Below are 144,179 nucleotides of genomic sequence, written 5' to 3'. Positions count from 1 at the left end.
TTTTCCTTTTTCCATTTTCCTGGCTGGACTTTGATTTTTGGTGAGGTAAGAAGAGTGTTTAATACAACTAAGAGCATGGCTCCAGATGCAGCTCACAGGACAAAGTATTCTGAGGTATATAGGTTGCAAAACACAAATCAGATCACTGGTTCTAACATACTAAACAAGATAACTATAGCTTATTATGACTAATTCAGAAGAATGCTGAACTATTTTATTTTATAATTCTTATTTAAAAAGGAAGCAAATCTGTAAAATCTTGGCGGAACGGCTGGAATCCAAGCAGTACTACAGGCAAGGTCTAGAATTACAACAGTAGATACCCTGTTCACAAATCTGAACATGCCACAGGGCCAAGGATTCCCAGACGAAGGAACTCTGAGCCAGACCCATGAAACTTTGATACCTGTCACCTCAGAAATGGATAGTTTGAGCTGAAGGAGATGCTTATCAAAGCTAGATTACAAGTTTGTTTCTGAAAGAAATGAAGAGATTGCTCTGTAGCAGAGCTCTACTTTTCAAATCAAGGAGCACTCCAATCCAAACACTATATTCTGACCTCTTTCCACAAAACTACTCTTTGAATTATGCTGCATTTTCCTGGTGGTAGCTGGATACAAGTCCTCTTGTCAGATACAGGACTCACAAATATTTTCTCCCATTCCATGGGATGTCATTTTGCTTTCTTGATGCTATCCTTTAAAGTATAAGAGTTTTCAATTTTGATGAAGTCCAACTTATTTTTTCTTTTGTTATGTGCTTTTAGAGTCACATCAAAGGAATCAATGCTTAATTCAACAACACAAAGATTTACTCCTGTGTATACTTCTAAGAGTTTTATAATTTTAACTCTAAAGTGCAAGTCTATGATCCATTTTGAGTTAATTTTCATGCATGGTGTGAGGTAAGGGATCAATTTCATTCTTATGCATGTAGATATCCAGTTGTTTCCGCACCATATGCTGAAGAAACTATTCCTTTGGCACCTTTGTTGAAAACCAACTGATCAAAAATGTATGGTTTATTTCTAGACTCTCAATCCCTACTGCAAGACTTCTGCAGATGTTTATTCTTCACCTGAAAAGCTCTTTTCCATCAGGACTGTCTATTAACTCCTATTCACCTTCACATCAAAGCTCATAGATCACTTCCTCAAATTTTCTCTAAATCCTACAGATTAGGACAGATTCATCTGCTTTATGTTTCAATCTGCCTTGCACAATGCCTAATATTCTGATTTAAAGTACCAAATGTATATACAAAAATGTTCAGTTTAACTGTTTGTAATGGTTTCTGGTTCTTCTAAATTGCAAAAGATCTAAATTGCAAAATGTAATTTATATAATAGGCTAACTTTACCAAAATAGAGATGGTTGCCATAACCATATTATAAAAGCAAGGTTTGTATTCGGAAAATCTACTACAAACATTTCCTTTCCTGTCTTTCCAGCAAGGAATTTAAACTTGGACATTAAAAAAAAGAGACAGAACAAGATTCCTATTAAAGTCTGAGTCAGTAAAAGACATTTTAGGTTCTTAATGTGCACCTATATACTATGAGCACTACATGGTGCTATTTGGGCCATTTCTAGTACTACATTCTGAATGTAAATAGAATTTGCAATTATTCAGAGGAAGAATATCAGGTAAATTAATCTCCTGCTGATGTTCTGAATTAACCAATCCCACTCATGAACTACAGTTAAGAGCCAGAGTAACAATGGGCACAGTCTTCTGTTTCATCCTCCCCCACTATGGAGAGGTAGTAGAGAAAAAGGTCAAATTTAACTCCACCTTCTCTTTCTCTCAGATTTCCCTTCTCCTATTTACTTTCTTCTAAAATTAATGATTTTTATATCAATTATATATCAAAATAATATTCTGTATATTGGCCTATATAAAATGTTACTTAAAATTAACCTCACCTGTGTCTTTTTAACATGGCTACTAAACATTAGTTAAATTATACATGTGGCTTGCATTATATTTTTATTGGCTAGCACTGCTTTGGAGCATAACCAGTACCACTACAGTATACTCTCTCTTACTAAAAAAAACGAAAGATAAAACTGAATGATAGACATTGTCAGAGAAAAATTCATAGAGCAAAGAGTTGATTTTGCTTTGATTAAAATTTTAATAAAATAAATTAGAAAAATTTAACTTTGCTCTATAAAAAAACAGATCAAGAAATCTGTCTTAATAAAGTTGAAGTCAAGGGGTACCTGGGTGGCTGAGTCAGTTAAGGGTCCAACTCTTGATCTCAGCTCAGGACATGATCTTGGGGTCCTGGGATGGAATCCTGCATCTGGCTCCACAGCGGGCTTTGTGCTCAGCAGGGAGTCTCTGCTTGAGATGTTATACCTCTGCCCTTCCCCCTACTTCCTTCCTCTCTCTCTCTCAAAATAAGTAAAACAAATTATTTTTAAAAATTAAGTTCAAATCAAAGATATTTTCTTGATGAAAATTTATTGATATTAGTATAGTTTTGATTATAATCTCTGTTCTGAAAGATGGGGTGAAAGCATCCTAATGGCCAAAATAACAGGGAAAATTTTCTTAAACTCATCTGAATACAAGTTAGTCCTAAATTAATGTGATAGAAAATTGATAACTGCATATCCTGCAGGCATGCAGAGGGCTGTTTCAAATTCAAGCAGTAGTTTAAACATATTCTGATATTTGAGTCTACAAAAAATCCCTCAGAATTTGAGGGGAGGGCTTGGAAGAATGGTATTAACTAGGAAAGATTTAGGAAAAAAAGTCAAACACGGACTTCAAAGATCCTTATGGACTTCTCTTTTTCTCTAGGCACCCTTATTTTCCTCCCATCAGAGATCCTGAATATTTCTCCACAAAAACTGAACACTAATTCAAACCACAATTTGAAATCAAAACTGTATTTATATGGGCAGACAAAATAACGGTTATTCAGAAATGGGTTTTAAGCCAAATATAATATCCCTGTGAAATAATCTAGCAGGCCAAAATAATTCTTTGGAAGTTAAAAAAAGAAAAGAAAAGGCTAGGGGATACACTTTAAAGTTGAACAATAAAGCAACTGAGATTTAGTCTAGTTTAGGGGAAGAGTTACTCTAGACACATGCCATCCTAAAAACCTGCCATCTCACAGCCTCTTCTCTGTAATGCCTAGAGATGACACTGTGGTCTTCATCACTTGATTTACAATCAAAATTGAACATAAAATGTAACTGACTACAACAAATAAGTCCATCATAACTTTACATTTTATTTGTGATTAGTGACACGGCACTATAATACTGTCTTCAGAGTACATTATAAAATTAAGTCACACTCTTTACAAAGTCATTTGGCTATTGCATGACTTAGCTCCCTTGGACAAGACTCAAGTCAGATTTATTTAACAGTCACCTGACAGAGAAAACAAAGGTGACTGGAATAGGACTTGAGGGTCAGAAGACCTGCATATGAATCACGGTCCCATAACAAGACTTGGATATGAACCACGGTTCTTTTACCAGGGCCAGATGTTGTTGCCTATTTTGCAAAATATGCATGCTTAATATCAAAGTATTTTGAATCTACTGATTAAATGTGACTTTTCTAAACAGTGAAGTGCTATATTAAGCATTAGCACTCATTCATCTGATTTCTAAAATAATTCAAGAATTAATCTTTTAACCTACCCCTAACCAATACCAATAAGGAATCACTTTAGTTAATATTAACACTGATGATTTTGCCTCCATTTTGTCTTGTCTTCTTTATGAACCATGGCAAAGGAGCCAAGAGAAGGAAGAAACAATGTTAGAAAGATGATTTCATTTATAGATATACTGGTAAATAAACTGGATCTAGTGTCTTACTTGTACTAGTTACCTAAAAAATAAATGTGAATCTTAATACATTAAATCCAATATGAGGAAACCTAGCCTCTTCATTTAATTAAATATAATCAAAGCAAAGGTTGCAAATTAGTCTTTTTATCACAGAATTTCAACATCACTTTCTTTATAAACACCAAATAATAGTTTTTTTTAAATTTTTTTTTATTTATTTATGATAGTCAGAGAGAGAGAGAGGCAGAGACATAGGCAGAGGGAGAAGCAGGCTCCATGCACCGGGAGCCCGACGTGGGATTTGATCCCGCGTCTCCAGGATCGTGCCCTAGGCCAAAGGCAGGCGCCAAACCGCTGTGCCACCCAGGGATCCCCAAATAATAGTTTTTAAAGGCATTTTATTTTATTTTATTTTATTTATTTTATTATTTTATTTTATTTTATTTTATTTTATTTTATTTTTTAAAGGCATTTTAATAGGGACACCTGGGTGGCTCAGTGGGTTAAGCATCTGCCTTCAGCTCAGTTCATGATCCCACAGTCCTGGGATGGAGCCCCATATCAGGTTTCCTGCTCAGCAAGGGAGTCTGCTTCTCCCTCCCTCTCTGCCTCTCCCCTCCACTTGTGTACTCTCTCTCTCTCTCAAATAAAGAAAAAAACTTTTTTTAAAAAGGTATCTTATATTTAACATTTGAAGTTAAAAGATAATGAATGGCATCTGCTTTGTCTTTTAATTTCTCTCAACCCGTTTCTCTCATGACCCTCAACTCATGAGGGTCTCATGACCCTCAACTCATTTCTGATTTATGTTCTGAATTACTCTGTCCATATGTTTCAACCATATAAAATTTTAAGATTTAGAGTACATGGTGAGGGCTTTCTTATTCCATGATTATTTTTTTTCATAATTATAATTATTAATTGATGAATGAAAAGTAATTTTTGAAATTCCACTTCCTAGCAATGAACTCATAGGAAAAAAATTTATTAATACAATATAAGCTCATTAATTTGAATTTCACTAGATCAGAATCTGACTACATTGAAATAGCAACATTGAGGTCTCCTGGATTATTTGTACAATTAAATTAGAGTTACTATGTACATTTAAATGAGGTTTTACATAAATATCTTTAACTAGATCAAATTTATTTTCCCTCTCTACCCTCCTCTCTCAATCCTTTCCTATGAATTCAGATCATTTGTACTGCATTTTGCCATATCAAAACAAACCACTGAATACTGTGAATCAAATTACATATTTAATTTTAAAAGGTTCACACAGACCAGTTATATCCCAAAAGAAAAGGGCTGCAATTTTGAGAAAAGTAAACCCACTATAATAATTTTGCAACTTACTGAATATCATCATTACTACAGAAAATAATGACAAAGGGTTTTCTAGGCTTACAGGCTGACCCTCAACTCATTTCTGAAAGCTCCCTGTTGTAAACAGCACAGACTAAATTTGGCCCAAAGAAATGTTTTTTCAGCCTGCACAGGGTGTTTTAATTTGGTATCACATAAAAAATTGGAATATTTCACATAAAAGTCTACATTTCCAATGTCTCTTGAAAGATCTGGAGATTTGACATTAGGCCTACAGGCCTGCATGGCAACAGTCAGATGGAGCCAAGAATTTGCTACCTCCCTAAGGAAACTCCAATTCACCACTGTCTCTACTTGGTCCTATTTGTTCTTCTATATTATTACTTGGGCCCCCAGTTTACAATCTGTGTTTGTGATCCATACTTAGAGTTTTATTTCACCACATATCCACTTCCACCTATGCCTTCCCTTTGGTCATTCCCAGTCCACTGGCTCTTCAGCCAGTTTCCAAAGTAAGCTGCATAGATTCACATGAATTGCTCCATCTATTTAGAATGCTCTCCCCCAACTCCCTGCCTGCTTCACTGTACCTATTCATCATTCAAGTGAGGTCAAGTATACCGTTCACTAGCCTTCACTACCCTTCACACCACCATCACCAATCTGAATGAATTGTTCCTTCTGTTTGAAACAGTATCTGTCACGTATCTGTGATTACATGTATTCTTCCCCTCCTTGCCAGACTACAAATCTCCTGAAAGTACCAGTCCCCAACCTTTGTATCTCCAGCGCCTGTTTCAATGCTGGGTACACAGCAGGAAACAATGAATTTTTGATATGTACATGAAAGAATGATTGATTTCTCCTCAGGAAAGGAGAATATCTGGGAAGAATGGAACAAAAGACAAAAAGAAGAAATGATTTATGTTCTGAATTACTCTGTCCATATGAAGGAAAACACACAAAATGCAATAACCAAAAACATTCCCATCTCGATATAATTTAAAACACACATTTAAAAAATAACCATTAAGTCAAAAAGGGCTTAGTTATTCGCCTAATTGATATAAACTTTTTTTTTTAACTAAAGTCCTGGCATTGTCTAGTATAACCAGATGTTTATATCATCACAAATAATTTTTTTAACCATTTATGGCAATTCAGAAAACTGCATCTGGTATTTCTTATATGTTTCCTCTAAAATCACCACTTCTGCCAAAAACATCTATAAAGAAATCCCTCAAAAGGTTTGGGTAACAAAGCGTCTGGGAATGTTTCTGGCCTATGTTCAACAGGACATTATATGTTTTCTTGTATAAATCACATTCTGGAAAACGGAATGTCTTTATTTAAAATAAAAACTCCACCATCTAGCACCATAAAAGTGGTTCCATGAAAAACATTTTAAACCTCTTTTATATTTGTAGTTTTAAAACATATTTTTATGCTTCATATTACAGAAGGTTTACTGGGGCTTATTTTATACGTTCTTCTAGATTTTCTTCAAGGAAAAAAAAAACACAGAAAAATTTCCATTCTCAACTTAAGAGACTTTTTAAAAAGCAGGCACCAAAGCTTCTTTATTTTTTTTATAAATTTATTTTTTATTGGTATTCAATTTGCCAACATATAGAATAACACCCAGTGCTCATCCCCCAAAGCTTCTTTAAAAAAAGAACTTTTTTTTTAAGTGGGCCAAAAACCTTGTGTCACTACAGGTTCATCCTTGGTTGAAAAAAAAAAAAAAAGTACCATTCTGGTAAGTGATGTTAACAATGGGGGGAAGGGGTTATATGGGAAATGTCTGTACCTCCCTCTCAATTTTGTTATAAATCTAAAACTACTCTAAAAAGGTAGTCTTAAAAAACTAACAACAAAAACATAAAAGTCAGTTATGGGGCCCTTCCCGGTGTAGCTCTATACTGGCAGACATATCGAAAGTTACTCGCAATGCTAGAACCTAAATTTGTATTGTTTATGAAAACTTACTTTTGTGTATCATAAAATAATTGTTATCAAAATGAGAACTATTTTGTGCTTTCTATTTCAACTTTATCCATCATTTTCATTCAAGCAGGAATTTATCTCAAAGATGATGGCAGAGAACAAGAAAGTGAAAGAAGTAGAAGGTCAAATCTGGGCATAAATATAGCAAGACGATGTATCTTTTAATGGCTCAGCTATGATCTTGGTTTCCAGAGGTGTGTATTTTCCCATTAGACAATTCCACAGAAATTCTGAACTCTGATCAATTCAAAACAGTGACTCAAAGACTACGTCCTCCTATCTGCTCCACAGAGGACGAGCATCTTAAGTTTGAAAAATCAGTAATACAGGATGGTGTGTGTAGTAAGTCTTTGGAACTATACTGAACAAAAATATTTTCAGGTAAAATGCTGAAAGAATAATTTCTAGAAGGAAGCAAAGCAACATTTCTTCTACCAGCCACATTATCTACTAAAATATAGCACCTATAGAATCTTAGGGTTTCCTTTACATTTTAGGGGTAAAATCTCCCTACTAATTTAGGGCTCTGCTCAAGTTGCTTTCTTCCATGGAATGCCCTGACCCTCAAAGAGAGTAAATATGTGCTGTCTTATGACCACTGCTGTGTGCCACTGTTTTTTTTTGTTTGTTTATGATAGTCACAGAGAGAGAGAGAGAGAGAGAGAGAGAGAGAGAGAGAGGCAGAGACATAGGCAGAGGGAGAAGCAGGCTCCATTCCCCGGGAGCCCGACGTGGGATTCGATCCGGGTCTCCAGGATCGCGCCCTGGGCCAAAGGCAGGCGCTAAACCGCTGCGCCACCCAGGGATCCCCTGTGTGCCACTGTTTTACACTGTGAACCTATGCTGTATCTACACTGTTACTTTCTTCACTAAGCTCCTTGAAAAAAAGGATCCTCTCTACTATCTCACACAGCATTTAGCATGAGGCCAAGTAGTCGGTTCTCATTAATTACTTAATGCCTGGTAAGGTATCTTCATACTTTTCATACAAGGCCTGTAAATACCCTAAACCTAGAACTGCAGTTGCAAGTACATACACAATTGTGTCCTCTAAGAATGAATAAAATCATCAATGATCTATTGCTTTAATACTGGTGTTATGTGTAATATCTCCCTTTTTATACGTTTGACCAGAACGAATTAATCTCATCTCCAGTAGCAAGAACATAACCAAGCAATTTGAATAAAATACCACTTTTAAAGAGTTTCCCAATATTGTTTAAATGTTGAAACTCCATATCAACTAATCATCAGTACGGATGCTTAGAAATAAAACAATACTGTGCTTAAAAAAAAAAAAAAAAAAACACAATACTGTGCTTCTATAACTCAAGTCTCCATGTACTTTCTTGCAACAAAAGCCAATCTGTCTTTTTCAAAATTGTTTCTCCTGGCAAATATTTTCGCTGTCTGGCCAAGTTTCGTGTTAAAAATAAAGTACAGTATTACAACATCAATCAACATTTAAAGTACTTAATGATCTATGAAAGAAAATATACAGTGATTCTTTTGAAACAACCAAGCCAATCAAGGTTTTATTTATATTACCAAATCAAGAGAGCAGCTTTGAGAAAATAAAATCACATTTGTGTTTACAGATATAAAAGCAGTATTAAGCACTACGGTAATAAAAGAAAACAGATCGTTAAGAAGAGACAAGAATGTAAATGGCAAGAATGACTTAAAGACACAACAGAACAGTCTCTTTACTCCCTTCCTGTCTGTGCAACACTGGCCTCTTGCCTGTCCTCTCAAATACCAGTTGTGTAAGCATAATCAGAGTTTCCTGCACCTAATATTTGCCCCACGGAATGAGTCCAAAGTTCCTATGCATTTACACTGAATGGTAATTGTCATTTTTTATATCAATATGGACCAAAGCCACCTAAGCCTCGTCAGATATAATAATCTAAATCTGAAATATTCTGCTACTGGGGGTTTAAATGAGCGCCTCAATGAGTACAAAGTAGTACAGGGACTCTGATAATATTTACCAACTACAGTAAGTCACAGAATTTTTTATCCTATCATCTGCAGGAAACGACTCGAGTAGGTTTCTAAAAAGGGATGTGGCCTTAAACATATAGCAGCATGCCACAGAGCAATGGGGTGTCACAGACCAATGTGTTGGCTCAGAATACTGCCTTTTCACTTGCTGCAGTCTAGCACTACCCTAAGCTGTCAATTCTCTGGCTAATCCCTTGGGTATCCAGTGTGTCTTCTCTGGGTTGGCCATATGTCTGCAGATATTGCTATAGTTGCTCTGGCATTTTCTCAGTAAGTACTGCCTCCCACTACGAGCAACCATATCAACACTTAGGGCACAATATATAAAGGATGCTGTCCTATATTTAAAGGAGATGGAGATACACAGAACAAAATACAAGTCAGATTATAAGTAACCATTTTCCTGACAGGATGGAAATAAAGTAATACGGAAACATCATGAGCTTTGGTCAAGGGTAAGAAGATCAGAGTTCAAACCTGAGTTTCTTTGACTTATAAAATGAAATTCCTATCAACCTACTCTAGAATTGCTTGTGAAGACTAGAGATAATGCAGTATAAATCGCCCACGATACTCAGTATGTAATTGTTTCCTTGCTGCCCATTTCTCGCCCCCATGAGAGTTAGAATTCCAAGGCTGGCCAAGTCTGACCAAGTAAGGGCAATTATTTGCCTCAGAAGCAGATTACCTTGAGGACACCTACCTCACGTGATGTATCTTATTGTTTTTTTGTAGTCCTACAAATCTTTCATCTGCGGTCTGCTGTCAGATTCAGGACAACTTCTTCTGGTTTGTCCGTTGGTACCCATGCTTCAGTGCTTCCTGCTGGCTTGCCTCTTTAGTGTTCAAGTCCTTGTTTCTGTCATCTGACAGCATGTCCACTGTGCCATCTCCTCCTAGTTTTGCCTACTTCTAATTTCTATTTTATGTTAGGTGGCACTTCTTAATTCTTTAATTACATGCCTTGGTGCTTACTGTACCCAACCCAGCTATGTAAAGGTGGTATACTTCTAGGTTCCAGGATCACCTTAAATATTTACCTACTGAATGCAGCTCTAGAACAGCTCAACTTCCAGGGGCCTTTAAATCAGAGATTAAACAGAGACCTGCAATCTTTGTCAGCTGTTAGATTCAACAATGCATTATAAACCACCTGATTACCTGAGGCCCAACTGATAATCCTAAGCATAGGAATTACCTCAGGGAATTGGCAAGGCTCATATCTTACAAGTACTACACAATTACATAATGAGTGCCTATAGGTAGAGCACCACCTATAATCATAAAAAGCTAGTTATATTCAGACGTTCATTCCACAAGAAGTTACTCTATTTCTTGAGAATAACATCCTGATATATCCCATGGCCTTAGATAGGATGAACACAGAATGATTACGGAGGAGTCCTAACCATAAGAATCCATTCCCCTGATGGTCAACAGGGTGACAATCAATACAACTGGACTCCCTCAATATGCAGGAAAACTACCTAGATAGCCAGGGCCCACTTTCAACTCTGGTTTCACTCAGACCATATTAAAATTGAATCAAGCTGGTCATGGGTGATGGAAGCGGAAGTCACAGCCAAGGGAAGTTGGTCTCACTCAACTGTGTGGACGCACAGGAGAAGACTCCATCTGATTCAAAGCTAGCATCAGAGGGAGAAAAATAGAAAAGAAAAAAACCACCTACTTTGTTTTTTAAGTTCTTCAATTTGTTCTTCCTTTAAATCTAACTGCTCTGTAAGTCTTGATGCTGAATCCAACGCAGCATTTGCTTCATCAAAACGCTCCTGAGGAAGAAAAGTTCATCAAAAAGCAGCATGCAAAAACTATTTCACAAACTACATTGCTGGCAGCCAGAGTCGATCGACCTTCTTCCCTTCAGCTAATGAAACTGTGCTTCTGTGACCTTGGGCAGGTTCACACAGGAAGTATCAAAGTCAGAGCCCATACTTCACAGAGTAAGCATACTGCCTCCCTTAGAACTAAATAAGAGGATGCTTACTAAAAGACAATATGGTGACAAAAGTTTTAAAAAGTGACAATAATAAGAGCATAGAAACTACAAAAAGCAGATATATGAAGTTAAGAAATAGAACAAATGTTCTCTTTAATTTTTGTGAGTCTGACAGGTATAAAATGACATTTCATTACTACTTTATTATTTTAATTTTTATTTCCCTAACTACTAGTGAATTTGAGATTTTTCCATGTTTACAGGACAGCTAGAGCTGCTTTTCTGTGAAAACGTCTTTGCATACCCTTGCCTGTTTCTAAGCTCACCTTGTAGAGGAGTCGAGAACGCTTTGTCATCAGGGCTACAAGTGTTATTTGCCAGATCTGGCACTTATCTATTGATGGCATAATACCTTCTGCCACATAAAAGTATTTAAATTGTGTATACTCAAACACGTCCTACTCTGTTTTCACAGCTTCCCGAGTTTTAGTCTTGGTCAGGCTCCTCCTTGCCACTAGACTCCGCATGTACTCTTCCAGATTTTCTGGCAAGGTGGTTATTTTGTTGTTTTCAATATTTACATCTTTCAAATAGTGTTTCTCAACAGGTTTGCTTTTGGCATTCCTGGCCCCCACCCACTAAATCCAGTCATTGTTACATGCTAAAATAGTCCCAGATCTCCAACACCACTCTCAGTTGAGGATCCAGGCTTTAATACAATTGGAATTTACTTTTACATACGCTATAAGATAGGGATCCACTTTTATTTTCTTCCACACAGCCACATGTGGCAACATCATTTATTAGATAATCTATCCTCTTTCCGTTAAATTGTAACTAGAGTTTGGTTTTAAATTCTCAAATATAGGGACACCTAGGTGGCTCAGGGCGTGACCCCAGGGTTCTGGGATGGAGTCCGGCATCAGGCTCCCCGCGGGAGCCTGCTTTTCCCTCTGCCTGTGTCTCTGCCTCTCTGTGTTTCTCATGAATAAATAAACAAAATCTTTAAAAAATAAACTCTCAAATATATCCTAGGTTCTATATCTGGATTCTCCTTCTTTTTGACAAATCCAGTCAATATGCTGTTTATTAACAGCTCCTCACTGTTGTTCTTTCACACAATTTTCTTGGCTATTCTAGAGTATTGGCACATGTAGGTTTTAGGCCAAGCTTTACCATCTTGAATCAAAATGAATTTTTCTGATGTGTCCTCTTAGATAGGCCACAGCCCCCAGTTAATCAACCATAATTTAGATGTTGCTGTGAAGCTATTTTGCAAATGTAATCAAAACTCCTAATCGGCTAAATTTAAGGAAGGCATTTATCCTGAATAATCAGGTGGGCCTGACTGAGCCCAAAGTCCTTGAAATCAAGGATGAGCTGTCCCCAAAAAGAAAAAATTCATGCAGGACTACAACTTTGGCCCCTCCCACAGAGCTGTATCTTGCTTGTGATTTTCTTTATTGATCATCTGTGGAGAACAACTTTGGCCCACGCCTGTGATGGCATCTTTCCATTCTGAGTACCAACTCCCACAATCACATTGTCAATTCCTTATAATAAATCTCACAGATACATATCTGTGCACGTCATATATATATGCATACGCGCGCACACACACACACACACACACCACTGCCTCCCTACTGGTTCTGCTTCTCAAGTTGAACTCTGATACACAAAGGGACTGCAACAAAAAATTTTAAATAAAAAATGTAAAATCCACAAAAATTTAAAATTTAAAATCCACAAAAATTAAAATCCACTTAAGTACTAAATTTAGTATAAAGGAAATTTAAGTAAACCTTCAAATAATTTTTTTTTACCTCACAGCATTTCTATTTAAGAAATTATTAAATCTCAAAACTACATTAAGACTTTTTCTAAAATTAACATTTAGACTTTATTATTCTTTCTACCATTTGTTTGGATTTTATTTTGCCACTTTCAGCTTTTATCTTTACTAATTCACTCTTAGTCTCTTCTGATTTATTTTGTTTTCTAAGCATACATTACATTTTAAATTAAAAATAAAGTTAGATTAAAAAGAAGATATGGACACTTTTTTTTTTTATATGGACACTTCTAACAATATGTATGGTAGCTGAGACACTCTGGACCCACTGGAAACAATTAAAAGTCTTGGATAAAATATCTTTTTAAACATATTAATAAGCTCACCAGAAAGTAAGCATAAATGATCAATAAACACATTAAAAGATGCTTGACCTTGTTAGCAGTCAGACAAATGCAAATTAAAACCATAAGATGTGTTGCAAAAGGGGAGGAGGATGGGGAGATAGGGTGGGTGATTGGGCACTTGGGATGAGCACTGGGTGTTATATATTATACTATATGTTGGTAAACGAATTTAAAATAAAATGAAATGAAATAAATGTGAAAAAGAAAAAAAAAAAACCTAAGAAGATAGCCTTTCCCACCTACTACACTGGCAAAAAACTTTAATGCCAAGTGTTGCGAAGGATGTAGACCAAGAACTCTTATACACCACTGGTAGGAGTACATTAGCACTATTGCTATAAAACAACTTGCCATCATTGAATAAAGTTGAAATTGCCCATATATATCCCAGGACTCAGCAATTCCAATCAAGACACAGGCCTGAGGGCAGCCTGGGTAGCTTAGAGGTTTAGTGCTGCCTTCAGCCCAGGGCTTGATCCTGGAGGGAGACCCAGGATCCAGTCCTACGTCAGGCTCCGTGCATGGAGCCTGCTTCTCCCTCTGCCTTGTGTCTTTGCCCCGCCCCCCCGTCTCTCGTGAATAAATAGATAAAATGTTAAAAAAAAAAAAAGGCACAGTCATGAAAGAAACTCTCAAACATGTGCACCAGGAGATATAAACAAGGAAGTTCATAACCACATTGTATGGCAGATAACAGCAAGGTCCTTTATCAGTACAATGGGTAAATAAATTAAACATTCATGCAATAAATACAGCAGTGAGAATAATAAGCTTTCCACACATAATAACACACAGTAACATGGCTAAAACTCATGAACATAATACTAAGTGAAAAAAGCAAGTTTCAGGACAATTACTGAATTTACATACATTTCAAAAAATTTAAATTTATAGAAGAGTTCAAAAATATGCGAAACCATACAATGTATCATTTGGAGATGCAGATATATGTGATAAAACCATAAAGAAAAACAAAGGGTGATAAATGTAACATTCTGGACTCTTGGTTCTCTATGAAGTGGTAAGAAGGGGATGAGATACTGAGAGCACAAAAGGACTTAAAAATGACATTCCTGGGCAGCCTGGGTGGCTCAGCGGTTTAGCGCTGCCTTCAGCCCAGGCAGGGCCTGATACGGGAGACCGGGGAATGGAGTCCCACGTTGGGCTCCCTGCATGGAGTCTACTTCTCCCTCTGCCTGTGTCTCTGCATCTCTCTCTCTCTCTGTCTCATGAATAAATGAATAAAATCTTAAAAAAAAAAAAAAAAAGACAATCCTTTTCTTATACTGGGTGGGCAAGTATGAGGTTATCTGCTATATTGCTCTTCTTTTATTTTACATGTACTACCTAAATACTGTTTTGCAGTCACTCAGTATTTAATAAGAATTTCAAAACTTTAAAGGAAATATGTCTTCTTTTATTAGGCCTGGATAGCACATTCACCACTAACGACAGGTAAACAGATTTTATTACTTTCCACCAAGTATCAACAAAGTCAACTTATGAGTTAGTTCATTCTAAATCCTAAAAGCAAGTCACTTTCATGTCAGTTTTTCTACATATGAAGTATAACAAAGATATTTTGAAGTATTATGCTATAAAAGAAAAAGATCTAAAGTATATACATTATTTTATTATTATTTTTTAGAGATTTTATTTATTTATTCATGAGAGACACAGACTCCAGGATCACGCCTTGAGTCGAAGGCAGACGCTTAACCGCTGAGCCGTCCCAATATACATTATTTTAATCCATGTAAAATAGAGTGCCCAATATATCTTAGTGAAAAGAGAAAATTATAAAGTTAGTATAAATTTTCTTTAGTGGCCCCCTAATATAACCATCTATGCTAAAGAATTAAAATTTCCCATCATCTCATATTTGTTGTGTCTGAACTTTAAGCCACATAGGGAAAATCCTGAATATCTTGTTCACCATTACATACCAAAATAGGATTCCAAGTAACCACTCAGACAGTATTTACTAAAATTAATTGTTTAGATTATTTTGAGATATAGATTCCACAAATGATTGTTCATGAATGAAATTTACAGGAAAGAATTATTTCGACCAACCTGTAATGACATCAGTTTTCCTTCCAGATTTTCTGCCTTTTTCTTCCATTCAGCTACAAGCTGTTTGTGCTTTTCTAGTTCAGCAGAATACACAGCTTTTTCCTCTGAAAAGAAAGTTATATTAGTATCCTGCAATTGTGTGAATTAGAATTTTATACCACTTGAAATTTTAACAATTCAACAGAAACAGTTCAAATATCTCAACAAGAGTATTCTATATGCCTTTAGATCATGTGAGCTGGAATTAAAGAGACTGGTTTCCTCCATCTTGTCCATCATGCAAAACCCTTCCCTCCCTTCAGAACTCCACTCAAATATCTTTTCTTTGGCAAAGTCTTCCCAATGGTCACACTATTTTGTACACCTGTCTGTTCCAGTAAGTATTATGTATAACAGACCTTGAGAATTCTTATTTTAAAATTCAAGATTTCAACCATGAGTAAGCCTGAAGATCTACCTATGTATGAATTTAAAGTTTTGCTTAGGTACAAAACCGTAACTCCTGTTACTTCATGCCCTTCATATCCCCTAATCACCTGCCTACTAGCAGTTAATTCACTGCCAAACATTACTGAAATACAAATAAACAGGTAAAATGAATGATCTAAAGGAGGTAAATCTGAGGATGGGTGATAGATATGAAAAAGCATATTTGGTTATCACAGTAATACTGTTCTCTGGTCACTGTTACTATGTCTTCAGAAAAATATATCCACCTGGACTAGAAAATGTAGTTACCTCAAGGTATAGATGAACAGCTAAGAACGAGTCAAACAATATTTCAAAGGACAGTAATTACTGGTGATTAACTCTCTGAAGTGGATTCAACCTCTGACCTGTATCTCAAAACCTAAGCATTGCTTCTACATGGTCCCCTCTTCATCATGTGATCATCCTTCCCCAATTCTCACCTTCATTGGTCACATGATACCCAAACAGCTCTTTAATAATTACTATGTAGCACATTCTCTAGTCTTACTTATAAAAGGAGTCTACATCAACTTGTTGATGGCTACTTATCTTTTCCTCCTCTAAGTGGTAACCTTTCAAAGATTTCCCCATCCTATTTCACAGGAGAACCGAAGTAAGCTGGAATTCTCAATAAGTACAATTTTTCTTCACTGACTGTACAACTCACCTTGCTGGAAATGCTCTAGTACCATCTGCAGGTTGGAGAGTGAGAGAGCATACTGCTTTACTTGTTCCCGAGACACAGAGAGCTGCAGGGCGGTTTCATCCCTCTGCTTAGAGACCACATTCAGCTGCTCCTGCAGTGACTCTACCTGCAAACTGGCCTGATGGCTTCCAACAAAGACAATTAAAGTCAGGGGCGCCTGTGTGGCCCAGAGGGTTAAGCATCCGACTCCTGATTTCGGCTGAAGGCATGATATCAGGGTTGTGAGACTGAGTCCTGTGTTGGGCTCTGTGCTCAGTGAGGAGTCGGCTTAAGATTTTCTCTCTGCCCCTTCCACCTCCCACTCCTCTACAAAAAATAAATAAAGTAAAATAAAATAAAAGCCAACTCTTTCTATGTACTTTATAAGATGAAACCTCTTTTTTTTTTGTGGAAGTATTTACATAACATTTACCATTTTATCCATTTTTAAGTATACAGATCAGTGGTACTAAGTATATCCACACTGTTGTACAATCATCATCACCATCCCTCTCCAGAATTTCGTCATCCCAAAGGGAAGCTCTATATCCACTAAGCAGGAACTCCCCTTTCCCCCAGCAACCACCACTCTACCTTCTGTCTCTATGAATCTGACCTTCCTTACATTCCATTGCATTAAATTCAAGTTAGATTTCAAAAAAACTCGGAGAGTTCCTCTGATCTCTGTTCTCTTTGTTTTGTTAATTCAATCATTTTCCCCATGAGAGTGACTTTGAACAAATGGCAATCATTTTAAAGATTAAAACCTGGACTTTTATACAATACATGTCAGTATACTAAAAATTCACACACAGCTTGCAATTTTCATTTTTCCAGGCTAAAAAGTAATTTATCACAAAATTTTAAGTTGCAGGGGACCTTGGAAGTCATTTTGTCTGGCTTCCAACCCAATTAGCAATGGATTCTGAAACCTCCTTGGCTTTTGACATTTGCAATCATGGTGAACTTACAACTTTCCAAAGGCCGTCCCATTGACAAAATGCTCTGATTACTAGTTAATTATCTTTTACCATCATCTTTGTTTCTTTTTATATTAAATATGATAACCCCTACACCTGCCCAAATAATAAGAGATTCCAATGCAATCTTTTTACCCCGGCTTATGTCATTGATGTACTTACTTAATGTATAATGATTACAATCAAAATATTGCAATAGTCTTTCCTGGGTTTTTAATATCCAGTTAATACATTCTTACTCAGGAGCAGTCCTTTAATACCCATTAAGCACAACTCACTTTGAGGAAACTACCCAACAGCACCCTCTTGTGGGAAGACCAGTAAATTGATAATCAGGAGACTGAATTTTGCCCCCAAATGTTTCTGGACTTTACACAACTTTGCCGGTTAGCATGTCTTTCAACAGGTGATTGCAAAGATGAAATGAGCTATGATGTCACTCAAAAAGTTAATAAATACCAGTTATTACGATAGTTAATCAAGGGCTCAAAACACTATAATCTGGTTTGTAGACGTCAGTCACTCATTCAACAAGCATTACAGAAGCATCCATGAACTAGGTGTTAAGAATATATGCTGTGGGGGCAGCCAGGGTGGCTCGGCAGTTTAGTGCCACCTTCAGCCCAGGGCCTGATCCTCGAGACCCAGGATTGAGTCCCGCGTCAGGCTCCCTGCATGGAACCTGCTTCTCCCTCTGCCTGTGTCTCTGCCTCTCTCTCTGTGTGTATCTCATGAATAAATAAATAAAATCTTTAAAAAAAAAAAAATATATATATATAGGATACAAAATAAATGCCATCATCCCCACTCCTAGGGAGTTTATATTTCAGTGCCTGGTACAAGATATAAGATGGGTCAAAATTATTTGTACCCTAAAGTAAAATACAAGTGTGCTAGTGAAGACTTAAGCAAAGGGACACCTGGGTGGCTCAGTGGTTGAGCATCTGCCTTCGACTCAGGGCGTGATCGCCCGGTCCTGGGATCAAGTCTCCCATTGGGCTCCCTATAGGCAGCCTGTTTCTCCCTCTGCCTCTGTCTCTCAAAAAAAGAAGACTCAAACAAAGCTTGATGCAGGTTCAAAAGAAAACCATCACACCAGGGTTTGGTTTTGAATTTGAGGAGTGGGGTGATAAATAAAGCATTCTTTATGAAGGAAATGGTGTTTGAAGAACAGGTGGGACTAACAGAAGAACTATTAGGAATCAAGCCTACTCTTCAGGTAGAATATGATGTGAAAAGGCAGAAGCTGGGGTGCCTGGCTGGTTCTGTCAGTCAGTTGACCACTGACTCTTGATTCTTTTTTCTTTCTTTTTTTTTTTTAATTTTAATTATTCATGAGAGACACAGAGAGGCAGAGACACAGGCAGAGGGAGAAGCAGGCTCCCTGTGGGGAGCCCGATGCAGGACTCAATTCCAGAACCCCGGGGTCACACCCTGAGCCCAAGGTAGATGCTCAACCGCAGAGCCACCCAGGCATCTCACTGACTCTTGATTCTGGCTCAGGTCATGATCCCATGGTCAGGAGATGGAGCCCGACATCTGCTCTGTGGGGAGTATGTTGGAAATTCTCTCTCTCTCTCTCTAATACATAAATCTTTTTTTTTTTTTAAAAAAAGCAGAAGAAATAGGAAAGCAGTAGCTCTAGCTAGAGGACTGCATAAGACGTTTGGCTAGATACAGATGATAGTGTGAAATAAGGCTAATGAGGTAGTAGATAGCCCAGAAACTACTTTAATTAGAGAAAAGAAGGATTCAAAAATTTGAAGGAAGGATTATCAAATTTTTTTTAAAGATTTTATTTATTTATTCAGGAGAGACACAGACAGAGAGAGGAAGAGACACAGGCAGAGGGAGAAGCAGGCTCCATACAGGGAGCCCAACGTGGGACTCGATCATGGGTCTCCAGGATCAAGCCCTGGGCTGAAGGCAGGCGCTAAACCACTGAGCCACCCAGGTGTCCCAAGGATTATCAATTTTATAGCCTGGGAATGCTTTGGCATTTCTGCCAGTGTGAAACAGACATACAAAGGACCACTCACTTCAAACAAGTTTTCTTTCTGAGACTGAAGGTAATAACATTCCCTGCAAAGCAAGAGAAGTTCAACTCAGAAGTACGGTGTCCACTGGCCTATGATCACTTCACAGACAGGAGTAATATATACCACATCCTTATATCTCCCTTAGCATCATATGCAGTGAAAAACTAAAAGATGTACATACCACTAATGGAAATACAAATGGACATAATTTTTCTGGAAGATTATTTGGCAATACACCTCAAAAGTTTTAAAAATGTCCTTTGAGGGATCCCTGGGTGGCGCATCGGTTTGGCGCCTGCCTTTGGCCCAGGGCGCGATCCTGGAGACCCGGGATCGAATCCCACGTCGGGCTCCCGGTGCATGGAGCCTGCTTCTCCCTCTGCCTGTGTCTCTGCCTCTCTCTCTCTCTCTCTCTCTCTCCCTCCCTCTCTGTGTGTGCGTGACTACCATAAATAAATAAAAATTAAAAAAAAAAAAAAAGTGTTTAAAAAAAAAAAAAAAAAAAAAAAAAAAAATGTCCTTTGAACCAGAACTGCCATTTCTGAAAATTTATGCTAAGGAGGTAATTTGTCATCAACACAAAAATACCTATCTTGGGATAATATGACACCACTCTTAATATAAATTTTGAAAAGTTGAAACACTTCTGAATGTCCAATAATAAATGACTAGATTAAAGACATTATGGAAAATCCAAATAATGGCATACTATGTAGCCATAAAATGATATTACAGAAACATGGTGTAACATATGCTGATACTCACTAGGTACAGAAGCAGATTACAAAACAGTATCAATAGAATGACCTTAATTTTGTTTTAGAAATACATATAATACGGGGCACCTGGGTGGCTTATAGTTGGTTGAAAAACCGACTCTCGACCTCAGCTCAGGGTCGGGAGTTCAAGCCCTGTGATGAGGCCCACGTTAAAAAAAAAAAACACAACATATGTAATATATACATACATTTGTAAGAAGCATGCAAAGGCACTGAAAAGGATTATCTCTTGGTGGGACTGTGACTTTATGTTCTTTTTAGTTTACATAATTTTCCTGAAGTGCAAAATATGTTTTTATAATAAACAGGGAAAAAAAGAAAATACATTTTATTGAGAGAATTAAAAATGTAAAATATATAGGCAGGGAATCAATCATGCCTCTGTAATGAGACCTACATAAAAACTCACAAGGAGAGGGTTTGGAAAGCTTCTGGGCTGGTGAGTATTGGTCAATGTGAGGAGAGGTGCTTGCTGGGAGAGAGCTGGAAACTCTGCACCCCGACCCCATGCCTTACACCCCACACATCTCCTCCACTTACTGTTCCTGAGCCTTTTACTAAAAACCGGTATTCTAGTAAAAACAGCAATAAAAATACATAAGTAGGGACCTAGTAACTCAAAAGGTCCAACAAATCAAGAGTTAATTCATACTGACCTAGGTCTTCACCCTGTTACTTCCTTTACTCTGTCCCTTCTAACATCCAAACCTTATTCAACCTTAGACCATTTGATCCAGGGTAAAATCACATAAATCAAATTAGTTCTTTGGGAGACTGACAAAGCTAATCACAAATGGGAAAAAAAAAAAAAAAGAAAATCAGAATTTAAGTCTAAACTCTTAAAACAGTAAGAGACAATTATCTAGGGTGATAGTTACAATTTAGAAAGAGCTAGTACAATTATAAAAAATAATAATAAATAAAATAGTATTTTTTAAAAGGGGAAAAAGAAAACAATTCAGAGGGAGCTATGTGAATGCCAGATCTGGTCAAGAGTTACAGACCTGAATGTGAAACATGCACACATACTCTGAGTCTCATCTTGGGCAGCTTACTAAAACCTCTTTACCCTCAGTATCTTCATGTGTCAAATGGAGATAATGAATTTCGTAAAATGAGGTAACCCAGGAAAAATGCTTACTGATTCTGACACTCAAGAAGTGTTCAGCTAATATGGGTGCTAAAAACAAGGAAAAGTTACCTTGCATTTTCCATTGCATTAGAAGATGAAACTAGCTTTTCTTCCAATACTGTGACTTTCCTTCTCAGTTTGGCCTCTCTCTCTTCTGCAGCCAAAGCTTCACGGGTGTAAGAATCCTCTGATTCTAAAAGATGGTTACGCAATCTCTCTAGCTCCTGGTTTAAGCGTAATTCTTTGTCGCGTAAATGTTGAACCTAGGCAGAGGACACCTTTTTATTTTTCTTCTATAAAATGTTCCCCTTTCTACTCTACAAGCCACTTTGTTATCAAATCTTTTGCCCATTACTTAAGTATATTATTATATACTTATTTCTTATATTGCAAGATGTATTTGTATTAGAAAAAGTCTCTGACAGAACATGAAGACTCCTAACTCTGGGAAACGAACTAGGGGTGGTGGAAGGGGAGGAGGGCGGGGGGTGGGGGTGAATGGGTGACGGGCACTGAGGGCGGGCACTTGACGGGATGAGCACTGGGTGTTATTCTGTATGTTGGTAAATTGAACACCAATAAAAAATTAATTTATTAAAAAAAAAAAGAAAAAAAAGTCTCTGAAAATCCACTTGACTATTCATCTGGAAGTTTCACCTTGTAAGAGCTCATTCCCTATGGCTATAACAGAAAATGGAATTGTACCAAGTACGAGGATCTTTGTGACAGACCACTTTTTCAGTAAAAATTTCATTTTTTCATAATTTATGGGTGAGAAATTTTTTAAGTTGAAGTATATGATGATGCTACCCTAGTTTCAAGTGTACAACATAGTGATCCAACAACTCTATATATGCCATGATCTACTCATCACAGTAAGTGTACTATCATCATACGTTATTACAATATTATTGACTATAGTCCCTGTAATGTATTTTTCATCCCTGTGACTTACTTAGAACTAGAAATTTTTACCTCTAAATCCCCTTGACCTATTTTGCCCATTCTCCCTAAACTCCTCCCCTCTAGCAACCACCAGTTTGTCCCCCATGCTTATGATTCTGTCTCGGTTTCACTGATTTGTTTTTTACATTCCATATAAGTTAAATCCTATGGTATTTTCCTTCCCCTGTCCGACTTATTTAACTTAGCATAATATACCCTCCAGGTCCACCCATGTTGTTGGAAATAGCAAGATCTTATTCCTTTTTATGGCTAATATTCCATTCATATCACTAATATTCCATTCATATCATATCTTTATCCATTCATCTATCAATGAACACTTGGGTTGCTTCCCTATCTTAGCATTTGTAAATAATGCTGCAGTAAACATAAGGGTGCATATATCTTTCTGAATCAGTGTTTTCATTTTCTTTGGTTAAATACTCAGTAACGGACTACTGGATTGTATAGTATTTCTATGTTTAATTTTTTTGAGGAATCTGCACACTGTTTTCTGCAGTGGTTACATCAGTGGGAAATAGTTTTCATACCCAAGATATGCCATGGTTTTTCACTTCTGAAAACTGAAATAATATGTACGCTGGGAGATCAAAATCCTACTATAGCACAACAGAGGAAGACTGAGAAAAAAAATCACCTAAGAGAGAAATTATTTTTAATAAGTCATTCTAGTTTTCTTAATAGTTACTAAACTTATTGCTTGACTCAATTTCTTTAAAGTAAAAGCATACCTCATTCTGTAAAGCACTGTTTTCCATTTGTTTCTGTTTCAGGGCCAACATGACCTGGTCTCTCTCTTGTTGAAACTTAACTGTCTTCTCCTGCATTGACTTAACCGCATTTAAAAGTTGATTTAACTCCCCAGTCTTGCCCTTTTGGGAAGAAATAACATTAGCTTTAAGAAAAATACATTAAAAAAAAAAACATATTTGCCTCATTAAATAATTAATTTTGAGATAGAGTTAACCAAGTCAAGGCCATCAAAAACAGTCTGAGAAACTGTTACAGTCTAGAGAAGCCTAAGGAGACATGACAACTAAATATAACATGTTATCCTGGATGGCATCCTGAACAGAAAAAGACATTTGGTCATTTTTTTGGTTTAAAAAAAAATTAAGGAAATTCAAATAAAGTAAGAATTTCAGTGAATAGTAATATATCAGTATTGGTGAATTAGTTGTTATAAATGTATCATAGTAATCTAAGATGTCAACACATAAGGGAAACTGGGGTGAGACATACGGGAACACCACTATCTTTGCAACTTTTCAAATAATCAAACTATTCTGAAGAAAACGTTTATTAGAAATGTTTATAAAAGAATTCTCTCGTGTACTACTCTCAAATAAAATCATCTTTAAAAAAATGTTTTTAAAAGAATTCAAGGGATCTCTGAGTGGCTCAGTGGTTGAATGCCTGCCTTTGGCCCAGGGTGTGATCCCAGAGTCCCCAGGATCGAGTCCCACATCGGGCTCCTGCATGGAGCCTGCTTCTTTCTCTGCCTAGGTCTCTGCCTCTTTCTGTATCTCTCATGAATAAATAAAATCCTTTTTAAAAAAGGTTTTTAAATAAATAATTTTACAATTAAATAAATAAATAAAAAGAATTCAAGACACAATCTCTTCAAATTTACCCTTTACAATGAAGTGTTCACAGATCCCAAAATCACTCAAAAGAGTATGAGAGACAGTTATGTGTATGTGTGTTCACTCATTAGGCACACACAACTGCTCCTCAGAAAGTACAAGTCACTGGGGATGCCTGGGTGGCTCAGCAGTTTAGCACCTGCCTTCAGCCCAGGACGTGACCCTGGAGTCCCAGGATCGAGTCCCACATCGGGCTCCCTGCATGGAGCCTGCCTCTCCCTCTGCCTGTGTCTCGGCCTCTGTGTGTGTCTCTCATGAATAAATAAACAAAATCTTAAAAAAAAAAAGTATAAGTCACTGGTAAAGGAAAGACAGGGAAGTCATTTCAAAAGAAAAATATTAATTGCTGTTAATCTTTTTTTTCTATGTAAATAACCTATTGCTAAAAATATTTGAAAAATAAAAAATAAAAATATTTGGAAAGATCTAGTAATTTAGGGGAGAAACCCCCAGGACCTCTGAGGAAAACTTGTTTAGAATGAAATCGTAAGCTCCTGAAATTAGTATTTCTGGATGAACAACTTCACATGCCCCTTCAAAGACGATTATCAATAAAGTAACCAAGCCGTTGGACAATCTGCCCCACCTCCATTTTCCTGTGTAAAACTCCATCCCCAACATACCTGCTCTTTTTCTTTCAGTAGCTGCTCAAATGCAAGAGATTTTTCCTTCATTGAATGGCACTCAAACTCTTTTTCTCGAAGCATCATGGAAAACTTCATATTAGTCTCCTGTAATGCTTGATACTCCGTTTCCTTTTCCCTGGTTGTTTCAACTATTTTTTCATTTTCTTCTTTTAGTTTACCAATGTCCATTTCTAAAATTAATACCCGCTCCTTCAGATTGGTTACTGCCTGCCTCAAGAGTTCATTTTCATTCACTTTGTTGGTGAAATTTTCATTTAAAGAAAGTAACTGATCACTTTTGGCTTTGATTAAGAGGTCTTTCTCCTTAAGTGACTTTTGTAAAACATCTTGTTTCTCCTTTAGCTGCTTAATTTCTGAATCAGTCTGTTCATGTTCTTTTCTTTCTAGCTCTGAGGTGGCAGCAATTGAATCGGACAATCTGTGGTTATTTTCCTGGAGTGTTTTAATCGTTGCATCTTTTTCCTGCAGTGACTTTCTTAGCTCTTCTAGCTCCTGTTTTGAAGACTCACTTGATGTATCACGCTTATCCATTCCAAGAGACTCTGCTGACTGGGAAGGAGGCGATGATCCGGAGGGGAGTTGAGGTGAAATAATATCAAGTTTTCCTAAGAGAAGGTCTTTGGTACTGTACAGCTGCCCTATGCTGTGCTGAACTTGTGCTAGCTCCTGCCCAAAATTTTTGAGTTTAGTTTCATTCTGCTCATAACTTTGGATCAGGCCAGTATAATCCACTTGTAATTTAGAATTATTATCACTGTCAACCAAAACTTGTGCCTGAAGCTGATGAAGTTCTTCTTGAAGCTGGGCTGACTCATGCTGCATATTCTGAACTGTGGTCATCACCTGCTGTTTCCATTCTTCCATCTTCTTTACTTGTTGTTTTAATTTGTCACGTTCCTGTAGAAGCTCCTCAAATTGATTGCTATTAACGCCTCCAACCTCATTCCCAGTGCTGGATGTTTGTAAAACTGTCAGTAAGGTCTGGCACTTCTGACTTAACGCATCTATCTCAATGTCTTTTTCTCGAATGATACGTGATAAATTCTGGACAGTCTCTCTAAACATATCCTGGCCACCACCTTCGGATCTAGCAGACAATTTTTTATTTTCATCTTGCAGCTTAATGAGAGCTGCTTCTTTAGCAGCAACGATATCCATCATTTTGTGGTATTCCGTTTTCAGATGGCTATTTTCCCTGGTCTTCTCACTCAAAACAGCTAATACTTGTTCTCTCTCCATAGCATAGGCCTGCAGCTGCTGCTGAAGGTAGACAACATCCTGGGTGTAGGAAGCTGAAGAAATCCTAGCATGAAGAGCTTGTATCTCTAAGTCTTTCTGCTGGATGATCTGAGTGAGTTTACCAACCTCATCTTTGGACAGCTGATCAATTTGTTTTGTTAAAGATATATTCTTTTCATTTAGAAGTTTAATCTCCAGCTCTCGTTCTTTTATTCCTTTTACTAATCTCTCAGTTTCGGCTTTCGATAAATCATGCTTTTCACTGCCATTTTCTAGATTAAGGCTCTGCACTTTTGTTTCTTGAAAGAACTCAGAATTCTCCATTTGAACGTCCTGTCTTTCTTCATGCCACTGGGTTTTGATTTGTTCAATTGTTTTTTGCAAATTCTTAATCTCTTCATCTTTCTCTAAGAAGAGTTGGGTGTGTGTGACGTTCATTTGCTCATGCTGGGACTTAAATTCATCCATTTCCTTCTTCTGCTCCTCTAGAGACTGAAGCAGCTGCGTTTTACTCTGGTTTTGATCTTCGATAATCTTCTGATGACGTTTTATTTCCTCCTCAAGATTCCTCTTTACTATATTTAGCTGCAACACCTCAGATTCTAGCTCTGTAACACTATCCAGGGGTTTAGGCTCCACCACAGGCACGGCTCGACTCTGCTGTTCACGGAGCCGTTCCAGTTCTTCTTCCAGATGATTGTTTTCTTCTTTCATGGACCCAAGACTTCTGTCTTTCTCCTCAATGGTTTGCTTTAAAATTTCAATTTTTCTTGAGGCCTGAGTAGATTTCTCTAATTCCTCCTGAAGCTCTGAACTTCTTTCTTTAAGTTTCTCAATAAAAATTTCCTTCTCACTTATAAGTTGCGTCAATTGCTTCTGCTCTTCTAAAATAGATGACAAAATTGCCTTAGTTTCTTTATGATCAGTATCCATCTGTTCAATGTTCTTTTTAAGTTCTGCTATTTCGAAGTCCTTCTCTTGACTGAGTTTCATTAAATGCTGCTGCTCCAGCTGTAAAGCAGAGGTCCTCAAATCACGTGCCTTTGATAGCTCTTGAATCGTCTGCTCATACTTACTGGCTTCTTCCAACAGCCTTTGGTCAGCCCGACTCAATTCTGCTTCTAACTGTCCTTTTTCCATTTTTAGAGCCTCCACAATAGTGTTTCTTTCCAGAGACATCTGATTGCTGCCAGCAATGGATTCTTCCAACTGATGTCTTATATCTTCACACGCTAAGACCAACTTTTCATTTTCCATTTTGAGATCAAAGGCAACTTTGTTTAAACTGCCATTGAGCTGTTCTATTTCTGAAAGATTTTGTTTTAAGTTTCTGACTTCAGCTTCCCTTTCTTTAAGTAAATCATCCTTAAAATCACTGCCAGAGTCTCGACTTAGAGACTGAGTTAACTCATCCCTGACTCTCGAAAGCTCTTCCTCATTTTGTTTAATATGTTCCTTAAGTCCAAAGTTCTCTTTCTGCATGTTTAAATTACTTTTTTGTGATTTATTTAGCTGATCCACTAAATCTTCTACTTTCTCCTCAAGCTTCTGCTTGGCTAAATGCAAGCCATTTAGGACGAGTTCACTTTGAACTAACTTCTCTTTCTGCACATTTAGTTCTTTAGTCATGTTCATTTTATCATCTTCAAGTTGATGGACTCTCTTGTTTTCATCATTTAGATCTTTTCTCAGTTTACTAATGATAGTTTCTCCCTCACTTTGTTGTTTTGATAGCTGATCTTTTATCAGAATCATGTGCTGAAAGAAAAATAGTTTGCATGGTAACTTTAAGACACTTTCTCCTTTTAGTACCTGGAGAAAATTTTGTAAAATGTCATAAATAACAGAATAACCATCCTCAGATATTTATAGCCTTTCTTAAAATAGAACTTTTAAAAAGAATTCCCAACATTCAGGAGTGCCTGGAAGGCACAGTTGATTAAGCATCCCACTCTAGATTCAGCTCAGGTTGTGATCTCAAGGTCATGAGATCAAGCCTGGCATCAGGCTCCACACTCAGTGCAGAGTCTGCTTGAGACTCTCTCTCCCTCTGCCCTTCACCCTGCTTGCACACAAGTATTCTAAGATAAATAAATATTTTTAAAAAACCAAACCAAACGCACCCCTGCAAAAAAAAAAAAAAAAAACCCAACATTTTAATCCCAACAAAATTATTTATTAACAATCTTACAGCAAATCTATTTCATTTTAGAGATTAGAATTTAAAATCAGAGATGGTAAATGACCTATGTTGTTCATTTTCAACTCTTTAACACTGGAGCAGGAGTCATACAGCCAATAAGCCAAATGAGGCCTGCCACCTGTTTTTGTAGATCAAGTCTTATTGGAACACAGTCATACTCATTGTTTACTTATCACAAGAGTGGAATTGAGTACAGCTGAGACCACCACATGGCCTGCAACACCAAAAATATTTACTACCTAACCCTTCACAGAAAAAGTCTGCCAACCACTATGATAAAATTACCCATGCAGCAAACTATGAACTAAATCACACCCATCACCTTTCACTTGTTACTCCTGTGTTCAGTGTGCTGAGAAGAGAGCGTGCCACTCTGGTATCCTGTTACCTTTGTAGCTTCTTGGTTTTGTCTGTCCAATTCCTCTAACTCAGCAACCAATATTTCCTTCTCAGTGAGACTCTGATTGAGTTCCTGGTCCTTTGCCTCCAAGGTCAGTCTTAAATCACGTAATGTTGAATCCATATCCATGTCTCTCACAGCTGTACTTTTAATCACTTCATATTCATTGTTCAACTTTAAAAGTGATAGTTGAAGCTCTTCCTTAAGTGATAAAAAAGGGAAAAAACAACATATACTGTCAATTGGAAGGAGACACCAAAACAAAACTTAGGAGTCTATTCTCAGATGCTATTATCAGAAACATTACTGAATACTACTTAAGCAATGCTATATAAAATTCAGCAAATCACAGCCTTCATTCATGTGCAGCTTCAAGAACATTTCTGTAACACCAGACAAGATGGAATGGCTTTTATACCTTGTCCGGCTCCAGCTTCTTTATACAAAAACTTTCCCATCTGGAAGCCTTCCTGATTCCACTCCCACTACTGCTTCCCTTCTGTCTGCTTCTTCCCTCCCTGCCCTCCACTACTCTTCAAAATGTCCCAAGTCTTCCAGCCCTCTGCCCTTCCATTCCCTAACATCCAGTCACCAGTAGCCATAAACTAAATATCTATAAAAACCATCATTCATTCATTGTCTAATTAGAAAATAAAAGGCTTCTTTTCCCTCATTAAAGGAATTTCCCTTATTACTAATTCCTGTCAGAACATGAAACTTTTCTCTGACCCAAAAAACTAGACTCCTTCCTTCATTTGTCATCTAACCTGAGCACACAGTAGGTTCCCCTTTCTCAACTCTAACATTCCTAGAGATCTACCTATATATTATTTTTAGACTACATTTTATGTTCTGTTCTACTGGTATTTAATACTTTTCCACCAAATTCCAGAAGTGAGACAGTTTCTCTAAGCTCCCATATAGTTTCAAGTTCTGATTGTGAGGCCTGTGATACAATAGTTTAAAGTTTTCTTTCACTTCACTGAAAGAAAAAAAATCAAACTTCTATGGAATCTACTTTAAAGCAAGTAAGAATCTTAAATTTCTACAAATAAAGAGACTATACAGACCTTACAAAGAGACCAGTGAAAACGAAACATCTGCTTCACGATTCTCATTTTAATTCCAATTTAAAAGTTTATTCTGAACTACAGGTGATGAAAACAGCATTCTCTTATGCCTTTCTAAAGTTATATGCTAAAGGGGAGGTGGGTGGGGGGATGAGGTAAATGGGTGGTGGGCATCAAGGAGGGCATGTGATACAATGAGCACTGGGTATTATATGCAACGGATGAATTATTGAATACATCTGAAACTAATGATGTACTATGTTTCTTGGCTAATTGAATTTACATTAAAAAAATAGTTTTATGTTCACTCAGGAGAATCATAGTTTTTTTTAACGTAGATGTTAACACATATAGCCCTGCAGGTATGTTTGGCATTCTTAAGCAATGAGCAGACTCATATCAGAGAAAATTAAAGAAGTTATGAAAGATTACATAACATCAAAAGAAAGGAGCAACAGCTATTAGAAATGGCTGCAGACAATGTCCGCAAGAGCCAAACTGTGGAAGGAGCCTCGGTGTCCATCAAAAGATGAATGGATAAAGAAGATGTGGTTTATGTATACAATGGAATATTACTCAGCCATTAGAAACGACAAATACCCACCATTTGCTTCAACGTGGATGGAACTGGAGGGTATTATGCTGAGTGAAGTAAGTCAATCGGAGAAGGACAGTGTATGTTCTCATTCATTTGGGGAATATGAATAATAGTGAAAGGGAATATAAGGGAAGGGAGAAGAAATGTGTGGGAAATATCAGAAAGGGAGACAGAACATAAAGACTTCTAACTCTGGGAAACGAACTAGGGGTGGCGGAGGGGGAGGAGGGCAGGGGGTGGTGGTGAATGGGTGACAGGCACTGAGGGGGACACTTGACAGGATGAGCACTGGGTGTTATTCTGTATGTTGGTAAATTGAACACCAATAAAAATTAATTTATTAAAAAAAATTGGAATATTACTCAGCCATCAGAAACGACAAATACCCACCATTTGCTTCAATGTGGATGGAACTGGAGGGTATTATGCTGAGTGAAGTAAGTCAATCAGAGAAGGACAAACATTGTATGTTCTCATTCATTTGGGGAATATGATTAATAGTGAAAGGGAATATAAGGGAATGCAGAAGAAATGTGTGGGAAATATCAGAAAGGGAGACAGAACATAAAGACTCCTAACTCTGGGAAACGAACTAGGGGTGCTGGAAGGGGAGGAGGGCAGGGGGTGGTGGTGAATGGGTGACGGGCACTGAGGGGGGCACTTGACGGGATGAGCACTGGATGTTATTCTGTATGTTGGTAAATTGAACACCAATAAATAAATTTATTATTAAAAAAATAATAATTTAAAAAAAAAGAAATGGCTGCAGAATCCAAAAATATCCTGGAAAGGTTACAGATCCTATCAGATAAGTGCAAAGATCTGCAAACGATGAAGTATACCTAGGACAGAAAAATAAATGAATCAGAGCAGAATGAAAAGCAGAATGCAAAGGGAGCAGAAAAAAGCAGAGAAAAGAGAAAATATATGTAATATAGGTATAAAAAAAGAGTAGGATACACTGGCTTTTAGTTGGTAGAAAGGGTGGGGGCAAAGATCCTACAACACATATGCCAGTGGACAAAACTAAGAATTTTCCATGTGTTAGCATCCCTTTGAGAAACACTACCTATATGCCATAATGTGGAAGGATGCTGAAAATATGTTAAGGTACACATATAAATAGTATGTATGGTATGCTAATAGTTACATATTTTAAAAACTATTTATATAATCATACATACATAAGTGTAGGCAGGAAGGACAGACACACAAGGAACTGGTTAAAAAACATCTGCCTTTAGGGGTGCCTGGGTGGCTCAGTTGGTAAAGCATTTGCCTTCAGCTCAGGTCATGATCTCAGGGTCCTGGGCTCAAGTACCATATCAGATGTTTGTTCTCCTCCCTCTGCCCCTCCCCCTGCTTGTGCTCTCTCTCTTCCTCTTTCAAATAAATAAATAAAATCTTAAAAAAAAAAAAGTCTGCCTTTTGAAAAGAAGCCAAGCAAAAGAAGTGCCAAGGATACTCCATTTGTACCATCTAAAGGCTCTCCATATGAATTACTGAATTTGTATGTCAGTGAATATGTATTGTTTTTTTAAAAATTAAGATTTTAAACTGAGTTAAAACACTGGCCTATAACTTAATACCAACTTACAATTACCCTGTATTTAAGCTGTCTTAGCCAGGGAATTATCCCTGAGTAGTATAAACATAAAAATACTTCTTCCAATACCCAATGCTGTACCACAGAACCTTATTTGAACCTTGTTACCAATATACACAAAGAATCTATTTCTACCACTGAGAATGTATCCCTCTTCATCCCTCATCACTAAGAAATTTCTGTCCAGGGCAGCCCCGGGGCGCAGGGGTTTGGCGCCACCTGCAGCCCATGGCATGATCCTGGAGACCCAGGATCAAGTCCATCGGGCTCCCTGCATGGAGCCTGCTTCGCCTCTCTCTCTCTCTCTCTCTCTCTCTCTCTCTCTCTGTGTGTCTCTATGAATAAATAAATAAAATCTTTAAAAAAAAAATTCTGTCCACACTAGATATGTTCTGTCCACACTAGCACTTAATAGTTTCTGTAGGATGCCACTACAACCACTCCAGGCTCTAGAATCACCTGTGTATCCTGTGCTGTCAGGACTTCAGCGGAAACCAAAACAATCTTTACCTATCTTTTCTGCTCGTATCTGTATGTCTTCTGGCTTATCTGTAAATGTGAACTATGGCCAGCCTCTCATACTCTGAACTTTGCTCAAAGACTTCAACCTGGTCTGACAAGCATCAATGATACCAGTCTCATCCTCAGGACTCTCAAGACCCAAACATTCCATTTTGATATAAACTGGCCCTTGGCTGTGACCTATAATAAACACAACATTGTAATTCTGTCCCCATTTTTATTGCACCCACCTTTTCTTGACTCAATAAGGACTTCTGTTTTTCTAAAAATTCGACATGCATTTTAAGTTTCAAATTATCTTCAGTGAGACTGTTATCCTACAAAATGTTAAAACAGTATGTTTTCAGATAAATATCAAGTTTACAAAAAAGTAGGCAAGCTGTAAAATTGCGCATTTGTACTGAGTCTTTCACTAGTGTTATATAAAAATTATAGCCATCTAAAGCCAGTTATTAAAAAAATAATAATAATAAATAAAAGCCAGTCATTCATTTATAAACATTCTGACAATTTTTAAATTTTATTTCAAAAAATATATAAATACATTTACAAAGTAACGTGGAATCATTAGCAATAGAAGCAACTCTCTGAATTCCATAAGGGAATCAAAATACATTCCTCACTGTGGTAGAAAATCTATTTTCTATGTTTACATACATAATGTCTGTCAAATTAATCTTGAAAGCGATATACCTGTGTTTTTCAATTATGTAACTTTTAAAATCATGTCAATAAGTTAATTAATCAGCAAACAAAATTACTAAGATGCAAGTTCTTAGGATAAGTTTGTGTGAATTTGTAAAAAACACAAAATAAGCAACTATAATAATCAAAATGCTTTTTCTTGATAAATCAAAGCCAGAAGCTTTTTCTCTTAAGATCAGTTTACCTGGTATAAATTACTCAGTCTCATAATTTCATTTTCTGCATCTGTAAAAACAATGAATCTGACATTAAAATTCTTTAACTTAATAATTACCTCCTATATTAAATTCAAGAATAAAACTCAATTAAAATAAAGTATTTATAGGCACACTCAAATGGTTCATAGTGAAATGTATTTTTGGTATTTTATATTTCTATTTGACTGTATCAAAGAAACCATAATATAAATACCAGTTAGGAGCTCCATTAAAATGCAATCTTATGGAACAGTAGAAAAAAGATTATAATCATATTCTGGATGAGTCATAAGTTATTGCATTGATAAGAACATTAATAACAATGTTTCAAAATTAGCTTATTAGTTTGCGTAGCAGGACACAGGAAAAGGACTGAGACTGGGGGGAAATGGTTAAAAACAAAAAAATGTATTTATACCACAATGATACAACAATCTCTCAATTCTCTAAAGTGACTCAGACTTGACAACAGGTGAAAAGACCATTCTAACTGGTACTACAGATAGATCCCCATACAGAAGTGGTTCTAGAAGAACACAAAGAATACGCTGAGTTCAGCTGAAATAATTCATTCAATGTTCGTTGAGATGATACTGAGCATTTACTGAGATCAGTTAGTTGCTAAACAAGATGAAAACATTTAGTCCTTGCTTGCTCTGAAGGAGCTTTCAATTCAGAGGGAAAGTAAACACATGACTATAGTACAGTATGATTCAGGGAGCACAAACTGCCACTAGAGCAAAAAGGGCAGACACCTACTCCAGACGGTTGGGGGTGGGGGGGGAGTTGGGGGGTTGCTAAGGAGGGCCAGGAGAGCCACAGCATAGGCACCTCCCAGTAGATACAATGCCTGCAATGAATCATAATACACTCAAGAGTTAGCAGAGAGAAACACAGACAGAAAAGCAAACACAAAGATGACAGAGCTAACAGTCTTCACTGGCTTAAAGAGCTATATAAGAAAGTGCAGTACGGCTAAGGCTTATTAGCATGTTAGGAGAATGGGGAGAATTGAAACTGAAGAGGGAACCAGGGACCGGACCATGAAAGACATTACATGTCCACTGAAGTTTAGTCTTTATCCAGAAGTTCACAGGGAGCCACAAAGTACTACAATTGGGGGAGTTAAACCTGTTTGGTGTTTCTGAAAAACCTATCTGGCTACAGATAGGAGAAAAAAAAAAAAACTGGACTGAAGGAATCACGGAGATCAGAGAATAAATAACAGCTAACACTTTTATAATGCTTACTATGAGATGGCCCCTGTTCTAAAGAGAACTCTGCAGCTAGTAGCTCACAAAATCCCCATTACTACTACTCCAACTATGAAGAAGATAGTAGTAGTATCCTGACCACAGGGATGGAAAAACTAAAGCATAGAGATGTTAATTAACTTGCCCGGGATCCCTGGGTGGCGCAGCGGTTTAGCGCCTGCCTTTGGCCCAGGGCGCGATCCTGGAGACCCAGAATCGAATCCCACGTCGGGCTCCCGTGCATGGAGCCTGCTTCTCCATCTGCCTGTGTCTCTGCCTCTCCCTCTCTCTCTGTCTCTCTGTGACTATTGTAAATAAATAAAAATTTAAAAAAAAAATGAAAAAAAAAAATAACTTGCCCAAAGTCAGCTAATTAGTGATGGAGCTGGATTCAGTTATGTTTTTAACCACTATGCAATTTAGCTCCATCTAGAAACAGCTATAGTTAACCAGGCAAAAGAAAACATGATTGGCTGAAGTTACTCAGTGGCAGTGAAAAGGGGAAAAAGAAGAAGGACTAGTGAGAGAGGTTTGTTTTTAAAGCAAATAAACCCATGAGTCATCCAATATGTTAAATAAATGGAAACATTAATTTTGAAAAGAGCAGAGTTAATTGGAAGTCAAATGAGAAAAAAGTCTAGAATACCAGTGAACAGCCTTCTCTTTGCCTTCATGGCAGCTCCCAGGACTGAGGCCCTTCTGAGAAACTCTAGAGTTCCTCTGGGGCATAATCCTAAAATATTACTAAACCAGAGAAGCTAAGGAAAATAGAACCTACAGGACATGCTAGGTGATGATTTCAAATTCTCTGTTTTGGCAGACTGGTAAATCACCAAGGTGAGGAGAGGAAGAGGAGGAGGAGGAGGAGGAGGACATGGTGACTTTGAACCTGAGTTTATAGAGTTGGCCATCCAGATCAGGAGCTCATGTTAAACAACTAAGCAAGGAATACAGATTGGGGGCAGTGAAAGGTGGGAGGGGAACACAAAACACAAGGGCTAAAAACCTTTAGAGCAGCAGTTCATAAAGTGAGAGTTTATATTGTGAGAAGACAAAGTGCAAAATAAAATAGATCTTCACAGCTAAGAGCTCCCATTAAGTTTTCCTGGCATGAAAGAACACTGATGTTTGACCTATTACATTTAATAACTTACTTTTTCTAACACATAACACAGGTAAGTAAATAACACTTTTGAGTATGGAAAATGGTGAAAGACCTACAGTTCTTACCAGTCTCATGTCTGCTTAGATACAGGACATCATTTTAAAAGGTAATACAGAATTTTGAAAAAGGGAGGCTGCATTCCCTAAGTGGAGGGTCTGGAACCTAGAGTTGCAGAAAGTATCTGGCTCTATGCAGACTAACAGAACCATACCTCCTCCCAATAAATAGCTACATATACATTTCTCAGAAATCTACAAGGCCTCTTAATCAATGAATTCCATGTAAGTACTTAAAGGATGAGGAAGGGGAGCTGAGAGACAGCCAGCCAACAATGAGGCCTTTTTAATAGAAAATTCCTATTTGTGATCCATTAATTAGGGCACTGAATCCTAAACCAAACAATTCTATTCAAATTCTACACAAATATATGAATACTCTGTCTCCGTAAAGTACTCAGTTTGTCTCTAAAAACTAGTATGCAGTAACACACCAATCATAAATAAGGTCCAAACATTTTATACCAGACAGTGCTTGCTGCAGTTTGAGCACTTCCTCTTCCACTGATGTACTCTGTGGAAGGATTCTTTCTTTTTCTGTCACAGTATCACCTTGCTTCTCAGCATCATGCCGCAATTTACATTCCAGTTTCAAGCTTTCACATTGTTCTGTTATTTGTCTGTTTTCAACATTTAGGCATTCTTTCTCCTTCCTCAAAACATCTCTGTCATTTTCTGCAGAAGACAATTTTTTATGTATGTCTTTTATTTTATCCTCAAGTTCTTCAATTTTTTTTATAGATGCTACTTTTTCAGTTTGTAGATTCTGAATAGTTTTTTGCATCTCATGGATTTTTGAGTGATCAGGTATTACAATTCCTGAGCCACCTAGAACATAAACAGAAAACCAAGGACAGGAAATGTCAACTACTGAAAGACAAATAGCTTGCTATATATACAACTAAGAGATTTAACAGACTTGAGAACTTGAAAATATTAACAACAATGAGATATCATTACACTCCTATTAAAATGGCCAAAATTCAGAACACTGACACCACCAAATGCTGGCGAGGATGTGGAGTAACAAGAATTCTCATTCACTGCTGGCAGGAGTACAAAATAGTAGAGCTTCTTTTGGAAGACAGTTCAGCAGTCTCTAACAAACCACATCCTAGCCGTATGATTAGCAATTGCACTCCCTGGTATTTACTCAAAGGAACTGAAAACTCTTATCCACATGGAAACCTGAACGATGATGTTTATAGCAGTTTTACTCCTAACTGCCAAAACTTGGTAGCAAAGATTGTCCTTCAGCAGGTGAATGGATAAACTGTGGTATCTCTCAGAAATGGAATACTATTCAGCATTAAAAAGAATTGAGGTGTCAAGCCATGAAAAAAAACATGGAGGAAACTCAAATGCACATTACTAAGTGAAAGAAATCAATCTGAAATCATCTATACTGTATGATTCCAACTATGTGACATTCTGGAAAAGGCAAAACTATAGAGACAATAACAAGATTGGGAGGGAGGGGGTGAGTAGAGCAGAGCATTAAGGATTTTTAGAGCACTGGAACTATTCTGTTTAATGATGAATCTGTGTCCTATGTTTGTCCAAATCCAGAGAATGTACAACACCAAGAATGAACCCGAAAGTACACTACACACTCTGAGTGACCATCTGTCAATGTAGGTTCATCTTTGGTAAAAAAATGTACCATTCTGATGAATGATGGTGATGATAGTGGGGTGGGGCAGGGGTATATGGGAAATCTCTGTACTTCCTTTTCAGTTTTGTTATAAAAAGAGTCTTTTAAAAAGTTATCAACATAAAGCTTTTGTTAGATTTTTTTTTTTTAAGTAATCTCTACCCTCAATGTGGGGCTCAAACTCATAACCTCAAGATCAAGAGTTACACACCCCACAGACTGAGCCATCCAGGCACCCCCATTTTAAAATAAATACTTGAGGAAAAATATTATTTGAATCAACTACTAAAAGACCTCTGTATATGAGTCTGAAAGAAAGTGAAAATATTTCTAATCATTTATTGCCAAAGTATCATCACCCAGCAATGCAAAGAAATCTGTATATTGTTAACTTTTTGCCACAAAGGCAAAAGGACCTTTCCATTTCTGCATAATCTTGCAACAATGATCCCACTACAAATTTCAAGCAGATGAACAGAACTAGTCATCCACCCATTATTTAAAACAGAGTCTAATTTTACATCAGTGTCTTGGTCTTACAGTAGTACTAGGCTTGTCATTTAATTATGTCATCTAATACATTAAGTTAATAAAACCACCTTGTTCTAACAGATTTTCCAGTTCTTCAATTCGTTCTTCATAGTCACGTAATTCTTCTCGATGCCGACGACTTATATCTGTCAACTTCTGTTGATGTGCATTCTGCAACACTGACATTTCATGTTGATGGTCATCGATTTCCTGACTTCGAATCTGTTTGAGTTCCTTTAAAAATAAAAACCAAGTTAACAACATTTGTAATCAATGATATACCTAAGCTATTTCATCATTGTGCAAAAATAATTCTCTGAACACGCTAAGGCTGGAAAGAATTTAAGCACAGGACCTAAATCCTGACAATTCTGAAAAACTCTCTAGTTTCTTGGGTCTGAAAAATGGTTTTTCTATTTTAATGAGAGAATACCAGCAAGAAAAAAAATGAAACAAAAGATGAGCAAAAATATCTTGCTCTCCAACATGAGACCACCAGTCTCTCTCCCAGGAATCTGGATCTTGAGCTTAGTCATTCAAAAAGGGTAACTGTTTGGACCACAAACATTGTGATAGCTGCTTCGAGAAGTCTGTCCACTGTGTCCTGCTATCTAGATACCTGTTGCTATTTTCATTCCTGTCCTTTCCAAGACCAAAATGCTTAATTCTTCCTTCGATCTTGGGGAGAGACTATTGGGTCCTTTCAGTAAATCCTCTTTCACTTTACTTAGCCAGAGAAGGTTTTTGTTGCTCATAACCAGGAATTGTAATCAATAAATTAGCTTTTGTTTCATGAGAAGACAAGTTATTCTTTAATCCTGTACACTTACTTAGATGCCAGCACTTGGCAGGCAGCTTAACAATTAAACTATAAAATGATCCTACAAGGAACAGCCTGGGTGGCTGAGCAGTTTCACGCCACCTTCAGCCCAGGGCCTGATCCTGGAGTCCCGGGATCGAGTCCTGCTACTCCCTCTGCCGGTGTCTCTGCCTCTCTCTCTCTCTCTCTCTCTCTCTCTCTCTCTCTCTCTCTCTCTCTGTGTCTCTCATGAATGAATAAATAAAAAATCTTAAAAAAAAAAATGATCCTACAAGGAAGGTATTATGAAATCTACTTTACTAATGATAAAGCCAAAGCTTGGAAAGATTAAGTAATTTGCTCAAAGCAGAACAGCTGGTAATAGCAGAGTCAGGATTCAAACACAAGTCTGACTTTGGAACCCAGTTATGTTAGTATTGTAATAATAATAAAACCAAAAACTAAAAATTCTATACCTGATAGTATGTTTTTTAAGATTTTATTTATTTGAGAAAGGGTGAGCATGTGCATGCATTTAAAAGCACAAGTAGACTGATTGGGGGAGGGCGGAGGGAGAAACAGACACTCTGCTGAGCAGGGAGCCCAAATTAGGCCTCGATCAAGGACCCTGGGATCATGACCTAAGCTGAAGGTAGACATTTAACAAACTGAGTCACTCAGGTGCCCCATACACTTGATCATAATTTGTACACTAAAAACAATTCATTGCTACATGATAAAACTATGTAATCAAGATTTTTCTTAAAATAATTGACATAAAGTAGCAAAATTCTACCATTAAAGGAAAATAGCTATTTATAATGAATAGTATTAGCATTTTATTTTCTCAATATCATTTAACACTAAACCCTGAAATTTTAGCAACCCTGGAATTGTTTTAATGAAGACCATATTGGGGAGCCTATGTGGCTGTTAAGCAACTGAGTCTTGATTTTGGCTCAGGTCATGATCTCAGGGTCACAGGATCGAGTCCCACACTGGGTTCTGTGCTCAATGTGGAGTCTGCTTTAGATTCTCTCTCCCTCTCCCTCCCATTCTTATAAACAAAACCTTAAAAAAAAAAAAAGACAATTTTACAAGATGCAGTAGCAAGTAGAAACTAAGGAAATATAAACTACTAAAAAAAAAAAACAACAAATGTTCAAAAACAAATGATTTTGGAAACAGACATTTTTATATACCTTGCTGTTATAAAAGATGAAAATACAAAATGATAAAAACAATCATAATCTATATAGTTTTGTAATTAAGCCTTCTGTCACACTTCTACTTTAATAAGCAAAATTTTAGATGTGTAATAGCCATTATTCCTACAACCTTACCTTAATGATACTTTGTAGTTTGCAGATTTCACTTTGATCAGAGCTATTTGATCCTTGTGCTTTAGAAGTCTAGATCAGAACAGAATTAGAAAACAATTGTATTGGTTTTCTTGTAAAAGAGAAGGTCACAAATTTTATTAAAAAATATTCTTCAAGGGCAGCCCGGGTGGCTCAGTGGTTTAGTGCTGCCTTCAGCCCAGGGCATGATCCTGGAGACCCGGGATCGAGTCCGTCGAGTCCATCAGGCTCCCTGCATGGAGCCTGCTTCTCCCTCTGCCTGTGTCTCTGCCCCGTTCCCCCGCCCCCCATGTGTGTTTTTCATGAATAAATAAAATATTTAAAAAATAAAAATCTTCAAAAAAGGGGCATTTCTCAGACAAAGTCTGATTAAAAAAAATGCCGAGTACCGTTTAAAACACAACAAATAAAAGATAATTTTCAAGGGATGTCTGGGTTCAGCTGGTTAAACGTTCAACTCTTGATTTTAACTCAGGTCATAATCTCAGGGTTGTGAGATCAAGCCCGAAATTGGGCTCCTCACTGAACGTGGACCCTGCTTGAGATTCTCTCTCTCCCTCTTCCCCTGACCCTCCCCCCAACTCTTTCTAAAAAAAAACCACAAACATAATTTTCAAGTGTTTGTTAATTACGGAGACACTCTCACAAAATAACCAACGTTAAGAAGGAAAACAGAGAATATTTTATTTTACTTAGCTTAACAAAATGTAAATTTGATGAAAATGAAACAGCTTCCTAAAAGGAAAATTTCTAAAATGCCAACTACCCAACATTAATTCTAGTAATAACCAAGTAAAAATCTTTTTTAAATGATTTTACCCAGATGATCTCTACCTCAATACAAAATAATCTTTGGTTTGACAATTAAACTTTTGGATTCTTCTCTTCACATTCAAAGCTGAATGTTGTCTATTTATCTTTATTAACATTTACTATATAGCATGTTAAGGAACCAAAAGCTGCTCTTGAGATCAAAAGAGGGACACAATATACTAGAAAGAACACAAGATTTGGAGTCAAAAGATGCCTGTTTGAATTACAACTTCATGACTGAGACAGTAAATATATTAAACTTACAGTAATTGTATTAAACTGTAAAAGAGATAATAAATACCTCATAGTTATGAAGATTTATATTAGGATAACATATTTAGAAATGTCTTGTAAAATATAACACAAATAAGTTTTACTATGGTTTGTTAAAAACTTAAGTCCCCTGAAAGATCCCAATTATGCCTTTTCTACCTAGAATATATCCTATTATAGGTCTATAATATAGTAAATATTCAAGATATGTTTAAATACACTTACCAAAAATACATCTCTTCCCTATAAAATCTTATCCTAGGCAATGTTTCTTAAAATGTGTATCAGAATCACCTGGGATATTTACTTATTTGAATGCAATTTCCAAGGCCCTAAAATAGGCTACAAAATCCTAATCTCTAAAGGTAGGATAGAAAATCTACAATTTGACAGTAGTTAAAGAACTATTACATTTTTAGATATAAGATGGACAAAGTGATCATTCCATTTATTTTGGGTACTTGGAATCTCTAGCAACTTGGGAAGCAAAAGGTAATTTTAATTGGCAGGGTTTTTCCTTTATATAACTAGACCACACTTACAAAAAGAAAATAATTTCTTTACTTATATATTTTTCTCTACACTGATGAAATTAAATCCAAATGTACAATATTCCAGTTTCCTTTGGGTCTCATGTAGACAAACATCTCAATAGTATATAGAATCTGATATATAAAATGAAAAATGTTCCTTGAGGGGTGCCTGGATGGCTCAGTCAGTTAAGTGTCTGCCTTTGGCTTGGGTCATGATCCCAAGGTCCTGGGATCAAGCCCGACATCTAGCTCTCTGCTCTGCGGGGAGCCTGTTTCTCCCTCTGTCTGCTGCTCCCCTGCATACGCACATGTGCGCTCTGTCAAATAAATAAAATCTTTTAAAAAAAAGACAAAGTGTTCCTTGAAAGAAAGTTTATAGCCTAAATAGCAAGGATTTAATTTCTAATGCACAAAATACAGAATAGTTTGCTTAATGTATTGGATAATACGAATGATCAGATTTTTATCATACACATAATTAATGAGAAGAGGAACCTCAGAGAACATCCACACAAGTAGTTTCCAATCTGGGGTCTTGGATCCCTGGAGTTGCCATCAAAGAAGCTCAAGCAATGGAATATTACTCAGCCATTAGAAATGACAAATACCCACCATTTGCTTCAACGTGGATGGAACTGGAAGGTATTATGCTGAGTGAAATAAGTCAATCGGAGAAGGACAAACATTATATGGTCTCATTCATTTGGGGAATATAAATAATAGTGAAAGGGAATAGAGGGGAAGGGAGAAGAAATGGGCAGGAAATATCAGAAAGGGAGACAGAACATGGAAGACTCCTAACTCTGGGAAACAAACTAGGGGTGGTGGAAGGGGAGAAGGGTGGGGGGTGGGGGTGACTGGGTGGCGAGCACTGAGGGGGGCACTAGACGGGATGAGCACTGGGTGTTATTCTGTATGTTGGCAAGTTGAACACCAATAAAAAATAAATTTATTATTATTAAAAAAAAAAAAAAGAGGCCTCATAGACTCCGGGGGAAAAGATGCTAGCTCAATCATAGCAACTCCATTTTTATCTCTTTTAAGTCCTGGACTTGTAATTTTTTATTTTATTTTAAAATGTGGTTCTGTTGCTCTCAATTTTTTTGAAAATTTCTCCCAAATATTCTATAGAGGGGGAAACAGAGACTGAGAAAGATGACCTGATTAAAAACCACTCAGAAAATCACTGGCAGAATTAGAATACAGATCTTCAATTTCCTAGTCCAGGGTTCTCTCTGATACCAAAAGTTGTACCTATAGAACCACTATTTTTTCCTCACTAATAGTTTTCAAAGACTCGTGTCAATTTTACCTACCTGAGCAATATGCCTCCAATGGCCAACCTCAGACTCAAGTCTTGAAACTTCATTTGACAATCTGTTTATTTCTTGTTGTGATGAAATTATGTCACTGAAGTCCATATCATCGTCATGGAAAGCTGAAGCATGATGACTGACAGAATAGCTGAACGGAGATGATGCCGGGGCTGCTGGTACGCTGCTAGCTCCTGAATGTGCGGACTGAGCAGCTGACTGCAGCTTCAGCAACTGATCCTGCAGTGCAATCTGTCTTGCTTTAAGATGGCTGATTTCTACCTACACATTTACAATCTGTATTTTAGAGAAGGCACTTTAAAATAACCATCCTGACCTCTTTCTAGACTGTTATAATAATTTGTTTAAAATTATCCAATGACGGTAACTCTATCAGCTGAATCCAAGGCTTCTGTAAGACCCCAAACCATAACATTTTTATTAAAAAACCAAACATGATTGATTACTAGTTAAAACAGAGATAATGGTTCAAATAGCAAAAAGACCAGAACATCTCGCTCCTATGTTAACTAAGCCAACAAAATTCTCAGTTAAACTTGGGTTTACTACATTCTAAGGTGTCAAGTACTATAGGCAATTTCAAGGGTTCTATTTGTATTATTCAACTGTAAGTGATAGGAAAATGAAAGCTGCAGGAGTCTATGTATTAGCACGTTTCTTTGGACAATATGTTGGCATAGTCTTATGTTACTGATTTTAAGTCTACATATGGAATTTAGGTTTAAAATGCACCATGAATCAGGGGTTACTTTGTACTGGTCTGTATAACTGAAGAAATGCTTTATTAATCCATTCTTAGATAACACAGTGAGCCTGTGGTTATTATTACTAGCCTTTGAGTCTTAGAAAGAAATCATATAATGAAAGAGGCCTTGGCTTTAGCCTTGGCAAAAAGGAGCCAGTGAAAATATGACTTTACTCAGGGAAATAATAAAATAAAAATTCCAAAACCCTTAGTAAAGTTTTGACTAAGGGCTGGCAATACTAACTCATTGTCTAGAAGAAATTATGAACATAGGTATGGCATATTACCATAAAATCATACCTATTCTGAGAGATTACTCGAAATATAAAAGTGAATAAGCTAAGGAGAATTGAGATAAGCTTCCCATAAAATACCTACTCCAGACGATATCCTGCCACAATGGAAAAGAATATGATATTGGGAGTCAACCAACCACTATACATATACATATAAAGCCAAGCAATTAAACAAAAACCAAGCACGATTATGTCAAGTGTCATAACAAACAGGTTTCTCATATCAGAGCTCCTTTTCTAAAAGAAATTTGTATCAGTGCACACCTTTCATTCATTTGCCCATTAATGATGAAAGGTAAATTGCATCTTTGGGGAATATGAATACCACAACATGGGTAGAAAACAGATCTTAAGTATATTTATAAATTATCTTTCATTCTAGTAAAAAGCACTAAAATCGGGGATCCCTGGGTGGCTCAGCGGTTTAGCATCTGCCTTCGGCCCAGGGTGTGATCCTGGAATCCCAGGATTGAGTCCCACATCAGGCTCCCTGCATGGAGCCTGCTTCTCCCTCTGCCTGTGTGTCTGCCTCTCTCTCTCTCTCTATGTCTCTCATGAATAAATAAATAAAATCTTTAAAGAAAAAAAAAAGCACTGAAATCCACAATTTTTTTCAAGTGTAGCTTTAATACAAAGAAAGTTCTCATTATAAAATTGGTATCTATATCATTATAGAGTTAAAAAATGCGAGCTCTAATAACAAAGAGGTATTTCTACACTAAAATGCTTAATTTGCCCTCTAATATCAATAGTTAAGTAGAAAATAAAATGCCAGATTTTCCACAGCAGTATTTTCAATTAGTATGTAAACATCAGAATTACCTATGGAGTTCCTGGAAAATACCAATACCATGGCCCCTTCCCAGTACACCAAAATCAGAATCTCCTAGAGGACATAAACATATATTTTTTTTAAGGTGTCAGCTGTAAATCCCTAGTTGGGAACTACTGCTCTATTGTAATATTTACAAGTCAGTGTTGCTCAAAGTGTGGTTTATGGACTGAAGGCATGAATGTTTTATTACCAGTCCATGACAAGTACAGAAGTTTAAAGAGTAAGGCTTAATAGTCTTTTAAAGCAATTTGACAGAGAAATTTTATAATCTGTTAAATCTTTTTAAAAAGTGGGCTTTTAGGGGCACTTGAGTGGCTCCGTTGGTTGGGTGTCTGTCTTCAGCACAGGTCATGATCCCACGGTCCTGCAATGGAGCCCTGCATCAGGCTCCCTGCTCAGGGGGAGCCTGCTTCTCCCTCTCCCTTTGACCCATCCCCCTCCACTCATGGTCTCTCATTTGCTTACTTTGCCCTCAAATAAATAATCTTTAAAAAAAAAAAAAAAGTGGGCTTTTAGCTTTACCTTGAACTTGTAATCTTCCTTTTTTATATTAATTTTATTTTTGTAGTAATTTATTATATTTTATGAAATCAATTCCTTACAGATTGGAAACTTAAGTTTAAGTGTTTATCTTTACTGTGGCTTACTTTTATTTTTCATTTTAGTATGTTACTAAAGGAACTAAAAAGAAAAATCAGTGCATCTAAATTTTTTTATTTTATTTTTTATTTTATTTTATTTTATTTTACTTTACTTTACTATTTTATTTTATTTATTTTATTTTTCATCTAAATTTTATATATGAGGGTGCCTGGGTGGCTCAGTTGGTTAGGCATCCAAGTCTTGGTTTCAGTTCAGGTCATGACTTCAGGGGTGTGAGTTTGAGCATGGCTTCAGGCCCTGCACTCAGCTCTGACTCTGCTTGAGATTCTGTCTCTTCCTCTCATCTGCCCCTCCCTGCTCTCGTGCCTGCACATCCACTCTCTCTCTAGAATAAAGAAATCTTTTCACTTGATCTGAGCCAAAAGGCCAAGAAGCAATAAAAATAAATAAATCTTTAAAAACTCATATATGATGTTATTATGGTAGAAATGAATATTTAATCAACAAACTGAAGAAAACCCAAATGATCTGGATAATTAAACAAGAAATAGTTTAATTCAATTCAATAGAACTATTTTTTTTTAATTTATTTATTTTTATGATAGTCACAGAGAGAGAGAGAGAGAGAGGCAGAGACACAGGCAGAGGGAGAAGCAGGCTCCATGCACCGGGAGCCCGATATGGGATTCGATCCCGGGTCTCCAGGATCGCGCCCTGGGCCAAAGGCAGGCGCCAAACCGCTGCGCCACCCAGGGATCCCTCAATAGAACTATTTACTGAATTCCATTTATGTACTAAACACCGAAGAGAATTCACAGAATGAAACATGGACACAGGGGCAGCCTGGGTGGCTCAGCGGTTTACTGACGCCTTCTGCCCAGGGCGTGATCCTGGAGTCCCGGGATCAAGTCCCAGGCAGGCTCCCTGCATGGAGCCTGCTTCTCCCTCTGCCTCTGTCTCTGCCTCTTCTCTTTCTGTGTCTCTCATGAATAAATAAAATCTTAAAAAAAAAAAAAAAAAAGAGAGAAACATGGACACAGTCTGTATTTTAAGGATACATTATAACACTGTTTAAGTTACATTGTATCTATTACCAGCACCACAGAGAGATAAGTCTATTTCAAAATAAACATTTCTAACAAATTAAAGGGGAAAAGTATTGGCAGAACAATGTAAGTCAACTCAATAGACTTGATATTCTGTTTTTCCATGGACATCAAGTAAATTCCAATTCAATACACATTAACATGGTAGTCAAAATCATTTTTTAAAAATGTCAGGGTGGGGAAGTCAAAATCATTTTTTAAAAATGTCAGGGTGGCTCAGCGGAGAAGTGCCTGCCTTTGGCCCAGGGCGTGATCCTGGAGCCCCGAGATGGATTCCCAGATCAGGTTCCCTGCATGGAGCCTGCCTCTCACTCTCTCTCTCTCTGTGTGTCTCTCATGAATAAATAAATAAATCTTAAAAAAAAAAAAAAAAAAAGTCCGGGTGCTGGGGTGGGTCAGTGGGTCAGTTAAGCAGCTGCCTTCAGCTCAGGTTACAGCCGCCCATCAGGCTCCCTGCAAAAGAGGAGTCTGCTTCTCCCTTTCCCTCTGCCCCTCCGTGCTGTGTTCTTTCACTCACTCTCTCTCAAATAAATAAAATCTTTAAACAAAAAAAATGAAATGTCATTAGCAATAATTACACTGATTCACAATTTTAAGTAAATAGAGTAGAAATTAGGTTTCATAAAATCAGAAATTATAAGTAAAAGATACGTGAAGATATTTTATTAAAAGTTTTCCTCTTTTGGAAGGTAGGAAGTAAAGGTTAGCTTATAAAATATAAATTAAACAGAAAAGCTTAGCGTTCTTGTTAAATTAGGATCAAACTGAGTTGGGAATTACTAACTTCATCACTCTTTAAATATTTTCATGTATCTATGTTATAGTTTGATTTATAACTCTTAAAAATCTTCCTAAAAACATCACAATGAAATAAACATGAAGTAATTATAATAACCTTTACCTCTTTCTGTTGTAGTTGATTTCGGTAATTTGTAGATTGTTGCTTTATTTGAAGCTCTGATGCTTCATGCTTCTCTTCTAAATCAGTACAAAGTTCTTTGAGTCTCTCATTCTAGAAATAAAGAAAAAAGTATTTTCAACAAAAAGACTAAAACATGTTAATAACAGTTATGTGTATGGCATCACAAAAAATATACTGCTTTATACAAAAAAAAGATATAAAATATAGAAATCCTCAGACAGAATTCTGGTCTTTCAAATACAGTTTCAATTAAAGTTAGAAGTACAATAAGCATATTTATAGAGATTATGCAAAAATTCTGAACCAAAGTAGAAAAAAAAATCTTGTCCAGTTTGATCTTCTGCTAAGAAAAAGCCAACAATCAATGTTTCCCCCATCTCTGCATGTCCAGGGTCTGGCATGTAATAGGCAATCTATGTTTGATTAATGAATAAACTACATTACACGTTTCAACTTTTATTTTCTCTCCAAACAACATTTTTTTTAAAGATTTTATCTATTTATTCATGAGAGACACACAGAGAGGCAGAAACACAGGCAGAGGGAGAAACAGGCTTCACACAGGGAGCCCAATGTAGGACTCAATCCCCAGACTGGGATGACAATCTGAGCTGAAGGCAGACACTCAACTGCTGAGCCACCCAACATTTTTAAAAGAAATCTTTTTAAAAAAGACTTCTTGCTGAAGTACAGGTAGGAGGCCAAAGCTTCATATTCCTTGTCTGCTTGTCTGCCAGATCCTGAAGCACTTCTGAAAAATCCAATTTGAAAACCATACTAGAACCGAGTTCAAAAACTAGTACACAAGTAGTTTGAGGTAGACAAAAATATTCTAATTCAATGAATCTAGACATCACAGTCTTTGAAAACTTTGGAAAATATGTTTAAAAAATTACTTAAATTTGGGCAGCCCGGATGGCTCAGCAGTTCAGCACCGCCTTCAGTCCAGGCCGTGATCCTGGAAACCTGGGATCAAGTCCCATGTCGGGCTCCCAGCATGGAGCCTGCTTCTCCCTCTGCCTGTGTCTCTGCCTCTGCCTCTCTCTCTCTCTCTCTGTCTCTCTCTCTCTTTCTGGTCTCTCATAAATAAATAAATAATATAAAAAATAAAAAATAAAAAACTACTTAAATTTGGAGGTACCTGGGTGACTCAATCACTTAAGCGTCTCAGTCTTGGTTTCAGCTCAGGGCATGATCTCATGGGTCATGCAATGGAGCCCCCCTGTGTTGGGTTTCCCCGCTCAGCAGGGGGTCTGCTTTAAAGATTCTCTCCCTTTGCCCCTCCCTAAACTCGAGAGAGAGAGAGAGAGAGAGAGAGAGAGAGAGAGAGAGAGAACATGTGCACTCACTCTCTCAAATAAGTAAATCTTTTTTTTTTTTTTTCAAATAAGTAAATCTTATTTGGAGAGAGAGAGAGAGAGAGAGAGAGAGAGAGAAAGAGAAAGAGAGAGAAGGAGCAGTAGGGAGGAGCAGAGGGAGAGAGAAGCAGACACCCTGCTAAGAAGGAAGCCTGATGCTGGGCTCGATCCCAGGACATGGAGATCATGACCTGAGCCAAAGGCAGATGCTTATTAACCTAATGAGCCACCCAGGCGCCCCTAAATCTTAATAAAATTTACTTAAATTTTATGTACTCAAATATTAAATTATCTTAACCTATTATCATTCCTAGAATTTGAATGAAAAAGGACATAATGGAGCAACATAAGTGGGCACTAAAGCTCTTTGGCAAAAGAATTTACAAATTATCACAAATAACTAAGAATTCTACTAATACATCTACAAACATAGTTTAAGAATGAAAGCTAAGAAAACAGTGACTGATGTGGTAGGAAAAAAGTTCTGCTAGAAGATGAAGACTTTTTCACTTTGAGAATGTCTTAAGAGTCCAGGAATTTCTTTTTTTTTTTAATTTTTTTAAAATTTTTATTTATTTTTATGATAGTCACACAGAGAGAGAGAGAGAGAGAGAGAAAGAGGCAGAGACATAGGCAGAGGGAGAAGCAGGCTCCATGCACCGGGAGCCTGACGTGGGATTCGATCCGGGGTCTCCAGAATCGCGCCCTGGGCCAAAGGCAGGCGCCAAACCGCTGCGCCACCCAGGGATCCCCCAGGAATTTCTTATATCAACAGATATGAAAGTTTTTATCCAGGGAGATTTTATGAATACACAGAGAAATTCAAAGGAATGAACACAAATCCTAGTTTGGGAGTCTGTCCCCAAAAATCTAATAGATTTTGGTTATCTTGAAGAAACAAATAAGACACAGGCCCACACAATTAATTACCTTCTATTCTATTGGCAACTTCTGCCAATGACTTTCTATGAGCCTTTTTTTTTTTTCTGTGAGCTTTTAACATGAAAAATACCAAACATAACTGAAGTAACACAATATAGTGTAGTCAAAAATCCAGTAATAAAGTCTACTCTGGCTTTTTCAAATAAAAATAACTAAGTCTAGGGGCACCTGGGTGGCTCAATGGTTGAATGTCTTGTCTTTGGTTCAAGTCATGATCCCGGGGTCCTGGGATCTCATGAATAAATAAAATCTTTAAAAACAAAACAAAACAAAACAAAATAAAACAAAAAAACCTAAGTCTATTTAGTGAACTCTGGCTAATAACCAGAACTTGAAAACTTCTGATTTGGCCAATATCTAATTGCTTGTGAGGTGCCCTCACCTCCCTAGCCATGTGAGAGTCACAAGGTTGCCAAATTCATGAAGGACATACTTTCTATTATATGGAAAGTGGAACCAAGACAGCTTGTCTGAAAGGAAAACAAATAAACATACATAAGGAACAGAGAGTAAAAATGAGAGACATATCCCTAGTTGTCTGCAGTTCTGCTTGCAGCCCCTTTCTGAAGTCTGGCTACAATTTCTGCCCTTGAAATAAATCTATGAGGTTCTTATATCCTTAAATGATTCCATCCTGCTCAACCTGTTATACCATCAAGGTCTACTGGACCCAACTTTATTTTCTGAGTTTCTTTTTTGAGTAGTCCTATCTGTGAGGACAGATACTTATAACTTTTATTTTTTCTTATACATCCTCTAACAGAGAAAAATTACTTATTTCTTAAATAAAATAAAACTCCTGGTGCTTGGCTGGCTTAGTTGGTGGAACATGCAACTCTTGATCTTGAGGTTGCGGTTGTGGGTTCGAGCCCCACATTCAGTGTAGAGATTACTTAAAAGTAAAATCTTAAGATGCTTGGGTGGCTCAGTCAGTTAAGTGTCTGCCTTCAGCTCATGATCCCGGGGTCCTGGGATTGAGTCCTACATGATTCCCACATCATGAGTCTCTGCTCAGAAGGGAGCCTGCTTCTCTCTCTGCCCCTCCCCCTCCTTCCTGCTCTGCTCTCTCTTGCTATCTTTCAAATAAAATCTTAAAAAAAAAAAAAAAAGATTCTTAAAAAAATAAAATTGAAAGAAAATAAAATGTTAAAAAATAAATAAATTATAAAATGAGACTTATTCTATCTTGCACTTACCATAAGAAGTTGTTGAGCCCTTTATAAATCTAAGAACATTCATGAAATTGTAAAGAGCTTATTTTTTCTGTATTTGAAACATTTTGATGTTTACCATTTTAAAAATTATTTTACCATTCACCAATTATTCTCAACTAGGTTAAAAGTCTTATACAATGAGAAAACAGAAGACTGATAGAGTCACCCAGAAGAATGATGCAATAGTGAAATAACCAGTTTTCTGACTGAAGTGCCTGAAGTATTACAACACCTTTTAAAATGAAAAAAGCTAGAGATACCCACTTGTAGTGTCTTTTTAGTTTTGCTGTTTTTTGCTTTCATTGTACACATTTGAAAATTAAGAATTTTCGTTTCCCCAAAGAAAAGAAAACTGACAGAGAAAAACATTTCACAGCTAATTAGACAACTCAGAAGAGACAGAATGTGAAGAGACAGAAAACAGCATTCCGTAGTCTGATGCTTGTGGTGAGCAGGCTGGAGAGACAAAATCCCAGCCAAGTCTTCACATAATAATATCCTGCAGGGATTTTCTCAAACTCCAGAACTGATGAGTGAACAATATATTTCTAAGAGCAAACAAGAAATACAATGTTCTCATCAAGTTAGTCATTCATTAGGAAAAGATTTTACCTCACACTATTTTGTGACAAGGACCTGAGCCATTCAACTTTACTAAATGGCTATGTGATGGTATTCACTATATATGGTATTTGCACACCAATATTTACTTGATATAGTTCATACATGGAAAAATGCTACATGCCGGTGTGTATAAAAAAGTGAATAGGAAAAAAAAAAGATGACATAAGGGAAAAAAATTCAGTGGACTGATCACTGTAATTGGTATTTATAAATCTAATTGGTATTTATAAATTGGCTTTATAATTATGGAGCAAAGATGACAGCCCTCATCAACAAATCATGAGGCATCACAGTTTTCAAAAATAGTAGTTTAATGACACAAGTCAAGAAGAACCAGAAGTCATGATCAGTTGAAATCTATTAGAGATGTAAGTGAAATCTGGAACCAGTATTTACAAAATAAGATGCATTTCAGTTCATGCATAAGAGTTAAAAAGCAGTTAACTACATTCAAAGAACATATTTTGAACATATATGTTTTCAAAACCAGAAATCTATGTAATAAAAATATGGACTTGCCATGAAAAGGTTATTAAATAAAGTTTTCACTATCATTTTATTTCTACTTCTGTAAATTACTTATAACATGATTTAATATAAAAAAATTAAGAGTTCACTGGATCCAGATGGTAAATGTGATGAGACTTCTTTGGGGCATAGAGGGTTAAATTTAAGAAACCTACATTTTCTCAGTTGGCTCAGTTGGTTAAGCATCCAACTCTTGGTTTTGGCTCAGGTCATGATCTCCAGGTTGAGGGATCAAGACCCACAGCAAGGAGTCTGCTTGAGATTCTCTCTTCCACTCCCCTGCTGCCTCCCCCCCCCCACTCTCTCTCTCTCTCTCTCTCTGAAATAAATAAATAAAATCTAAAACTTTCTAAATACAACTTTATATTTTTTAGTTTCCTGATGACTTCAATCCTAGCTTCACCTTACTCTCTTATTGCACAGTTATGTATGAGGTGAAGGTATAAAGTGCTTTTGTACTAACACACAGACAGCTAAGAATCAATCACCTAAGAAAACAAAGCCCTTGGGAAATCCAACAGTCTCTTGTCCTCTAGTATTTGAGTAGCTCAAGCTACTGTGAATAAGCATCAAATAAGGAAACTGGCTTTCTCATCTGGGGATATATTATACCAAAAATATTTCTAAACACTAGAATCATGTTTGCCATAACCCGGAGAGATTAGAAGTGAGACCGACAGAGGGACAGAAGATTTCTCTTCTCCCTTCGCTAACTCAATACAGAGCAGACATTCACTAAGCAGGTTCATCCTATTTACTTTTTTCCCCCAAATGGACACTGGCAAATTTACTTAAAAAAAATTTTTTTTAAGATTTTATTTATTTATTCATGACAGACACACACACACAGAGAGGCAGAGGCAGAGACACAGGCAGAGGAAGAAGCAGGCTCCATGCAGGAAGCCTGATGTGGGACTCGATCCCGGGTCTCCAGGATCACTCCCTGGGCTGAAGGTGGAGCTAAATCGCTGAGCCACCCGGGCTGTCCAAATTTACTTAAATTAATGTCACTACCATTTAATTTTTCGGGGTGAGCCTGTACTAATTATTCAGTGCCTTCTAAAAGATTTCTTTAGGGATTACAGGAACAATTTCCTATCTCAGCCATATAAATAAGTTATTAAGTTCAACTGTCACTGAAGCATCTACTTACTAGGTAATTATACCTAATGTCTCAAGTGTCACCCAAGTGCCATCTTGAATTGAGACAGTATAAAACCATGACAGTCTTCTTGAGAGGTCCCTCTACGTCCACCTCAGTAATCTGGGCCAGAGTTCAATAATGCTCATCAGGAAATACTTTCTGATATTTTAAAACCAATTTTCTCTTTTTATGGGCTCAGCAAAGAGGAAACCATACTTCTCAGAGTCCTCTAAAAATATCTTAATGAAATACTACATGTTCCCTCATTGTTCTTATTCAAAAGCTAAATAGTTGAGTGTCATTAGTACTATACAATAGATCTCTTTTTAAATCATTTTCTTTATGGTTTTCCTTTGAATCGTTCCCAAGTTTTCCTCCTCCCCATTAAGTACAATGTTCAGAGGTAGTCACCACAAGGCACTGACGAACAATGGGAAAAAAATGGCAAAACTAATTTGTTATACCTATACTCTTGTGTGCAAATATCACACTTTTTTTTTCATGTTAGCAGATTTAAAAGGCCTAGATTAAATAGAATTGCATTCTTCACATTATACTTCAATAAATGCACTACTATAATTGAGCACACTGTCAGAACCTGATAATTCCCTGATAAATTGTTGCCACTAGTATTTCTGTATTTCTACACTTGGCCATTTTCCAACTTCCAGCACATAGCAGCAGAGACAGGAATATTAAGCAGCAAAGTGGAGTAACATGTAAATATATTCATCTAAAAGATGAGAAAAGAACTGGGATAAAAGAGAAGAGATAAAAGTGGTAAGCAGTACAGTAAGAAGAACTGAAAAACCGTATAAGTTTACTGTCATGCCCTCAAAAAAGAAAAAATATAAGTTCAATAATAGTCTTTAATTTTCCTTACCTCTGATCTTAAGATTGCATGAATGGCTTCAACTTCCTTTCTCCTAGAATTAGGTAATTCTGCTATGAAAGAAACAGCATACACTGAATATATGATCAACACCATATGAATAAACAGGCATTGTGAAGTACATATATTTTACTGAGCTTTCAACAGAATGGTATGCGGATCCAAGAACAAATTCAGAAGACAAATACCACTTGACTTTTATCACAATTTCCTACTGCCACATATATGCTTTATCAGTACATAAGTCATTATTTTTGCCTACCTTCTGTATCTAGGTAGGACATCTACATTTCCCCCTCGGAAGTGTTCATTAAAATTTTATTATGGAAAATTGAGTTTTACAAATTAAAATCTCCTTGGGTTTAGTATAATTTTAGATGAGAGTTATAAAACTGGTGCTTAGGCCTTATTTGTAACTTCTGCTTCCAATACTATCAAATAATAATGACGCATAAATAATGAAAATACACTAAAAGAATACTTATGTCAAGTAACACGAGCACTATTTATTTAAAATGGGAATGAGCTCAGTCTGCTCTTGTATATTTTCATTTAAAAGGAGAGTCGGAAGAACATGAAAAACTCCTAACTCTGGGAAACGAACTAGGGGTGGTGGAAGGTGAGGTGGGCGGGGGGTGGCGGTGACTGGGTGACGGGCACTGAGGTGGGCACTTGACGGGATGAGCACTGGGTGTTATTCTATATGTTGGCAAATTGAACACCAATAAAAAATAAATTTATTTAAAAAAAAAAAAAAAAGGAGAATCAGAGATAGGGCACCTGGCTGGCCCAGCTAGTGGAGCATGTACTCCTATTCTCAGGGTATGAGCTCAAGCCCCACATTGGGCGTACAGTTTACTTAAAAAAAAAAAAAAAAAAATTAAAAAAAAGTCTAAAAATTAAAATTTTTTTTTTAAAAAAAGGGAGAGCAAGAGGCCAGCAGTGTCAAAATGGCACTCTCAATGCCACCAGATCATCCACATTGCATGATCATCCAGAGAGGTAAGATTTTTTTTTCCTAGGTACTAGTATTTTTCATTTGTTACACCATTTTATAATTTTCTTTTTTTAAATTTTTTATTTATTTATGATAGGCACACAGTGAGAGAGAGATGTTACACCATTTTAACACTATAAAAATAACTTCTTTGATTTACAGTTTAAGTCAAAAGAAAACACAAATGATATTCAGTAAAGAATAGTGACAATAGTGACCATTTTTTTTAATTTTGAAAATCACCAGGTGCATTTGCTTCTGTGGTTGTTTATATATCTCACTTGAAACTCTAACAGGATCATCTAATTGCTTCTCAGAAGAGAACAAATTATAATCTAGTCTGTTTAGGAGGGTCAATGTTAGAAGCAGCAACTGTTTCAAAGAGGGATAAAAACAGTTTTATGCAGCTCTCCTCCTTACTGCCTCCAAAAAAAATAAAAATAAAAAATAAAAATCCTGGTCTTTTTAAGAATAAAGGGGAGATATTTTACAGACCAAAAACTTCTTCCTCACTGAGGGAAAACAAAAACAGCTACTCTTTATTAATGCTTACCATCTGCTAGGCATTTTACAATCGTGATTTCACTTAATCCTCCCAACCCCACGACAGGTATGATTACATCTATTTAACAGATAAGGGAATTCTGCTTTAAAGAGACTAAATAATGGGATCCCTGGGTGGCGCAGCGGTTTAGCGCCTGCCTTTGGCCCAGGGCGCGATCCTGGAGATCCTGGATCGAATCCCACATCGGGCTCCCGGTGCATGGAGCCTGCTTCTCCCTCTGCCTGTGTCTCTGCCTCTCTCTCTCTCTCTCTCTCTGTGTGTGTGTGTGTGTGGCTATCATGAATAAATAAAAATTTAAAAAAAAAAGAGTGAAATCTAAAAAAAATAAATAAATAAAGAGGCTAAATAAGAATTTGCCAAAGATCCCACAATCTGTAATGCATGGAGGTGGATTCCAACCCATGTCTAACTGAAAAGCCCAAGCTCCTAATCCTGAATAAATCAGTAGTTTTTGGTAAAACAGGAACTTTCTGATACTGCAAATATGGATAATTTTGAAGGTGTACCAACAGTGCTATTTTGGAACTGTTATCTTGTTCACTGCTGGCACAGGGTAGATGCTCAAATAAATACTTGTTAAATGAATAAATGAACTGTATTTTGACCCTTTAATGATTTATAAAATCAATAAATTAGGTGTTAAAAGCAAGTCCTATTAGAAAGGGAGATAATAAAAGCATTAAGCAACTTTGCAGATTTCTAATCACAAATTTTAATCAGCAAATTTTTTCTGTGCCTATACCATGTGGGAAGGTGCCAAATACTGGTAATATAAGGATAACATATATATGTACATTCCCTATGCTGGACATCTAGAAAAGAGGTAAATTATAACTCAAGATGGTAAGTGCTCTCAAAGAGAGATCCCACAGGATCACATGCAATCAACTCAGCCTGTCACGGACTGAGAATGGTTTCACCAAGTATCCAGCACGTGAGCAAGGTCATACAGGAAAAAACTGTTTTCCAAGCAAAGAAGGAAGTAGAAAAGGAAAGGCTTTCCATGCAAAGGTTTGGAATTGTAGGGACTTCACAAGGTTCCATGTGGCAGAAGCTCTGGGTGCAAGAGCATAAGTGTGTGAACATGCATATGTATGGCAATTTGGAGAGAAGGGGAAGGAATAAGAGGTAAGACGAGAAAAGGGACGTTGATCTCAGAAGAGTTTTCTGGTCTCCCAAAACCAAGAGCTTTGGATTTTATCCTGTAAAGAGCAGAGCTAAAAGATTTTAAAGCAGCTGTGTTTTAGAAAGCTGGCAGCACAAAGAATATGGGATTGAGTAGGGAGAAATGGGTGGCAGGATACGGAAGGAAAAAGTGCATGGGAGAGAGAATGGGGGTCTGAACAAAAGAAAACAGAGGGAGTAATAAAGGAAAAGAGGAATGTAAGGAACAATTCTGGCACAGGATGAACAAGATCTAGTGGCCAAATGGAAACAAGAAATGGGGGGGGAAAAAAAAAAAGAAGCAAAACAAAAGTGACAAAGTTTAAGAGACCGGGCAGATGATGAAACCATTAAGAATGAGAATACAGGAATATATTTGTTAGGAAGAACAAAAAGCATTCCACCTTAACCCTATAAACAGTCAGATGGGGGCATATTTTCTAGGAGTATCCAGCTGTTTTCCCCTAACCAGGATCCGGGAAGAGACTGGTCATCTCCCATGCCATCCAGCCCTTTTCTGTTCTAAATTTAAAGGTCACATGACCCTCCTCCCCAACACAGGGAGAATCCCATTCAGTCTCACCCCCAACCTGTCCCACCTGTTGCCCTTCCCACCCAAGGTGTACTCCAAGTAGTAAAATGGATTTCAGCAGCTCTCCAAAGCTCCTCCTTTTTAAAAAGGCGAATTCTGAATAGACTTTTTCTCAAACCATCTTCATCTCAACCCAATAAACATGAAGCTTCAATTATATCAGGATAAAGAAATCAAACCAGAATGCCAATTCATCTACTTATAAGAGATAAGAATCATCCGAGGAGTGCTCTCTCGTCCAAAAGAGCAGCCCGTCATCTCTCTGGAGGCAGGCCTCCATTGAAATCTAAAGTACTCTTCTAAAACAAATAAATAGACACAGTACTCTTTAGATCTGAATACTACTTGCGGGGGGAAAAAAAAAAAAAAAGTACCAGGAAATCAAAATACGGACGTCAACTATCAGCCACTATGTGGGTCTGGGTCACTACTCATCAGTGAAGCGAAACAAGGACGTCAAAAAGGAGAGCTGCTGAGGATGGGCAGCTTCCTTGTTTCACCGGAGACACACAGGGGGAACGGGTCGTCAGGCACAGAGACACATTCCACCGTCAGAATAAGCAAAAACGTAGACTGACTAGGAGGGAAAACACAGCCCCGTCCGACAACGTATTCAAGTCAGAAAGAACTTGAGCGTCCTAAAGACCGTGATCCGTCGCTCCAGCTGTCACACAACTCCAGGGGGGAAGTGACTGTGCCAGGCGCAGACACTACTACTTCTTCTTTTTTTTTTTTTTTTGATTGTGTCAGTATAAAGGGAAAGGACGAAAATCAGACCCGCCCCCAAACTAAAGGCAAAGCAAGCAAGCGGTGGGCGTGGAGGGACCAGACAAAAATAAACTGCTCGACGCAGGAGCAGTTCTCACCCCTCTGAGGGGCCGCGGCCTTCACCCGGGCAGGCAGAGCCCGGCCCGGGCCCCGGGGTCGTCCAGCAGGGAACGTCTGTCGGGAGAGAGGCCACAAGGAGCCTGAAGGCCAGAGGAGGGGCGGCAGCCGCGAAGGCCGGACGCGGGCACCCATCGGCGCTCCCCCCTCCCGCCCGGCGCTCCCGCCGTTACCTTCCACCTCCTCCGCGCCCTCCAGCAGCATGTCCTTCGTGAAGCTTGAGATCTGGTCGGTGAGGGAGGCCAGGCTGCCCCCGACTTGCCCCAGCGACTGGCCCAGGCCGGAGCCCAGGCCCCCGAGCCAGGACGACATCGCGGCGGCTTAGAGAACGACCGGGCCCGCCCCCAGACAAGCGGCCAGCGTCGTCGGACGATGCCGCCAGACGTCCCCGAACCCGCCTGCGCCGGGCCGGCCCGCGCCGAAGGTTCCAGGCCAGACGGCACAATGAGGGGCTCCTGGCAACGCCGGCTCCGCGCGGGCTCCCACCGGCCGCCGGGTTCGGCCCAGAAACGCCGAGGCCGGGCCCGGGACGTGAGCGGGGCTCCGCCTCCAGCGGCCTCTGCTCATTCCTCCGACCCCCGCCCCGCCCCCGCCCCCGCCCCGCAACGTCCGGGCTGGGCCACTGCTTCCCCTGCTTTAATGACTTTCCCCAGTTCCGAGGGCAACTCCTGCCAACTCGACGCCGGCCGCCACGACACCCACCCTGGGAGCGGCGGCGGACCATAGAGAGGCGCCGCGCCGGCCCAGAAGAGCTCTGCGGGGCTGCCGGACGTGTCCGTGGCGCAAGGGAGCGTGGGATCGCGGAGGACCGCGAGCGGCCGGCTCGGGCGCCCCCCTCCGGCGCCCCCCTCCGGCGCAGGGCAAGGTCGGCGTCCGCGCGGCGCCGTTCGGGCCGCGGGGGCGTGGCCTCAGGGGCCCGGGTGGCGCAGGGCCCCGCCCGCTGCACCTGCTCCTCCGGCCGACGCGGCGGAGCCCGGGAAGCCCCTGCGCCCTCCGGCTGTGGGTGAGCCCCGCGTGTCTCATTCCCGCTCCACCAGGGCAGCGCTGCGGGGGCGCGCAAGGAGGGGGCGCGCGAGGAGGGGGCGCGCAAGGAGGGGGCGCGCAAGGAGGGGGCGCCGCGCCGCCCGCGGTTCCTGTGTCGGTCCTTCTGCAGGCGCGGGGGCTGCCGTGTGCCCGACGCGACGGTGGGAGCTCGGGACACGGACGGCCAGGACGCGCCGCAGACTCGCTCCTGTGTGTACCGTCATGCCCCCCGCCCCGGGAGCTTCGCAGCTCAAGAGCTGAAATCCTGCCTTCCTGGATGCACCGGGAGCTTTGTTCCTGAAGCCGATTTTAACCCGTGAAATTAAGACACAAACACAAACAACCCTCATCAGGGGACAGCGGGACAACTTAGTATGAAGAATGCAGAAATGCTGTTCTAATAAACTCTCCTATAGTGTTGGTGACACTGTGTGCAAGTGCCCGCCCCTCCCACCGTCCCCCTACACGAGTGGGTGCACACCGCGGACTGTCCTGCCCTTGCCCGACTTGCTCCCTAGAGGAGGAAAGGTCACGCGGGTGACAGACGCACATCACCTGGCCAGAGAGACCACCACGTTCTTTGCTCTAAAAAAAAAAAAAAAAAAAAGTAGATAGGTCGTCTGCAGTCTTTCTAGGCAAAACACTATAAATATATTTGATTTTATTTACGGGAGGGGCCACCGTACAGGACACTCACTATTCATGACTGGAACATCAGGAATGCCTCCACTGTTCAGAATCTGATGGCGCCTAGCAGTAGTAGCTCTGGAAATCTGAGCTTTTAAAAGAAAATAAAGAGAGAGAGAGAGAGAGAAAGAAAGGAAGTTAGGAAAGGAAGGAAGGAAGAGAAAGAAAAAGAAAGAAAGAAAGAAAGAAAGAAAGAAAGAAAGAAAGAAAGAAAGAAAGAAAGAAAGAAAGAAAGAAAGAAAAAGAAAGAAAGAGAAAGAAAGAAAATTGCATCCCATTCTGGAAATATTTCTTAAATGTTTTATTTGAAAGGCGTCAGTGCCCAAGGGTTCGAAGTGCAGATTCTGGGACCTGACTTGCTTGGATGTCTTACTAACTAGCTGTATGACCTTGGGTAGGTTACTTAACCTCTCTGCATCAGTTTCTCTTTTTGTAAAATGGAGAATGATAATAGCAGTGTCTGCTGGGTGGGGTCATTAGGAGGATTAAATAGGGTAATATTTTTAAGTGCTTAGAGCAGTGCTTGGGACCCAGTTGTACTTAAGTGTTTGTAAAGTTTCAAAAATGTGGCATACAGATGACCTGCAAGTTGATGTGTCTGCTGTTATTCTGGGCACTGGGGGCTCAGTGCAAGGAAAAAACATACATAGTTCCTGGCTGGTCTCATGGAGCTTGCGTCCTACTGGAAAGAGACATAACATGTAATAAATATAAGACAGGTGATGACTACTTGGAGAAAAAAACACAGGGTAAAGAAAGAGAGGCACTTGTAATGTTACAGACTGTAGTCAGGGAAGGCCTCACTGATAAGGGGACACTTGAACAGATACTTGAAGGAATTAGGAGAATTAGATATGTCAGGGCGCCTGGCTGGCTCAGTCAGTAGAGCATGCGACTCCTGATCTCAGGGTTGTGAGTTTAAGCTCCGAGTTGGGCCAAAAGCTTACTTGGGGGAAGGGGGAGAAGAGGGAGATACGTGAAATATATGGATATATGGGAAAGAGCAGAACAGGCAGGAAGAAACAACTGACGCAAAGGGCCTAAGGCAGGGATGTCCTAAGGATGGGACACAGTTGGCAGAGTGGGAAACTGCTTTGAGCAGAGGAGGCACATGAACTTAGGATCTAACTGGGTTTCTGGACAACAGTGAAAGGTTTAGCTCTCATGTGAATCAAGCTTTTATTGCCTACAGCTGTAAATTCCTGGAGCGCCATCCTATAAATTCATATCATGCCGTAAAGACACTGCAATTAATGAACACAAATACATGTCTTTACATCATCTTTTAACTAACTAACATAAAAAGCCATGTCCTAAAAGTTCCTTATGGGGGTATATTTTTTTCCTGTGGCATGAACTATGGCCCAACAGACTTAAAGATTGATTAATAACACGATGTTTGTGATGGGCTTCAAAATAATGGGTGCAGGTGAAACCAGAATCGCCATTAACTGAGGATTGTTGAGCTGGGTACATGGATGGAGGTTCATTATACTAGTCTTTTACTTTTGCATATAATCAAGAATTTTTTATAATAAAAAGTGAAAAGACATCCAGGTTGAAGTTTGGGCTAAAGATGTCTCCTCTTCCTGCCAAACATCCCTGTAGCTAACACAGATGCTCGCTATCAAACAACAGAAAAACCAACCCTGCACAAACATATCAGGAAGTCTACTGGTCCCCCACTTGTGCTTGCTCTGTCAAATAAATAAAATCTTTTTTTAAAAAATAGTCTGATCTTTCCCTCTGGATTTCTAAATGATACTTAAAACTGCCATTTTTTTTTCTTTAATCTTAGATATTGTCCACTGACTATTATGGAGAGTTTTGTACTTTTATTAGCCTATGTCTCCACATCCATTTGAGCTCCCAGTATGGTGATATTATTGGTAAATCAGTAATCAGTGTTTACCTTATACAAGGGCATCTGCATTGTTCATCGCCCGAGCCAAGTGGTTGTATTAAGTTACAATTATTTTTCAACTATTCTTCCTGAGGTTAGCAGATTCCATATTTTTAATTTGCACATTTTTCTGTTACTACAGAATTGCAAGTCATTCTAAAACTCATCAAGAGAACTGTAAAACATGCTCCTAATTCTGTTTGCAAGAAAGCATCAGTTTTATTTGCTTAGACTCAACACTTTTTCCCTTGCTCCATTTTTCTGATTATTCTGTAGACCTTTTTCTGGAAGCTTGTAGAATCTTCTCTTTACCTCTGATGCTCTGAAATTAAAGATTTTTATTTATTTATTTGAGAGAGAGCAAGAGCACAAACAGGGGGGAGGGTCAGAGGCAGAGGGAGAAGCAAACTCCCCACTGAGCAGGGAGCCCGATGGGGGCTCCATCCCAGGACCTACGGATCATGACCTGATTGAAGTCAGACACTTAACCCACTGAGCCAACTAGGGGCCCCTCCTTCTAGGTTTTAAGCTAGGAGGTTTTGCCAGACTCACGTAATCAACTCGAAAATTTTCTTTGTGCCCAATCCTAATTAAGGATAAGGATAAAATGGATACATAAGCCTTCATTATGGTTTAAGGACTGTAGAATCCTCAAACTAGGATTCTAACTACTAGTTGGGTTCCCGTGTTGAGTCGGAGGAAGAAAAAAATGGCACTCTTAAAAAAAAATTGTTACCAATGTGCTTTGTTTGGCCCTCGGGGTTAAAAAACGATTGAGCAATCATTTAAAAATCAGATTTCAAGTAAAAATTTGGACTTCTTAGCATCTTAGACAAGAGGAGAGGTTCCAGTCATAATGAAGCGCTGGGTAGCAGCTGGCTGGAATGGAGTTATCAGTGCCCCCCTCCCATTTTATTAATCACATGCAGCCCATACAATGCCTCCTAAACTTGAATTTGCATGTGAGTTCCCTAGGGGTCTTGGTAAAATCGCAGGTTCCCAGCCAGTCGTGGGTGTGGCCTGAAGCTCGGCCTCTCTGAAAAGCTGTGGAGGAGGCTACTGGTCTTCTGACCATCCTTTGCAGAGCAAGGCTAGGAATTAACTGTCAACACAAATAAAAACAGAAATAAAAAAGCAAACATTATCTTTATTCAATAATCTTTGATATTTAAAATACAACTCATCGAACAGCCACTTTAACAATAGAATCTCAGTGTTCAACAGTGCTTTGGAAGCCTGGCTTTTCTACGGACCAGACGGGAAGATCTGTGTGTGTAGTATAACCGCAACACAACTTCAAGCCAGGCGCACACAGGGCTGCAGTGCTGGGTCCTGAGCAAATGGCATTGCCACGGTGCATTGTAGTCACGGCCAAAAGACCATACTTTATCAGGTGTTTTTTGTACTTGAATTTCAAATAGTTTGTACACAACAATAATTTTTACAAAGTTCTTTTTCTGGTAGTCCAGTGTTGTAGAAATTAGATAATTTTTCACATTCAAATGTATGTTTTTCTCTTAAAAAAAATTTTTTTTTAATTCCTGGAGACATTCTTCACTTGAACTATGCAAAAAACAGGTGAAGTGCTTCCTAAATGAATCAGGAATTTTCATATATATTTCTCTATTGCTTCCCATCCTTGTCTATGAATCCATAGTCTTAAAATATTTACTTACGCACTATTGTTAATATGCCAATTACTGTAAGATTAAAAATTATGAACTAGCATTAATTCTCAAAATACCAGGACACGTTGGGCAAAAATAGCAAAGATTTTCTTCAAATAAAAAAACATCAAAATTCAAGAATTAACGATGTCAATAATATTTTCGTTCATAGAAGCAAAACGGAACAAAATATTTTTGCTAATGGAAGACTTTAAAAAATACAAGCCAGTTCATCTCTTTAGCAAAAGATGCTGGTTCATAAAGGGTCCAGGATAAAAGGAAAATTTTTCTCTTAAGATATGAAAAATTATTGACACTGCTGAAATGACTAGTTGATCCAATCTGGTTTTTCTTAATTAAGATCACACATGTAATATCTCCATACTTGTTAGTGCCCAGATACAACAAACTATTTACTTTCAGAGTAGAGGTCATTGGGCTCTCCAGTTGCAAATAAAGTTTTTAATAGAAGTCATCAAAATTCATTACTGAATCTTCTTGAGAATTTAAAAACATAGAGATTTATTTCAACTGGAGATATTTTAATTTCTATTACTGTATTTTGCTTATGTACTGACTCAAAATTTGAATTTGCATGGGCCCAATGGACCAATTTAAGACATTTAATAAATCTTGGCACTAGTATGATACTATTTAAAAAGAATATCAAACATGCAGACATTAAATATGTGATTTAGGCTCTGAATGGAATAAAATTTACTTTATTCAAGTTAATATTAAATGGAAAAACCCAGACTATTGGTAGTTTTACCTATAATGATCTCCAACCAGTGTTGAGCTTTTTTCCTTATTAACTTTGGCATGAATAAAGTCTTAATTAAGAAAAATCAAGTTTTAAAGAAAAAAAGCACCTCCTTAAATTTTCTGTGAATTGTAAATTATTTGACCAAGATTTTAAAATATAACCTGCAGCATCTTTTTGAACAATTTACATTACTGAAATATTTGTATGTTAATTATTATAAAAATGTTTATTGATCAGGTTAACTGTGAATTTAACTACTGTGAATTTTTAAAATATAACTTACTATATCCATGACATCTCAAAATATGAAAGCAGTGTTTCCAAAACTTGTTTCAACACTAGAATCACCACTGTTCATATTTTATCCTGGTAATGCAATTTATACATTAGAAAAATGATACCAATAGTTTAAATATTAAACATCAAGGTGTTCCCAATTGGTAAAACAGAATGGAAATCTTAATATAGAGCTCTTAGCAGGACAGTTATTGTGAATTTAATTGTTTCGGACTTTCTTGAGGTTGTTTACAGTAAAAAAAAGTTCCTGATGTGTGAACCACACTAAGTTTTCTGATACTGTAGTTATGAGCATTGGCATCTCTTCATACTGGCCGATTAAGGAATGGAGTCTAAATTAAGTTTAAGCCAATCCAAACAAGTTGGCAGTTCCCTAGTCATTCTGGATCTTCCTGCCAAATGCAACATTCATAAGGAAGTAAATAAACACATTCAAATGTATCCAGTGTGTGCTCAGCTCTGCTGTTAAAAACAAAAACAGCCTAAATGAAGGCCAACATGCCATATTTCCTTAAGTGCTTTAATAAAGGCTGTAATATAAGAACTTTATAAACTCTGAGGTTAAGAGTTCAAAAGCATATTTCTTATTTTTATATTAGGTAGCTTATCCATTCAAGTGTATGAAAAGTTTAATGCAATGTTTCAATGAGACAAGGTAAAAGCCAATAATATCCATGGAAAATAGGATAAGCATATTGGGGATAATTACACAAATGTTCAATCTTAAAATATTTTGGTTTATAAATCTTGAGGGAGCAGTACTATACTCCAACATCCCTTGCAATTCTAAAGTTTTATAACTCTTCCGAAATACTTTCAATTCTCAAAAGAAAACTTTAGATTTTAAAGTGAAATGGTCTACTTTTGCACAGGAAACTTCAGAAAACTGTATTTTGGCACAAAATAATGACTAAAAAAATCTGTCTCTATTCCCCCCCCCCAAAAAAAAAAAAGCTATTTCATAATCATAAAAGGCATTTTTTCATCTCTTTTAAATTCAGTAATAAGTCCTAGGTCAAAAAAATTTCCCTGATAAAATGTGTACAGCCATACACTAGTCATGGCAACATATACTTTCTTATTCTATGTTGTCGGCTGAAATTTCCTCTTTTAGCTTCTGAACAATTCAACATCCCAAAGGGCTTCAAAGGGGATGGAGAATGGGGGAATAAGTGACAGACCCGAAATGTCCATTTCAGAGAGACATACATAGTTAATTTTCACCAAAACCATACCACTGTATTGACCCAGCAAAAAACTCTGTGCATCCCAATTAAAGAATGTGTATCAAAACTAAACTCTTATTTACAGACCCATTAAGTACTATGTGACTTCTGTAATTCTTAAGCTATTTAAACATGATACGAGGGTCAAATCATAGTATAAATGTAAATGTATTTTTGTTAGATTATTTTCATGTTCCAGATCATCATCTCTGGCAAGCTATACCTATTACAGGATGTGCAGCAGAGGCCGACATCTATGTTCTGTGGCTCCGCCGTAAAGAGAGCTCCAGTCACAAGAGAGAATAAAATGACACTGCCATTAAATTGAAAGCCAAATTTTGCCTCTCATACATTCATGGTGGGTATTATTTGTTAAGTCTTAAACAGAAGGAAACTTACTTGCATACTGTGCTTCTCCTATTTTTCTCAACTGGAGAAAAGGAAATATCAAGGTGCAGTAGAAAAGGTCCCAGTGGAGCTGTGACTGTCTAACATAATTGAGAAGACATTCGTAAAGCATCTGGAAAAGGATGTGCTCACGCATCAAAAAAATTCTCATTTATTCTCAAATACTTGTGCAGAGTTGATTTCAGAGTTTAGGAATGCACCAGAATCAAGAACTAATGGTCTTATCTTAGAGGGCTTAAAAAGCAAAGCCTCAATAAAGATTACCATCTTTCAAAAGAGCTATATATAGAAAAGCAAGGAAACAGAGTAGCAAAGACATTGTGATTGGGGAAATAACATGAGGAAACATTCAAGGGCTCGCTAAATAATTGGAGTGAAAGCAGCGAATCCTTCTGGAATCATTACTACTATCAACACAGAGAAGAGACGCTGTCCTAAAAGGTTAACTTGGTTAATAAGAGAAGCAACTATGAGATGATGGAAAGTGAGTCAAATGACCTGAACAGAAACGATGAGAAGAACATGTATGGAAATAGTGCTGTGGCAAGAGCTAATTAGTTGGTCTGCAAAAAGATCCATGAAAAATGCCCTAATTTTAGACATGTTAGATATTGCACACTCAAAAAGAAAAAGGAAAACTATTTTAAACTTCTTTAATCTCTAAATGCCTCTTTGGCTAGTGTTTGGAGGATCACTATTTAGTCCTACAGCTGATGCATTTTTCCACTCTTTTTGTTGCAAACCACCTAAAAGTCTAATCTCCTCTGTTGAACATTGTTTGACACATGACTAAAATGGACCCTCTGTGCTATAACCACACAGATAATAATGTTGGAAAGTAAGAACATCTAAATGATTTGTAAAAGGTATTAATTTTTCCCTTCTGTTTTGAAATTATTTCTAACAGTTTCTAAAGACATGGTCACGGCTGCCTGAAGCATGTCTTCTTCACTCATAACATCTCCTGTTGGGGGGAAAAAAAAAACAAGCATATCTCTTAGCTATTTTTTGGAAAACTCTCAGTCATCAAAAGGTAAGCTCTTAGAAAATATATCTGTTTGATTACTATAGATTCCTTTTTTGATTTTTAATATCTACATAAACATGCACTCTGACAGTTTTAGAAGTCTCGACAAACACATGGCACTGTACAACCATCACCACCACCCAGACACAGAGCTGTGCCCTGCTCTCAATGATTCACACATGCTGCCCCCTTGTGGTCAGTCCCCCACAAACATTTATCCTAGATTTCAAAACCAGTGCTTTAGGCTCAAAGACTTAACTTAGTTGTGTATATATTTGTAATTTGTTAGTTAAATTTTGTTTTGAAATAATTTGTAGCAAGTTGCAAAGACAGTTTACTGAACTGTCTACACTTCAGCTCAATTTCACCCAAAAGTTAAATCCTAGGAAACTGCAGCTGAAACCAAAACTTGGATACTGACACTGGTACAAAGTTGGGTGTAGTTTTAGGCTATTTCATCACATGTGCAGATTCATATAACCACCAGCACCACAATCAGGACAGAGAGCTGGTCAAGATCCACAAAGGTCTCTCTCCTGTTGTCCCTTTTGATTCATACCCACTTCTCTGCCCCCACCTTCCTTAACTGCAGGCAGCCACTAATTTGTTCTCCATCTCTACAAATTTGTCATTTTTAGAAAAATGTTACATATCTTTCCTGCACTCAGCATAATGTCTTTGAGACTCAGTGGAATTGCATGTATCAATAGCTGGGGTTTCCCTAGTCCTGAGTAATATTCCACAGACATACTACTGTTTAACTGTTTACTTTCCTGTAGGACATTTGGTTGTTTCCAGGTTTTGATTATGAGAAAGAAAGCTGCTCTGAACATTTGTGTCCAGGTTTTTGCATAGACAGGTAAGTTTTCATTTCTCTGGGGTAAATGTCCAGGAGTGTAACTGCTGGGTTGTATGCTTAGTACTGGTTCAGTTTTTAAAGAAACTGACAAATGATTTCCCACAGTGGCTCTAACAGTCAAAATGAAAAGTAGAAAATTCACCTCCCTTTATGTCCCTCTAATTTATAATGTAATTGCCTTACTTTCTACATATATACTAAAAACTAAATCAGTATTCTAATTCTTGCTTCAATCATCAAATGTAATTTAGAAAACTCAAAAGGAGAGGGATATCTATTGTTTGCTCATACTCATGTGCTCAGGTGCCCCAATTCTGTAGTTTTAGATTTTTTTAAAGATTTTTTATTTATTCATGAGAAACACACACACACACAGAGAGAGAGAGAGAGAGAGAGAGAGAGAGAGAGAGAGAGGTAGAGACACAGGCAGAGGGGGAAGCAGGCTCCATGCAGGGAGGCCAACGTGGGACTCGATCCCCGTTCTCCAGGATCTCGCCCTGAGCCAAAGTTGGCACTAAACGTCTGAGCCACCCAGGCTGCCCTGTAGTTTTAGATCTTTTGTCAAAGCTGGGGATTTTCAGCCATTTTATCTTCAGATATTTTTTCAGCCCCACCCTCCTTCTCATCTATTGGGATTTCCATGGCACATTTGATCTTCTACTATGGTCCCACAGGTGTCAAGACTTGGTTAATTTTTTCCAGTCTAATTCTCTCTGTTGCTCAGAATGGATAATTTCCATTGTACTGTCTTAAAGTTCACAGATTCTCTTCTCTGTCCTTCCATTCACCAGTTGGACCCATCCACTGCATTTTCAAATTTTAGGTATTGTTATTTTTCACTTCTAAAATTACCACTTAGTTCTTTTATCTTCTATTTCTTTCTTGAAGCTTTCTATTTTTTCATTTGTTTTTAGCATGTTTCTAATTGCTCATTGTAGCATTTCCATGATGGCTACTTTAAAAATCCTCATGAGGGGAGACAGAACATAAAGACTCCTAACTCATAAAGGGGAGGAGGGCGGGGGGTGGGGGTGACTGGGTGGTGGGCACTGAGGGGGGCACTTGACGGGATGAGCACTGGGTGTTATTCTGTATGTTGGCAAATTGAACACCAATAAAAAATAATTAAAAAATAATAATAATAATAAAAAGAAAAATCCTCATGAGATTAATGCTGACATCAGTGTCATTTGGTGATGGTAACCTATGAACTGTCTTTTCTCAATCAATTTGAATTTTTCCTGGCTTTTAGTAGAATGCTTCTGATCAAGTCCTGAACATCTGCAGTGTTGCATGTTATAAGACTGTAAGTCCTACTTAATCTTCTCTGTTAGTAAGCCTCTTTTATTTTATTTATTTATTTATTTACTTACTTATTTGTTTATTTATTTATTTATTTATGATAGTCACACACACACAGAGAGAGAGAGAGGCAGAAACACAGGCAGACGGAGAAGCAGGCTCCATGCACCGGGAGCCCGACGTGGGATTCGATCCCGGGTCTCCAGGATCGCGCCCTGGGCCAAAGGCAGGCGCCAAACCGCTGCGCCACCCAGGGATCACCCAGTAAGCCTCTTTTAAAACAGCACCAGTAGGGGAAAGGGGTGCTGCCCTGCTGTGGCCAGGAGAAGGGGAGAGTGTATGATCATTACTGCTGGGCACACGTGGGAGTTCAGGGTCTCCACTGTCCTCCACTGACATCTCCCTGCCTGCAAGGGGTAGGAATGCCTCCTTACTGCCTCTTACTGACACTCTGGCTGTGGCCTTGTTACAGCCTCAAATCAGTAATTCCTGATTCTCCAGTGGGCCTCTTTTCAAACCACTCAGGTAGGAAGCTAGAGGGATGCCTTCATAATACAGTGCTGGGTGGAAGTCTAGGCTCCTTATGACTACAGACACTATGGGAAAGGGCCCTCCCTCCTGGAGGGAATGAAAATCTCAGCTCCCCACTTGGCTTTCTTTGACATCTTGCTGGCTGGGGAAGCAGGAGGTACACCTCATTCCTGCCAGGTGGGATACCAGGCTACACTCCGACTTGGCCTGTGCCAATGGAGGGGGTGACATAAAGGCCAGTTTATTTACCTAATCATTCTGCTTGGATAGAACAGGATATTTATTATCTAGAAGTTTTTAGTTGCTAGGTAGTTCCTTTTGACGACATAGAGCAGGCTTTACTTTGTCTCTGCTGTGGCTTCTTCAGCACCAAGTCTAAGATATGTGAGGCAAAAAAGAAAATCCAGGCTACACATTATGTCAGTCCTCTGGTCCTGAGCTTCCTACAAAGTCTGTCTTCTACCTTTCAGATTTTTTTTAAAAGATTTTATTTATTTGACAGAAAGAGTGAGAGAGCACAAGCAGGGGGAGCAGCAGACAGAGGAGAAGCAGACTCCCTGCTGAGCAGGGACACCCCCCGCCTCCCCGCCCATGCCAGGCTCTATCCCAGGACCCCGGGATCATGACCTGAGCTGAAGGCAGATACTTATGTGACTGAACCACCCAGGTGCCCCACCTTTCAGATTTTTCTTATGTTTGTTTGATATAAATGTCCAGAGTTATTAGCTAAAAACAGCAGGAACAATAGGAAACAGCACCGGTTTATTCTTATTGTTAAATAGTAGTCCATTGCTTTTAAGCACCACAGTTTGTGCATCCATCCACCGAAGGACAACAGTTGGGTAGTTTCTAGTTTTTGACAATTATAAATGAAGCTGCTATAAGCATTTACATACATATTTTTCTGTGAACTCACGTTTTTTTTTTTCTTTGTTACACACCTAGGAGTGGGGTCACTAAATCACATGGTGAAGTGTACATTTAGGTTTATAAGAAAATACTAAACTGTTTTCCAAGTTGCTGTACCATTTTATATTCCTATTAACAACGTATGGGTGTCTAGTTGCTTTGATCTTAGCCAGCATTTGGTACTGTCAGTTTTTTTTTATTAAGCCATTCTTATAATAAGGTGTGTAATGGTATCTCATTGTGGTTTTAATTTGCATTTCCCTGATTATTAATATTGATCACATTTTCATCCACCACATGTTTGATGAAGTATCTGTTCAAATCCTTCACCCCATTAGAGTTTTCTTATTTCAGTTTTGAGAGTTCTTTACATGGTCTGCTTATAAGGCCTTTGTCATATACAGTTGTTTTGTTACTCAACTTGTATTGCCAATAATTGGCCAAAGTTTAAGACCTATTAAACCAAGGCCTGATAAATAATTTTAGATTTCCTATTATTTAGGCTACACATGGGTGCTCTAGTTTTCCAGGTGGTAAAATGTATTCATCTTCCACCTATTAATATGCATTATCTCTGAGAAAGTTTTGAAGAATTTATTGATTACTTTGAAGTTGCAAGTGTTGTCTATAATTTTAAAGCAACACATGCACTGAGTGCTCTAGTCTGCCTGCTTCTTAGTCTAAGGAAATTGAGTAGATTACAAATTCATACAGCAGGGCAGCCCGGGTGGCTCAGGGGTTTAGCACCGCCTTCAGCCCGGGGCATGATCCTGGAGACCCAGGATCGAGTCCACATCGGGCTCCCTGCATGGGGCCTGCTTCTCCCTCTGCCTGTGTCTCTGCCTCTCTCTCTGTCTCTGTCTTTCTCTCTCCCTCTGTCTCTCATGAATAAATAAAATCTTAAAAAAAAATTCATACAACAGTTTCAGCGTAATTAAATAGGGGAGAAAAAACCCTGTGAAGCCCTAATCACACAGAGCCTGTGTCAGAGCATGGTCAGAGAGGCATACCTGGATCACTGCCCAGTGCTTCTGAACTTGTGGTGGGCCTCTCACACAGATGTGAGAGCTGTCCTAGTGGATCCTGTTGCTGCTGCTGCTGCTGTTGTTGCTGCTGCCGCCTGAAACATTCAAAAGTGAATGTACATTAAAAAAACAACAAACCCTAAGAATACATATGCCACAAGAAGAAGTATTCACATGGAAAATAAAAGGTCCCACAAAATAAGAGTCATTGTCATAAGTCCACAAAACAATGCCAGAGCAATCAGTCTGATTTATATTACTTACAAGTATCACAGTGCTGATCCTAGGAAACCTAGATATAAAATCTAAATTATTAAACAAATTAATAGGTAAAGATTTTCACCACAAAATAACACATAAACAAAAGCATTCACGGGTAGCTACTCTTATACAAATGTGTTGCATTTACAGATCCTTAATACTGTCGGAAGTCACTAAAAATAAGCACCTTTGAAAATATAAAGCATCCCAATTACCATGCGAGGTTACATGATCTTTCCCATGGCCAGCTTCTCCTTGTCGTTCAGCTCTGAGCTTCAGCAAGTCCTAGGAGAGACCTTTCTTGACCAACCACCTGCAGCAGCTTCCAGGCATATGCTCACTATCTCATTGCTGCTCCTTTTCAATTTCCAGCATCAACTTATACCATCAGATATTCTGGGTCTCCCTCTTTTGAGTGTCAGCTAACAAGAGCACAAACCTTGTTTCTGAAATGCCTAAGACAGTGCCTGTCCATAGTAGGCATTCGCCAAATACTTCATGAATGAAAGAATGTAACTTTTTAAGATGTATGGTCAAGGTTCAGTACCGTTTTTTGAATTAAAATAAATCTTCCCTGTATTTCTTTAGGATGGAAAAACAATGTCAGAAAAATTCACATTTTAAACTTTTAAACATGATGATTATGATGTAAATATGTAGGACAGTGTCCTTGTACTTAAATACACACTGAAATATTGAGATGTAATGGGAGATCATGTCTGCAAGTTATTCTCATATCCCTCAGAAATGTCAACAATTGAGGAATTTGGGCAAAGGGTATATAGGGAGTTCTGTAAACTATTTCTGCTTTTACATAAATTTAAAATTATTTCACATCATACCACATATATGTTGAAAATTAAACAAAATTTACAAACAGCTGACACTCTGAGAAGCCATAGCTTTAAAAAAAAATGCATAGGACTTTTAAAGGAATTAGTATTTTAAATTTACCAGTAATGCTATTAATAGAATAGCATACTTTTTTTTTTCCCCTAGAGACTCTTCTGTTTTAAATGTGAGTAACAAAGAAAACCCAAGTACACTGATGTTTGTCTCAGTTTATTCTCGGGTGTGTGTGGCTAATGATGCACAAGAGGGCAGGATGCTCCCGCCAGCATACACCGATTCTGAGGTGTGCATAGGAAGGACAGGCTGTGAAGCAAGAGGGATCCTGGCCCATCAGATCTCTCTCCATGCATGCCCTTTCCCCCTCCGATCAAGGTAATAGGTCAGAATGTAAGAGTAGTAGATGAGACAGTGACTGAGAGGGATAACCTTTATTCTACTTTAAATTTATTAAAAGTGAGAAGTAGATGAACTGCCAACCTTGAAACAATTCTGACACCTTTCATCTTGGATGACACCATAAGATGCAACATATTCAAACAGCAAATCAGCACCCATTCCCACTGCAGCTTTGACTGTGCCCTCAGAATCAGAGAGGCTAGAGAGCTAAAACAACATCTTAGGTCACTGTATAGCTAGGATTATGGTTATCAATTAAGCACTCCGCAGAAAGCAGGCACGGCCGTCCTCCTGCTACCCTGGTTGCTCTCTGCACACAAGTCAGGTTGGGAAGCTGCCAAGCCCAGGATTCTGCTTCACAGCAGCTGCAGCGGGGACTGGGCCTCCCGTTCCCACATCCAGGCAACTGTAATGGCAGTTTCCTGATCTAGGATCAGAGCTATAGCAGCATCTTCTTAAACTCCATGTCCCGATTCCCCATGATGCCAATGGGGGAAGTGGCACAGCTCTTCCAACAAGTTGGTCTATGGAATTTGAGACCCGGCCTATAGCCTGCACCTCCAGCTCTTCTTAGAATTGTGTAAGCCAAGTTTCTGTACTAATTATTTTCCTGTTTAAAATACCTCTGGTAGCTTTTTTTTTTTTTTAAGATTTCATTTATTTATTTGAGAGAGAGAGAGAGAGAGCATATAGCAGGGAGGGGCAGAGGCAGAAGCAGGCTCCCAGCTAAGCAGGGAGCCCGGTGCCGGACTCCATCACAGGACCTCGGGACCAAGACCTGAGCCAAAGGCAGACACTTAACTGACTGAGCCACCCAGGCACCCCTAGTAGCTTGTTTCTTAAACTGAATCCTGTTATGCCATGCCATTGAAGTGGTGGCTCAAGAGTTAGATGATAAAAAAAAATCATAGCAATCCGTGACCATGAAGACAATGCCCAGTAATTCTCTCTTTGTTGGAAAACACTTTTTTAGTAACAGAAAGAAAGAATCTCCATCATTTCAAAGCTACACCTGGAAAAGATATTAAATACGCTAAGACATTTGTGGAATACCTTACAATTTACACACATTGTAAATTTAGTTTGTGTAGTTTTACACTACACATTGTAGTTTTACACACATTGCCTAATTTGATGCTCAGTCTGTGAGTTTTTAAGCTAAATTTTATGGTAACATTGCTAACATAATAAGAGTTCTCATTTGGGGTTTTATAATAGATAAAATAGATTTCAAGATTACTTCTTGAAAAAACTCATCTCAGCTGTGAACTTAACACTCATTAATTATGACTTTCTTGGGATTTTGTTGTTGTTGTTTTAAGATTTTAGAGAGAGCATGCACATGCACAAGTTGGGAAAAGGGTGAGGGGGTTGGGAGGGGTTGTTGAGAGAAACAGACTTCCTGCTGAGCAGGGAGCCTGATCTGATGTGGGGCTATCTCACAACCCTGAGATCATGACCGGGGCCGAAATCAAGAATTGGATGCTTAACTGACTGAGCCACCCAGGCGCCCCCATTAACTAGGACTTTGTAATAGGTACGTTTTTAAACAGTATTTTTATGCTTGATGCATGAATACTGTGGTTTCTACGTTAGGTATGAAGCTTCAAATACTCTACAGGAAAAAAAAAACTATTTGAATGAATAATAAATTATTTGAATGGAAAAAAGCCTTATTTTGAATTCAAAATTTGTTTAAATAACAATAGCACCAGGGTCAGTTTGGAGAGGGTCAGAAGGAACAAAGAGTGGCTAGATAACCTTAGAACTAATTTCCCAAAGATGGAAGCTAGAGAGAGAAGGACCTTGTAGGCTTAGTAATCAGGAATTCTGGTGAAAGAACTAATATTTGAAACTACTATTGTTTCTCAGCTCCTTTACTAATGAGCCCTACAAGATTCTGAATGCTAGATAATGCCTAAAAGAAACACCAAGAAGTTAGCTCTTAACTCTTCTCAGTAACATGTGATTATCAAATATTCTCTAGTTTTCCTCAAGTTCCCACAAGTAGTTTCAAGGTCAAACCAAGAGGCAGAGGATGAAACTGAAGCTGGAAACCATCACTGCACACCTTCCTCTCCAGTCAACTATCCTCCAACCTGGAAGGAGCTACACTAATGCTCATTTTAAATTCTTTCTACTATAAAGATTAAATGTAATAGAGTTTCACATTTAAAAAAAAAATCTAAAAAAATTTATTTATTTATTTTTAAAGATTTTATTTGGGGCACTTGGGTGGCTCAGTCAGTTAACTGTCTGCCTTCAGCTCAGGTCATGATCCCAGGGTCCTGGGATGGAGTCCACATGGAGCTCCCTGCTCAGCAGGGAGTCTGCTTCTCCCTCTGCCCCTGCCCCTGCTTGTGTGCACATGCGTGCGTGCATGATCTCTCCCTCTTTCTCTCAAGTAAATACGTGGAATCTTTAAAATATATATATTTTATTTGAGAGAATGAGATATACAATATTTGATATATTTGAGATATAAAAATTATCACATAATTATCATGTGATAATTATTAACATTACAGTGTGACAGTAACATCTGGCTATATTACAAAAGAATGGATTAAAGGATATAATGCTTTAGATTTGTCATAAAATAATCGCAGCTTGGGGGGGAGAGAGGAGAAAGTAGGAGAGATGAGGGCATAGAAAACCACGACTGGCCATGTGCCGATATTTGCTAAATCTGGGCAATGGGTAAACAGGGGTTCCTTATCCTGGTTTCTTTACTTTTATGGATATTTGAAGTTTATCATAATTAAAAAACTAGAAAAATTAAAAATTTGAAAGGGAGTTAAAAATTTGAAAGCACTAATAAACACTATTTTGAAATTCTATATATAATTAAATCCATCGATCACTGAATAAAGACTAGAAATATCTCACATTAAGAGGATGTCAGCTGATCAGAACTTTCCTTCATATACTTCTGAGTTGTGACTTAAAAAAAAAAAAACAGAAAACAAGGTAAATATTATCTTCATTACATCATTAAATGTAAAATGCTCCAATATTTTAGATCCCACTAATACTGCCAATTATTATTGTAAGATGCTACTCAATTGCAGAGATGTTGAAATGTGAAAATATGTACATCTCAGAACTGATGAAACGTAGTGAACAGGCCAGATTCAGCCACCAGCCTTTTGGTTTCTGACCTGGGATCAGAGAATATGAATATCTAAAGACTACTGTGTAGCCTTTAAGATAAGTTTTATCCTTAAAAAAATAAAAAGGGCAGACAATTTGTGAATGGTAGTCACTGGAAAAGATGACATTTTTGTTTTCTAATTTGAGAACACTTACAGAGTTGGGCTGTAGGAGCTGATGATTCAAGTTTATGGTTTGCTCCCATATCCCTATGCCAACAGGCCTGCATATAAACCCTAGAGTGGCAATAAGAACAATTACCTACCACCTCTATCTGAGAGTGTGCTCCCTGACCACAATGCTGCTTTTCCTGTTAATTGATAAAAGAACTCTGCAGAATTGGTCAGGTAACCAAGAAGCACATCCAGAGGATCTTATGGCATTGTTCTTGTTTTGGTCCAATCCCATTTTCTTTTAATGACTGAAAGTTTACTGGGTTTCCTTCATTTTATGTGAGATAAACTTAACTGATATCGAGGCAAAAGTTTTCCCTAAAACTACATATGATATCAGTTTATTTGCTGTAAATTAAAAAAAAAAATACACACAGATGTTCATGGTTCAGTTGGTAACAATCTTTTAAAAGGAGAGAATCCTAAATAAAATAGTTTAAGCCAAAGCTCTGTGTGTATAAACTGTAGACAAAACAAAGTACACATTAAATACGCAATTTTAATATTGTACTAACTACTTTACTTTTCAAAGTAGGCTTCTCTTCTCTTCCGTAGCTCTTCTGAAGTAAGATGTATACCTGATGTCTGTGGAGTATCTTGAGATATACTTCTGGAACTCCCTGAAAACAAAAGAAAACAGAACAAAAAAACAATCATTTTACTTACCAATTTGAGCAACACTATGTTTATATTTATTTGGGCAAGTTTTTGAAAAGTTTTCTTCTTAAAAATATTGTGCTACTATTCTATAAATATAAGGCAGGCTCTGAAACTCTCAAGGACAAATCTGAATAAGGCAGTTCAAATATAACCTGTGTCCACATCCATCTGTGATATAGCAGGTGTGAGGATATAAGTCCAACAACGAACCAGGTAGGAAGAGCCATTAACACCACGCTTGCATGCCCTCTTTAACCTGCTAGCAATGAATTGGTACTTTCAACTAAAAGCAATTTAAAGTGGGTAACAGGGATCGCTGGGTGGCGCAGCAGTTTGGCGCCTGCCTTTGGCCCAGGGCGTGATCCTGGAGACCCGGGATCGAATCCCACGTCGGGCTCCCGGTGCATGGAGCCTGCTTCTCCCTCTGCCTGTGTCTCTGCCTCTCTCTCTCTCTCTCTGTGACTATCATAAATAAATAAAAATTAAAAAAAAAATAAAGTGGGTAACAGTAAACCCATTCTGTGTATTCCTCTATCCTAAAATACTTGCATGCCACACCAACTTAAGTGTGTTCTCACTAAATAACTGCACCAATCAGAGATCCTGCATCGATCATGTAATAAAGCAGGAAGATAAACGAAGGACATGAAAATATTTAAAATTTAAATAGCTGTTCTGTTCATTGTTGGGCTAGTCCAGCAGAGCTCTATGAATTAAAAATGGGATTGCATATATGAAGCACTCCAAGGTATGCCAGGAAGCAAGAGAATTCAGGATAAAAACGATAACCTTTATATTAATGGAACCTCAATTTTACTTAGATATTTGAGAAATTCCACTGAGTAATCTCATTAAGTAAAAGGGAAATTCACGTTAATTAGATGAAAACAAAACTGCCAAAGAAAATCACCCATACCTTTCAGAGGCCTCTCTGAGGCTACGTTCTGGACAAGTCCCTCTGCCTGGATTCCCTAGGTGATACATCTTTTTTTTTTCTTTTCATATTTTATTTATTTATTCCCGAGAGAGAGAGAGAGGGGGGGGGGGGGGGGCAGAGACACAGGCAGAGGGAGAAGCAGGCTCCATGCAGTGAGCCTGACATTGGGACTTGATCCCGGGTCTCCAGGATCAGGCCCTGGGCTGAAGGCGGCACTAAACTGCTGAGCCACCAGGGCTGCCCATCTAGGGGATACATCTTTATTCTCTTCTGCTGGTGGGCTTCTGTCACTATCAAGGTGGGCCCATCGAAGTGGACTTAAGTTGTTATGTTGTACACCAAGTGGTAGACTTTTAAAATATTTTCTACCCAGGCCTTCCTTTGTATCCAACAGCATACATTTACAAAATAGCTGGTCTGGGAAAGAGCCTCCCCTTCTTTAAAAGATTCTTCTCTAAAGATTAAGCTCCATTTATTGTTGTTAGTATACTATTATAACCAAACAGAAAAACCAGAATAAAAATATAAGTAGTCAGGGGCAACTGGGTGGCTCAGTTGGTTAAACGTCTGTCTGCCTTTGGCTTAGGACATGATCCTGGAGTCCCAGGATGGAGCCCAATGTCTCACTCCCTGCTCAGAGTCTGCTTCTCCCTCTTCTTCTGCTCTTCCCCCCAACTTGTGCTCTCTCTGTGGCTCCCTCTCTTAAATAAAAAAATCTTTAAAAAATTTAACTAGTCCTAATATAACTTAGGTTGTAAAAAGTTATTTGTAAGAAAGCTAAAATACCTACCTGATCATATGTACATAGTTATTGCTTCTGCAGTAATTTTCAAAGAATCTTTATTAACAATATATTAACTTCCAGGGTAACTAAGAATAATCTGAATCAATTCTTCAACAACACATCCACATGCAGATACCTTGCATACTGAGCTGAATAGCCCTGCGGAGATCTGCTTCTTCATCTTCCATGTCAATTTCTTGGCGACTTAGTGCCAGAGCCCTCTGCAAATCTTCTTCATCTTCATCTAACATGCCTGATCCATCGTTTGCTTCTAAGACTCGTTCCAGATCTGTTTTCTGGACTCTAAAGAACAAAACCAGAGAGTAACTGCAGACCATTTTTCTATTTTATTTTTTCCAGTCTTCTATTTTAGATAAAACACAGACATTTATAAGTGAAAAGATTTTTAAGATAATTTTTAAGATTTTATTTTTAAGTAATCTCTACACCCAACATGGTGCTCGAACTTACAACCACAAGTTCAAGAGTCACATGCTGGAGGGTATTATGCTGAGTGAAATAAGTCAATCGGAGAAGGACAAACATTATATGTTCTCATTCATTTGGGGAATATAAATAATAGTGAAAGGGAATAGAAGGGAAGGGAGAAGAAATGGGTATGAAATATCAGAAAGGGAGACAGAACATGAAGACTCCTAACTCTGGGAAACGAACTAGGGGTGGTGGAAGGGGAGGAGGGCGGGGGGTGGGGGTGAATGGGTGACGGGCACTGAGGGGGGCACTTGACGGGATGAGCACTGGGTGTTATTCTGTATGCTGGCAAATTGAACACCAATAAAAAATAAATTTATTATTAAAAAAAAAGAGTCACATGCTTCACCAACTGAGCCAGCCAGCCCCCCACCAAGATTTTATATGTTAAAAATTAAACATTTTCTGATAATCTAATAGCATAAAAATTGTGCTGTGATGTGCATATAAGCTAATTAAGTAATTCAAAGAGTCAAGTTTAAACCAGAAAACTTCACTAAAAATATAGGAGGTCTAAAGAAGAAAAAAAAATCACCAACCATAAAAGGACCAATGTACTTTGTGTATATCTATCCAATATAAGCATGAAAATATAATTCCTGGGGCACTTAGCTGGCTCAGTCAGTAGAGCATGAAACTCTTGTTCTCATAGTTCTGAGTTCAAGCCCCATGTTGGATGTAGAGATTACTTAACAAAATCTTAAAAAAAAAAAAAAAGAATAGAAATATAAAATATAATTCTTGTAAAGAAATACTATCATATACTCCATGCTGCAGGCTTTATTTTACCTCTGTTCTTTTAGTTGTGCTAATTCTTCTCCAATAAGTTTTGGTCTCTGCATCTGTTGGACCCTGATCATCTGTAGAAGTTGGTCAGCTTCACAATCTGGCAGATCACCCTTAACAACAAATATAGAATAACCTAAAAAAGAGGCAAAAATAAACTAAAACAGCTAGTAAGAGATTAAAAATAGATTTAAAATGATAACAGATAGAAAGGCAACACAGTATAGTGGAAAGAATACAAGCTGAAGAGTGAGAAAGAGCTGGGTTCAGGTAATGGTTCTTTCACTTACTGGCAGGGTGATCCAAGATAAACTATTGAAAGTCTCTAAGCCCCACTTTTTCCATCTGTAAGATGGGAAGAGCCAGTCACAGTGTGACTGTGAATGAAATAATGTCTGCAAAGGGCCCTACCAAAACAGTGCATGACCAAGTAGACTAATCACTAAATGTAATAGAGAGGTGAGTAACAGAGTGGAGAAGAGCAAGGAATTTGGAATCAGATGGCCAGGGCTTTGATCCTACCTCTTCCAATTCCAAGACTGAGTATTGTCTGATGCTGATGATACGGTACCTCCCTCAGAGGACTGTCATGAGGACATAATTATATAATGTGTGTAATAATGTGAAATATGGGTTAAACCAATCATCTGTAGAAATAGCTGCCCCCACAACCCTGACACATCCACACTCCTCTCACGGAAAACAGGAGCTGGAAATCCAACGCTGAGAATCTAGTCAAGGTGTTGATGATGTGGTTCATATTTTCAAAGAATTACACTGATTCAGTGTAATTTTTTATAAATATGATTCTAGAAAGCTAGAGTTTTCACAGCTAAATACTCCACACAAAAACTGAACACGGGTGGACTATACCTAAGTCATTCTAATCAATTTAAGCTTATCTACCATAAGTTTTTCTTAAACTCTGGTACTTATTACTGGATATCCTTTGTGAGCATTAAAAGATAACAAAACAAATGAACAAAGATCAAAACAACTGTTAATTGAAAAATTCAAAACAGTACATTAACCTTTATTTTTTGAACATGGACATAATATGACTAATGTACTTTTTTAAAATAAGGACAAATGTGTTCAGAGTTTAGATGGTCTAGCATGTTTTATGGCAGTAAAACTGTTTCCAGATCTTAAAGTAAACATGTCTGCACCATGGCATTCCATGAAGAGCATCAGGAGTATCAGAAACTGTCTTGTTCAGGGGACCCCTGGGTGGCTCAGCAGTTTAGCGCCTGCCTTTGGCCCAGGGCGCGATCCTGGAGTCCCAGGATCGAATCCCGCATCGGGTTCCCTGCATGGAGCCTGTTTCTCCCTCTGCCTGTGTCTCAGCCTCTCTTCTCTCTCTATGTCTATCATGAATGAATGAATGAATGAATGAATGAATAAATAAATAAATAAATAAATAGATCTTTAAAAAAAAAAGAAAGAAACTTGTCTTGTTCAGGTGGCATAGTAAATACTTCAAGGGGTTAGCTTTCACTCTAAGTATGCTGTTAAGAGACTGAAGGATGAAGAGAGAGGAGTGCTGTAACATGCATTCCATTGTTTAAAAAGTACTCTGAGCTTCTTTATCAATGTAACATATAGGAACTGGAATGCAAGAGAGACCCTTACTTACTAAGACAGAAAACCTGACGGACAGAATATACTGGGAGAAGAAAAACCAGCCTTTGCAGACATGTTCAGTTTAAAATGCTTTCTGGACTTCCCAAGTGGAGAGGTCAATGTGAGGAGTTTGGTGTTCAGGATAGATGTGTAGACGGAAGATAAAATATGGGAATTACAGGCATACTGATTTTTTTTGGAGATGATATTTAAAATAATAGGACAGCACATAATCAAGAAATTGTCCAAGGACTGACCTCTGGGTCACTTCATCACAACAGACTACCAAGAGAATAAGACCCACAAAAGGAATGTGAAAGAAGCAGCCAACAAGATATGAGGAAAACCAGAGCATAGTGGCCTGGAACCCAAGTGTGGACAGTATTTCAAGAAGGAAGGGTATACTCAGGAACCAAGGTTTAGGCATGAAAGAAAAAAACATACTAGTACATGAAATCAAAACTGTAAATATACTATAATCCTAAACGTAAATTGGAAAGAACATGACAACAAACCCAGTAGCAGTAAGCACAAGAGTACCCAGACTTATTTTTAAACACTATTATTAAACGGGCAGGAAACATACAAGGTAAGCCTGAAACACCTTGCCTTTTGAGAAAGTCTTCAAAAAGCTACAGCAGTCATTTTGGAAACTTAGGAGTCAACTTCAAAAGGCTCTCCTTGGGGATCCCTGGGTGGCGCAGTGGTTTGGCGCCTGTCTTTGGCCCGGGGCGCGATCCTGGAGACCTGGGATCGAATCCCACATCAGGCTCCCGGTGCATGGAGCCTGCTTCTCCCTCTGCCTGTGTCTCTGCCTCTCTCGCTCTCTCTCTGTGACTGTCATAAAAAAAAAAAAAAAAAAAAAAAGGCTCTCCTTGGTCTACATGGGACAAGTTTAGTATCAATAGTAATAATAATGACAGTAGACCAAAACACACAAACTATGTTTTATGGATTAGTTCACCATAACATACAAAAACCCCAAACTAACTGGTTACCTTTGGAGGAAGGACCCTGATGAACCCAACTCATCTTTAAAAGCGATAAAATGGAGAAACATTTATCCTATTTCTCCCAGAAGAACTAAACTTCATGGGCACCCAGGTGGTTCAGTGGTTGAGCATCTGCCTTTGACTCAGGTCATGATCCCAGGATCTTGGGATCAAATCCGGCATCAGGCTCCCAATGGGGAGCATGCTTCTACCTCTGCCCGTGTTTCTGCCTCTCTCTGTGCGTCTCATTAATAAATAAATAGGGCAGCCCCGGTGGCGCAGCGGTTTAGCGCCACCTGCAGCCCGGGGTGTGATCCTGGAGACCTGGGATCGAGTCCCACGTCGGGCTCCCTGCATGGAGCCTGCTTCTCTCTCTGCCTGTGTCTCTGCCTCTTTTTTGCTCTCTCTGAATAAATAAATAAATAAATATTTAAAAAAAAAATAGATTAATAAAATCTTTAAAACAAACAAAAAAACTATACTTTAGGAGAACCAAATCACTGATCAAAGTTTATCTGTGTACAAGTATCCAGCTAATACAGGAAGGCATGCATGATAAAATCTACCACCACCAATTTGCATCAATCTAGGAACTCAACATCAGTAGTTGCTCAAATCACAGAAAGACAACCAGACATCAAGTGTCACACCATCTGTGAAGTGCTCCACTATCTCCCCACCTTGCCCTCAAATTAATCTGAGTCTGATCAAGTCTCAAATTCTAAAAGGCCAGTCTGTTGGGTATCCAGGGCTCTGAGAAAAATAAAGATGTTATCAGCAAAATTCAGAGCATGGGAAAGAACGACCCATTTCTTTAAAAAAAAAAAACAAAAAAACAGGGGGATCCCTGGATGGCTCAGCGGTTTAGTGCCTGCCTTTGGCCCAGGGTGTGGTCCTGGGGTCTCGGGGTTGAGTCCCGCATCACGCTCCCTGCATGGAGCCTGCCTCTCTCTCTGCCTGTGTCTCTGCCTCTCTGTGTGTCTCTCATGAATAAATAAATAAAATCCTAAATAAAAAATTTATTTAAAAATAAATCAAGGGGAAAAAAAAAGAGGAAATCTGTAGACTTGGAAGACATCAATCAATGCAATTAATTGCATTAATTAATAATTATTTCAACCTGACTAAAGTGAAAAAATCCTAATACACAACCAAAGAGATTGGAAATATGAACACTGATGGCATCTTTGATGTTATTAAAGCATTGTGCCTAAATTTTTTGTATGCTTGTAGCATTGAGGCTATGTATTTAAGAGTGCTTGCTTTGAAATACTTTAATTCAAATAAATTCACAGAAAAAATAAGATGCTCAAAATAAGCCAGGGAAGGAAAAAGTGTAACAAGATTGGACATGAAATAATTGTTGAAGCTGGGTAAAGGATATATGAGGATTCATCACATTTTCTCTACTTTCCATTTGAAATTTTCAATGAAAAAGTTTTATTCTGTACCATCCACATGAGGGGATCATCAACTATGCCCTTAAGTAGATGAGATCCAATAAAAGGAAGACTGAGATTGAAATACAAATGTGGAGGTCACCGGTGACCTTGGAAGAAGGCTTTTTGGTTAAATGCTCATTATGACAGTGATTGTGCTCATTATGATTGTGACTGGAATGAGTTCAGTAACAGGAGACAATAAGAGGTGAGGTGAGTCTAAGGAGAAAATAAAAATGGCAGGTAGCTGGACTTCTCTGGAGTCAAGAGAGACTTTTCGTTTTTGGTCAATAGAAACAAAGGGTTTAATCTCTGCTGATAGAAGCAATACAGAAAAAGGGAGTGAAGTGATCATGCAGGAAAGTAGACAAATGCAGAAGCAAAGATATTGAATAAGTGAGAGGAGCTGGGATCCCATCCCAGAGTAGACAGGATGGTCTGGGTCAGGAGCAGGGCACAATTCACCTACTAGCTACTTTACTAGGGCTCAATGCACAGGCTGACATAGAAGCAAGCTGACACATTTGCTGGTAGAAAGATGGGCAAGTTCTCTTTTCATTGCTTCTGTTTTATCAGAATATAAAGACAAGCCACAAGCTAGGAGTCAGGGAGAGGGGAGTGATCAGAGGTTTAAAGAGATGCACTGGGAAATAAGCACCTTGGAGAGAGGCAAATGAACTTACTACAAAAACACAGTAGGAATGTCAAGCAGCCCTAAAGGATCCTCTGAAACTTGTGATCATATATTTAAAGCAAAATCAGCCATCTTATTTTATGTTATTTTGTAACCATGTTCTGCTACTCTGATGCAGAAATGAACAAACCCAAGATCTGACTTTAACCAGGGCTGGCATTTGTCATGGAAGTACGATGAAAGGAAGGAAAAAGAAATCGAGGAATACATCAGATTGATTATAATGATGGGTTACAGAAATAAGCAGGTTTAGACAGAAGTATAGATGTAAGAGGAATGCTGGGTAGAGTTTAAAGAATTGTTGGATATGGAAAAACAGAGAAAATATAGTGTAAAGACAGAAGGCAATTGTCAAAGAGTAAAATGTGACTGGGATTTGAAGATGGTATAGTTATTGGTAATAGCAAGGCAAGAGTGAAGAAAATATTCTTTGAAAATAAAAAGCAAGGTACTGAACTGGATGGATTTTTGATGTAGAAATCACTAACAATGATGAGAATCTAAGTTGAGAGAAAACAGTAAGTCAGACCCCAAAATCTTCCAAGGAAAAGGATGATCACAGATGAATGCAAAAGAGTAAGAGGGAAAGTTTATTCTAGTGTCAGGTGTTTCCTTTTAGTTTTTAATTTTTTTTTCTAGTGTCAGGTATGTTAAAGGAGCTGGAGTTTTTAGGGAAGAATAGTTGCCTGGAAGGGGCAAGAAGAAGCCAGAAGAATCCCCACCCCCCACTCTTAGTCATGGGATCTATGGGGTCTGGAAGAGCCATTACTTAGTGGGGTGAAGGAAGCACACTCCTCAGGCGGATGGCCAAGAGTCAGTGAAAACTCTACCTGGACAGTGTCTTCCAAATCACAGATTAACATTCACCAAGTAAAACATAAAGATGATTTCACTGCTATAAACAATTATTATTATACTTACACCCAATAGAGTTAATTTAGCTCCCTTGAAAGATAACATTATAAAAATTTCAGTCTTTATTTACCTTCCTGTTGTAATTGAGCTAGGAAAAGTGCAAGGTATGTGTCTGATATTAATTCTGGACCCGTCAAGAGAGAATTCAAGTTGAACCACTGAAAAGAAATCATAAATATTTAAGTTAATGTACATTGTAAGTAATGAGGAAGTTTTAACATGTTAAGAATATAACCCACCTAAATTTATTAAGACTAAACAGCAAAAATCTGTCAAATTTAGATTTTTTTAAAAGCATTAAATAATGTGATTTTTAAGAACTGAAATAAATGTTGCAGATTTATCAGTATTAAATGTTTTAAAATGCTTTTTCAAAAATAAAATTTTGCTTTAAGTCATAAATTTTAAATCTCCCACCCCGAAAAAGAGCATAGATACTGATAATACTTTAAAGTATCTTTGATAGGTTATAATTAAATCTTTTTTCAAAGTATCAGCCCAACAAAAAATCCTAATCACAGTATACTGAAGAAAAATGAAGCTACACAAAGTTTTCCCACTGCTGATAATTTTGGTTAAAAGATTTCAGGGTTGCCTCGGTGGCTCAGTCAGTTAAGCATTTGACTCTTGATTTCAGCTCAGGTCATGATCTCAGGAACATGGGAACGAGCTTTGTGTCAGGCTCTACACTCAGTGCAGAGTCTGCTCAAGAATCCTCTCCATCTGCCCCTCCCCCTGCTTGCGTGCTCATACTCTCTCTCTCTAAAATAAATAAATAAAATTTTAAAAGATTTCAATTGTGAGAGAACTGGACATTCCAGGAAGAGAACTTCTATAATTGCCAATTGATTTTATAAACATCACTAAGTCACTAAGCCACTATCACATGTAATTAAAATCATTTAGTCACTACTTCATAAGACCCCTAATTTAACCCACAAGATAAGGAAGTTTGAAAAGTTCCCATCAGCATTATAACTGACTATTCTTCCTTGATTTTGGCAGAGAATGCTTTTCCAGTCATCCATTTCTCCAAAGACAACATACAGATGGCAAACAGACAGGTAAAATATGCTCATCATCACAGAAATGCATATCCAAACTACCGTGAGATATCACTTGTCAGAATGGCTAAAATCAAAAACAAAAGAAACAAGGGCTAAGAAGGATGTGGCAAAAGAGGAACCCTTGCACACTGCTGGGAATGTAAACTGGTACAGCCCCTATGGAAAACAGTATGGAGGTCCCTCAAAAAATTAAAAATAGAACTACCCTATGATTCAGTAATTCCACTACTGGGTATTTATCCAAAGAATCCTAAAACACTAATTTGAAAAGATATATGCCCCTCTATGTTTAATGCAGCATTATTTACAATAGCCAAATTATGGAAGCAGCCCAAGTGTCCACCAACAGATGAATGGATAAAGATAGAAGATAAATACACACACACACAAACACAGGAATATTAGCCACAAAAAGGAATGACATCTTGGGGCACCTGAGTGGCTCAGTCAGTTAAACATCTGACTCTTGATTTCAGCTCAGGTCATGATCTCATGGTCATGGGATCAAGCCCCAACTCGGGCTCTGCACCCAGCTCAGAGTCTGAGATTCTCTCTCCCTCTCCCCCACGTGTGTGTGCATGCTCTCTCTCTCTCTCTCTCTCTCTCTCTCTCTCAATAATTATTTAAAAAAAGAATGAAATCTTGCCATTTGCAACATGGATGGATCTAGAAAATATAATGCTAAGTGAAATAAGTCAGAGAAAGACAAATAACGTATGATTTCACTCATATGTGGTATTTAAGAAACAGAACAAAGGTACAAAGAAAAAAGAAACAAACCAAACAACAGACTCTTAACTACAGAGAACAAACTGAGGGTTACCAGAGGGGAAGGGACGGGTAGATGGGTGAAGCAGGTGAAGAGGATAAGAGCATACTTGTGATGAGCACTGAGTGATGTACAGAATTATTGAATTACTATATTGTACACCTGAAACTAATATAAACACTGTATGCTAACTATACTGGAATTAAAAACAATACACAGAAAAAAACCTTTTCCAATCATATTTTTCATAATACAAGGACCTCATACACAATACATAATGAAAAATGTAACCATAAACAAAAATATAGAGCCAAAGATAAGTCAAAATTTGACATTTCTTGTATTTGTCAAAGATAATTTAAAATGTGAAAATTCAATTTTACTTATTTTTATTTAAATTTTTAAACTTTTTAAAGATTTTACTTACTTATGAGAGAGAGACAGAAAGCACGAGCAAGGAAGAGAGGGAGAAGTGGGCTCCTTGCTGAGCAAGGCATCTAACACAGGGCTGGACCGGATCCCAGAACTTGGGCTCATGACCTGAGCCGAAGGCAGACATTTAACCGACTGAGCCACCTTGCTCCTCCCCTTATTTTTAATTTTGATTTATTTATTTGAGAGAGAGTGTGTGTTTGTGTGTGTGAGTGGGGGAAGGGGGTAGCGGGAGAGAGAATCCTCAAGTCAGCTCTTTGCTCAGGAGGCTCAATCTCACAAACCAGGATACAGACCTGAGCCAAAACCAAGAGTGGAACACTGTTATCGGTTGAGCCACCCAGGTGCTCTGAAAGTTCAATTTTAAAGAACTAAAATTTTTAAAACCTCTCAAAATAACGATGTAAGTTTACATGCAAACCAATACAAAGGGACTTCTGGGACCTAAGTCTTCAGATCTTAAAAAAATCCAGTGAGTACTTTATATAGAAAAAGTAAAATACTTGGGTCATATTTTTTAAAAAATATAAACAAAAGTCAAAGGTTAAATAATCATGGCATGGTCCTCCCTGGGTTTTCCTTAGAGTCGATCCCTACTCAGGTCAGCCTCTACTGTGCCACACCATCTTCCTTGCTCTTTATAACTCAGGAGGGACCTTTAGAAATAACTAAGTCACATGAAGCTGCTTCTGGGAGGCTGACCTAAAAGATAATAGTAGGGCTTCTGCTTTGAATTCTCTTTTATTGATTTAATCCAATGTTCTCATTCTTGATTTCATTTTCTTTTTGCTCTGTAGTATTTCTAAAAACAGTTTTATGGAGATGTAACTGACTTGTGAGAAATCACACACATTAAAATGTCCAATTTGAAGTTTAACATATGCATATACACCCATGAAAGCTCACCACAACCAAGAGTGTTTCTTGCACCCCTTACGATCCTCTTCTCTCACTGCGCCTTGCCTTCCTCATCCCCAGGCAACCACTGGTCATTCTACTTGTCACTATAGATTAGTTTGCATTTTCTAGATCTTTATGAAAATGGAACCATCCAGTATGTAGTATTTTGTGTGTGGCTTCTTTCACTCAGCATAATTATTTTTAGATTCATCTATGTTGTTAAACATATCAATAGTTTGTTTCTTTTTATATTAAATCATTTACAAGAACTCTTTTGAAGATTCAAAATTCTAATAAGAAGGACTTTAAATAATTGTGGTATCATGTACATAGAAATTCTTTGGTAATTATTTATAAAAATAACATCTTAGGTACATTCTTGATTTGAAAAAAGGCTTGTTCAAGGCCCATTCCATGTTCTTTTTGAAAAAAAAATGACTTTATGTAGATGTACAGATTACATGGTGTTTTGGCACGTGAGTAATCTTGATATGCTAAAGCAAACATGACTCAAAAATTTATTCATGCTGGATGTTGTTTCAGGTCACGATACTACTACTATACACTGAATACAAATCTATAAAGTCACAGTTAACTGGAAGAACATCTTTATCACATAAAACTCGGTAAAGTAACCACATCTGTACTGCATTAAACAGAAAGTTTTTTCTTATGATATAGTTAAATTATGCAGTTGGCCCATGAACAATATGGGGGTTGGGGATGCTGACCCCTGCACAGCTAAAAATCCACATGTAACTTTTGACTCCTCAAAAAACCCCAACCACTGATAGCCTACTGGTGACTAGATGCCTTACTTCGAATGTGAACAATTAACACATATTTTGTATATATATATAATACACTTGTTGGGTTTTTTTTTTTAAGTAGGCTCCATGCCCAACATGGGGCTTGAACTCACAACTCTGACACTAAGAGTTAGTTACATGCTCTACCGACCAGCTAAGTGCCCCTTACATACTTATATTTATAATAAAGCTAGAGAAAAAAAAATGTTACTAAGAAAACCATAAGGGAAATACATTTACAGTACTGTATTTTTAAAAAATTCACATATAAGGGCAGCCCTGGTGGCCCAGTGGTTTGGCGCTGCCTTCAGCCCAGGGCGTGATCCTGGAGACCGGGGATCGAGTCCCACATCGGGTGCCCTGCTTCTCCCTCTGCCTGTGTCTCTGCCTCTCTCTCTCTCTCTCTCTCTCATGAATAAATAAAATCTTAAAAAAAAAATTCACATATAAGCAGACCCATGTAGTTCAAACCCATGTTGTTCAAGAGTCAAGTATGTATGGTTGTTTTAAATCTGTAAGGGGAACTGATAGTGTCTTTTAAAATAGCAAATCTCTATCAAGATTGAAACCATACCACATACACATTATTGGTAAGTTTCTTCATCTTTAATTTTCCAATCCTTTACATTTTAGTTGCAAATGGAATGCAAAATGAGAAGAAAGACGGGGAAGGGGAGAAACATTACCTGTTTCCCTAATTTTCTAACTGTAAACCAGTGTTCTTTGTAATTGCATATAAATGATCTTTCATTTCTAGAAAAAGAAAAAAATACATACACAAGTTGAAATAGTAGAGTTCATATTCATTTAGTTTATCTATTGGCAAGTACTATAAAAAACATTAGGATTATGCTTACAGCTAAGGATCACTGGTTTTTAAGAAATTACAAAACGGTATAATTCTCTCTGCAGATTAGCAATGCCGTGCAAAAACACTGGCGTCACACAGCATTTAAGGATCAGCTCTGTGCTGCCACACACTGAGGTGTGGGGAAGGCTCAGTGGGCAGATATTCATAGACATCCCCAAAAGATATAATAGGAAATTCTAAGGGAATGAAACCGGGAACATCAAAACAAAAGCATTGAAAATATACTTTTCTTCTTTAAAAAATTCTAACTTTAAAAGTCAAATTTAGGAAAAGCAATATAAAATCTTACATGGGATCGATCCTGAGCCTCTGATACTCCGGACTGTTGAAGAGAATTAGTTCTAAACCCCAAACTTTCAAGGCATTGCTTATAACCTGTTTAAAAAAAAAAAAAAAAAAAAAGCAACTTTCCATGAGCTAAACTATCAATTCCAAATTTAAGTAGTGTGGTCATGTGAAGTGTATAAACAACTGTACTTTATGTATAATTTTCCCTGGAAAGTTACGGTTTTTAAAAAAGTTTGTATGTATAGATATATCACTAAATCCATAAAGAACAAACATAGCATTAAAACAGTGCTATTTACACTAGGTTTCTGGAACGTTCCAGAGAAGCACACAGTTCCTAGATGAAACTGCCTCAAAAATCCAGATGTATATTTGATCCAGCAGGTACTATTCTTAAAACCAGTCCAATATATGCATGTGATAATTTGGCTGCTATGGATCCTGCTTTAGAAAAGCTATATTCAACTCAGAACCTGGGCTGTCAGTAGTGATGAAAATTTTGTTTATTAGGAGTTCTTCCTGGGAATTTAAACTGAAGGTCTCAGACTTTAAGCTTCTATTATCATGGATTTGTAATTCATAGGGGGAAAGAAAACCAGAACAAAAAATAAATCTGATTACTTCAAACTGTCTGAGAAAACAAAATGGATTTCTGAAAACCTACTATCTGCCCTCCAGGGTGGCCAACAAAGAAGGGAGTGAAGCAGGTACTAGCTTGGATACAAAGTGAATGCCATGTGGTGGACAAAGGTGAATGGGCACCAAGAACAGCTCTACACAAATAGGCCATGGCGGGTGCCAGACCTGCTCGAGCTTCCCCTAGCCCTGTGGCAGTGGCTGCACACTGCCATCCACAGTGGAGCGCTGGGTGGAAATGTTCCTTAGTGGGGAATCCAGGAGGACAGCACAGGGGGGTGCAACAGAGGTATCTGTAGAAACAGACACCCCAAGAAGAGGTTCTGAAAGAACTCTGGACACACCTCCCAAGGGTGAGAAACAGAATGAAAGACCCAGATAAAAGAATCTCACAAGCACATCTACCATCACCCACAGAATTCAAGGGGAGTGTAAGTTTCAAAAAAGAAAACAAGCAAAAGCCACGGACCATAATAAAGAGATACAGTCCTGGTAGGCGGATTTAAATGGAAGGTAGTAAGCTGCTGCATTTTCTCAAATTTATACAAATAGTAAGTTTGAAATACTGTGACTTATTGGAATTATGGTTATCAGGATCCAGATGTAAATTAAATCATCTCCTTTCAAAAAGCCCTAATCTAGAAATGAGGGCTCGGGGATGCCAGGGTGGCTCAGTCAGTTGGCTCAGTCAGTTAAGTGTCTGACTCTTGATCTCAACTCAGGTCTTGATCTCAGGGTCATGAGTTCAAGCCTCGTGTTGGGATCCAGGCTGGGTATGGAGCTTACTTTAAAAAAATAAATAATAAAATAAAATGAAGGTTCTACAATCCTAATTTTCATGTTTAACTCTATAAAAATCCAGTACTCTAGAGTATAATCTCATACTTTTTTTTTTTTCAGTTTTTTTCCTTGTGCTCTACAGCTGATTTTTATTTTTTTTATAATCTTAGACACTAACTATTGGAGGAATTTCTGAAGGTCGCATCATTACAGTGATCATGAAAGGCTGTGAAGAAATATTCATATCAACCATATCCTCAGCTTGAACAGTGCCTGGGACATAAACAACCCTTAGTACATGCTTGTGACTACTTACTTGAATAGAGAAAAAACCACTGTCATCCATATTTCCAGAAGGCTGCTGTTTAATGTGGATAGGTAGTTGAGGCGGGGGTTGAGGGTGGGAAGAGAAGGATTAAAACTGTCATTAGTGTGCATTTTTAAAATAACATCTTGTGCAATCCCATTTATACAGTCAAGAGCAGAGTTATAATTAACAAGTCAGTGCCCCATAGGAAAAATGGTGCATCCGTTTCTAAACAGTACCCACATTTTAAAAATCCACAATTTCCTGAGTTTAAAATCAGTACCTGTAAAAATGTGCGATAGTCTTCACTAGTAACTCCTCCTTCTGCCATTCTCATCCTCTCTTCTTCATCTAGCTGATGTGCAATTGAAGATAATTCCACAGGGCTAAAATATTCTCCTTGCAATAGATTATTCAAGCAATGTTGAGCACAAAGTGAGCCTTCTTGCTAATATTTCCAAAAGAAAAAATTCAAATGTGACTTGTGAAACAAGATTTGTACAGTATCTTCCTCTATTTTTTTTTTCAGTATCTTCCTCTAAAGAGAATTTAATCATTAACTCAACAGAGCCAAACTGAACCTTTTTGGCTTTTGATAAGCATGATTTACATTAAGTACATGAATTTTCATTTTTGAACTCTTACAACTTTACCACTAATGAAACTACAATTATTTAGCTATGTGATCAAAAACTTAAGAATGATTTACATCATTCTATCAAGTATGCCAAATTTCATGTTTTACTAGAAACTATAAAAACATTAGCATCTCTCATTTTCAGTACCTAAAACACACGTATCTTTGGAGGTTCCACAGCAAATTTAAAATGCTGAAAGGAAACTTTAATCCCTAGATCATCTGTATTCTTTTAACAAGACAATCTATTCAATCTAAAAAGGAATTTGAGATCAATGAACAAAAGAATCTCAAGAATTGATACAGGTAAGAAAGATCCTGTTTGAGGTTAATGAAGACTTGTAGCTAACTGCACAAAGTGTATATGTAGTATAGTACAATGAGCAAAACTTCCAAAAACCACCCCTGGAGCTCATTTCCAGACAAGCCAGCAAGAAGGGCTGCATCCAAGCAGCCATGGGATGAATCATCGGTATCACTGGCTTCCTATTGTGGGGGGTTGGAGGGAGTACAACTTTCCATGGGCACCAGGGTCTTCAAGTGCTGGGCAAATGGCTCTCACACAACCAGCACCCCAAATCTAAATCCAAGCTGCATGGCACTGAGCAGTCTGCTTATCACCCAGCTGCCTACAACAATGCCACTTTCTCATGCTTGCCTTCTAAGGAAGATTCACTGGTGGATGAGATCCCTTCCTGTGAACACAAACCCGTCTGTAGGGGGATGGCAGAAGAGAACACTTTCTTCTCCTATTCCCTGGTCCTCTAAGATCTCCCTTTCCCTAGTAACGTCTATGCCTTAACCCAACCTGTCTTACCTTGTGCAATTTGTTCTATGTTACACAATAGATGATGACCCCCTGGGGAGCCTTGGTGGCTCAGGTCATGATCCCAGAGTCCTGGGAAGCCCTGTATCTGGGCTCCGAGCTCAGCAGGGAGTCTGCTTCTTCCTCTCTCTTCCCCCGCCCCCCATACTCTTTCTCTCAAATAAATAAAATCTAAAACAAAACAAAAATAGATGGTGACTCCAAAGAACCCTGGAAGATGCATACTTTTCCTGATGAATAAATTTTTCTAGGAGCAAAATTCAGCTTCTGAAAATGATACAGGGTATGTATACAACAGAATCAGAAGGGAGCACTGAGACAGTCTCAAAACGTACACACTATATGATTCCATTTACTAAAGCTCAAAAACAGACAAAACTAATCTATGATGCTAGAATTCAGGACAGTGATTGTCCTTGCAGGGGTGAAGGTGGGATGGAGGCCTAAGTGGAGCTTATGGGATGTAGGTAATGTTCTGTTACCTGATCTAAGCATTATTTACATATGTGTGTCCACTTTGTCAGAACTTAGAGCTGTACTATGATGTTCTGTGTACCCCTAACATATGATTGTTACACTTAAAAGGTTCAAATAATAACAAAAAACCTCTGCTAAGATACAGTTATTTCACATGTCAAGAGCTATTTACTATAGTGACCAGACACTGGATTTTCTGGAAACAGTTCTAATGCAAATTTTCTTTTTTTTTTTAAGATTTTATTTATTCATTCATAGAGACACACACAGTGTGTGTGTGTGTGTGTGTGTGTGAGAGAGAGAGAGAGAGAGAGAGAGAGAGAGAGAGAGGCAGAGACACAGGAAGAGGGAGAAGCAGGCTCCATGCAGGGAGCCTGACATGGGACTCGATCCTGGGTCTCCAGGATCACACCCCACGCTGCAGGGAGATACTACTGATTACAACAGAAACCAGGCAGAAACCTAAGGGTATGCTCAGAAATGGCCCTAATGTAAAGGGCCACACAGTCAACCCAGCAGATCTTCATCTCATCTCAGTGGTAAGTCTCATGCTCTACAGTGAGGCTCAGCAAACACAAGCATCTGAATCACAAGAACAGCCAGCACATCTACAGTATGCATGCCAGGAAGCATTCCAAGTGCTTAACTGAGGTAGACACTTTATTATCCTCCTATCTTCCAGGAGGAAACTGGAGCAGAGAGACTTAGTAAGTAACCAGCCCAAGATGTATGCGCAGTAAATGGCAGAGCTGGGATTCACACCCAGCAAAAGTTTCAAGCCTGTGATATTATTACTTTCTCAAGCCACTTATTTGGGATTCCTAAACCTCAAATATCCTAAAGGCAATTAGGAACCAGAATCGCCACAGGGCAAAATGAAGATCATGAAGTTAAAGCTCAGCATCTTTTAACTATTTGTATTAATTTTAAACACAATCCCAACAAATTTGATTATCATTCTCAGTTCACATTACATGAAAAGTATCAATGGAGATGGCACAGTGACTGTACCAAGAGTAGGCAGCAAAAGAAATGGCAATGAAAATACCGGACTCCAGGGGATTCCTGGGTGGGTAAGCGGTTTAGCACCTGCCTTTGGCCTAGGGCGCAATCCTGGAGTCCCAGGATCGAATCCCAGGATCGAGTCCTGCATCGGGCCTGGCATGGAGCCTGCTTTTGTCTCTGCCTCTCTCTCTCTCTCTCTCTCATGAATAAATAAATAAATAAATCTTTAAAAAAAAAGGAAGGAAGGAAGGAAGGAAGGAAGGAAGGAAGGAAGGAAAAATACCAGACTCCAGAACTAAAACAAAAACCAAGATACTCAGCAGTTGGTGACCATTAATAATAGGTTAAAGTTATGGGCTGGCAAACTCTAGCCTATGAGCCAAATCCAACCTGCTCCAGCAGCTAAGGATGGTTTTTATGCTTTTATTTCTTTAATTTTTATTTTAAGATATTTTTATTTATTTTAGAAAGCGTGCACAAGCAAATGGGGAGAGACACGGAGAAAGAATCTGAAGCCGACTCTGTGCTCAGTATGAACCCCACTCAGGGCTGGATCCTACAACCCTTGAGATCATGACCTGAGCAAAAACCAAGAGCCAGCTGCTCGACTGACTGAGCCATCCAGGCGCCCAGGTTTTTATGATTTTAATGGTTGGGGAACACAGACATACACACACAAACAAGAATACGTGAAGCCATACACAACCTGCAAAGCTTACAATACAGAAAAACTATTTAAGTCGGATAAATAGTACAACCCACATCTCAGAACCTTAAGAAACTCTCTTGATTCATTCAAATATTTATTGAGCAATTATTATCTGCCAGGCACTATCTTGGGCACTGCGGACAGATCACTGAGCAACTGTTGCATTCTAACTTAAGAGAGGACACTCAAAGTGATAACTCTGAAAATGGGGGATACCAATATTCCAAGAGAAAGTAGCTGGCTGCAAGGTCTGCTATAGGCAGGTATCTTTATATACACAGCTTCCTTAGAGCCAAAGGTGGTTCTCTGGCTGTATGTAGCAAAGGTTAAATATGTGTGGCAGAGGGGAAGAGAATGCGCCAGAAAATGGCCTATCAAGCTAAAACATTCCCAGAATGGACTATGTGTGAGATTAACAATGGGCCCTATGGTTACAAGGTGCTTTCCATTCTTGAACTATGCTTCAAAAAACCTTACCAGCCTTCTATTGAGTACATATAAGTTGACGATAAAGGTAAATTGTACTCAAGTACCTTTAAAGCCGTCACAGATGTTGATAACTGAGAGCGACTTCCTTCAGGAAACTAGACCTTTATGAGGCTAGAGCCCAGCTTCTTTTGATCTGGTGGTTCAGTAGTTACCTTCACTGAAATCTATGCAAACAGTGACCCATATCCACCAATCAGTATTTGTAAAAACATACAGCTCTCAGGAGATGGTGTGTGGAAACGTTTAAAGTCTTCCACTTGAAACATCTGGTCCTACACTAAAGCTTTTGAAAATCAGTAATAAAAATATGTGTACACAGGGTTCTCTTTATCCAATCTCCTTGGTCGAGCAACTAAATTTCTCTTGTCCAAGATCCATAAATCATGCCAATCAAAAGACTAGTGATAACTATACCACCGAGCCCTTCCCCACACGTAAAAACTGGTCTACCCCAGCCCCAAAACGTGCTAAAATCGTTTCTATAGGGAAAAGCACTCCATTTAACAATTCGTTTAAATTTGGCATGTGTGTTTTTCAGTGGATAAGCACTTGACAAAATCAAACCCCTTTGCTCCTACTCATCGGACACCCCTTCCAAACATGCAACTACCATGAGACAATATATCCCGTGCCAAAATTGTCCTGAGGAAGCTTTCACTCACACCCAAACAAGCATGCTTATGGTCTGTGGGAAGAGATGGGCTTGTCCACGTGCCACAAACGGCGTCTTCAAAGCGCGTGGTTATCCGAGACTCAGACGAGACGCAGGCGAGGCGCGCCACAACACAACTATTCCAGTCCACTCCCGATACCCGCTAGGAGAGGCTCGCCCTTCTGCCCCGGGAGGATCCAACCACCCGAAGAAACGAAACCCGAACATCCCCTAACAAAGAGTCTTGGGACGACTTCCCTGTTGAGCGGCGCGCAGGATTTCCTACCTCCCTTCCCCAAGTGTCAGGCCCAGCGCGGGCCGAGCCAAGGTCCCCGCCCTCGGGAGGCTTCTGGACCTAGTGCCGGAGGACGAGAACGAGCCCCGAAGATCCGAGCGTCTGCGAGGTTCCAAGATAGGGTCGAGGAGCCCAGACAAGGAAAAGTGGATTCTGCCAGGAGTAGGGCTGGCGGAGTGGGGTGGAGTTAGGAAGGGGCGAGGCACTCGTCCAAGGCGTGACCGGCCAGACACCTGGGGAGAGCGGGCGCCAGGGACCGGAGCGCGGATCCCACGGGAAGCGGAGGGGAAGCGCACAGCCACCCCCTCGGCGGCACCCCTCTCTCGCGCCCCCCGGCGCCCCCGGCGCCCCCGGCGCCCCCGGCCCTGCCTCAGTCCCTCCCGGCTCCCCGGCGTCCCCGGCCCGGGCAGAGGGCGCGGAGGGGACGTCAGGAAAGCCCCCCCGCCCGCCCGGCCCAGCCTGGGATGGGGCGGGCGACTCGGGCCCCCGCCAGCTCTCCAGGAGGACACCGTACCGCGCCTCACCGCGGCCACCGCACGGCGGGCAAGCTCCCCGCCAAACTCGGACACTCACTTTCTCGTGGAAGATGGACTCCATGTTTATTTGTCTGGAGCCAACGGCCCCCGCGCCGAAACACCCCCTCCAGCCCCGCCCCTCGGCCCCACCCCGTCCCCCGCCCCGCCCCGCCCCGCCCCGAGCCCCCCTGCCCACGTGCCTCGCCCCGACCAATCACCCCCGAGGACCGGCGTCACGTGGGACAAAGAGCGAGTGCACGCCGGGGCGGGAGAGGCGAGGACACGTGACCTTTGCAGCGCGTCCTCCCACTTCCTTTTATCTGGCCGGCTGGGGGAGCTGCAGCGCCCCCTGCGGTCTGGAGGACCCCCCCCCCCTGCTTCCCACCCATTGCTATGGATTTTCAGGCCTCAAGGGGTCTGGATAAGGAATACCTGGGTTATGCGTTCTCTTAGGTTTTTCCACGTTGTACTTCCTCCTTTTCATATCTGCGTATCAGGTATGATTATTTTTAATGGCTTTCTCCTCCTCCCCCACTGAAAGCCATTCCATTCCCAACACCTAGCACTTGCCTAAAAATGTAATTAATATTTATATAGAGCTTAATGTAAGGTAGGCATTCTTTTTAAACTACTTTGCATATATTAACGAATTTAATACAACAACCTTGTAGGTGTTGTTATGATTCCTGTCTCATACGTGAGGACACGTGAGGATGCACAGGGAGGTTAAGAAAAGAACCGTGCCCAAGGTCCACTGAGTTGGGGTCCAAGTCCAGACACCTTGTTACTAGCGTCTGCGTTCTGACCCTGAGAAGTAAGCAGGAGTTGGAGAAACTGAAAAGTCCAGTAAAGTGGGAGAAGGGTGTTGATGAAACTGAAAGAGTAGGAAAGAATCAGGTTTAACCTTGAAATTAGGTTAAGGCAGGTATGTTTCTTTTTAATTTTAAGATTTTATTTATTTATTCATGAGAGACACAGAGAGAGAGAGAGGCAGAGACTGAGGCAGAGGGAGAAGCAGGCTCCATGCAGTCTCTGAGCCCAATGTGGGACTCGATCCTAGACTGTGGGATCACACCCTGAGCCAAAGGCAGATGCTCAACTGCTGAGCCATCCAGGCATCCCAGCAGGTATGCTTTTTAGACAGTTGAGGAGCTATGTAAAATTTTTAAACGAGAAGAGATTTTCATTTTACAAAGATCACTCTAGCTGCAAAAAGAGCTGATGCTGTGGAAGGAATCTTGGGAGAGATGATGGTGTTTGGGCTAGAGTAATGACCTGTAGTGGAGAGAAGACCATTTTGAGAAATTAGGAAGGTGGGGAGACTTAATAGAACTGAGTGAGAGTGGAGTGAGGGACACAGAAATGTAGGGATGATGTCTGGGTTTCTGCCCTAGACAGCCACCGAGGTAGGAATAGTATTCACTGAGATAGGGAATACTGGAGGAAGGGGCAAGGTTTGGGAAATATCTGTGAGATATAAGACAAGTAATATATACCTATTTATATATATATATATATATAAATGGTCAGGAGTTCAGGGGCTTGGTTTTATGGTAAAATGGGGAGTTATTCACAGGAGTGAATAAAATCATCTAAGGGAAAAGGAAGAGATTGAGAAGAGGATTTAGAGCAGAACCTTCAGGGTCAAGAAGGAATAGCCAAGGACAAGGGAGGAAAACTTGGAGAGTGTAAAGTTATCAAAGCCCTGAGAAAGAACGTTTCAAGAATCAGTCTGTCAGTTGCTGCCAAGAGATCCTGCAACATAAGGACTTACAGGAGTCCACTAAATTATGCTGCTATGGAGACCACTGGGGACTTGGGTGAGTGTAGGCTCAGAGGAACAGAAGGGGCAGTGGGAGATAAGGAAATGGAGTGTTCCAGTGAGGACCAGGTGCTCAATACTAGTCACTATTTACTGAAACCCTCATGTGCATAGTCCACAATCCTGTACTGGGGAAACAGTCCATGCATGTTCTTAAGGAACTGTGGCCTGACTGGGCAAATAAATCATGGTTTCATGAAGCAAAAAAATATGCAACCATTTTTTTCTGATTTTTTTTTTTAAAGAAAGTGTGTACAGAAACTAATTTTTTGTTCATATACATTACAAATATCTGGAAGAATATACAGGGCACCTAGAGGTTATGTACAAGTTTGAGATGGTAAGAGAACTAGGTAAATAGGAGGCAGTGGTGGGAAGACTTTTCACTGTATACAGTTTTATTCTTGATTTTTAAACTACTTAATGTATTATTCAGAAAAAAAAATGTGACTGTAATCATTTCTATGGCTGCTGCAAAGCATCACAAACTCAGTGGCTAAAAACAACAGAAATTTATCCTCTAAATATTCTTGAGGCCAGAAGCCTGAAACCAGTCAGCGGAACCATACTCCAGGGTCACAGGGAGAATCCTTTCCTTATTTCTTCCAGTTTCTAGATGCTCCTAGCATTAGTTGGCTTGTGATTGCAAGACTCTAACCTCGGCTTTGGTCTTCTTCACATGGCCTTCTGTTGTCTCTCTCCTCTCCTCTTTCAAGAACTAATGATTGGATTTAGATCCTACTCTAATCCAGAGTAATTCATGCTGAGATCTTAATTACACTAACAAATACCCAGCAGTAATAATTAGAGTATCATTTCATTTTCATTTTGCTTCTCCTAAATTCAATATTACCTAAAACAAAATGTTTTCCGAGAAGTAGTTGAATACAACAGGTAACGTGTATATATGCATGGAACCATCACGAGCAAGAGAATGAACCACCTATATCCCAATGTTTCCTTGTGCCCTCCTGTAATGCTTACCTCTAACCCTTTTCTGGATCTTGCTCCTCCAGGCAACCACTGATCTGCTTTAACTATAGTATACAGTTTCTAACATTTTAGATAAATGGATCCGTAAAGTGCGTGCTATCTGGCTACATTCATCTAGGATAATTAATTTGAAATTCATCAATGTCATAGCAATAGATCATTTCTTTTTTAATGCTGAGTAGTATTCCATTGTATAGATTTAATACAATTTGTCTATTTGTTGATGGACATTTGGGTTAGCTCTAATTTTTTGCTATTATGAAGCTGCTATGAACATTCATGTAAGTCTTTGTGTGAACATAAGCTTTCCTTTATCTTGGATGAATACCTCAGAGTGGAATGGCTGGGTCATATGGTAGGTGTTATTTTCACTTGAAACCACTACACTGATTTCCAAAGTGGTACAACTCCTGGCAGCTATGATTTACTTTCCTGCCAGCAGTGTGTGAGGGTCCAGGTGCTCTGCACCCTTGCGAACACCAGTAATAGGATCAGTCTTTTAATTTTAACCACTCTAATAGGTGTGTAGTGGTATCTCATTGTGGCTTAAATTTGTATTTCCATAATGACTACTGATGTTGGGAGTCTTTTCATGTGCTTTATTTGCCATCCTTTTATCTTTTTGGTGAAGTATCTATTAAATTTTGCTCACTTGAAAAATTGGGTTTGGGACACCTGGCTGGCTCAGTTGGAAGAGCATGCAACTCTTGATCTCAGGGTTATGACTTTGAGCTCCACGTTGGGTGTAGAGATTAAATAAATAAATGAATAATTTTTTAAAAATTGGGTTATCTTATTAAGTTATAAGGGTTCTTTACATATTCTAGATATAAGTTCTTTGTTGTATATTATGTTTTGCAAATTCTTTCCCCTGGTTTATGGCTGCCTTTTCCTAAGTGTTTTTTGAAGAACAAAAATTTCTAAAATTAGTTCATGCTTTATGTGTTGTATTCAAGAAATCTTTGCGAAACTCAAGGTCACTAAAATTTTCTGCTACTATCATCATTCTAAAGTACAGTTTAAAAAAAATTCTGAAAAATACCTGAGGAAAAAATTGGCTCTACTATTTAATAGTACTATGGCCTAAAATAAAGAAAACAAAATGAAAATTTAATTGTAAATTTACCATCAATGTACACAATCAAGTACTCAATAATTATTTATTTTTAAGCTAAAAAGAATCATACTTCATATTAAATAATGAATGTGGTTTTATTTCTCTCCTAACTTTTAAAATGTGAACATTCTGTAATTTAGTCACAGCCTTTACTTCCAGGTGACTTCTTCATTGGGTCTCAATTCCCTGTGTGGAAATTAAAAAGGAAGGAAATGAAAAATTATAAATTAAACTTTTACAGAGGGGGAAAGACTCAGAAGAATATGAATTCAATATCTTATATTCTATTAAATTGACCCATTACAATTTTTATATAGACTCAACATACTCATTCTATTGTCTCATGATTTTAAACTTTTACCATCCCTTTAATTTCATTTTTCCAAATTAAGGAACTACAATTTCTTAGTCTGTACAAAAGCTATTATCCTTTCAATGAGTTCATTTGAGGTTTTTCTGAACACCTTCCAATTCATTTATCTTTCTTGAAATCCTTAACTGTAAACCTCCTCTCCATACTGTTAATGCTGCTCAAGCCGCTGGTCCCTTGAGCTTTTCCCACCCAGCTGCATACCCAGCAGCAGCTACCCTGTCTTGCTAACTAACTTTTTGCCAAAAGAGTCATCTCCAGAGACACAATGGGACCAGGCAGCTGCCAGCTGCCTTCTGATCACTCAACCACCGCATCTCAAGCTCTCAAGCAGCGTTCCTGCGAATATAGCACCAAGCCACTATTAGTACCATAGATTTCAGCTACCTTCGGGCTTAAGTGAGATAATATGTGATAATATGTGAAAGCTGTATGAAAGGCTATGGTGAGCTGGTTTAAAACTTTGTTTCTATAATACAATGCACCCTGAATGCCAAAAAAGAAAAAAGAAAGAAAAACTCAAACATCTGAAATAGCCTGTTCATAAACTAAAGACTTATTGGCATTCCAAAGGTAATCATACAGTTTTGTAGAAGGATTAAACAACTAATGCTGCTAAACAATATAACTTAAATATAAGTCCTTGGGGCAAAATTTACCCTCTGTTTATTTTTGGCATATATGGTACTAAAAAGAATTATTTCCAAGAGCTGGTTAATTGTTGGTTTAAAAAAAAGTGTACAAACTAACCTTCTAAACAACAAACTCTTATTCCGGAAGGCAGTTAGCTTTTCATCATTCTTTCTGTCTAGGTAACATCCAAGGACAAACCCCATAGGCACAAGTATATGTACCCAGTGGTCACGAACAATCTGAATTACGTTCATCTTAAGTGCTAGGAAAAAAAAAAAAAAAGATTATCAGAAATATAACTGCCTTTGAAATATCTTGCAAAATTATATCTGACACAGGAAGGTAGCCCTGAATAGAAGAGATAGATGTTAAAAAGCATAAGAAGTCTCTTCAAATTTGCTTAGCATCAGAATGTAGTGATAAAATTAAAATCTACCTGATGACAATTATATAGGTGACAATGATCAGTATAAAAATTTCACTAAAATCAATTTATTAACTTTTTTCTAGCTCCACTAGTGATCTGAATAGTATAGCACAGAGGAATGGAGAGTATAAAACAATTCTACCTGCAAAAGCTGAATATTTGCACCCTCCTCCTATTTATTTAAAGCTTTTACACATGTGTAAAATATTTTCAGAGCCTCTTACAATGCTAAAACAAATATATTGTACTATTATGCCAAAAGCAGGATTCTTTAGTGAAGCTGTAATTACTGAAAATTATTTTTTCAATTAGCAGTAATTGTGACTCAGATAAACTCCACTAGCTACAATACTGCTACTGCAAAAAGCTAAAAACTAATTTTTGAAAGGAAAGGAGAGAAACTTTAAAAAAACAACTGCATTCAAAAAATGTCGTGGTAGATCTCAACATCAACGGTTTTCAAAAGACATGGACAGAGGGGAATTTACTTTTACAGAATGACTACTAGGTACCAGAGCCATCGTATAATCTTATATATATTTAACATGAAATAACTATTATTATTATTTTTTATAGACTAGAAAACAGCTTAACCTAAACAGGTATTAAGTACACAGCTGGAATTCAAAGTACACAGCTGGAATTCAAGCTCAGGTTTGTTCCAAAGCTCTATATCCCATTAGATTATAATACCTCTCTAAAAGACCTCTTGCTGAATTGATTATTTATGGTACTTAAGGACTTTTAAGTTCTAAGGGTTTCTAAAAGGTAGAGGCAGAATAGCACTAGCAGTCACCACACAGAAAATAAATTGGCCTTAATTCAATAAAAATATGGTTGAATTATCAGTTTCTGTAAAAATTTGTGCCTAAAGATGACATCAAAATACCTCTGCCTACACGTGAATCTAAGATGAGTAACTCATAGACAATGGCTGAGAAGGCATATAACAACACCCTGGTAAGATAAGAGAATACAGTATTGCCAACAAGAGTGCTCAGCACTAAACTGTGCTAGGGTTAAGAAGACTGGATTCCTGCCTCTCCTAAGACACTGGTTCTCACACAAGTGAGAGAATTCTCTATTTCTCTATTTCTCAAACTTCATCACTATTCAAAGGCACCAGGCTAGAAAATGGCCATGAAGTTAATAGTTGCACAATTACTTTATATTTAATAAAGTATAATTATTACAGACAGCGGGTCCTACTCTGAATATCACAGATTTGGAAAATTATGTAAAGTTAATGAGATATTTAAAATATATAACTTCCAGTTTAGTCATTAAAGTTTCAGTCTATTGCCTACAGTGGGAAATTTCAAACGTGACTGCGCATCAAAAGCATCTGGGGAGCCTTTATCAAAATACGGGGACGCCTGGGTGGCTCAGTCAGTTGAGCATCTGGCTCTTGGTCGTGATCTCATGGGTTGTGGGACTGGGGCAGAGGTCAGACTCCACACTTGATGGAAAGTTGGTTTCACGATTCTCTCTCTCTGCCCCTCCTCCCCCTCATGCTCCCATGCTCTCTCTAGTAAATAAATAAATCTTTAAAACAAACAAACAAAATAGGGACTCTTGGTCCTCTTTCCTGGTGGGGCCAGAAAAACCTATAGTTGAAAGAACTCACCTGCTGATTCGATGCAAATAGTTCTCAGCAAACTTATCTTATTTCCTGTTAGCACCCTGCCTTCCTTAAGTAACATTATTTGCATTTTGATACTAAAGCACTTTGTGAATCTGACCAAGTGCCCACCAAAGTGGCCACTTGTTTAATAAACTTGAGCTAGTCAAGTATAGGAATGACAATACATGCCTTTATCAACTACTCTAACTTTGAAAGCACAAAAACTGCAAAATACTAGACAATATGGGTCTCTGTAGATGTCAAGTGGTCATGTATTTGGTCACCTGTCCCCTCACAGGGTCCTCTAATTTCATAACAGGGGTCAAGCTTAACCTTCAGCTTGACCCTGAGGTGGGTCAGATACTATTTGTATTTTAACCAACCACATAAGTTTGCTTTATTGACTTGGTCCAAGACTGTTTTAAATAAGCTCATGGCCACCTCTGGGGCTAGAAGGCATTATTGTTGGCCAGTAGCTACTTTGATTTGGCTCTACTCTGAGAAGAGGTGAGATAAGCCCCAAGACTGGCTGTACCTAGGCTCTTACACACTCTCTACAAGTGAAGACTGACAGGAGGATTCTGTATATTCAAAATCCAGAGCTCAGTTCAGCCACCATGATTCCATCGCTAACAGGTAAATGACAAATCTTAGAACCAGAGGCATTTCATATTACACTGGTATAATCTATTTAATGGGGCTTTGGGAGCAGTCGCATTAAACATAATTTGTTCTCTGTATTTTAGTGAGTGGATCACCAGAGAGGACAAAGATTTATGGACCTAAGGATGATTTCCTGGAGAATGGATACGACTGGGGAATATAGACAGGCTCTGGTCATGAGCCCAAGATGATAAGGGGCTTTGTGTGATGGAGAGAGGGCAGTGAGGTCCTGGGAGAGGCTCCAGTGAAACAAGCCGAGGTTTGGATAAAGTGACATGCACATGGGTGCCCATGAGGACACTGTAACATATTAGTGTCTTCTTTTTTTCCTTTTTTCCGGGGGGGGGGGGGGGCGGGGAGCAAAGGGAGAAGGATTGAGTCTTCAGCAGGCTCCATGCCCAGCACAGAGCCTGATGTGGGGCACCACCCTACGACCCTGAGATCATGACCTGAACTGAAATCAAGAGTTGCGATTAACCGACTGAGCTGCCCAGGTGCCCCATTAGTGTCTTCTTTATAAGAAGACTCATGAAAAATCCTTATTTTACTTCAGAACTGAGACTTGCTATGGTGTTCCTAAGAAAAACTAGTTTTTATTTTATGGACTCAGGATCACATAACAGATGTAACCTAATCCTTTGTTACCAACATACCAAAATATGCTCCAAATGTCTTGCCTACTTCTAGAAAGAGCTGACTCTTCTAGCACTGTCAGGTACAGTTCTTACTGCTTTTCACGACCACTAACTCATGCAACCATCACAAGACTGTGTGTGTATTCACTAACGTCCCCAAAGTAGTAGGCAAGTTTTCTTTTCAGATGAGGAAATCCAGGGACAATCGATTTCACTTAGGGTCATAGATGCAGTCAAGTGGCAGAACCAGGATCAACACTCGGGAAGCCTGGCTTCTTGGTCCAAGCTATTTGTGTCATTGTCTGGTAAGGTAACTCTACAGATAAACATTCAGCCTGACCTCGCTCAGCGTTATCTTGTATTTCTCGACATAACTTTTTCTACCGGATTTCCCCCGCCTAACCTCTAAAAAGAAAACTGCATCTGCTGCGTATTCTGGTAATCCAATTCACGTCGTAAAACACAGGCGCATAGATGTCTCAAAAACTAAGGCCTAATCTCTCACTGGTCCCCACAGCATTCTAGATCGTCCCTAGACGCTGGCCTCCCCGAGGTCTGGACTGTGCCTAAATAAGCCGCACAGCCTGGAACCCAAGGACGAGCGAAATGTGACGTCTTGTAAAAGTCACGTGACGTGTGTGTACGGGACGGTCGGCCCGAGAGGGTCTGCGACTTGGAAGAGGAGGCTGGTCTCCCCTCCTGGGCAACCGGCACCGGAGCGCTGCGACCTGGACCGTTCCGTGATGCTCGCGGAGCCGCAGCGCCGTCGCTCCTTCAGCTGCCCTAGGAGCGTGATCCCGGCCTGTTTCCTGTCCAGCCCGGGCAGGGGCGGTCACCGGGTGATCTCCAGAGACCTTTTCCAATAACGACTGCCTCCCGCCGCCCTTTCCAAAAGCCGCCAGGCGAGAGACGTGAGCCCCTCTGTCCACGGGAAGAAGCCGCCCTCGCCCTCGCCCTCGCCCTCGCCCTCTCCCTCGCCCTCTCCCTCGCCCTCGCCCTCGCCCTTGCCCTCGCCCTCTCCCTCGCCCTCGCCCGGCCCCGCCGCTCGCGAGCCCCGGGAAGGCCCGGGCCACCCCTCGCCTGCACACACCGCCGCCGAGGCCTTTCCCGGAGCGGGAATCTCCCCTCCCGCAGCACGGGGGCCGCACACCCACCTGCAGCCCGGGGAGCTCCAACGACCCCGCGACCAAGGGCAGCGGCGAGCCCAGCCACCGGCGCGGGCGGAAGCCGCGGCCTTGGGACGTGCCATTCGCCGCGCCCGCGCAGAGAGGGGTGGCGCTGGGAAACCACACCATTTCTTCCTTTGGAAGCCCGACTCTCTTCGTGCTTATTTCAGCCCTCGCGCATTGCAAATTACTTAAAAGTGAAACTTCTGCCCCAGGTGACGAGACTTGCTGGCGTAAGCTCCGTCCCCTTCCCGCAGCCTCGCCCCCACCTCCCCCCGCAGATGGTATCGCCCCGGGCCTTCCCCGCCTCAGCGGCTCGCCTCCAGTTTCAAAATGGCGGCCGCCATCGGGGGGCCTCCGCGGGCTGCGCGTCGCGGGTGCTACTGAGCCAGCCCCCGCCCTGCTCTCCCTGGAACCTGGATTCGACCAGGAGTTGGGAAGGGCGGTGGACGGCGCTGGAGGAGGACTGACGAGGCAAGTGAGGGCGGAGGGAGGAAAGGAGTGAGCCCGCGGCTGGGGGGGGGGGGCGCGCCCGCGGCTCCTGGGGAGACCCCGACCGCCCCCGGGGGTCCGAGGCTGCGCTGCGGACGTGCCCCCGGGCTTCGGGCGCCACCGCCACCGCCACCGGCACCGCCACCGGCACCGCCACCGGCACCGCCGCGGCCGCGCCTGGCGAGGGGGAGGAGTGCTTTCCCCGAGGGCCTGCGGCTCCGGGTCTTGGAAGCGGCCCGTACGACCCCTCCTGAGTTCTCCTTCCCTCTTTTTTGCCGTTTCCCGGGGAGCTTTCAGGGTCTGGCCGCCGCGGGAGTGAAGCCGATGCCAGCGCTGGCGCCTTTTGGCCTCGCGGTTGCCATGTTTCGCGCTTCCTCGCGTCGGGGGTCTCCACCACGAGGCTGCTAAGCGCTGGGCACACACGCAGCAGGCGCCCCTTCGTGGTCGGTCGACCCCGGGGACCTTTTAGGATATCACAGGCTCTGTCTCGGCCTTCCGCCGCTGTGCTCCCCGGGCCCGCGCTCCGGCCCGGGCTCCCAGGGCCCGGTTTTACGCGCCGCGAAGTAAACGGGAGACCGGACTAGCCTCGAGCCGTGCACCTCCGGCCTCCGGTCACCGGCTGAGCCCGAGTCACTAGTTGCCCATCCCCTGATTTTTTGTCTCACCACCCCTGTGATTTTTGTAGGGAAACCGCCTTTTGTTTTTGTTTTTTTGTTTTGTTTTTGTTTTTGTTTTTTTTTTGTTTTGTTGTACTTCGTGCGCTCGAGGGCCAAAGCGGATTCCCTCGTTTTCCTTCGGATTTTGCATAGTTCCCTTTAGCCGCCGCCAACAGGCAAGGCCATTATTGAGAGAGCAAGTAGCCAGCCGCGGGAGGTGACTGAGATGAAACGGCATCCGTCAGCAGGGAATGGACCGTCTGGTGGGGGTTCATGCTTTAAGCACGCGTGTAGGTCGCGGCAGTGCTGTGCTTGATATTGGTGATACAACCCGTGACCTATACATTCAGCATCCCTTGAACGAATACTCTTGGTTCCCAGTTTATGCTAGATGGGAAAAAAAAAAAAAAAAAAACAAAAACAAAAACCCAGAACCTCCCGAGGCCACCAGAAAAGTTCATAAAGGAGTAAATGTTTGAGCTGGGTGTTGAAGGGTCAAAAGGAATTTACTAGGCTCAGGGGAAGGTCGTTCCTGGACGCTGAGACTTGAGCGGTTCTGACCTACTGAGGAAGAGTGGGAAGGTTAATGTGCTTGAGCCTGTAGCGCACGGTTAGGTGGTGAAGGAAGAGGGAGGTTGAGAGCAACTTGGGAAGGACCTTGATTTCCAACGAAGGAGTTTAGATTTTATTTGTTGGAAGGTGCATACTTTGCACAAGCAAAGGGCAAGAATATATTTGTTCTTCTAGGGTGGCCTCTGACAGCTGTATGAAGAATCAGCTTGGAATAGGAAAACTAGGTAAGAGGAAATTGTAGACATGTGAAGTAAGCTGATGATTGTCTCCGTTGAAATAGGGGAGTAGAAGATGTGAAAGACTTTTCTGAAATGTCATAGGATTTGACTGGTGGCAGCAGTTTGCCAGGAGGAGGTGACTCCAGAGTTTTGGTCCGAGAGACTAAATGGTTGGTGATGACCATTAAAATCAAGCGTCAGATACGTGCACAGAAATAAAATGATGCCAGCCTGCCCTCTAAGCAGTGGTAGAGCACAGAGCTCTACAGTACAAAGCATTGATTTTAGATTCTGTATTTGTGCTATTGCAATAGCCACAAGTTCTGTATAGTTGTTGGGCACTTGAAATTGTGGTTAGATTGAATCGAGATGTGCTGTAAATATAAAATACGCACCGGGTTTCACTTGGTATGAAAAACAATGTAAAATATCTCTATTAATAGTGGTTACATACTGAAATGGTGATATTTTGAATATGTTGGGTTAAATAAATATATTAAAATTAGTTTTGCGGGTAAAACTTCAATGCGGATATGAGAAAATTTTTGATTATATCTGGCTTGTGTTATATTTCTGTTGGGCAGAGCCCACGTAGTCTAGACAGATGATAGAGGAATTTGTAAGGAGGTGCAATTTGAGCTGAACCTTGAGACAGTGGTGAGCAGTGATGTGAGGACAGCTGGCTGGGCCCTCCATTGCCGGTTAAGGCATTCAGGTTTTTTGTTTTGTCTGTCAAGTAGTCAGAAGCCTTCAGAGATTTCTGGGCAAAGGATAATAATGTACAGGGGGTGTCTCTGAAGATTAATCTGGCAGCAATGTTTAGGTTGAGATGAAGAGAGGAAAGCCTGGAGGCAGAGAATCAGAGAAACCCAAATATAAGCAGGTCATTACGAGGTCCTGCTTTAAGATACTGGTGGTAGGAAGGGAAAAGGAATGGTACACATGCAAGGCATTCTGAGGAAAAAATAATCAGGAATGGTAACAGACTATTCAAGAAAAAGTAAAGGAAGGAATCCAAAGTAGAGTTTCAAGCCTTGGTTACTTAGATAAGGACTAATAGTGAATTCATGTCCTAAAGTTATAAAGTACATTTGAGGCTAAAAGAATTTAATCTCAAAATAGACCAGCAAATTGGAAGGAGGAAGTGGTCTGCTAAATGCTCTTCCTTTTTATCTCCTCGCTTTCTGTATCTCATTGAGTCAATCATACACACCGGCTAATTTTCCTAAAATATGGAATTTCCTGTATTATGTCATCTTTACTTGGTAATGGATCCTAAAATATTTCTTTGTTGCCTGACGATCTAGGTCCAGAGTCCAAGACCTTCCGTTATCTGGCCCCTTTCTAGTCATTAGGCCTTTTCTTTGATTTTTGCTTATATGAAAGTGTGCCCACCTGATTTTTCCTACTAAAATTGTAAGTTTTTATGTGCCTTTGATCATATTATTCTCCTGTTTTGAATACCTTCCTTTTTGTCTCTTTTACTCATGTCTTCCTAATCCATGAGAGGTATTTTAAGATCCCACCTCTTGTGATTCTCGATAACATAAGCTAATGTCAGTTTTTAAAATTCTGTATGCTAACCTGCAGATTTTAGCTCGTGATTATGACCAATTTGGTACATTTTGTCTTTTATTATTCCTTTTTATTATATTTGTTTTATGTAAGTTTCAGCTTCCTAAAATGATGACAAGTTTCATTTTTTAAAAAGGACCATTTATTATACTACTTCCCGATGCTCATGGTGTTCATCTTAGGGCAAGACATAGAAGTTAATCACCATAATTAAAAACAGAAGTAAGTCTGTTATACCATATTCATCAGATTCTCATTTCTTTATTTTTTAGATCTATAAAGAACTCCTCCCTTGAATTCATGGTATTTCATCCTGCATACAGCTGAGATATCAGTAAGTAATGAACGTGTCTAACGAAGCTACAGTTTTATTATGTTTGAGCAATTGTATTAAAAATATGTATTCACCTGTTGAAATTTGGGTATGTCTGCAAAATATTTTGATATGAACTCATTTACTTCTGTCTGCAAGATATTTTGTATTTTCATTTCATAATCTAAATAAAGTGGAAATTAAGGTGGATTTGAGTAGAACAGAGTCTCTCTTAGGCCATTAATATTAATTATGGTATATCTTTGTACTTCTCATACCTTACAAATAGGAACATGCTAAGTCAATATGTTTTTAATTTTAATTTAAGTTGTTTCACCAGTTTTTGTGTGTGTGTGTTTTTTTTTTTTTAAGATTTTATTTATGTATTCATGAGAGACATAGACAGAGAGGCAGAGACACAGGCAGAGGGAGAAGCAGGCTCCATGCAGGGAGCCCCATGTGGGACTTGATCCCAGGACCCCGGGGTCACGTCCTGAGCCAAAGGCAGATAGATGCTCCACCTCTGAGCTACCCAGACATCCTGACAAGGCCTAGTTTTCCATGGATTCCATAATCTAGTGCCAGGGTGAGGAGGAGGTGGCTAAAGCAAGTAAAGAAAGAGCAGGTATAGAGAGCAGTGAGTATTTTGAGGTAAATAGAGTGATGTCACAGGGTGTAACTGAGATAGAGAAGGATTTTAGGATTGTTAGAAAACCATCTCACAGATTGAATTTGAGGCAGGGAAAATATACCAGCTAGTTAGAGCTCTTCGTGACTATGGAAATAGAAGGCAATTAGAATGAAGGTAAAAATGTAGCACTTACTGATAGTTTGGATGTGGGACACAAAGTAAAGAAAGGACTCAAGGATGATGCCATCTGAGATCAGAAGATACTTTTAGCTGTGGAACTGGTGAGATTACCTAGAAAGAAAAAAAGAAGTCCCGTTGAAGAGCACTGCTTTTCAAGTACCTAGCAAAGGAGATTGGGGAGTGGCCACTTAGAAACAAGGAAAAAAAAAAAGAGAGAGAGGAGAGAGAGAGGAAAAGAAAGAAAGAAAGAAAGAAAGGAAAGAAAGAAAGAGAAAGAAAACCAGGAGAGAGGGTATACTCAGAAGCTTAGAGGCAGGAGAGCATTTAAAGTGGTCCAGATGAGGCTAGAGAAATAAATGCCCATTGGGTTAAATTGCATAGAGGTTGGTCAGTGACCTTGATGAAAGCACTTCTGGTGAGCCAGTTAGAGAAAGATGACATCTTTAGGAGTCTGAATGTGAGGCGAGAAAGTGGAGACAGGTTTGTGGACAAATATTCTGAGACCTGCTGTGAAAGGGGAACGTTAGAAAAGATGAGGTATTTGCCAGGGGTTGTAGAATTAAGAGAGGATTCTTTTAAATTGTGAAATTCTGGAGTATCTGTGTATGCTAATAGGAGTGGTACAGGGAAAAGAGGGAATGACTGGGAAGGTTCAGTCCTCTAGAAGGTAAAAAATGAGAATGGGATCCAGATTACTCATGGAGATTGGCTTTGGACGAGAGCAGGGCTCTTGATTCCATGTAACAGGTGACACAACAAACAGTGTATATGCAGATACATTAGTAGAGTTGCTATTGGAAAATGAGTTACTGTCTGATGACTTTTTTTCCTAATTGAAGAATGAATGAGGTGAGATTATCAGCTGAGAGTAGGGTAGAGGGAGTGGTGCATGAGCAGAGAAGAGGTGATGTGAAATCACAGTCTCAGAAATAGTCAACCTAATACAAAAACTCAGATTGATAGGTAGTACTTAGCACCCGTTTGAGAGAGAGAGAGATATCTATATATCTATATCTAATTTTTCCATTTGAGATCTCTGACCGTGAATTTTAAGAGCAAATAGCACAGTTGTGGGATTGTTCCTTCCTCCTCCCCTCACAACATTCAGTTTCTGGAATAGGCAAAGCAAAGGATTAGAGTCAGGGTTAGGGTTTTGCCAGGCTGGTACAAGGAAGCATTAGAGCAGCCAGATTTTTTCTTTTTTTTTTTAAGATTGTATTTATTCATGAGAGACACACAGAGAGAGAGGCAGAGACAGGCAGAGGCAGGGGGAGAAGCAGGCTTCCTGCCAGGAGCCCGATGTGGGACTCAATCCCAGGACTCTGGGATCACACTCAGGACCCTGGGATCACACCCTGAGCCAAAGGCAGATGCTCAACCACTGAGCCACCCAGGAGCCCCTGGCCACCATACTTGATAGTGTTTGCAAGATACTTCTGATGGATTGTGGATCAATGGGAAGGACATGAATGGAGACAGGAGGGCGTGAAAGAGCCATTGGTTGATTAGAGATTCTGTGAGGCTGAAGGGTTTTTGCAGTGGAATAAGCAAGGTGGGAGTAAGAGCATGAGATCCCAGGAGGGGAACATTGAGAAATGGTGCAGCTCAGGGGTGATAAGGTCCAGGGCATAACCACAGTGGTGGGGGCTGAAATGAAACGAGGTTTTTGGAGTTGAGAATGTTAGGGGACTAGAGTCAGTAGTGAATTTACTGAGGAAGATGGAGTCAGGAATTAAAGTCTCTGTGAATGAAGTCACCATGAATGAGATGCCAGCAGTGAGGAGGAAATTGGGAAGGCTCATGGTGAACCAGCTGGGAAGGATTGGAGTGTTTGAAGGAAGAAGGAGAAGACGTGGTTTGGAAGCTGCAGTGAGGAGCAGGGAACACTTACTTCCTGCTTTGGAGGTATAGGGAGTATAAGGAAAAAACTCCTTGAGAAGGCTCAGGAGAAAGTTTCTGTGAATATTACCAGGTGAAGAGAACCTTCAGGGAAGAGGTGCAGTTACATGTGGGGGTAAGCAGCATAGGCCCAGAGGGCACACTGGGAGGTCTTGGGAGGGTTAGAGAGTAGGGGATTGGATCCGACTTGTAGATGTGCATGTCATGAAAATGGGTACCCCAGGAGTCCTGGGCCTCTGGCTATGACTGGGGAGAAAAGGATGGGAGATATGATGGGATTGGTCTCCGGACAGCCTGTCACCAAATATGACAGTTCACTTGAGTTTGTTGATAGGATCTGGGGCAACTGGTAAGAGGTTATCAAGTTATCAAGTATGCATGACCTCTCCTACTTGCGTAGTTGGCCAGGGAAGGCTAATTTACGTCAAGGAGCTGAGATCTGAAATGTTGCTGTGGAGCTCTACTTTGCTGATGAATGTTTTTGTAACATCTATTTATAATAGCATGAAATTCTAGGTTTTAAATTCCAGTAGATGTGTTCATGTTCTATCTTCTTGAAATGTAAACAGTAGGCATCCTAACATAAATTCCATCAGGTAGATATTGAGTGTTCTGTCTTTTTGAAATGTAAACAGTAGGTATCCCAACATAAATTCCATCAGATAGATATTGAGCACCTACTGTGTATCAGGTTCTCTTTTAGGAACTGCAAACAAAAGATACTATTTATATTTTTAGTTGCTTACTTTCCAGTGCAAGTGTTTTTTAATATTCAACCCCTGAAAAGTATGTGGGTTTCTTTGTGTATGTGCGCCTTGTTTGCTTTTTGAAGACCAAAGGGAGAATAAACAGTCCCTGGCTTTTTATCAGATTCTTAAGGGGGTCTATTTATTTAAGGACCACTGGTCTAATAGGAGAGAGAGACATAAAAACTACTCATTGTAATGCAGTGAAATTATTGCCATCACAGAGCCAAATAAAGGAAGCACAAATTCACTTTGAAGGAGGAGTTCATCAATTCATTACACATTTATTTACTGACGAACTTTGTAGTCTCTATTTACACATTATTTGAAATCTTCCAGCATTCTTTTTATGTGCATAATTGTTTTTAAAGATTTATTTATTTATTTTAGAGAGGTGGGGGGAGAACATGCATGGAGGGGATAGAGAGGAGCAGAGGGAAAGTCTGCATCCAGCACAAAGCCCGACTCAGGGCTGTCTGAAGATGCCCAGATCACGACCTGAGCTGACACAAAGAATCGGATGCTTAACCGACTGTGCCAAGGAACCCTTTTTATGTATGTTATTAATATTCATGTTTATAGGCTGGGACACATAAGTGAGGAAAAGTTAGTCAATTGCATACAACCACATAGTAGTAGTTTCAAATCTGAAACAGTCTGATTCTAAAGTCTATTGCTTTTCATTAAGCCACACTGCGGAGCCTCTGAAGGACACAATGTAAACACGATCATGTTTGTACTTTCAAACTTAGCAATGATGGAAATAGGTCTTTAAAGTGTTTGCTTTCTATGTTTATAGAATGTTTACCCACTTAGAAATTTAATATAATGTTAATTTGTCCATTATATTTTATATTTGTTAGGCTACGGTGTATGCTTAATTATATTTTTGTTTCTTTTGAAAGGACTTTTTGGATTGATTTTGGACTGAAAATGACATCTATTATCAAATTAACTACCCTCTCTGGGGTTCAAGAAGAGTCTGCTCTTTGCTATCTTCTGCAAGTTGATGAGTTTAGATTTCTGTTGGACTGTGGCTGGGATGAGCACTTTTCTATGGATATTATAGATTCCCTGAGGAAGTAAGTTACTTTTCATATTTCTAAACTTCCATTAAACCAACTTCTCTTTTCTACACTATAATACTATTTTAATATTATGCACTGTTTGCTTTCTACTTTGATTTATAGTAAAAGACTTAGTTTTACTATGCCAAAGAACCAGACTGACCGTTTTCATTTGTAAAGTTTTGATTGCATTATGAGCTCTGTTTATTGAAATTCAGTAAAATATTGTTACTTGGCTAATGGGTATCAGTAGAGATTTTTGCACTTTAGTTTTAGAGAAGAATAAGCATATAAGAATTTGAAGAGAAGAAAAACCTTCATATGGAAGGTCTGCCATCAGATCACATTAGCTTACTTTCTATGTGTTTTGATCCTCCATATTGAGTTTTGGTGCCCAGAATAACAACCACAGGATACGAAAGAATACAAATCCATCAAAGAAAAATTCAGTTATGCTTGCAGTACTGTACTAATTGTGGAAGGAAAGAGCACTTAAATATTTAAAAACTTAGAATTTATAGCAAAATATGTTTTTTCTAATTTCTTCAGGCAGTGAGAGCATGCTTTATTAATTGAAGTTTCACTATAGTGAATGTGCTGCCTGTCACCATGCTAAAAAGCAGAGGCAAAAATCCATAATAAATACATGGCCATTTAAATATCCTCTCCTTAGCAATTTCTGAAATTTCAAGTTGAATTCTTGAAGTTTAATTAATAGTACATAAAATAGGCATCCAGATTCATCTTATGTATGGCATCTACTGGTTCTCTTTTTCTTTTTTCTTTTTTCTTTTTTTTTAAATGTGCATAGACATCATCTATTATGTACAACACATACCATACTTCTCATATCTGTGCAGGATGGGGCAGTAACTGATATTGATAGGTATCATAATGTTAGCTCTTTTGCTCTTTCACCCCAGCCTAGTCATTACTCTTAAAACCAAGATTGGAGGAATTGAGAAAGCATTTTGATCGTGTTCTCCTATCGTGTTCTCCTAGGCATGTTCACCAAATTGATGCAGTACTGTTGTCTCACCCTGATCCTCTGCATCTTGGTGCCCTCCCGTACGCCGTCGGAAAGCTGGGTCTGAACTGTGCTATCTACGCAACCATTCCGGTTTATAAAATGGGACAGATGTTCATGTATGATCTTTACCAGGTAACTCAAGCAATTAAAAAATGCTTTTTACACTCCTGCAGTGATCATTTTTAACCTTTGGTTTGTGTTCTTCTTTTAGTCTCGACACAATACAGAAGACTTTACACTCTTTACATTAGATGATGTGGATGCAGCCTTTGATAAGATACAGCAGTTAAAATTCTCTCAGATTGTGAATTTGAAAGGTAAAAAATGTTTCCAATAGTAAGTAATTGTACTAATAGGGTTTAACCTACTTTGAAAAGTACAAGGGAAATTTGTAGTAAAAGACAACAGGAAAAAAAAAAAAGACAACAGGTACTGTGGTCTGAAAAAGAAAAAATGAGCATATTCTGATATGGAACTCTGAACTTTTTTCCCAAGTCATTTGGATTTTAAAATATTCCAGACTAAATACTAATACAATGTTAATAGCTCAAGCCTTTTCACATTTAACTTAGAAAAGACTTGTTTTGTGTTTATTGTGTATGATGCCCAAAGATGTAATGTGGCCAGGTCCTCCTTTTAGGAGTTCACAGGTTGAGAGGTTTAGGTGATAAATTATAGTGATTGAAGTCTTGAAGGTAATGTAATGCCCTGGCAGTGTAGTAGAATATAACTGAATTCTAGAATTAGAAATTAAGGAGTTTATTATTTAATTAAGTCAAGAAGTACTCTGTTAAGTATATATTTCCCATCTTCTCGGAGAGAGCGGTATTAAATATGATGCCTTGTGTTGAAATCAAGAAAATGGTGCCACAGTGGACTCTGATGATTTAGCCAAGAAATAATGTCACAACAGTTTAGCTTGTACTTAATTTTTCTATAGGATAAATTTTTTTACCATGAGATTTGAATTTTTACTCTGTCAGTTTAGAGGTTAGCAAAAATGGAAACATTTGATAATTGTGTGTATGGTATAAATATCCAAATTTATTGATTCATACTAAGTAATAGGATACTGGCTATTTTACTTTATTATTTTTTTCATTTTCATTTTATTTATTTGAGAGAGAGAGAAAGAGCACAAGCCAGGGGGGAGAGGCAGAGAGTGAGGAAGAAACAGATTTCCCACTGAGCACAGAGCCTGATAATATCCCAAGACCCCAGGATCATGACCTGAGCCAAAGGCAGACGCATAACTGACTGAGCCACCCAGGTTCCCTGGGTACTGGCTTTCAAATCTAGTCTCTTTATATATTTCAGTTTATGAGCACAAATATGTCTGCAAGAATTCATAACAAAACAACATGAGTGTCTGTCTACAGTAAGGGAATGGAGTAGCTGGGGGGACAGAAGAGTGAGAGTTGCATTTTTACTATGTGCTTTTTTTACTTCGGGATTTGCATATATTAGCTATTAAAAAATAGTTTACAGATAAATAAGCTTTCTTTAGGCTTGTAAAAGAAATCTGAGTATTGTCACTATCTTATTAACATAGGTAAAGGACATGGCTTGTCTATCACACCTCTGCCAGCTGGTCATATGATAGGTGGAACAATATGGAAAATAGTCAAAGATGGAGAAGAAGAAATTGTTTACGCAGTTGACTTTAACCACAAGAGGGAGATGTAGGTATATCAAGACAAAAACTAATGGAAATGCAGTTGGTATTGTTTGATTCTTTGGAGGGAAAATTAAAGATCTTTTTTTAACCAGAAATCTAGAACTACTTAAAAGCCTCATAGTGACTGTTTTCAAAATAACTTAATTTTTTGCATTGTAGGGGAAAGTTTGATATAAGAGTTTGATATACATTTTAAAAGTTTGATTTAAAAGTTTGATATACATTTTACAAATTGACATGTAAGTATCCACTGTGTAGAACATATATCTCCCTTGGAGACGTAGCAAAGGAGATTAATTTTTGTATGTAAAATTATATTTTATATGCTACTTGACCTGCTATTTAAAGGAACTTTGTGGGTGGCTTTTGGGTTTTGTATTTTTTTTTTTTTTGAATGTTAGTGATTATATAAATAAGGTCAGATTCTTTTTAAAAGGGGACACAGTAGTTGTAACTTTATATACTGTATACTTCAAGTACTCACATCATTACTAGAAAATTGTTTTGATGTTTAGTTTCATAGAGGCTTCTTTTGTAATTTCTGTACATTAAGTTCATAGTTCTTTTGTATGAGGTTTTAGTAGGCTCAAGGTCTTGTATCTTATTCAGAAATATATAAGACTAATAAATTTTAGTCTCGTAATCATAGATGAATGAAGAAAACATGGATATTCAAGTAAATGGTATTCAAACATTTTGGGAAAAGATCAGTTTGTGTCTTTTTTTTACCAAATAAATTTCAGATGGATTAGAATTAAATAGAAAATGAAACAATACTGATGAGTCTAATTTCTGATATGAAAAAGATTTGTAAGTGTAAAGGCAATGGACCAACTTATAAAGGAAAACTGATAGATTTGATTACATACAAATTTAAAACATGAGAAACAATAAAGACAAAAAGAGTTGGGAAAATATTTGCAGCGTATTGGCTCAAGACTTACAAGTATAAGACCAAGTGTTAACCAATCAAAAAGATGCCAGATAGACAAAAGTTTATAAAAGTAAATTTAAATGGCAATTCTTTTTAAAATTAAATATCATTAAAATGATTTTTAAATAGTAGTATTTTTCTGGGAAATATTTAGTGAGTTGCTCATTCTGTCTGGTTGAACTTTTCTGGAAAAGGAAGAGCCTTTCTGGAAAAGGTTTAAATCTTTCTGGAAAGCCATTTAGCAAAATTATTGGAGTAAGTAATTTCTAGGAATATGTCCTAAAGAAACCATCAAGTGCAATTGAAGCTTTCTACAGAAATGTTCTTTGAAGTTACTTATGATGACAAGAAAAATAACCTTAAAAAGGGAAGTGATCAAATAAAATACACTGTAGGAGGTTTTTACAATTGTTAAAAAATAGGTTTAGAAATCAGTTTTAGTGTCATGGGAGAAAACCAGGCATAGAACTGAGTATATCAGTGTATACATGAGATGCCAGTTTTGTAAAATACATTCACATGTATATGCATAGAAAAATGTATTTGTATGCTTAAAAGGATGTATACTAAAATATTATATTGATTTCTCAGAGTGATGGTACCCTGGAAGATCTTAATCCCCCCCCCCTTTTTTTTTAATATACTAGATTCCTATTAATGAGCACGTGTCCTTTTGTAGTTGGAGAAGGAAAAATTTTACATGAAGTTGCTTATTTTTTAGGTGAGATAAACTATTGTTTATTTGAATTGATCTAAAATATTCCTCTTCATCTTTGTTATAGCCATTTAAATGGATGTTCCCTGGAAATGCTAAGCAGACCCTCCCTGCTTATCACAGATTCATTTAATGCTACGTATGTGCAGCCTAGGAGAAAACAGAGAGACGAGCAACTTCTGAGTACGTATTTCGTGATGTTCTCTGTGGAGGTACATGGTAGAATGAATTACTGTTTATTCTGTTTTGTGTTTATACTTTTCTTGTCATGAAAGATTGGTTAACTTTTTTTTTTTTTTCTTAAGAGAGGGACAGGCAGGGGAGGGGCAGAGGGAGAGAGAATCTTAAGCAGGCTCCCCACCCAGTGTGGAGCTCTATGTGGGGGCTTGATCGCACCACTCTGAGATCATGACCCGACCTGAAATCAAGAGTCAGGACACTTAACCAGCTGAGCCCCCCAGGCACCCCTAACTCTAATATTTTTGAAAAAAATATTACGTGACCATATCATTATTTTATACAAAAAGATGTTTTGGTTGGTGTGAATTTAGCTTTTGTCGGACAGGTATAAAGATTGACTTCTCCCTGTCATTTAGCACACAGCTAACTACCTGGCATTTACTGTATATGTCTAGGGAATGCCAGAATATACAGAGAGCTCAGAAAAATCTATTAGAACAACATTTACACTCTAACAGAAAAATGAGCAAAGGAGATACATGAGGGTGCAAATAGTCAACTGATCTTGGCGTTGAGTGCTTTAAATTCTAATCTAGTAGTGTCGGTTCTGAAGAGGAGCCTCTGGGCCATCCCTGGGTGCTTCTGTTCCAGCTACTTTACCTTCGATTCTTTTTTGATAAGCTGCATGAGATTTCAACAGGAAAAGTGGTTTTGACTTTTAAGCACGTCTGAAACCACTGCTTTCATCTATTTACTTTAAAAGCACAGTTGTGTACTATGTTGTATTAAGAAGGTATTCAGTTTTTATGTTTTCTTGTTTGTTTTTGCTACAGTTTTTTTTTTTTTTTTTTCAGATATTTCCAAGTAGACTTTAATGTAGAGCAAGGAAATCTACTCATAAAAATACTTTTGGGGATGACTGGGTAGCTCCGCGAGTTAAGTGTAGGTCGTTATCCCCAGGGTCCTGAGATCAAGCCCCGTGTCAGGCTTCTTCCTCTCCCTGCCGCTTTCCCTGCTTGTGTGTACTTGCATGCTCTCTCTCTGTCAAATAAATAAAATCTTTAAAAAAAAAATGAACATCTTAAAAAAAGATATTTTTATTGGAAGAGGGAATGTGATCTATATGTATATGTAAATATAAATATGGACTTTTGTGTGTATAAATTTGGGAATCATTTATAACAAAGTTATAAATAATTAGCCCCAGTGTACTATACCAATGTCATTTTCTCTCTCTCTCTCTCTTTCTTTTTTTTTTTTTAATGTTTTATTTATTCATGAAAGAAAGAGAGAGAAAGGCAGAGATACAGGCAGAGAGAGAAGCAGGCTCCCTGCAGGAAGCCTGATGTGAGACTCGATCCCAGAATCATGACCTGAGCCAAAGGCAGATGCTCAACCACTGAGCCACCTAACTGTCCCCAAATGTCATTTTCTATGTGTACTCTGGGTGAAGAGGGCTGGAGACCCTCTGTACTTTTCGGTGAAAGAAAATTGAGAATTAATGGCATTGTCTTTCACTCCTATGAAGATACCTTCACAGAATACAAAGTAGTTATAATAACCTGAATGGAATTTTAAAAATTGTGTATCCAAGGATGTCTGGGTGGCTCAGTGCATGATCCTGGGGTCCCAGGATCGAGTCCCACATCAAGCTCCCCGCAGGGAGTCTGCTTCTCCCTCTATATCTACCTCTCTCTATATATCTCTCATGAATAAATAAGTAAAATCTTTTAAAAAATAGAATTGTGTACCTTTCCTAATAATTGCTCATTTATAAATTAGTCTTTTTAAAAATATTTTATTTATTTATTCATAAGAGAGAGGCAGAGGACACAGAAGCAGGCTCCATGCAGGCTCCCCTGATGTGGGACTTGATCCTGGGTCTCCAGGATCGCGCCCTGGGCTGAAGGCGGCGCTAAACCGCTGAGCCACCCGGGCTGCTCCTAAATTATAGTCTTTATTCTGGAGATGAAGTCATCTTTAATTTTGCATCAAGGTATTGTTATGTTCTCCATGGATTTTACTTTCTTGTTTTCTAGCAAATGTCCTGGAAACACTTCGAGGTGATGGAAATGTATTAATAGCAGTGGACACTGCAGGCAGAGTTTTGGAACTTGCTCAACTTCTTGATCAGATCTGGAGAACTAAAGATGCAGGACTGGGTGTCTACTCACTGGCGCTCCTGAATAATGTCAGCTATAATGTGGTGGAGTTTTCTAAGTCCCAGGTTTGTCCTTGTTACATTTGTAATGCAGAAGTTTGCTGCAGAAATTGGGCTTTTGTGGAAAACAATGTTTTATTTGCCCTTTGGATTTCATTTTTCTGTTGAAGAGGTTGATGATGATGATAATGGTAATAAACCACTTGTTCTGTATGTTCACGTGGAATATTTAATTTAGTCCTTCTAGACCCTATGAAGTAGGTTCTGTTTTTGTCCCCATCTTACAGATTGGGCAAGTTACTTCTCCTTTAATGTCTGTTATCACAATCTGTAAAATGGAGACTAAAAATAGAGCCTACCTCATAGGATATAAATGTTAGAAACCATTTTTCTCTTCTTTTTAAATAGCTCTTTCCCTTGAAATAGGAATTTTGGGTAAGATTTATTTAGAACTTATACTCTGCTTTCTCCGTAAGATTTAGGGTGACTTATAACTGAAATATAATGCAAAATTGGATTTTTAGGGATGAGCTATTATGGGATGAGAGGATCTAATGGGGAACAGAACAGAGAATAAGTCCTGCTTATCAGAATGGTACAAGTTTAAACAACCCTTGGTTGGTTGGTGGTAAAGACTTAAAAGAAGGCAGAACATGAATTTCTAGACTTTGTGGAAGGCATTGAAGTTATAATCTAGTATTTTCTAATTATGATCATCCTTTCCCCTGTATTAGGTAGAATGGATGAGTGACAAATTGATGAGATGTTTTGAAGACAAAAGAAACAATCCATTTCAGTTTCGTCATCTCTCTTTATGTCATGGTCTTTCTGACTTGGCTCGAGTACCTAGCCCCAAAGTAGTACTCGCCAGCCAGCCTGACCTGGAATGTGGATTTTCAAGGGATCTCTTCATTCAATGGTGTCAGGACCCTAAAAATTCAATCATTCTAACTTACAGAACTACTCCTGGGACTTTAGCACGTTTCCTAATTGATAATCCTTCTGAAAAAATTACAGAAATAGAGGTAAGTTCTTGTGTGTGAACTGTATCTTAAACCTGTTTGGGGGTCAGTGACCAAAAATGAAACTTGAAATTGTTTCCAGATTTTTACCAGAGTAACTGTAGAGAGCCTTTAATAGCACAAATTTCAGAGTTTCTTAATTGGAAATTTGTGTTCTTTAACCCTCTGTGGTATCCTCTGGAACCGTGCCCAGAAGGTGTCATGGACTCTGAATTCTTAAATTTTTTTTTTAATTTTTTATTTAGTTATGATAGTCACAGAGAGAGAGAGAGGCAGAGACACAGGCAGAGGGAGAAGCAGGCTCCATGCACCGGAAGCCCAACGTGGGATTCGATCCCGGGTCTCCAGGATCGCGCCCTGGGCCAAAGGCAGGCGCCAAACCGCTGTGCCACCGAGGGATCCCTGGACTCTGAATTCTTAAAGCTCTCTTTGAAAAGTTCTTTTCACATCCTTTCCTTAATCTTCCTGTGGGCCTCTCAAGTAGATGCTCTTTTTTTCCTCTCTCTCACTTCAGGTACTTGGGGTGGGGTAGGTGTCCTTTTTCTGTTTTGCAGCTTTCAAGCCATTTCTCTTCCTTCTCTAGGTCATGCCATCAGACTTGACAATACACTGATCCCTTCTGACATTTACTGATCTCATAGTCATTCTCTGTCCTTCATTGGTGACTTTGACTCTGGTCTCTAGTCAGGACTGCATTCGTGATGACTCTGGCGTCCATAGGCGTGATCTGTCTGAGTCCTTGGCCCTCTCAGTTCCTTGATGCCTTATTTCTTAATGATCTTTTCCCCCATTCCACCTTAGCCATCCCTCCCCACAGATCATGCTGTCTACTCTTGTGGTCATACCTTCACCTTGTTACGGGTTACCTCTGAAGAGCTCTACCTCAGACATCCCACTCTGATCTGATAGCTGACCTCTAATGCTCCCATCCCAACAGTTCTTTGGTTCCATTGGGACTTTCATGTTGTGAACCTTGCCACTTTTACTATCCATCATCGCTCCAGCTTCTAGTCAGTGGTCCATCATTATTTTACAAACACTTTTAACTCTGTAACCCTCCTGTTGATTGTACTCACATGGCAAAGTGTTGACTCTAGTTAAACCATTTGTTTAACCATGCGTGAACCCAAGCAACCGTACATCACTAGTGTTAAACACACTACTGTGTGGACAGGTTGCCCTTCACATTTATGACATCACATCTTGGATGGGTACTCAGCACCAACCCAACATTCTGTAAGATACTCCTTTTCCTGCTCTCCAGTTGGGTAGCTTCCTTCCCTTCAAATATCCTACAGCCCTCACCCATAGCACATGAACTTGTTTGAAACCTGGCTGAGAAGTAGAAGTCAGACAAGAATCTCCTCATCTTCTCCCCACTAGATAGCCAAACTTGTTTCTGTATCCACATTTGCTGATTTTATCTCTTGTTAATGGGAGCAAGACAAGCAGCCAAATGATCAATATGCCAAAAGATCATTTTGCTTAATAACCAACCCATCGCATCTATTAATTTTCCAAAGCTAGTATCGTTAACTGTGAAGTCTGTAGTAGTTGATGCTGAATGGGCTGACAACTGCCAGAGTTGGGCATGGCTGTAGTTGACTGTTTTTTACTTTTCCTTCCTGGTAGCCATGTTAAGGAATGTTGTTAGAAGTGAGTGATAAGCATACCTTAGTCTTTAACTCTACTTAAGAAAAGGACAAAATCTCAAATACATTCATTATAAATACAGAATCGTTGAAGAAGGATTCCGAGCAACCATATCAAAATAAAACCTGTCCTTTGGGTTATTTAATAGCTTAAAAACACAGTTTTCTTTAAAAATTAAAAGAGCCAAGGAAAAAAATTTTAAAGAGCTCAGGACCACCTGGGTGGCTCAGTTGGTTAAACGGCCAGCTTTTTATTTCAAAGGTCATAATCTCAGGGTTGTGAGGTGGTGAGATGGAGTCCTGAGTTGGGCTCCTGTGCTCAGCAGTGAGTCTGCTTGAGATTCTCTCTCTCCCTCTGGCCTCCCTGCCCTGCCCAGTGCTGGTGTATGCTCGCTCACTCACACATGTGCTCTCTCCAAAATAAATAAATAGATCTTTAAGATAAAAATTAAAAGAGCTCTTTGAAATACTTGAAATAGTTTGATCAGGTATGAAATGCTGAATTTGAAAATAATAATTAGTAGAAATTCAATTAAGGCTGAAAGGCCATTTAAGGATTTAATAGAAGAATATTAAAAATGGTTTCAATTTGAAAAAAATAGAAAAGGACATTTGGAGCTATAACTTGAAATTTGAGGTTTTTGACGTTATAAGCAGCACTAACACTCCCCTTGTAGTGATGTTTCCTTGGGAATTATGCCTTCCCTGTCCATTACCTGTCAGTTTTCCCCTCTCCTTGGCCATATGCAAAACACTACTATTTCCCCTTCTGCTTGTCTCAGACTTATACTCTTCTAAGTCTTCCTCATCTCAGACAATAGCAGCACTTCCCACAGATTTACTCTGGCCAAAAGATGGATTTTTTTAAACGTCCATTGCCATGTAATACGGGCTGAAAGTGTGCATGTGTAAGTGTACATCATGTTACCTGTTCACAAATGGAATACTTGTGTCTAGCCTATACCCACACCAGTACCCCACACATCCCCCTCAAGGTTCTCCCCGTCTTCTTTGAGGGAAACCACTATCCTGACTTCTGATGCACAGATGGCCATATTATGAACATTTAAGTGTTTTCAAATAAATGATTTCATTTTAATAACTTTTTAATAATGCATGTGTATATGTATGTACTGTGATGATTGAATCCAGTGGTTCTCAAAGTATATTCTGAGAACCCTGGAGGGGAGTCCCTAAGGTTCAAACCTACTTCTCACAGTAATCTTAAGATGTTATTTACCTTTCCATCATGCCTACATTTCACGTTGCTGAGTAAAAGCAGTGGTGGGAAAGGTGCTGGTGCCTTAGCATAAATCCAGGCAGTGGCCCCAGATGATGGTGGCCACCGCACTGTGCATCAGCACACACTAGAAGCTCCAAATAAAGAGTCCATTTCACTTAAGAATGTTCTTTTTTTTTTTTTTTTTTTTTTTAAATTTTTTTTTTTATTTATTTATGATAGTCACACAGAGAGAGAGAGAGAGAGAGAGAGAGAGGCAGACACACAGGCAGAGGGAGAAGCAGGCTCCATGCACCGGGAGCCCGATGCGGGATTCGATCCTGGGTCTCCAGGATCGCGCCCTGGGCCAAAGGCAGGCGCCAAACCGCTGCGCCACCCAGGGATCCCAAGAATGTTCTTGATGAAGCAGAAGTCATTTATTTTTATTAAATCCTTTTATTACAAGGTTTTTAAAAATAACCTGGATGGCAAAATGGGAAGGATTTGTACAGCACTTGTGTTGCATACTAATACACGATGTTTGTCTCGAAGAAAACCAATTGTATAATTAACTGGCCACTTTTTTCTTAAAACACCATTTTTACTTGAAATAATAACATGGTTATTCAGACTTGGGTATTTGGCAGATATTCTCTCAAGGATGAATAAGTTGAGCTTGTCACTCTAGGGAAAAGAGTAGATAGCATTTTCTTGCCTCAATCTGATAAAATTCCAACTTTCAAGTGAAAATCAGAATTTTAGAAAGCTATGCCCATCACCGTGAAATTGACAACTTAAGCTTAGACGGCTTTGCTGATGAGTTTGGTGGTGATATTTGCAAATGTGATTTTTAAAATACTATCAACATTTGTAAGATCTATGTAACTTGGTAAACCATATTTTGCAAATAACCGATGCCTGTACATATAAAATAGTGCACAAATAAAAGATCCATTCAAAGTGCAAGATAAATCAATAAATTTAATATAACAGTATAAAAAAGTTGTTGATTTCAGATTCCACATTACAACTGATCTTTAAGAAGCTACCAGTTTTTGAGGGTTTTGTTTTGTTTTGTTTTTTTAATTTATGTATTCATGAGAGACAGAGAGAGAAGCAGACTCCATGCAGGGAGCCCAATATGGGACTCAATCCCAGGACTCTGGGATCACGACCTAAGCCAAAGGCGGACACTATCACTGAGCCACCCAGGAGCCCGGTTTTTAAGGTTTAATATAATATCAAGGAATATTCATGGAAACGCTATTTAAATATTTTTCCCTTTTCCAATTATATATCTGTGTGAGGCTGCATTTTCTTCATATGCTTTAACCAAAACAAATTTTTTTTAAGATTTTATTTATTCATGAGAGACACAGAGAGAGAGATAGAGAGAGGCAGAGACACAGACAGAGGGAGAAGCAGGCTCCATGCAGGGAGCCTGACGTGGGACTCGGTCCAGGGACCCCCAGGATCATGCCCTGAGCCAAAGGCAGACGCTAAACCACTGAGCCACCCAGAGGTACCAATGAAAACAATGTATTGCAGAAGATTGAATTCGGCAGATGTGAAGATCCAGCTGTCTTCTGTTGAGCTAGACATTAAAGATACTTGCAGGGGTCCCTGGGTGGCTCAGCGGTTGAGCGACTGCCTTTGGCTCAGGGTGTGATCCTGGAGTTCCGGGATCGAGTCCCACATCAGGCTCCCTGCAAGGAGCCTGCTTTTCCTCTGCCTGTGTCTCTGCCTGTGTCTCACTCTATCTGTCATGAATAAATAAATAAAATCTTTAAAAAAATAATATAAAAAATTTAAGAAGATACTTGCAAAAACGTAAAATAATGCCATGCTTTCTGCTATTTTTTTGCTTTAGAAAGTAACAATTATCTTTTGTAAAAATATGATAATGTTAATATGTCATGATTTTATTTTTTGATGAACAGATGAACACTTTAAAATTTTCTCATTCTTAATTTCTGATAATGGTAGGCATTAATAAATGTAATCTATAAAAAAAGCTCTCTAGGGTTCTCTGTAATTTTTAAGTCTAAGCCTATCCTGAGATCAAAAAGTTTGAGACCTACTGATTTAAGCATCTCATATTAATAGATTTCTTTTTTTTAAGATTTTTTTATTTATTCATGAGAGACAAAGAGAGAGAGGCAGAGACGCAGGCACAGGGAGAAGCAGGCTCCATGCAGGGAGCCTGATGTGGGACTCGATCCCGGGACTCCAGGATCACGCCCTGGGCCAAAGGCAGACACTAAACTGCTGAGCCACCCAGGGATCCCTGCCCCCCTCTTTTTTTAAAATTTTATTTATTTATTCATGAGAGACACACAGAGAGAGAGAGATAGAGACACAGGCAGAGGGAGAAGCAGGCCCGATGCAGGGAGCCCGACGTGGGACTCGATCCTGGGTCTCCAGGATCACACCCTAGACTGCAGGCGGCGTTAAACCGCTGTGCCACCGGGGCTGCGCGTTAATAGATTTTAAAGTTGAGTCCATTTTTTTACCATTACAGACATTACTGCAATGTACTTTTTTTCCTCATGCTTATGATTATTTCTGTAGAATAAATTCCTAGAATTTATAAATTCCTAGAATTTCCTAGAAGTAGAATTTGCTGTGTCAAATGACAGGCACATTTTTATGTTTAGAAAAATTGGGAAAATTGGGATGCCTTGGTGGCTCAGCGATTGAGCATCTGCCTTTGGCTCAGGTCTGATCCCGGGGTCCTGGGATTGAGTCTCACATTGGGGTCCCCGCAGGGAGCCTGCTTCTCCCTCTGCCTGTGTCTTTGCCTCTCTTTCAGTGTGTCTCTCATGAATAAATAAATAAAATCTTTTAAAAAAGAAAGTTGGTATATTGCCTTCTACTGTAGTTGTGCTATTGTTCCCATAGATGTATAGTAATTAGCATTGCCAATCTAATAGATTTTAAAATGGTATTATATTTTAAAAACTTTTGCTCTTTTCAGAAATCAGCGAAATGAGACATCTTATTTGTTTTTCTTATTCTGCAAATTGCTTATAAATGGATTTGTCCTTATTTGATGTGTTATGACCATCTTTTTCTTAACTGATTTCGAAGAGCTCTTAGGAAAAAATAGCTTCTGATAGTCATGTTAGTGCTGCAAATAATTTTCTCCATTTCCTGTAATTTTATGAGATTTTTAAATGTCAAAGAGATTTTTTTTTTCATTTTGCCATATTCATCTTTTCCTTTGGGGCTTTTGAGTTTTATGTCCTATGTAGGCCTCACCTATTCCAAATTATAAAAATACTTAATCTATATTTTCTTTTCCTGATTGATTATTTTTAACCAGTTTAAATTAAACCCAGTCTAGAAATGTGGCAGCTCAATTTTGGTGCTAATCTAAATAGGATCTGTGATTGCATGTAATGGGAACTTAAATAATTTCAAATTTAAGATGATAAATTCACAGATATGCTGCATCTCACACCCCTGCCTAACCCCTGATACTGATACTTCTGTCTGCTCTTTTTCTCTAGTTGAGGAAACGTGTGAAGCTTGAAGGAAAAGAACTAGAAGAATACTTAGAAAAAGAGAAACTAAAGAAAGAGGCAGCAAAAAAACTTGAGCAGTCAAAAGAGTGAGTTATTTTCAGATAGATTAGGAGTTTATATGTAAATTATGTGTAAATAAGAGACTCCCTGACTGTAGGGAGCAAACAGGGTCGCTGGAGGGGAGGCGGGGATGGGGATGGGGTAACTGGGTAATGGGCATTAAGGAGAGCATGTAATGGAATGAGCACTGGGTATGATATGCAACTGATGAATCACTAGACTGCACCCTGAACCTAATAATACACTATATGTTAACTAACTTGAATTTAAATTTTAAAAAAATTTAAATTTTCTGTTGACTTCACGATTTTTGTTACATTTTTAACTGGTGCTAGAATGCCAAGTTCTTTCAGTACTAATTTTTTGTTTTGTTTTTTTAAAAAATCAAATTTATTTTTAAAGAGATTGTTTTTAAATGACTTATTTCATATATATTTCTAATTTCTTGTTCTTATTCCTCCCTTATGTGGATATATTGCCACATGGTATCATCTTCCCTTCTCTAAAGAAATTCCTTTGATTTTTGTTTCATGGATTACATATTTGCAGGCAATAACCTCCATCAGATTTTTCTGTGGTTTTTTTTTTTTTTTTTTCAGTCTGGCAAATATCTTTTTCTTTTTTTCTTTTTTCTCTTTTTCTATTTGTATTTGAATGACATTTTTACTAAGGATACAGATCAGCAATTTACAGACTTCATTGTTTCTGGCAGGGAGTTTCAGACAATGCTGTCATTGTTTCCTTTGTCCCTCTATAGTATGTGTTTTTCTCCATTGATTATAAGATGATGTACCTTAGTGTGTTGTGTTATTTAAAACATTTTTTGAGTATAGTTGACACTTTCAGTGCTAGTGTTAATATGCATTTATTAACTAGCAGTTAATGCTATTTTACAAAATTATCAATTTAATTATTATCGTTGAATTAATTCAAAAATAGTGTTGTAAATATTAATTCAAAATATTGGGACTTTATGACCTTTATCTGTTCCACAATCCTTTTAGGGCAGACATAGATTCCAGTGATGAGAGTGATGTTGAGGAAGACATTGACCAGCCATCAGCTCATAAGATGAAGCATGACCTGATGATGAAAGGTGAAGGTAGTCGGAAAGGAAGTTTCTTCAAACAGGCTAAAAAGTCTTACCCTATGTTTCCTGCCCCAGAAGAAAGAATTAAATGGGATGAATATGGAGAAATTATCAAGTATGTGAACAAAACAAGTTTTTCTTTCTTTCAGTTTAGACTGTGCATTTTGTGAATAACTCAGTGTATCATTAGAACTCAATAAATTTGGCCTTTTTGATCATGTTGTGTACTTCGATAGTTTCTGAGTATCCCACTTTGAAAAATACAGAGGACTTGTGTAGTTTGAAACAAAAAGAGAAAGTTTGGAGGAATACCTAAAGAATTAGTATTAAAAGCAAACTAGCAGTTTTATTACCTAGGTATGTGAAAAGTTTAAAAAGATGAACAAGACTTCCTCCACTTAAAGAGAGGGTAAGGGGGACACCTGGGTGGGTGGATTAGTTGGTTGAGCCTTTGAGTCTTGATTTTTGGCTCAAGTATTGATCTTAGGGTCCTGGGATTGAGCCCTGGGTTGGGCTCCATGCTCAGTGGGGAATCTGCTTGAAATTCTGTCTCTCTCCCGACCTCCCCACTCACTCAAGCACTATCTTTCTCTCTCTCTTTCTCTCCCCCACTCCCCCTCTCTTAAGTAAATAATTCTAAAAAAAAAGAGAAAGAGGGCAAGGAACATGCATTGGAGAACAACACAGGATAAAGAGAATTTTTGATGGATGATGATGTGTGAAGTTTGGGAAATGTGTTATATTTCAAGCAGTGTTGGACAAGGGTTTTGGTTACGAGAGGAATATGAGATAGCGGTAGAACCATGGAAGATCTACCAGCTCTACATGCACTATTGGAAAAAACAACTGAAATCACATGTTCTAATCCAAATTTGAAAACACTATTAACCTGTGTGCAGATTGTTCAGGGCCCCCTGTGGCTTTCCAGCTGAATGTCAGATGCTGTAGCACAGTGCACAGTGTCTCACGCTGTCTGGTGTCTCCCTAGTTTTCTGCGATGCTGATGTGCGCTCTCTGTTCTAGTGGTACCATCCTTATTGCAGCCTCCTTCTATGCGACTTTTCCACGTCAGGCGCTTGCATATGTTCATCCCTCAGCTTTGTTCTGTCTTCCTGTCCCAGGTCTCTGTGCTGCTGAATTGGGTGTTACAAACTGCTGGAAACCTTTCCTCTTTCTTGCTTACCACCCCAACACAGTCTGGGTCCCTCACTTGTACTTCCTTTGTTCCTTGGTAATGCTTTCTTGAGCATATAGTGGATTTTAGGTCATTCTGAGATTTAATAAGCAAAGTTTCCACTGTCTGTGTGGCCCTCTAAAATAGTAGAGAGGAAAAGTAACAATATGAATAGCGTTGGTGAGTTTATTTACCATTCCACTTAATTAGTGTCCAGTCTGTTCAGCATGTGAACAGTGTTCTTTAGCTTCAATTTCCTTATCTGAAGAGTGGGGATAAGAATGAAATGAGGTTGTGTTTTTAAGACACTTAGCATAGAATTTGGTGACTCATGACTTCTAGGAGACGCACTTTCAGTGCTTGCTGCTATACGGCTGTTCTGTGGATCATAGATGGTGAAGTTGAACTCCAGGCTCTGAGAAACTGCTGTACAGCCTAGGTGTTGGGTAACAGAGGCCTGCATTCCCAGAGACCAGTCGGAGTGGGTTTGGGCATGTGGCATAGATAATTACAGGAGGCGAGAAAGAATATTCTTATTTTTTCTTTTTTTTTCTTTTTTTTTAAGATTTACTTATTTTAGATAGCCTGGGAGTGGGGAAGGGCAGAGGGAGAGTATCTCAAGCAGACTTTGTGGTGAGTGTGAGAGCCCAAAGCTAAGTTTGATCTCACAACCCCGAGATCATGGCCTGAGCTAAAACCAATAGTCAGATGCTCAACCAGCTGACCCACCCAGGCACCCCTGTTCTTTAATTTTAACATACAACTCTCTCTGATAGGGGAAGTAAAGATGGGAACATAGACGCATTCATACTTTGTTGAAATAAAGGCAAAGGCCTTTGAGGGAGCTCATGATTTTGTATCTTAGTCTACTTGGTAATGTGCCAATGGAGAGTCATATGCTTTCTTTGGGCACAGATGGAGTAACCAGGGCCCTTCAGGAAATCAAAAGAGGTCCGAGATTTATAAGACTGGGAGTTGGGAAGAGAAACCACAGAAACTGAGAGAAAGAATGATTCAAACAAATGCAGGGCCAGGTTGTAAAAGTACTTTTGATAGCCATGAAGATCTTTCTTTCTTTTTTTTTTTTTAATAATAACTTTATTTTTTATTGGTGTTCATTTTGCCAACATATGGAATAACACCCAGTGCTCATCCTGTCAAGTGCACCCCTCAGTGCCCATCACCCATTCACCCCCACCCCTCGCCCTCCTCCCCTTCCACCACCCCTAGTTCGTTTCCCAGACTTAGGAGTCTCTCATGTTCTGTCTCCCTTTCTGATATTTCCTACCCATTTCTTCTCCCTTCCCCTCTATTCGCTTTCACTATTATTTATATTCCCCAAATGAATGAGACCATATAATGTTTGTCCTTTTCCGATTGACTTATTTCACTCAGCATTATACCCTCCAGTTCCATCCACGTCGAAGCAAATGGCGGGTATTTGTCATTTCTAAAGGCTGAGGAATATTCCATTGTATACATAGACCACATCCTCTTTATCCATCATCTTTCGATGGACACCGAGGCTCCTTCCACAGTTTGGCCATTGTGGACATTGCTGCTAGAAACATCGGGGTGCAGGTGTCCCTAGCCATGAAGATCTTCCAGTGGTCTGTCTAGGCCTCTTTCCTAGCCCACACAGCACGTTTTACAGAGCATTCCTCAGTGGTCAGGAAAACAGAATATACACAGTCATTTGGTAATTGGTGTTATAAAGTTACATTAGCTTTGGATCAATTGTGTATTTAAATCTTGAGAGATGTGAGGAGTCTAAAATTTGTGCCATCTACTAGTTATATATATTATATAATATTAGTTTGCCGTTAGCACTTCTAATTAGAGACTTATTATTTAGACCAGAAGATTTCTTAGTTCCAGAACTCCAAGCGACTGAAGAAGAGAAAAGCAAATTAGAATCTGGCTTGACAAATGGAGATGAACCCATGGATCAGGACTTATCTGATGTTCCTACCAAGTGTATTTCTACAACAGAGTCTATTGAAATAAAGTAAGTGCTTTTTGTTGCATTTTGAAACTAAATTCTAAGATAAAATTTTAAGAACTTGAATTACATAATTTTTCATTGTTTCAGAAGTGAAATTTCTGAATATCTAGTAAGTTTATACTTTTAAAATTTAATTTCTTTTTCTGTGGAAAGACTTATAAAGTATGGTGGCATTTTGTTTTCATTAATAGTATTTGAATGCCAGTGTGTTTGAATTGGTGGTGAGGTGGGGTTTAAACTTCAAATTGGGGGATCCCTGGGTGGCTCAGCAGTTTAGCACCGCCTTCGGCCCAGGGTGTGATCCTGGAAACCCAGGATCAAGTCCCGTATCAGGCTCCCTGCATGGGGCCTGCTTCTTCCTCTGCCTGTATCTCTGCCTCATTTTCTCTCTCTCTCTCTCTCTCTCTCTCTCTGTGTGTGTGTGTGTGTCTCATGAAAAAATAAAAATAAATAAAATCTTTAAAAAAAAAACAGCTTCAAATTGTACATTTATACGAAGAAACATTCTGGCCTTTTTAGTAAGTCTGGTAGCATGTGAACTTGTGCAGTTCACAAGTTTAATTTTTCTAAGTGTTTCATAAACTATACTCCTTGACTTAAACATCTCTAGTGTCCTTATGTCTTAAAAATGTTACTACAATCAGAAGTAGTTAATAAACCTTTTTTTCATTTGGTGCAATTAATAACGCCAGAAAATCATCATTCTGGAATGGAATTTTTTTTTTAAATATTTAGAGAACAAAGTGGTTTGTCTAGTGATATCATTTAGCATATATTTTGGAGTACACCTAATATCTAATGCTTATTATCAGTATCACAAAATTCTCTCTAGAATGGCTGTATCAGTTTATATTTTCCCTAACAAGAGCAGAAAGCTTCTTTCATCCCTGTTTCCTTACCAGTGTTTGGCATTATCTAACTCTTCAGCATTTTCCAGTACAGAGTAACATATCACTAACTGTTTAAATTTGTCTTACTGTGATTATTGATTATCTTCAAATGCTTGTTACTTTTTTTCTGTGAAGTCCACGTGCATGGCCTTTGTGCATTTTTCTGTAGTAGTTGCTGCTGTTTTGTTATTGATTTGCAGGGGATCATTGTATATTTTGGATATTAGCCCTGGTTGGCTACAGACAATGCAGATATCTTCTCCCATTCTGTTACCTGTTTATAAGAGTTGTCCATGGTCTACTTTAAAAAAAAAATCTTTAATTCTGATGTAATGAAATAATAAAATGTTTTCCATTATGGTTTTAGAATTGTGTAAAGAGAAGTCTCTCCCTGTCCATGGTCACAAACATAATTTGTACGTTTTATTCTATTATATTTTAAGTCTTCACATTCTCTCTATGGCTTCAGCTCAACCTGCTGTTATATGTGGCATTAGAACAGGATCCAGTTTTACTTTTCTTTATATAATGAGCTATTTTTTTCTAATAGCTATTGAGTAATCCATAATCCTTCCCATTCAAATACATATTAACAATATAATATGCGTATTCCTCAAATCCTTATTTTACATATTGAATGCATTTCTTTCCTGATGGTAAAAGCCATTAATAACCTAGTTTTGGAGTTAACTTATCAGAAAAGTAACCTTGAATAATCCTGTCTAATTACAGAGCCAGAGTTACTTACATAGACTATGAAGGACGCTCTGATGGAGATTCCATTAAAAAGATCATTAATCAGATGAAACCACGACAGTTAATCATTGTCCATGGACCACCAGAGGCCAGTCAGGATCTCGCAGAGTGCTGTCGTGCATTTGGTGGGAAAGATATTAAAGTGTACATGCCAAAGCTACATGAAACAGTTGATGCCACTAGTGAAACTCATATCTACCAGGTAAGTGTGCTGGCATCTGAAGCCACACAGAAATAAACACTTTTTGTTGCAGATTAGGACAGGTACACATTAGGAATATAGTGGTGAGTGAGACCCATATGGTCCCTTGTCTTCATAGATCTTACGGTCTGTGGGGCTTTAACAAGGAAAGAGCATTTATCACATTGTTAGACCTCCAGTAGAGAAAGTACAGTATGTTGTGGGTGTATAAAGAGTGAGACCCCCAACCCAGATTTGGAAGTTTAGACAAGATGTCCCAGAGTACGCAATAACTAAGCTGAATTCTGACATGTTTAGATGGGTCATCAGGGTGGCATAGAGAGTGGGAGAGAGAGAGAAAGGGTATTCCAGGAAGAGGGAACAAGATTTGCGGAAGTATGAAGGGGAGAAGAATAGGGAGTATTCAAGAATTCAAAAGTTTTATAAAAATTCACTGATGTCAAGGGTCTATTCCTAATTGAAAAAAATGGAAGCAGGTATAAAAAATAGTAGCACAGAGGAGAGATTAGCTTTTATCTGATAGTGGGAGATGATAGCAGTTAAAGCAGGAGTGATATCTAGATTTGGTCGGAATTCACCACGCAGCAAAGTTATTCTGGGCAGAACGAGAGGAAGCAGCATTCCAAGAATATGGATGTGTGAAATTCATGGTGATGGAGGAAGCAGTAACTCAGTACTCCTGAAGAGCACCAACCTTAGAATCATCTGGGGGAGGTTTGGGGGTGACAGGGGGACTCCATGCTCTGGATTTAGTCTCACCAGTTTTGTTAGAGTCACTGGAGGTGGGACCCTAGCATCAACATATATTTTAAGAAATTGCCATGTGGGGCAGCCCGGGTGGCTCAACGGTTTAGCGCCGCCTTCAGCCCAGGGTGTGATCCTGGAGTCCCAGGATCGAGTCCCACGTCGTGCTCCCTGCATGGAGCCTGCTTCTCCCTCTGCCTGTGTCTGCCTCTCTCTCTTTCTCTCTCTCTCATGAATAAATAAATAAAATATTTAACAAAAAGAAAAAAGAAAAAAAAGAAATTGCCATGTGATACCAATGTGCAGTCAAGGGTTAAGAATCTTTTTTCTTTATTTTTTTTTTTTTTAAGATTTTATTTATTCATGAGAGACATACAGAGAAAGGCAGAGACACAGGCAAAGGGAGAAGCAGGCTCCATGCAGGGAGCCCAATGTGGAACTCAATCCCAGGACCCTGGGATCATGTCCTGAGCCAAAGGCAGACACTCAACTGCTGAACCACCTCGAGGCCCCGGGTTAAGAACCTTTTGGAAAGCAGACAGCAATCCTAATGATCTCACAGGTCACTAGGTCCTTACCATTCGCAGTGAGGATCAGATGAGTGCAAGATTTTCGAATCTTAATACATATTACCAGAGTCAGGAAATGATAGCTGTTTGTATTTTGTTGTTAATTTATACTTTGTGGACTCCATCTCTCTCCCTCCCCTTTGCATTGTGTCTAGGTGAGATTGAAAGATTCACTCGTCAGCTCCCTTCAGTTTTGTAAGGCAAAAGATGCTGAATTAGCTTGGATAGACGGTGTCTTGGACATGAGAGTTTCCAAAGTGGACACAGGAGTTATTTTAGAAGAAGGAGAACTGAAGGATGATGGAGAAGACTCCGAAATGCAAGTGGACGCTCCTTCGGATTCCAGCGTTATAGCACAACAGAAGGCCATGAAGAGTCTGTTTGGGGATGATGAGAAAGAGACAGGTGAAGAAAGCGAGATCATTCCAACCTTGGAACCATTGCCTCCCCACGAGGTAAAAAAAAAAAAAAAAAAAGCATGTGCCTTAATTTGTCATCCTTTGGATTTTTCTTTTGTTTTTAACTCTTTAAATTAGGTGTCCTATGTAGACTAATTTTGGAGTTTTAGAAAAAAGATTATTTACAATATGGCTGTGTGCATGCAGGAGCGTGTGTTAATATCCTGGACTGCAAGGGAATGATAACATTTACAGGAAATGTTTAGCAAATATCATAAGATACATTATTGTTTTATGATTTATTTTTTCAGTATTTAAATTTTGATTGTGAGGATTACATCACATACCTACTTCCAGTTAGGAGATTTATAGTTTTTTAAGACTGAAACTCTTGTACTCCCATTTTTGTACGTTGTTAGCTCAGCTGAAATCACTTTCGGTTTTGATACAGGTAAGAATCTTTTATAAAGTATAGGTATAATTTTAATCTAGTATTTACATGTTCTTAGGAGATACTCTTTTAGCAAAGATTTCAGGTAACTAACTTACAACAGTGTTAAAACTGTGTAGTAAGAGTCCTGTGTGCATGTCAGAGGACTCTAGACTTTCCGTGTAGTAAGGAGTAGAGAGCCGACCTCTGTCATTGGATTCCTCTCTAGTAATACTCTTGAGATTGGGGGAGGAAAAAGAATCTTTTTTTCTGGGATCCCTGGGTGGCGCAGCGGTTTGGCGCTTGCCTTTGGCCCAGGGCGCGATCCTGGAGACCCGGGATCGAATCCCACGTCAGGCTCCCGGTGCTTGGAGCCTGCTTCTCCCTCTGCCTGTGTCTCTGCCTCTCTCTCTCTCACTGTGTGACTATCATAAATAAATAAAAATTAAAAAAAAAAATTTAAAAAAAAAAAAAAAAAAAAAAAAAAAAAAAGAATCTTTTTTTCTCTCTGCAAAAGCTAGTAAGCTTCATGGCAATTTCCAAGTAGCAGCAATAGGTGGAACCGCTTATTTTTCTGATTCTAAAACCCCTGGTATCCACTGCATTCATTCTAAGGGACAAGGGAAGGTGAAAGTGGGATCAGGGGAGGACTCCCCTGAGAATTCCGTAAGTGAAGGAGTTGGATCTGGAAAATGAATTTTTTGGTTCAGTTCTGCCTACTGGCACTCTCCTTGACCCCCTCAGGCAAGTGGGTGAGTGAAGAGCATAACATCACCAAATCTCCCTGTTACTGTGAGCTATGACTAATAAAAACTGATGGGAAACTTGGGCTTTGTAATGTTAAATAATGAGGTAAAATTCAGAATAGCAACTCAGAATGTGATTTACAGCCTTGATAGGATCTCTTAGAGGTCTTCAGGGAATGATAGAAAATATCTTAGAGATGTGTTACCTGCACTTTATTCAGTACAACTGTATGTGTGGTGTCTTATTTGAAGTTCTTCTTTCCCCTTTATCCTTGTTTAAGGTTCCTGGACATCAGTCAGTTTTTATGAACGAACCAAGACTGTCAGACTTCAAACAAGTTCTTTTACGGGAGGGGATTCAAGCTGAATTTGTAGGAGGTGTGCTTGTTTGTAACAATCAAGTAGCGGTCCGTAGAGTAAGTGTGGTTTTTTTCTTTGTTTTGTTTTGTCTTTAGGATTTTATTTATTTATTCCTGAGAGACACAGAGGGAGAGAGGCAGAGACACAGGCAGGGGGAGAAGCAGGCTCCATGCAGGGAGCCTGACGTGGGATTCGATCCTGGGTCTCTGGGATCACGCCCTGGGCTGAAGGCGGTGCTAAACCGCTGAGCCACTTGGGCTGCCCGTAAGTGTGTTTTTAATAAGGGGCAAATTGAACAAATATTTCCTTCTGATGTGTTGCCATTTTGACTTCTGTGATTCTTGATCAGTAATTTCACAAACTGGAGACCGTAATTTATATTCATAATGATGACCTTAAAGGCTTATAAAAGTGACTCTTAAAGAAATAATGTATGATTTTATTGTAAATTTTTATTATTTGAATCTTGACATTTACATATCTATGTAAAATTCATGACTTGAATGTAATATCCTTATTTTGTGCTGAGCAACCCATTTCCAGACCAATCATCAAATAGTCGAGTTAATATATCTTGTTTATTGTGTCTGCATATTAATAGCAAATATACTAAAGTTTGTTTTTGTTTTTGTTTTTTACTTTCTAGACGGAAACTGGACGCATTGGATTAGAAGGCTGCCTTTGTCAAGATTTTTATAGGATAAGAGACCTTTTATATGAACAGTATGCCATTGTGTAAAGGACATGATGTCAAGAAGTATCTGTTTGACCTTTCTAAGAAAAAAGCGTTCTTATTCTAAGCTTTTGCTTTTTTGTTTTGTAACATACAGAAAGAATTACCAGAAAAATTTAACATGCATTCGATTTTTTAAAAAATGTAAATAGAGTCCATTTTGCTAATGCTCAAATGAGCATTCTACATTTTAGTTTTCAGAGTGATAGAGATCCTAGCAAGTGTGCAGGCCCAAGAATTGAAGGTGATTGGTTTTCTCTACAGACCCCTTGTTCTAGAAGGGCTTTTTACTTGAATAAAACAATGCAACTTAGCAAACCAGCTCATGGCCTTAGAGAAACATGTTTGCATGTTGTGAATTCTTGCAAACAGTTTCTTAAATTTTCTGGAATGAAAAGTGAGAATTATTGAGAAAAAATGTGCTATGTAAAAAAAAAAAAAAAAAAAAAAACCTGCAGATACAGTTTTTTGAGGCCCGTGTGTTTAAAAAAGAAAAAACAAAGAAAGAGTATATGCTCTAACTCTTCTTTTGAATTCTGATATGCAGTTGTCTTCACATGGGGCATATCTCCTTACCCTACCTGTATTTCCCAGTTATTCAATCTAGTGGAAGGTGGTACATATTTCATTCAGAAATCAATTTTTATTCCTCCTATTATCTTACCAAGATTTTGTTGTTCAGGTTGAATTACAACAACTAACATCATTTGAATATATGTAGTGCAAAAGAACTGCTATTTTAGTCTTAAGGATTCTGTATACATGTTAGATACATCTTAGCTATTGCTAGGTTACTTCATTGAGAACTGTTTAGTGCTTTGTTTTTAAGGAAACAAATGTTGAACCTTATATTTTTATAAGGTGATAGTATAATTGAATCAAAAGGTGTAAATGTTTTCATCTCTTAGGCTTGCTCCCTCCTAAGGTTGCAGAAGCAATGGTTGGATTTTATACACCTTACTACAAAAATAATACTGAAGTTGTATAAGGTCATCCTTTCTGTGTTCCTGTCTTTCTTGGGGCTAGCGGCCCAAATACAGTATAAACCACTTGTGTTTAAGAGTAAAAACTGAATATATGCAATTTTCATTGAACTTAAAAATGAAAATCATGTTGCCCTATTATAATCTTGGATGCTTGTCTAGTGTGTAGCTTGATCATGGCAGTCCTTGATCTTTATTTCTCAAGTAATTAAGCCCTCTTTTTAATGCTTAGCATTTTTAGAAGGATCATTCCTGTTTAACTTATATGGAACTATACATAGTATAGTACTACCCAGTGATATCAGACTAGAATTAATATTTCATTCTCTTTCAAAGCTTATAAAGAATTTGTTGTGGATTATAGTGCTAACGCAAAATTTCAGTCTTCTGATAGCAAAAATCAGATATGCAGAACACCATTACAGAAGGTGACGATAAAGAGTATGTTTTCTTTGTAGAGCTTTGAAAAAATTCAACTTAAAATCTTGTTACTGAAAAGAGTAAGCCTGGAATCCTATTTATATTCCAGGGGAAAGAAAGTCTGCATTTGTTATATGGCTTGAAGCATCTGGTTATACATATTACACTGCGATACTGATATTGAAAAATTATTTCTCACTTAGCCTTTTTATTGTCCTATGAACAGGAATTAAATTTTAAAGTGCTGCTTGAAGATGGCTGTGCTAACTAATGTCATTGCAAGAGCAATACTTTGTCCTGTTTCTTGATGGCAGGATTACTAAAATTTCTAAAATGAAGACATTTCTTTAGCCTTAGTTACTTAAAAATATACATTTAAAAAAAGGCTATAAAATAAATCATGAACTCAGAGGAACTTTCAGATTTTGTTTAGAGGCAAAATAAATACAAGTGGACCATCAGCTGATTATAAATAATTTGGTCAAAAAAATTTATTGTAGTAGTTGTTACAATGAATTATAAATGTCAAGTATTGTTGAAAATTATTGTTTTTATGAACCAGTAGGTGGTCTGAAATAGAAGTGAGGAAATCAATTTTCTAAGAGGGCCTTTTTAAAAAAAAAAATGAAATTCATATACCATAAAATTCACTCTTTTAAAGTATATAATTCATTGGCTTTTAGTATATTTAAAGTAGTGCAACCATTACCACTCTCATTCCAGAATATTTTCATCCCCCAAAAAGACACTCTGCCAATTAGCAGTTATTTTCCATTCCCTTCACCCCAGTCCCAAGCAACCATCAATCTAATTTCTGTCTATATGGATTTGCCTATTCTGAATATTTCATAAAAATGGAATCATACAATATGTGGCCTTTTGTGTCTGACTTCTTTCACTTAGTACGATATTTTCAAGATCCATTGATACTGTAGCATGTGTCAGCATTCTTTATGTGGTTGAATAATATTCCAGTGTGTGTATATACCACATTTTGTTTATCCACTCATCAGTTGATGGACATTTGGGTTTTTTCAATTTTTGTCTAGTATAAACGATGCTGCATGAACATTCCTATACAAGTTTTTTGTGTGAATGTAGGTTTTCAGTTTTGGGGGAACATATTCCTAAGAGGAGAATTGCTGGATAATACAATAACTCTTTTGAGAAACTGTCAGTTTTCCAAACCTTATTTCCAAAGTGCCAATGCTGTATTACTTTCCCACTAGCAGGATGTGAAGATTCCAATTTCTGCACATCCTTGGCAACACTTGTTACCTACCCTATTTTTTATTTTAATCATCCTAGTGTGTGTGAAGAGGTATTTCATGGTTTTGATTTACATTTTCTTAATGACTAATGATGTTGAGCATCTTTTCTGTACTTATTGGCCATTGTATTCTTTAGAGAAATGTCTGTTCAGAATCTCTGCCTGTTTTTTAGTTGAATTATTTATCTTTTTTTGTTGTTGAATTAATAACATTTTCTTAATACAGTTTGGATACTTAAATCCTTATCAGATAAGTGACTTGCAGACATTTTCTCCCATTCTGATTTTCACTGTCTTGATTGTGTCCCTTGAGCCACACACAAAAATTTTTTTTTAAGATTTTATTCATTTATTAATTTTTTTTAAGATCTTATTCATTTAGACAGACAGAGAGAGGCAGAGACACAGGCAGAGGGAGAAGCAGGCTCCATGCAGGGAGCCCGACCTAGGACTTGATCCCAGGTCTCCAGGATCAGGCCCTGAGCTGAAGGTGGCGCTAAACCGCTGAGCCACCCAGGCTGCCCCACAAAAATTTTTAATTTTGGTAAATTGTGATTATGGTTTTTTCTTTTGGTTCCATGTGCTATTGGTGTTTTATCTTAGAAACCATTGCTTTATCCAAGGTCACAAAGATTTATACCTGTTTTTTTTCCTATGAGTTTTATAATTTAAACTCTTACATTGAAGTCTTATAGTCATTTTGAGTTAATTT

The 144,179-nt window shown here is 38.7% G+C and overlaps 3 protein-coding genes across 7 annotated transcripts in view; 1 reads left to right on the top strand and 2 right to left on the bottom strand.

The window, feature by feature from the left end:
• The window catches only part of TRIP11 (thyroid hormone receptor interactor 11), a 69,520-nt gene extending 10,460 nt beyond the window's left edge, over positions 1-59,060 (bottom strand). Inside the window, exons 1-16 of one of the 2 annotated variants that reach the window (XM_055333660.1) lie at positions 58,642-59,060; positions 54,257-54,318; positions 47,543-47,653; positions 43,039-43,317; positions 40,086-40,154; positions 38,012-38,177; positions 36,224-36,586; positions 33,272-33,312; positions 32,613-32,699; positions 28,575-28,787; positions 24,721-27,741; positions 23,183-23,323; positions 21,555-21,748; positions 16,538-16,701; positions 15,400-15,503; positions 10,855-10,954 (exon numbers count right to left, since the gene is read on the bottom strand). In XM_055333660.1, coding sequence (XP_055189635.1) covers positions 10,855-10,954; positions 15,400-15,503; positions 16,538-16,701; positions 21,555-21,748; positions 23,183-23,323; positions 24,721-27,741; positions 28,575-28,787; positions 32,613-32,699; positions 33,272-33,312; positions 36,224-36,586; positions 38,012-38,177; positions 40,086-40,154; positions 43,039-43,317; positions 47,543-47,653; positions 54,257-54,318; positions 58,642-58,780 — 5,254 coding nt within the window. In that variant the 5' untranslated portion in view covers positions 58,781-59,060. The remainder of the gene's footprint in view (positions 1-10,854; positions 10,955-15,399; positions 15,504-16,537; positions 16,702-21,554; positions 21,749-23,182; positions 23,324-24,720; positions 27,742-28,574; positions 28,788-32,612; positions 32,700-33,271; positions 33,313-36,223; positions 36,587-38,011; positions 38,178-40,085; positions 40,155-43,038; positions 43,318-47,542; positions 47,654-54,256; positions 54,319-58,641) is intronic. The other variant, XM_055333661.1, reaches the window with a different exon arrangement.
• Positions 59,061-63,208: 4,148 nt separating this feature from the next.
• ATXN3 (ataxin 3) lies at positions 63,209-98,845 on the bottom strand. 4 transcript variants are annotated; one of them, XM_055333670.1, is made up of 11 exons: positions 98,778-98,845; positions 93,398-93,562; positions 93,124-93,168; positions 91,393-91,478; positions 90,919-90,985; positions 86,326-86,413; positions 80,596-80,728; positions 79,451-79,617; positions 77,457-77,553; positions 72,084-72,193; positions 63,209-67,409 (listed from the first exon to the last, which is right to left on the bottom strand). In XM_055333670.1, exons 1-11 carry the CDS (start codon positions 98,799-98,801, stop codon positions 67,315-67,317), a joined length of 1,077 nt encoding a protein of 358 aa, XP_055189645.1. In that variant the 5' UTR covers positions 98,802-98,845; the 3' UTR covers positions 63,209-67,314. The 4 variants fall into 4 exon arrangements, with proteins under 4 accessions (XP_055189645.1, XP_055189646.1, XP_055189647.1 ...); XM_055333671.1 differs by lacking the exon at positions 98,778-98,845 and adding an exon at positions 98,196-98,432; XM_055333672.1 differs by lacking the exons at positions 90,919-90,985; positions 91,393-91,478.
• A 9,644-nt stretch (positions 98,846-108,489) lies between these two features.
• Positions 108,490-143,067, top strand: CPSF2 (cleavage and polyadenylation specific factor 2). The gene is made up of 16 exons (XM_055333689.1): positions 108,490-108,643; positions 111,956-112,017; positions 116,358-116,534; positions 117,522-117,681; positions 117,761-117,866; positions 119,102-119,231; positions 120,944-121,059; positions 123,096-123,283; positions 123,952-124,242; positions 130,623-130,723; positions 131,702-131,902; positions 134,817-134,969; positions 136,589-136,814; positions 138,283-138,582; positions 139,983-140,117; positions 140,708-143,067. The coding sequence occupies exons 3-16, from the start codon at positions 116,386-116,388 to the stop codon at positions 140,798-140,800; spliced, it is 2,349 nt and encodes a 782-aa protein (XP_055189664.1). The 5' UTR covers positions 108,490-108,643; positions 111,956-112,017; positions 116,358-116,385; the 3' UTR covers positions 140,801-143,067.
• Positions 143,068-144,179: the final 1,112 nt, after the last annotated feature.

This window comes from Nyctereutes procyonoides, unplaced genomic scaffold (genome assembly GCF_905146905.1).
Source record: "Nyctereutes procyonoides isolate TBG_1078 unplaced genomic scaffold, NYPRO_anot_genome, whole genome shotgun sequence".
In the NCBI taxonomy this organism is placed as follows: Eukaryota; Metazoa; Chordata; class Mammalia; order Carnivora; family Canidae; genus Nyctereutes; species Nyctereutes procyonoides.
This window is presented reverse-complemented; position numbering and strand designations above follow the sequence as displayed.

Coding starts and splice junctions, on each gene's coding strand:
- CPSF2 (XM_055333689.1), top strand. CDS start 116,386: ATGACATCTATTATCAAATTAACTACCCTCTCTGGGGTTCAAGAAGAG. Junction 119,232..120,943: donor TTTAACCACAAGAGGGAGAT/GTAGGTATATCA, acceptor TCTTTGTTATAG/CCATTTAAATGGATGTTCCC. Junction 134,970..136,588: donor ACAGAGTCTATTGAAATAAA/GTAAGTGCTTTT, acceptor GTCTAATTACAG/AGCCAGAGTTACTTACATAG.
- ATXN3 (XM_055333670.1), bottom strand. CDS start 98,801: ATGGAGTCCATCTTCCACGAGAAA. Junction 86,414..90,918: donor TTAGAAAATTAGGGAAACAG/GTAATGTTTCTC, acceptor ATTTCTTTTCAG/TGGTTCAACTTGAATTCTCT. Junction 77,554..79,450: donor TATTCAGCTCAGTATGCAAG/GTATCTGCATGT, acceptor TTTTGTTTTCAG/GGAGTTCCAGAAGTATATCT.